Genomic DNA, 144,179 nt, shown 5'->3' on the forward strand with positions numbered 1-144,179 from the left:
CTTGACTTCTTGCTGACTGATAAGGCAATTGCAGTTTTTTAGGGAAGTTGAAATATTTTAAAAGAATATAAAAGTTTTCACATAGGAGTGACAGTGAATAGAGAATAGACTTGAGAAGAGAGAAATTTTGACATGGTTGTTATGTAGAAATTATTTTTTTCTTGAAAAAGTAAAGGTCCTAGAAAACAGATAAAGAGAGTGACCTCAAATTTTTCTCCATTTTATTAATCCTCTACTGAAGCTCCCATTCTTCAAATGTTAGGCCTCATGAATTATTCTGCATCAGCATTTTCTCTAATGCTTTTTACTTGATTTCAGCAAAGTCTTCTCTAGTCACTTGGCAACTCCAACACCCCCATAACTAATACCCATTTCCTGTTTTTTGTTTGTTTGTTTGTTTTTCTCCTAACAACCAATCTTTTTCTAGCTTACTTTATTAGCAAAGTTTAAAATACATATCCATTCTACTTTTTCTTCCACTCCTAGAGTGCACTGTGCAGTCCTCTTGATCAGAGCTGAATGTGGCCCCTTGCAGACCATAGGCCATTGAAAAAAACAAAAACAAAAAGCAAAAAACATGGTATCTGTCACCCCTACCCTATCCAGTCACAAATACACTTCCAACATGCAATGGCAAGGCAAAGCCAAGTAACCTGCAATGAAAATCCCAACTGGAAAAAGAAAGGGGACGCCTGGAATAAATGCAGCAGTCAATGATCTGTAACAGTGATAAATCCTTCTGGGGAGAAGTTAGGAAGGGGTTGCAGCTTTTGGTTATGACAAGGTTGGTAACAACACAGAGAATAAGGTGGAGTAGGGACAAGATCACTAGAAGAAACTAGTTTAAGGAACTGTAAGACCCCGTTACCTGAAGAATCATCAACCTGGGTAACACTGTGAAAAACACCAGCCAGAAAAAATGTTTAAAGGAAACTACTTTCATTACTCAGGTGGACCAAGAGCCCAAGTATATGTGGTAAGGCATAGCATTCAGAGTGCTTGAGCATGTGTTTCCTAATTGATATAAAAAGAGATTCATCTAGGAAAAAAGTTCATGCATACATTTACTCTCTTATAGTTTTGTTTCACTGAAAAATTATCCAGCATTCCCTGTCTTTCAACTTTAAGCTTTTGGAGGCAGAGATGTACAGTACTCATACCTTTTTCATTTTGGTATCCCCAGGCTTAATACAACAGTAGACATTTAATCAACATGTCCTTGGAACCGAATGTAAGTTCATGAGAAAAGAATGTCACTAGCAACTTTGAAACCATCATTCTAAGAAATTTAGACCAAGGTAATCTAATGTGAGAACGTGAGGATTTTAGAAAGACAATGTCAGAGGAGATATTCCCCTAGTAATGGCTATGTGGACTGGAAAGACTTTCACATTTACATCAATTTGTTTTGAACATCCTTTCTCTGTATTTAAAACAGCTCTGAAATTTTCAAATACATAAAGCCATTTCCCACAATAACCAGTGTTTTGAAATGCCATGTGATTCCAGCATGTCTTACTCTTACTTCAAAATCAGAAGACTTTGACCCTGCTTTAAGGACAAATGATGCTTGCTTTGATATCTTTATTTTTATTTCTAGGCAGGGTGTGTCCTTTGATATTAGAATCTTCCTAGTGTGGATGCAGTTGATTTCAGCAGTGCCCTGATCATCCTGTGAAAAATGCTGCAGAAGTTACAGCACCCATCTGTTATGTGATTATAGAACCTGGCCTGTCACACACCAGGCTCCTCTTTTTTTTTTTTTTTTTTTTACCATTCTTGCTCTGCCTGTTCAGACATTCTTAGTCTTTCTCGAAAAAGTAGAATGGAAACATAGCTTTCTTAGCCTTTCTCTGCCTCATTCATTTCATGGTGAATTCCTGGCTTCCCCACTATTTTACAATAATCTCCACAAAGTAGAAAGGGATAGCTGGGAAGTCCAGGTTAAAATATCATGCTGGACAATCTAGATTTTAGTTTTATTTTCATGGATTGAATTACATAATTTCACTGTTAATTATCTTCTTCACAGTCTAAAATATCTATCTAGCTTCAGAGTCCAGTGCTTTTTCCGTCATATTAGTCATTCTTCAAGATATCTGCAGAAGGAAATTTTCCATCTTTCCTAATCTGTAGCCAATGTGAGCCCATTGCCTAGGGTTATGTAGGAATCACTGAGCTCAGCCTGTTCGAGTGGTTGACCCTTGGCAGTCATCTAGTTTGCTCCCTTCATTTAGCAGATGAGGGAACCAAAGCCCGAGAAAGATAGTGGGCTTATTGTCCATCACACAACTGGTAAATACTGGAGTTGGGACCTTGACAATGCTACTCCTTCAAGCAGGCTTAAAATATTAAGGTTCAGGACTCTAAGTGGCCCCCCCCCCCGGGAACCTGAGGACAGTTCCTAGTTGTTTAAATGGCCTTTCCATACTTCATTACCAACAGCTACAGCCCAAGTCTGAAAACTCATCTACAGCTATCTAACCTGCAACATGCTTTCCAGGCCCCTCTCTGAGGGCGTTAGGGGAAGCTGGGCAGGGCACTGCACAAATAAACACAACAACACTGGCAGACTTTGGAGCTCTGCTGAAGCAAAGCACTGCCAGGAGTGAAAGTCATTAAAGACCCTTTGCAAAGGCTGTTAAGAAATGTGCAAACAGCCGTATAAACAACACCAGGTCAGGTCATGGAAGGAGACTAGCAACTGGGGAGGCCCAAGAGAGCCTGCCGAAGTGGGAAATTCCCAGCAGGGAGAAGACATTTGGAAAAACAACTCCATCAGGTTTTATCAACACACATCATTTGCTAAGTGCTATATTTTATGTAGACTATGTGTGGCCTAAATTTAACAAGAGAAGCTTTGATCAATCGCAGTTTTTATCACTTCCAGATATCTCTGTTTCTGAATTACTGGCAACATTGATGCTATGTTCATTTATCTGGGCTTTCCTCTCCAAACACACCGTGGGTGATGCTCTCAGAGAGATCATCTCGGTGGAGAGCAGCGATGACCTGCACACACACGCTTCCTGTTGGACGTGCTGTGTGGTTCAGGCCCTACACATGCTGACACATGCTGAATTGTAAACAAACATAATTAGGCCTGGTGTTCTAATTTTAAGCCTTAGAGGAAACAGACATATTAATAATCACGGTGGTAGAGAAACCCCGCATATAGGCCATGCTATGAAATACTAGTTTCTCTGCCAGAGTAAAAACTTTGTCACTTCCTTCTTGAGGAAGCTGATGCTATAATTTCCTTGACCTTCTTGGGAATAGCATCAGTGGCCACAAACCTTCAAGGGAGTTGTGCTGAATGCAGAAAAGTGATTTCTCATGTCTGTGACTTTACCTACATGTGGAGAGCAATTATGTGAAGATGAGAGGGAAGTCTTGTTTTGCACATGACTGCCAGTAGCCTAAATTTTTCTGCTTCTGCTTCTCCATCCAGATTCTTTCCTCTCTGGTCATTCAAGAAGCTCTTTCTGACTGGCCTACCTTCTATTTTTCTTCTGCCAAGATTTTCTTCCTTCGCTTTCTTTGCGCACACACACACACAGAGCCACTTTTTTAGCCTGGTTGTTCAGCTTTTGCTCCAATTTAGGAGGACTGACTCTCTGAGTACATTCATCTGGACTCCTGGAGACTCAGACATATACATGGAAGTTTCTTCCACAGCAGTTTCCTTGTTGTCTGTCATATTAAATAAAAACAAAAGCCTTTTTAAATATAAATAAATAGTATTAAACTTTGGAATGTCCTGAAAGTAGCTGGAGAAATTTGCACTGAATTTAGATGGTATGTTTGAGCTGCTCTGATTTAAAATCTAGACTGTGTGCCCCATGAGGAATTGCCCTGTGGATAGACCTCAGAGAGACATGCCGTCACCCTCCAGGACAGCTGAAAGCAGAGTTCATTGAGGGGCCAGGCTGTTATGGATGCTCTTGAAAGAGAAATAAATCAGGGATCTTCCTCATGAGTCCTGACTGAAAGTCATGACAGATTTTCAGAAAAGAAGGCATTACTTTGTAATCAAGCTGCTTTTCACAAGTGCAACTCTCTGTGGCTTTCACCAGGGCTGTAGAATTAGGGTTTTATTTGTTTAGCAATGAGTTTTTCTTCACCTGTGTAATGCAAGGTGGGATCAGCATTGGACAAGGATAGCCTGCATGGCACATCATGTGTTTCTTCTCGTTCCACTTGGCACAGGAACTGGTTACTCTTCTAGATATCCACATTATCAGTCAAACACTCTTAATTATCTCGTCTAGAGAAAATTTAGGGCTGGATGCTGTGGCTCACACCTGTAATCCTAGCACTTTGGGAGGCTGAGGTGGGTGAATCACCTGAGATCAGGAGTTCAAGACCAGCCTGACCAACATGGCAAAACCCCATCTCTACTAAAAATATAAAAATTAGCCAGGCACAGTGGTGAGTGCCTGCAATCCCAACTACTCGATAGGTGGAGGCAGGAGAATTGCTTGAACCCAGGAGGTGGAGGTTGCAGTGAGCCAAGATCTCACCATTGCACTCCAGCCTGGGTGACAGAGACTCTGTCTCAAACAAAACAAAACAAAAAGAGAGAGAGAAAAAAAAATTTAGATTTTTCTGCCATTCTTAATGACATAATTGTCTATTCCTGTTAATGGTAATACCAACAACTAAGGTTTGCAAGCACTTAATATATGTCAAGCAGTGCCAAACACTTTCTTAATTCTCATTTGTCCCTTTTAAAGTATACAATTCAGTGCTTGTTAGCATGTTTACAGAGTCATGTCACCATCATTACTATCTCATTTAAGAACGTTCCATCACCCTAAAAAGAAACTAATATGGTCTGGCTCTGTGTCCTCACCAAAATCTCATCTTGAATTGTAATCCAAATTATAATCTCCACGTGATGGGGCAGGGAACCCATGGGAGGTGATTAGACCATGGAGGGGGTCCCTCTTGCTGTTCTCATGATAGTGAGTGAGTTCTCATGAGATCTGATGGTTTTATAAGGGGCTCTTCCCCGTTTGCTCTGTACTTCTCTCCCCTGCCACCATGTGAAGAAGGACATGTTGGCTTCCCCTTCTGCCACGATCGTAAGTTTCAGGAGGCATCCTTAGTCATGTGGAACTGTGAGTCAATTAAACATCTTTTCTTTATAAATTACCCAATCTTGGGTATGTAGTCATATCAGTGTAAGAACAGACTAATACCATAATTGGTACTAGGAGGTAGTGGGATACAGCTATAAAGATACCCAAAAATGTGGGAACAACTTTGAAACTGGGTAACAGCAGAGGTTGGAACAGTTTGGAGGCTCAGAAGAAGACCAGAAGTTGTGGCAAAGTTTGGAACTTCCTAGAGACTTGTTGAATGATTTTGACGAAAATGCTGATAGTGATATGGACAATGAAGTTCAGTCTGAGGTGGTCTCAGATGGAGATGAGGAGCTTCTTGGGAACCGGAGCAAAGGTGACTCTTGCTATGGTTTAGCAAAGAGACTGGCAGCATTTTTCCCCTGCCCTAGAGATCTATGGAACTTTGAACTTGAAAGAGATGATTTTGAGTATGTAGTGGAAGAAATTTCTAAGTGGCAAAGCATTCAAGAGGAATCAGAGGATAAAAGTTTGGAAAACTTGCAGGCTGACAATGCAATAGAAAAGAAAAACCCATTTTCTGAGGAGAAATTCATGCTGGCTGCAGAAATGTGCATAAATAACAAGGAACCAAATGTTAGTTGCCAACACAATGAGGAAAATCTCTTCAGTGCATGTCAGAGGTCATCATGGCAGGCCCTCCCATAACAGACCCAGAGGCATAGGAGGAAAACATAGCTTTGTGGGCCTGACCCTGGGCCTTGCTGCTTTGTTCAAGCTCAGGACTTGGTACCCGGTGTCCTAGCCATGGCTAAAAGGGGCCAATGTACAGCGCAGCTGTTGCTGCAGAGGGTGTAAGCTACAAGCCTTGGTGGCTTACACATGGTGTTGGGCCTGTGGGTGCACAAAAGTCAAAAACTAAGGTTTGGGAATCTCTGCCTAGATTTCAGAGGATGTATGGAAATGCCTGGTAGTCCAGGCATAACTTTACTGCAAGGGTGGAACCCTTATGGAGAACCTCTGCTAGGGCAGTGCAGAAGGAAAATGTGGGGCTGGAGCCCCCACACAGAATCCCTACTGGGCACTACCTAGTGGAACTGTGAGAAGAGGGCCACTATCTTCCATACCCCAGAATGGTAGATCCACCTACAGCTTGCACCATTTGCCTGGAAAAGCTGCAGACACTCAACACCAGCCTGTGAAAGCAGCTGCAAGGGGGCTGTACCCTGCAAAGCCACAGGAGTGGAGTGGAGTTGCCCAAGGCTGTGGGAGCCCACCTCTTGCATCAGCATGCCCTGGATGTGAGACATGGAATCAAGTGAGATTATTTCAGAGCTTTAAGGTTTAATTACTGCTTCATTAAATATCAGACTTGCATGGGACCTGTAGGCCATTTGTTTTGGCCAATTTCTCCCATTAGGAATGGGTGCATTTATCCAATATCTGTACCCCTATTTTATCTAGGAACTAAATAACTTACTTTTGATTTTACAGGTTCATAGGAGGAAGGAACTTTTCTTGTCTCAGATGATACTTTGAACTTGCACTTTTGGGTTAATGCTGAAATGAGTTAAGACTTTGTGGAACTGTTGGGAAGGCATAATTGTGTCTTAAAATGTGAGAAAGATGAGATTTCCAAGGGGCCAGGGGTGGGATGCTATGGTCTGGCTCTCTGTCCCCACCCACATCTCATCTTGAATTGTAATCTGAATTGTAATTCCCATGTGCTGGGAGAGGGACATTGTGGGAAGTGACTGGATGATGGGTGCAGTTGCCCTTGCTCTTGTCATGAGAGTGAGTGAGTTCTCATGAGATCTGATGATTTTATAAGAGGCTCTTCCCCCTTCGCTCTGTTCTCAATTATTCTCCTTGCCACTGCCGTGTGAAGAAGGACATGTCTGCTTCCCCTTCTGCCATGATTGTAAGTTTACTGAGGCCTCCTCAGGCATGCAGAACTGTGAGTCAATTAAGCCTCTTTCCTTTATAAATTGTCCGGTCTTAGGTATTTCTTTATAGCAGTGTGAGAACAGACTAATACAAAAGCCCTGTACCTATTAGCAGTTATCATGCTCCTACTCCCATAACTCAGTGTTTGGCAAGTACTAAACATCTTTCTGGACATGGCTATTCTGGATGCATCACACAAATGGAATCATACAACATGTGGCCTTTTGTGTCTGGCTTCTTTCACTTAATGTTTCTAAGGTACATCCCTTTTGTAGCATGTATCAGCGCTTTTTTATGGCTGAATAATATTCTAATGTATGAATTTACCAAACCTCATTTATCCATTAATTGAGTGATATTTCATTTATTTCCACATCTTCACTGTCTGGAATACTACTGTTATGAACACTCATGTACAAGCTTTTTGTGTGGACATGTGTTTTCTTTTCTCTTGAGTGTATACCTAGGAATTAAATTGTTGAGTTATATAATAATGCTGTTTAACTTTTTTTTTTAAAAAATGGACTTTATTTTTTAGAGTAACTTTTGGTTCAAAGAAAAATTGAGCTGAAGATACAGAGTTTTCCCACATACCCTCTGGACCCACGTATGCACAGCCTCACTCATTATTGATATTCCCCATCAGAGTGGTGGTACATTTGTTATTATACAATTGGTAAACCTACATTGACACATCATTATCATTCAGAACTCATAGTTTACATTAGGGTTAACTCTTGGTGTTGTACATTCTATGGGTTTAGATAAATGTATAATGAAATGTATTTACCGTTATAACATCACACAGAGTAATTTCACTGACCTAAGAATCATCTATACTCTCCCTATTCACCCATTCCTCCCTCTTAATCCCTGGCAATCATTGATATTTTTACTGTCTCTAAATATTTTCCAGATTATATACCCGGAATCATAAAGTATGTAACCTTTTCAGAAGTGGTTTCTATCACTTAGGAATATGTATTTACGCTTTTTCCATGTGTTTTTCATGGCTTGATAGCTCATTTCTTTTCACCACCAAACAATATTCTATTGTCTGGATGCACTACAGTTTATCCATTTACCTGTTGAAGTACATTTTGATTGCTTTCAAGTTTTGGCAATTCAGAATGATGCTACTATAAACGTCCTTGTGCAGGTTTTTGTGTGGACATAAGTTTTCAAGTTCTTTACATAAATTCTAAGAAGCACAATTGCTAGATTGTTTGTTAACAGCATGTTTAATTTTGTAAGAAAGTACCAGACTGTCCTTCACAGTGGCTGTACCATTTTGCCTTACAAACAATTAACAAGATAATTCCTGTTCCTTGTCAGCATTAGGTGGTGTCAGTGTTATAGATTTTGACCATTCTAATAGGTGTGTAGTAGTATCTCATTGTTGTTTTAAGTTGCATTTTTCTGATGACTTATGATGTGGAGCATCTTTTTATATACTTACTTGTCATTGTGTGTCTTCTTTGATGAGATGTCTGTTAAGGTCTTTGGCCCATTTTAAATTAGTTATTTGCTTTCTTATTGTTGACTTTTAAGAATTATTCATATATTTTGGATAACAGTCATTTGTCAGACATTTTCTCCCAATCTGTGATTTGTCTTTTTAATCTCTTCATACTTCACAGTATTCTTCCCAGGGCGTAAATTTTAAATTTTAATCAAGTGCAAGATATCAATTCTTTTTGTCATGGATGTTTAGTGTTATATCTAAAAAGTCATCATGAAACCCAAGGTCATCTAGACGTTCTCTTTTGTTATCTTCTGGGAGTTTTATACTTTTGAGTCTTACATTTAGATCTGTAATCCATTTTTAGTTACCTTTTGTGAATGGTGTAACGTCTGTGTGTAGAGTCATTATTTTACCTGTGGATGTCCAGTTGTTTCAGCACTATTTGATGAAAAAATTATCTTTTCTCCATTATATTGTCTTTGGTTTGTGGCCAAAGATCAGTTAACTATATTTATGTGGGACTATTTTTAGGCTACTATTTAACTTTTTAAAACATTGCCAGTGTTTTTTCCAAAGATGCTTCACCATTTTACAATCCACCAGTAATATGTAAGGGTTCCAATTTTTCTGTTCCCTCTCCAATGCAAGTTATGGTCTATTTAATTATAGTAATACTAATTTCTGTGAAGTGATATCACATTGTAAGTTTGATTTTCATTTCCCTAATGACTGAAGATGTGGAGTAGATTTTCATGTGCTTATTATCCATTAATGTGTTTTTTATTATTATACTTTAAGTTCTAGGGTACTTGTGCACAACGTGCAGGTTTGTTACATATGTATACATGTGCCATGTTGGTGTGCTGCACCCATTAACTTGTCATTTACATTAGGTATATCTCCTATTGCTATCCCTCCCCACTAATGTGTATTTTTTTTTTTTTGGAGAAATGTCAGTTCTAGTTATTTGCTTTTATTTTAATTGGGTAATTTCTGTGAGTTGTAAGAATTCTGATGTATTTTGAATACAAATTATTTATCAAATATATAATTTGAAAATATTTTCTCTTCTTCCACTGATTGTTACTTCTCTATCCTGATGGTATAATCAGCAGCACAAAAGTTTTGAATTTTGATAAACTATTATTTTTTTTCCTGTATTGCTTGTGCTTTTGGTGTAATGTCTAAGAAACCATTGCATAACCCAGTATTAGAAAGATTTACTTTTGTATATTCTTTTGAGTTTTATAGTTTTATGTCTCATAGTCTTATTTTAATAGACCTTATTATTAGATCTATTTTAGATTAAAATAGGTTTATTTTAGATTAACTTTTGTATGGTTTGAGGTAGTTGTCCAAATTCTTTCTTTTACATGTGAATATTTAGCTGTTTCAGTGACATTTGTTTAAAAGACTAATCTTGGAATTGTCCTCATTGAGAGAATTCCATTGAATTATCTTGCCACCCTTTTTGAAAATCAATTGATCATAAATGTCTGTGTTTAATTCTGGATATTAAGTTCTGCTGTATTGATCTATATGTTTATCCTCATTCCAGTATCACAGTTTTTTGTTTCTTTTTTTTTTTTTTAATTTCTGTAAGTGTATTTCTTCCAACTTTGTTCTTTTTTTTAAAGATTGTTTTGACTATCCTGGGTCTCTTGCATTTCCATCTGAATTTTAGAATCATCTTGTCAGTTTCTACATAAAGTCAGCTGAGATTTTGATAGGAACTGAGTTGAATCTATAGATCAACTTGGTGAATGTCATGATCTTAACAATACTGAGTTTTCTGAGTCATGAACATGGAATGTCTTTCCATTTGTTTAGGTCATCTTTAATTTCAACAATCTTTTACCATTCACAATTGCTTCAAAGAGAATAAAATACCTAGGAATCCAACTTACAAGGGATGTAAAGGACCTCTTCAAGGAGAACTACAAACCACTGCTCAGTGAAATAAAAGAGGACACAAACAAATGGAAGAACATACCATGCTCATGGATTGGAAGAATCAATATCGTGAAAATGGCCATACTGCCCAAGGTAATTTATAGATTCAATGCCATCCCCATCAAGATACCAATGAGTTTCTTCACAGAATTGGAAAAAACTGCTTTAAAGTTCATATGGAACCAAAAAAGAGCCCGCATCTCCAAGACAATCCTAAGTCAAAAGAACAAAGCTGGAGGCATCATGCTACCTGACTTCAAACTATACTACAAGGCTACAGTAACCAAAACAGCATGGTACTGGTACCAAAACAGAGATATAGACCAATGGAACAGAACAGAGTCCTCAGAAATAATACCACACATCTACAGCCATCTGATCTTTGACAAAGCTGAGAGAAACAAGAAATGGAGAAAGGATTCCCTATTTAATAAATGGTGCTGGGAAAATTGGCTAGCCATAAGTAGAAAGCTGAAACTGGATCCTTTCCTTACTCCTTATACGAAAATTAATTCAAGATGGATTAGAGACTTAAATGTTAGACCTAATACCATAAAAATACTAGAGGAAAACCTAGGTAGTACCATTCAGGACATAGGCATGGGCAAAGACTTCATGTCTAAAACACCAAAAGCAACGGCAGCAAAAGCCAAAATTGACAAATGGGATCTCATTAAATTAAAGAGCTTCTGCACAGCAAAAGAAACTACCATCAGAGTGAACAGGCAACCTACAGAATGGGAGAAAATTTTTGCAATCTACTCATCTGACAAAGGGCTAATATCCAGAACCTACAAAGAACTCAAACAAATTTACAAGAAAAAAACAAACAACCCCATCAAAAAGTGGGCAAAGGATATGAACAGACATTTCTCAAAAGAAGACATTCATACAGCCAACAGACACATGAAAAAATGCTCATCATCACTGGCCATCAGAGAAATGCAAATCAAAACCACAATGAGATACCATCTCACACCAGTTAGAATGGCAATCATTAAAAAGTCAGGAAACAACAGGTGCTGGAGAGGATGTGGAGAAATAGGAACACTTTTACACTGTTGGTGGGATTGTAAACTAGTTCAACCATTTTGGAAAACAGTATGGCGATTCCTCAAGGATCTAGAACTAGATGTACCATATGACCCAGCCATCCCATTACTGGGTATATACCCAAAGGATTATAAATTATGCTGCTATAAAGACACATGCACACGTATGTTTATTGCAGCACTATTCACAATAGCAAAGACTTGGAATCAACCCAAATGTCCATCAGTGACAGACTGGATTAAGAAAATGTGGCACATATACACCATGGAATACTATGCAGCCATCAAAAAGGATGAGTTTGCGTCCTTTGTAGGGACATGGATGCAGCTGGAAACCATCATTCTAAGCAAACTATCACAAGAACAGAAAACCAAACACCGCATGTTCTCACTCATAGGTGGGAACTGAACAATAAGATCACTTGGACTCAGGAAGGGGAACATCACACACAGGGGCCTATCATGGGGAGGGGGGAGGGGGGAGGGATTGCACTGGGAGTTATACCTGATGTAAACGATGAGTTGATGGGTGCAGCACACCAACATGGCACAAGTATACATATGTAACAAACCTGCACGTTATGCACATGTACCCTACAACTTAAAGTATAATAATAATAAAAAAATAAAAAAAAAATCTTTTACCCCTTTTAGTATAAAGTCTTACGTTACTTTTATCAAACTTATTCCTAAGTATTTTTTCTTTGTGGTGCTGTTTTAAATTGGGTTATTTTCTTAGTTTCATTTTCAGCTTGTTCATTCCTAGTATATTGAAATACAATAACTTTTTGTGTATTTTTTTTTTTTTTTTTTTTTTTTGAGACGGAGTCTTGCTCTGTCACCCAGGCTGGAGTGCAGTGGCGCAATCTCGGCTCACTGCAAGCTCCGCCTCCCGGGTTCACGCCATTCTCTGGCCTCAGCCTCCCGAGTAGCTGGGACTACAGGCGCCCGCCACTGCACCCGGCTAATTTTTTCTATTTTTAGTAGAGACGGGGTTTCACCATGGTCTCGATCTCCTGACCTTGTGATCCGCCCGCCTCGGCCTTCCGAAGTGCTGGGATTACAGGCGTGAGCCACCGCGCCCGGCCAACTTTTTGTGTATTAATCTTGTATCCTGAAAACGTAGTGATCTCATTTATTAATAGGTTATTATAATGAGTCCTTAGAATTTTCCATATACAAGGTCATATCATCTGTGAATATAAAATAGTTATATTTCTTCCTTTTCAATCTTTTTTCTCTTTCTTTTTTAAAATTTTTCCATAAGTTACTGGGATACAGGTAGTAGTTGGTTACATGAATAAGTTATTTAGTGGTGATCTGTGAGATTTTGGTGCACCCATCACCCGAGCAGTATACACTGCACCCTATTTGTAGTATTTTATCCCTTGCTCCCCCACTCTTCCTCCGAAGTCTCCAAAGTCCATTGTATCATTCTAATGCATTTGTGTCCTCATAGCTTAGCTCCCACATATCGGTGAGAACATACGACATTTGGTTTTCCATTCCTGAGTTACTTTACTTAGAATAATAGCCTCCAATCTCATCCAAGTCACTGCAAATGCTGTAAATTCATTCATTTTTATGGCTGAGTAGTGGTCCATCATATATATACCACAGTTTCTTCATCTACTCATTGATTGATGAGCATTTGGGTTGGTTCCACGATTTTGCAATTGTGAATTGTGCCGCTATAAACATGCGTGTGCAAGTATCTTTTTCGTATAATGACTTCTTTTCCTCTGGGTAGATTCCCAGTAGTGGGATTGCTGGATCAAAGACATTTTAGTTCTTTAAGGAATCTCCACATTGTTTTCTGTAGTGGCTGCACTAGTTTACATTGCCACCCATAGTGTAGAAGTGTTCGCTGATCATCGCATCCACGCCAACATCTACTGTTCTTTGATTTTTTTGATTATGGTCATTCTTGCACAAGTATCACATTGCAGTTTTGATTTGCATTTTCCTGATCATTAGTGATGTTGTTTTTTCACATGTTTGTTGGCTATTTGTACATCTCCTTTTGAGAATTGTCTATTTACATCCTTAGCCCACTTTTTGATGGCATTGTTCATTTTTTTCTTACGGATTTGTTTGCGTTCATTGTAGATTCTGGATATTAGTCCTTTGTCAGATGTATAGATTGTGAAGATTACCTCCCGCTCTATGAGTTGTCTATTTACTCTGCTGATTGTTCCTTTTGCTGTGCAAAAGGTCTTTAGTTTAATTAGGTCCCAACTATTTACCTTTGTTTTTATTGCATTTGCTTTTGAGTTCTTGCCAAAGCCAATGTCTAAAAGGGTTTTTTCAATATTATTTTCTAGAATTTTTACAGTTTCACGTCTTCAATTTAAGTCCTTAATGCATCTTGAGTTGATTTTTGTATAAGGTAACAGATGAGGATCTAGTTTCATTCTCCTACATGTGGCTAGGATTATGCCAACACCATTTGTTGAAAAGGATGTCCTTTCCCCACTTTATGTTTTTGTCTGCTTTGTCAAAGATCAGTTGGCTATAAGTATTTGGGTTTATTTCTGGGTTCTCTATGCTGTTCCATTGGTCTATGTGCCTATTTTTATACCAGTACCACACTCTTTTGGTGACTGTGGTCTTATACTATAGTTTGAAATCAAGTAGTGTGATGCCTCCAGGTTTGTTCTTTTTGCTTAGTCTTGATTTGGCTATGTGGGCTCCTTTTTGGTTCCCTATGAATTTTAGAACTGTCTTTTCTAATTCTGTGAAGAATGATGGTGGTATTTTGATGGGGATTGTATTGAATTTGTAGATTGCTTTTGGCAGTATGGTCATTTTCACAATATTGATTCTACCCAACCATGAGCATAGGATGTGTTTTCATTTGTTTGTGTCATCTATGATTTCCTTCGACAGTGTTTTGGAGTTTTCCTTGTAGACATCTTTCAACTCCTTGGTTAGGTATATCCTGAGTATTTTTTTTTTCACAGCTGTTGTAAAAGGGGTTGAGTTATTGAATTGATTGTCCACTTGGTCGCTGTTGGTGTACAGAGGAGCCACTCATTTGTGTACATTAATCTTGTATCTGAAAACTTTGCTGAATTCTTTTATCAGTTCTAGGAGCTTTCTGGAGGAGTCTTTAGGGTTTTCAAGGTGCACGATTATATCGTCAGCAAACAGTGACAGTGTGACTTCCTCTTTACTGATTTGGATGCCCTTGATTTCTTTCTCTTGTCTAATTGCTCTGGCTAGGACTTCCAGTACTATGTTGAAAAGGAGTGGTGACAGTGGGCATCCTTGTCTTGTCCCAGTTCAGCATCAGAGGGAATGCTTTCAACTTTTCCTCATTCAGTATTATTTTGACTGTGGGTTTGCCATAGATGGCTTTTATTACACTGAGGTATGTCCCTTGCATGCCAATTTTGCTGAGAGTTGTAATCATAAAAGGAAGCTGGATTTTGCTAAATGCTTTTTCTGCATCTATTGAGATGATCATGTGATTTTTCTTTTTAATTCTGTTTGTGTGGTGTGTCACATTTATTGACTTGCATATGTTAAACTATTCTTGCGTCCCTAGTATGAAACCCACTTGATCATGGTGGATTGTCTTTTTGATCTGTTGTTGGATTTGGTTAGCTAGTAGTTTATTAAGAATTTTAGCATCTATGTTCATCAAGGATATCGATCTGTAGTTTTCTTTTTTGGTTGTGTCCTCTCCTGGTTTTGGTATTAGGGTGATGCTGGCTTCATAGAATGAATTATGGAGGGTTCCTTCTCTGTCTATCTTGTAGAATAGTGTCAAAAGGATTGGTACTAATTCTTCGAATGTCTGGTAGAATTCTGCTGTGGATCCGTCTGGTCCTGGACTTTTTTTGTTGGTAATTTTTAAATTACCATTTCAATCTTGCTGCTCATTTTTGGCCTGCTCATGGTATCTAACTATTCCTGATTTAAGCTAGAAGGGTTGTATTTTTCCATTAATTTATCCATGTCTTCTAGGTTTTCTAGTTTATGTGCATAAAGGTGTTTATAGTAGCCTTGAATGATCTTTGTATCTCAGTGGTGTCAGTAGTAATATCTCCTGTTTCATTCGCTAATGAGATTGTTTGAATTTTCTCTGTTCCTTTCTTGGTTAATCTTGCTAATGGTCTATCAATTGTATTTTTCTTTTCAAAGAACCAGCTTTCTATTTCATTTATCTTTTGTATCTTTTTTGTTGTTGTTGCAACTTCATTTAGTTCTGTTCTGATCTTGGTTATTTCCTTTCTTCTGCTGAGTTTGTATTTGGTTTGTTCTTGTTTCTCTAGTTCCTTGAGGTGTAACCTTAGAATGTCAGTTTGTGCGCTTTCAGTCTTTTTGATGCAGGCGTTTAGGGCTATGAACTTTCCTCTTAGCACCACCTTTGCTGTATTCCAGAGGTTTTGATAGGTTATGTTATCATTGCCCTTCATTTTGAAGAATTTTTAAATTTCCGTTTTAATTTCATTTTTTACCCAATGCTCATTCAGGAACAGGTTATTTAATTTCCATGTATTTGCATAATGTCAAAGGTTCCTTTTGGAGTTAATTTCCAGTTTTATTCCACTGTGGTCTGAGAAATTGCTTGATATGATTTCAATTTTCTTAAATTTATTGAGGCTCATTTTATGACCTATCATGTGGTCTATCTTGGAGAAAGTTCCACACACTGTTGAATAGAACGTGTATTCTGAGGTTGTTGGATGAAATGTTCTGTATATATCTGTTAAGTCTATTTGTTTACTTCCATTGTTTAAATCCATTGTTTGTTTGTTGACTTTCTGTCTTGATGCCCTGTCTAATGCTCTCAGTGGAGGATGGAAGTCCCCACTATTACTGTGTTGCTGTCTATCTCATTTATTAGTTCTATTAGTAATCGTTTTACACATTTGGGAGCTCCAGTGTTAGCTGCATATATATCTAAGATTGTGATATTTTCCTGTTGGACAAAGCATTTTGCCATTATATAATATCCTTCTTTGTCTCTTTCAACTGCTGTTGCTTTGAAGTTTGTTTTGTATGATATAAGAAGAGCTACCCCTGCTTGCTTTTGGTATCCATTTGCATGAAATGACTTTTTCCAGTCCTTTATTTTAAGTTTAAGTGAGTCCTTGTGTGTTAGATGAGTCTCCTGAAGGCAGCAGATGGATGGTTGGTGAGTTCTTACACATTCTGTAGTTCTGTATCTTTTAAGTGGAGCAGTTAGGCCATTTACATTCAGGTTAGTATTGAGATGTGACGTACCATTGCATTCATCATGCTATTTGCTGCCTTTGTTTGTTTCTCCTTTTTAACGTGTATTTTTGTTGTGTAGATCCTGTGTGATTTATGCTTTAAAGAGGTTCTGTTTTGATGTGTTTCTAGGATTTATTTCAATATTTAGAGCTCCTTTTAACAGTTCTTATAGTGGTGGCTTGATAGTGGTGAATTCTCTCAGCTTTTGTTTATCTGAAAAAGACTGTATCTTTCCTTCATACATGATGCTTAGTTTTTCTGGATACAAAATTCTTGGTTGATAATTGGTTTGTTTGAGGAGGCTGAAGATAGGGCCCAAATTTTGCCCTTCTAGCTTTTAGGGTTTCTGCTGAGAAATCTGCTGTTAATCTGATAGATTTTCCTTTATAGGTTACCTGGTGTTTCTGTCTCACAGTTCTTAAGATTCTTTCCTTCATCTTAACTTTGGATAACCTGACGACAGTGTGCCTAGGTGATTAACTTTTTGTGATGAATTTCCTAGGTGTTCTTTGTGCTTCTGTATTTGGATGTCTAGGTCTCTAGCAAGGCCAGGGAAGCTTTCCTTGATTATTCCCCCCAGTATGTTTTCCAAGCTTTAGAATTTTCTTCTTCCTCAGGAACACACTGATTATTCTTAAATTTGGTCATTTAACATAATCCCAGACTTCTTGGAGATTTTGTTCATATTTTCCTATTCTTTTTTCTTCATCTTTGTTGGATTGGGTTAATTCAAAGACCTTGTCTTCGAGTTCTGAATTTCTTTCTTCTACTTGTTTAATTCTGTTGCTGAGACTTTCCAAAATATTTTGCATTTCTATAAGTGTGGCCAATGTTTCCTGAATTTCTTATTGTTTTTTTCTTTAAGCTATTTCCTTGAATATTTCTCCCTTCACTTCTTGTATCATTTTTTGGATTTCCTTGCATTGGACTTTGCCTTTCTCTGGTGCCTCCCTGATTCACTTAATAACTAACCTCCTCAATTCTTTTTCAGGTAAATCAGGGATTTCTTCTTGGTTTGGATACATTGCTGGTGAAATAGTGTGATTTTGGGGAGTGTTAAAGAGCCTTGTTTTGTCATATTACCAGAGTTGGTTTTCTGGTTTCTTCTCATTTAGGTAGGGTCTGTCAGAGGGGGGTCTAGGGCTGAAGGCTGTTGTTCATATTCTTTTATCCCACAAGATGTTCCCTCCAAGTAGTTCTCTCCCCCTTTTCCTATGGATGTGGCTTCATGTGAGCCAAACTGCAGTGATTATTGTCTCTCTTCCAGCAAGTCTACCCAGCCCCAGCCTAGTACTGGGGGTTCTCTGCACAAAGTCCTGTGAACTTTCTATGGGTCTGTCAGCTGTGGATACCAGTGCCTGTTCTGGTGGAGGTGGCAGGGGGGTACAATGGACTCCATAAGAGTTTTTAGCTTTGGTGGTTTAATGTTCTATTTTTGTGCTGGTTGGCCTCCTGCCAGGAGGTGGCACTTTCCAGAGAGGATCAGCTGTGGGTAGTATGGAGAGAAACTGGCAGTGGGCGGGGCCCTGGAACTCCCAACATTATATGCCCTCTGTCTTTCTTTCACTAACAGGGTGAATAGGGAAGGACCATCAGGTGGGGGCAGGGCTAGGTGTGTCTGAGCTTAGACTCTACTTGAGTGGGTCTTGCTGTGGATGCTGTGGGGGATGAGGGTGAGGTTCCCAGGTCAATGGAGTTGTGTACCTAGGAGGATTATGGCTGTCTCTGCTGAGTCATGCTGGTTGTCAGGGAAGTGAGGGAAAGCTGACAGTCACAGGCCTCACCCAGCTGCCACACAAACTGAAGGTCTCATCGTGTCCCCAAGTCTGTTTCCAGGTGGTGGGCAAGCCAGGCTTGAGAACTTGCCCCGGGTTACCCACCTCCCAGCTGCAAAAGGAAAAGGCTCAGTTCTTCCCCTACCTGTGGAGACTGCATACTGGATTCACGTCCTCCCCTGAGTTCTGGCAAGGAAGCTTCTCCTCCCATTCAAATTGCTATAAAGTTCAGCTGGAGATTACCTTCTCCCTTTGGTTTTCCCCCTCAAGCTCCTCTAGCCACCCTCCAGATGGATCCCTGTGGTGCCAGGCAGGAATGGCCTGCTTGGGGACCCAGCAAGATCCCCGGGGCCTTTCTGCTGCTTCCTCTACACCTGTATTTTACTCGGCTCTCTAAATTGACTCAGCTCCAGGTAAGGTAGGAAACTTTTCCTGCCAGCAGACCTTCAGTTTCTCCATTGGGGATGTGTGCTTGGGTAAAGAGGCTCTCCCTTTCCCACTTCTGCAATTGGGGGTCTCACAGTATTTGGGGTGTCTCCCGGGTCCTGAGGAGCAGTCTACTTCCTTCACAGGGTCTGTGAATCCTCTCAAGATTGCTGGTTTGTTCTTGCAGTCAATCTGGAGCTAAAATTCACAATGCAAGCCTCCACATGCTGCTCTGTCCATCTGAGTAAAACCTGCCATTTAGTCCTGCCTTCCATCCACCATCATGATCTCTTTTCAATCTTGATGCCTTTTCTTTTTCTTTCTGAATTTCCCTGGCTGAAATCTCCAGTATAATATTGAATGGAAGAGGCAAAAGTGGACATACTAGTCTTATTTCTGATCTTAGAGAAATAGCTTTTCATCTTTTATCATGAAGTGTGATATTAATATTATTTCTTCATAGAAGCCCTTTATCAAGATGAGGAAGTTCTTTTCTTGTCCTAGTTTGTTGAAAGTGTTTGTCTTGAAATGGCGTTGGAATTTAAAAATGCGTTTTCTGCAACTACTAAGATGACCACGTGGTTTGGCATTTTATTCTATTAATATGGTGTAGTATATTTTGGTTTTCAAATTTTAAGCAAACCTTACCTTCCTGAGATAAATTCCACCTGGTTATAGTTGTATAATCTTTCTCATATGTTTTTGGATTTAACTTGCTAGTACTAAGTTGAAGATTTTTATGTCTTATTTTCATAAGAAATATTGGTCTTTTGGTTGTTCTTCCCCAAATCCCACCTTTTATTTCTTGTGATGTCTTTATCTTGTTCTGGTTTTAGGATAATACTGGTCTCAGACAATGTCTTGAAAAGTGTTCCCTCCTCTTCTGTTTTTTGGAACAGTTTGTGAAAAGTTGATGTTAATTTTTTGTTAAATGGTAGAATTCACCAATGGAGTTATTTTCTTTTTGAAAAGAGTTATTACTACTAATTGAATCTATTAGCCTGTTATATGTCATCAGATTTTCTATTTCTTTTTCAGTCAGCTTCAGCAATATATTTATTTCTAGAAATTTATCCATTTAATCAATACTATCTAATTTGTAAACATATAGTTATTCATTTTATTCCCTTATACTTCTCTTTATTTCTGTAAAGTGGGTAGTAATATTACCTCTTTTTGATTTTAATAATTAGAATTTTCTCTCTTTCTTCTTCATCACTGTAGCTAAAGTTCAATCAGTTCTGTTAGTAATTTCAAAGAACCAACTTTTGGTTCCATTAATTTTCTGTTGTTTTTCAATTCTTTATTTATTTCTGTCAAATCTTTGTCATTTTTTTCCTATTTCTTCTTTTGGATTTAGTTGTTCTTCATATTTTAATTTTTTTCTTTTATTTATTTATTATTATTATTATACTTTAAGTTCTAGGGTACAAGTGCATAACGTGCAGGTTTGTTACATATGTATACTTGTGCCATGTTGGTGTGCTGCACCCATCAACTCGTCAGCACCCATCAACTCGTCATTTATATCAGGTATAACTCTCAGTGCAATCCTTCCCCCCTCCTCCCTCCCCATGATAGGCCCCAGTGTGTGATGTTCCCCTTCCCGAGTCCAAGTGATCTCATTTTTCAGTTCCCACCTATGAGTGAGAACATGCGGTGTTTGGTTTTCTGTTCTTGTGATAGTTTGCTAAGAATGATGGTTTCCAGCTGCATCCATGTCCCTACAAAGGACATGAACTCATCCTTTTTGATGGCTGCATAGTATTCCATGGTGTATATGTGCCACATTTTCTTAATCCAGTCTGTCACTGATGGACATTTGGGTTGATTCCAAGTCTTTGCTATTGTGAATAGTGCTGCAATAAACATACGTATGCATGTGTCTTTATAGCAGCATGATTTATAATCCTTTGGGTATATACCCAGTAATGGGATGGCTGGGTCATATGGTACATCTAGTTCTAGATCCTTGAGGAATCGCCATACTGTTTTCCAAAATGGTTGAACTAGTTTACAATCCCACCAACAGTGTAAAAGTGTTCCTATTTCTCCACATCCTCTCCAGCACCTGTTGTTTCCTGACTTTTTAATGATCGCCATTCTAACTGGTGTGAGATGGTATCTCATTGTGGTTTTGATTTGCATTTCTCTGATGGCCAGTGATGATGAGCATTTTTTCATGTGTCTGTTGGCTGTATGAATGTCTTCTTTTGAGAAATGTCTGTTCATATCCTTTGCCCACTTTTTGATGGGGTTGTTTGTTTTTTTCTTGTAAATTTGTTTGAGTTCTTTGTAGGTTCTGGATATTAGCCCTTTGTCAGATGAGTAGATTACAAAAATTTTCTCCCATTCTGTAGGTTGCCTGTTCACTCTGATGGTAGTTTCTTTTGCTGTGCAGAAGCTCTTTAGTTTAATTAGATCCCATTTGTCAATTTTGGCTTTTGCTGCCGTTGCTTTTGGTGTTTTAGACATGAAGTCTTTGCCCATGCCTATGTCCTGAATGGTACTACCTAGGTTTTCTTCTAGGGTTTTTATGGTATTAGGTCTAACATTTAAGTCTTTAATCCATCTTGAATTAATTTTCGTATAAGGAGTAAGGAAAGGATCCAGTTTCAGCTTTCTACTTATGGCTAGCCAATTTTCCCAGCACCATTTATTAAATAGGGAATCCTTTCCCCATTTCTTGTTTCTCTCAGGTTTGTCAAAGATCAGATGGCTGTAGATGTGTGGAATTATTTCTGAGGACTCTGTTCTGTTCCATTGGTCTATATCTCTGTTTTGGTACCAGTACCATGCTGTTTTGGTTACTGTAACCTTGTAGTATAGTTTGAAGTCAGGTAGCGTGATGCCTCCAGCTTTGTTCTTTTGACTTAGGATTGTCTTGGAGATGCGGGCTCTTTTTTGGTTCCATATGAACTTTAAAGCAGTTTTTTCCAATTCTGTGAAGAAACTCATTGGTATCTTGATGGGGATGGCATTGAATCTATAAATTACCTTGGGCAGTATGGCCATTTTCACGATATTGATTCTTCCTATCCATGAGCATGGTATGTTCTTCCATTTGTTTGTGTCCTCTTTTATTTCACTGAGCAGCGGTTTGTAGTTCTCCTTGAAGAGGTCCTTTACATCCCTTGTAAGTTGGATTCCTAGGTATTTTATTCTCTTTGAAGCAATTGTGAATGGAAGTTCATTCATGACTTGGCTCTCTGTTTGTCTGTTACTGGTGTATAAGAATGCTTGTGATTTTTGCACATTAATTTTGTATCCTGAGACTTTGCTGAAGTTGCTTATCAGCTTAAGGAGATTTTGGGCTGAGACAATGGGATTTTCTAAATATACAATCATGTTATCTGCAAAGAGGGACAATTTGACTTCTTCTTTTCCTAACTGAATACCCTTGATTTCTTTCTCTTGCCTGATTGCCCTAGCCAGAACTTCCAACACTATGTTGAATAGGAGTGGTGAGAGAGGGCATCCCTGTCTTGTGCCAGTTTTCAAAGGGAATTTTTCCAGTTTTTGCCCATTCAGTATGATATTGGCTGTGGGTTTGTCATAAATAGCTCTTATTATTTTGAGGTACATTCCATCAATACAGAATTTATTGAGAGTTTTTAGCATGAAGGGCTGTTGAATTTTGTCAAATGCCTTTTCTGCATCTATTGAGATAATCATGTGGTTCTTGTCTTTGGTTCTGTTTATATGCTGGATTACGTTTATTTATTTGTGAATATTGAACCAGCCTTGCATCCCAGGGATGAAGCCCACTTGATCATGGTGGATAAGCTTTTTGATGTGCTGCTGGATTCGGTTTGCCAGTATTTTATTGAGGATTTTTGCATCGATGTTCATCAGGGATATTGGTCTAAAATTCTCTTTTTTTGTTGTGTCTCTGCCAGGCTTTGGTATCAGGATGATGTTGGCCTCATAAAATGAGTTAGGGATGATTCCCTCTTTTTCTATTGATTGGAATAGTTTCAGAAGGAATGGTACCAGCTACTCCTTGTACCTCTGGTAGAATTCAGCTGTGAATCCATCTGGTCCTGGACTTTTTTTGGTTGGTAGGCTCTTAATTATTGCCTCAATTTCAGAGCCTGCTATTGGTCTATTCAGGGATTCAACTTCTTCCTGGTTTAGTCTTGGAAGAGTGTAAGTGTCCAGGAAATTATCCATTTGTTCTAGATTTTCTAGTTTATTTTCATAGAGGTGTTTATAGTATTCTCTGATGGTAGTTTGTATTTCTGTGGGGTTGGTGGTGATATCCCCTTTATCATTTTTTATTGCATCTATTTGATTCTTCTCTCTTTTCTTCTTTATTAGTCTTGCTAGTGGTCTGTCAAATTTGTTGATCTTTTCAAAAAACCAGCTCCTGGATTCATTGATATTTTAGAGGGTTTTTTGTGTCTCTATCTCCTTCAGTTCTGCTCTGATCTTAGTTATTTCTTGCCTTCTGCTAGCTTTTGAATGCGTTTGCTCTTGCTTCTCTAGTTCTTTTCATTGTGATTAACGTTAGACTGTCAATTTTAGATCTTTCCAGCTTTCTCTTGTGGGCATTTAGTGCTATAAATTTCCCTCTACACACTGCTTTAAATGTGTCCCAGAGATTCTGGTATGTTGTATCTTTGTTCTCATTGGTTTCAAAGAACATCTTTATTTCTGCCTTCATTTCATTATGTACCCAGTAGTCAGTCATTCAGGAGCAGGTTGTTCAGTTTCCATGTAGTTGAGCGGTTTTGATTGAGTTTCTTAGTCCTGAGTTCTAGTTTGATTGCACTGTTTTCTGAGAGACAGTTTGTTATAATTTCTGTTCTTGTACATTTGCTGAGGAGTGATTTACTTCCAATTATGTGGTCAATTTTGGAATAAGTGTGATGTGGTGCTGAGAAGAATGTATATTCTGTTGATTTGGGATGGAGAGTTCTATAGATGTCTATTAGGTCTGCTTGCTGCAGAGATGAGTTCAATTCCTGGATATCCTTGTTAACTTTCTGTCTCGTTGATCTGTCTAATGTTGACAGTGGAGTGTTGAAGTCTCCCATTATTATTGTATGGGAGTCTAAGTCTCTTTGTAAGTCTCTAAGGACTTGTTTTATGAATCTGGGTGCTCCTGTATTGGGTGCATATATATTTAGGATAGTTAGCTCTTCCTGTTGAATTGATCCCTTTACCATTATGTAATGGCCTTCTTTGTCTCTTTTGATCTTTGATGGTTTAAAGTCTGTTTTATCAGAGACTAGTATTGCAACCCCTGCTTTTTTTTGTTCTCCATTTCCTTGGTAGATCTTCCTCCATCCCTTTATTTTGAGCCTATGTATATCTCTGCATGTGAGATGGGTCTCCTGAATACAGCAGACTGATGGGTCTTGACTCTTTATCCAGTTTGCCAGTCTGTGTCTTTTAATTGGAGCATTTAGTCCATTTACATTTAAGGTTAATATTGTTATGTGTGAACTTGATCCTGCCATTATGATATTAACTGGTTATTTTGCTCGTTAGTTGATGCAGTTTCTTCCTAGCCTCGATGGTCTTTACATTTTGGCATGTTTTTGCAATGGCTGGTACCAGTTGTCCCTTTCCATATTTAGTGCTTCCTTCAGGGTCTCTTGTAACGCAGGCCTGGTGGTGACAAAATCTCTAAGCATTTGCTTATCTGTAAAGGATTTTATTTCTCCTTCACTTATGAAACTTAGTTTGGCTGGATATGAAATTCTGGGTTGAAAATTCTTTTCTTTAAGAATGTTGAATATTGGCCCCCACTCTCCTCTGGATTGTAGAGTTTCTGCCAAGAGATCTGCTGTTAGTCTGATGGGCTTCCCTTTGTGGGTAACCCAACCTTTCTCTCTGGCTGCCCTTAAGATTTTTTCCTTCATTTCAACTTTGGTGAATCTGGCAATTATGTGTCTTGGAGTTGCTGTTCTCAAGGAGTATCTTTGTGGCATTCTCTGTATTTCCTGGATTTGAATGTTGGCCTGCCCTACTAGGTTGGGGAAGTTCTCCTGGATGATATCCTGAAGAGTGTTTTCCAACTTGGTTCCATTTCCCCCCTCACTTTCAGGCATCCCAATCAGACGTAGATTTGGTCTTTTTACATAATCCCATACTTCTTGCAGGCTTTGTTCATTTCTTTTATTCTTTTTTCTTTTGTTTCTCTTCTCGCTTCATTTCATCCATTTGATCCTCAATTGCTGATACTCTTTCTTCCAGTTGATTGAGTTGGTTACTGAAGCTTGTGCATTTGTCACGTATTTCTCGTGTCATGGTTTTCATCTCTGTCATTTCGTTGATGACCTTCTCTGCATTAATTACTCTAGCTATCAATTCTTCCACTCTTTTTTCAAGATTTTTAGTTTCTCTGCGCTGGGTACATAATTCCTCCTTTAGCTCTGAGAAGTTTGATGGACTAAAGCCTTCTTCTCTCAACTCGTCAAAGTTATTCTCCGTCCAGCTTTGATTCGTTGCTGGCGATGAGCTGCGCTCCTTTGCCGGGGGAGATGCGCTCTTATTTTTTGAATTTCCAGCTTTTCTGCCCGCTTTTTCCCCATCTTTGTGGTTTTATCTGCCTCTGGTCTTTGATGATGGTGACGTACTGATGGGGTTTTGGTGTAGGTGTCCTTCCTGTTTGATAGTTTTCCTTCTAACAGTCAGGACCCTCAGCTGTAGGTCTGTTGGAGATTGCTTGAGGTCCACTCCAGACCCTGTTTGCCTGGGTATCAGCAGCAGAGGCTGCAGAAGGTAGAATATTGCTGAACAGCGAGTGTACTTGTCTGATTCTTACTTTGGAAGCTTCCTCTCAGGGGTGTACTCCACCCTGTGAGGTGTGGGGTGTCAGACTGCCCCTAGTGGGGGATGTCTCCCAGTTAGGCTACTCAGGGGTCAGGGACCCACTTGAGCAGGGAGTCTGTCCCTTCTCAGATCTCAACCTCCATGTTGGGAGATCCACTGCTCTCTTCAAAGCTGTCAGAGTCGTTTGCGTCTGCAGAAGTTTCTGCTGCTTTTTTGTTGTTGTTGTTGTTGTTGTTGTTTAGCTGTGCCCTGTCCTCAGAGGTGGAGTCTACAGAGACTGGCATGTTTCCTTGAGCTGCTGTGAGCTCCACACAGTTCGAGCTTCCCAGCATCTTTGTTTACCTACTTAAGCCTTAGCAATGGTGGGCGGCCCTCCCCCAGGCTCGCTGCTGCCTTGCAGTTAGATCACAGACTGCTGTGCTAGCAATGAGGGAGGCTCCGTGGGCATGGGACCCTCCCAGCCAGGTGTGGGATATAATCTCCTGGTGTGCCCGTTTGCTTAAAGCGCAGTATTGGGGTGGGAGTTACCCGATTTTTCAGGTGTTGTGTGTCTCAGTTCCCCTGGCTAGGAAAAGGGATTCCTTTCCCCCTTGCACTTCCCAGGTGAGGTGATGCCTCGCCCTGCTTCAGCTCTCGCTGGTCGGGCTGCAGCAGCTGACCAGCACTGATTTTCAGGCACTCCCTAGTGAGATGAGCCCAGTACCTCAGTTGAAAATGCAGAAATCACCGGTCTTCTGTGTCACTTGCGCTGGGAGTTGGAGACTGGAGCTGTTCCTATTAGGCCATCTTGCTCCACCCCCTTAATTTCTTAAGGTAGAAAGTTAGGTCACAAGTTAAAATCTGTTCTCTTTTTTGATATAAAGATTTACATCTACAGATCTCTTTAATAACTCACTGTTTTAGCTGCATCCCACAAGTTTTGTACGTTTTGTTTTTATTTTAATTCATCTCAAGGGAGTTTCTAAATTCTCTTATAATTTCTTCTTTGACTTATTAGTTATTTAAAATTGTGTTGTTTCAGAGGCAGGGTGACACAGTGTGAGTAAAACTTGACCAACCATTGTTGACTTTAAGACAGAAGGGACCAGCTAAGAAATGTGAATAGTGTACAGAAGCTCTAAAAGGCAAGACAATGGATTTCCTTTTAGAGCCTTCAGAAAGAAAGCAGCCTTCAGAAAGAAAGCAGCCTTGGTGACACCTTGATTTTAACCCAGTGACATTCATTTCAAACTTCTGACCTTCAGAACTGTTAGATAATAAATTTGTATTGCTTAAGAAAGTGTGTTGTTTACATATATTTTGAAATTTCCAAATTTTCTTCTATTATTGATTTCTAATTTCATTCCATGTGATCAGAGAACATACTTTTATCATTTCAATCCTTTCAGATTTATTAAGACTTGTTTTATGACCTAACATATGATATATCCTTAAGAATATTCCATGTGCACTTGAGAAAAAATTTGTATTCTGCTATTTAGTATTTATTAGATGCTTGTTATACTGTTGTTCAAGTCTTGTATTTTCTTGCTGATCTTTTCAATTGTTTTATCTATTATTGAAAGTGGGGCATTGAAGTCTCCAACTGTTATTGTGAGTTGTCTGTTTCTCTCTTAAATTCTGTTTTTGCTTTAAAAATTGGGGGCTCTGCTGTTAGGCACATATTTGTTTGTAATTATTATATTTTCTTGATGGATCATCTCTTTTATCATTATAAAATGTACTTTTTGGCTTTAGTAAAAATTTTTGTTTCAAAGTCTGTTTTGTCTGTATTGATTACTGTTTGCAGTAATCTGTTTCTATCCTTTTGCTTTCAGCTATTCATGTCTTTGAATCTAAGGCATATCTTTTACAGATAGCACAGTGTTAGGTCATAATTTTTTTTATTCTGCCAATCTCTGCTTTATTATTAAAGCATTAATTTACATTCAATATAATGAATGATAAGGTAAACTTTACATCTGCCATACATAATTTGTCTTCTACATATGTTTTGTGTCTGTTTTGTTCCTCTATCTCCATTAATTTTTTGTCTTACATAGATATTTTCTTATTTATCATTTTTATTTTCTTGTCATTCTTTTGCTGTATTTTTATTTTCTTGGTAGTTGCCCTAGGGATTAATATCACATAAAAATCTAGTTCAAATTAATAACAACGTAAATTCAATAATATTCAAAACTGGTTTTATGTAATCTTCTCTCCTATTTTGCCTTCTCCCCTTTCTGTTGCTATTATATTTATATAAATAACATCTTTATACATAAGGCACCCATGTATACAGATTTATAATTATTGGTTTTGCAGTTGTCTTTTTTTTTATTTTTTATTTTTTTATTTTTTTTTTGACGGAGTCTTTCTCTGTCGCCCAGGTTGGAGTGCCCTGGCGCAATCTCACTGCAAGCTCCGCTTCCCAGGTTCACGCCATTCTCCTGCCTCAGCCTCCCTAGTAGCTGGGACTACAGGCACCCACCACCATGCCCAGCTAATGTTTTGTGTTTTTAGTACGTATGTACTAAAGGTATTCTTGTGTTGTGATAAGTATGTGAAGATTGAATGAGCCGCTTACTAGTAATACTGATAATAGAATAATAGCAAGAGTAACTTCATATGAGATTGTTTGGGCGTTAGTGCATAGTTTGAATTTGATGCTCATCCTCATCACAAAATGGAGTAGACAGCTAGACTGGACGTAGCTAGAATAAATAGAAGTCCTAGGTTAAAGTTGATTGGGGGTTGGGTATGGGAAGAGGGGTTCATAGGAGAAGGACAATGGAAAAGGCTAAGGCTGGTGCGGTGATGTAGAGAATGGTAGTAGACGTTGAAGGTTTTAAAGATTCTTTGGTAGAGTTTTATTGTGTCGGCAAAGGGTTGTAATAGTCCGTAAGGGCCAACAATATTAGGTCCTTTGCGTAGTTGTATATAGCCTAGTAATTTTCGTTCAATGAGTGTGAGAAATGCTATGGCGGCTAGTGCAGGTATAATGAGGAGTAGAAGGTTTGTTGTGGACATGTTGTTAAGAAGAGGAGTTGAACCGCTGATTGTAAAGTTTTAAATTTTATGCAATTGCAGGGCTCTGCCATCTTAACAAACCCTGTTCTTGGGCTAAGTATATGATATTTTGTTAGATTGAGATTAGGTCATCTATGGAATGAGGGCACTTTATGAAGTGGGCCCTATTTCTCTTATCCTTTCATACAGGGAGAAATATAGAATAGATAGAAACCGACCTGGATTGCTCCGGTCTGAACTCAGATCACGTAGGACTTTAATCGTTGAACAAACGAACCCTTGATAGCTGCTGCACCATTAGGATGTCCTGATCCAACATCAAGGTCGTAAACCCTATTGTCAATATGGACTCTAGAATAGGATTGCACTGTTATCCCTAGGATAACTTGTTCCGTTCATCAAGTTATTGGATCAATTACAGATGTTGGCTCGCTTTGGCTTGTGTAGTCATAGCATGGGTTATTCGGAGGTTTAGTTATGCTCCGAGGTCACCCCAACCAAATCTTTAATGCAGATGTAGTGGTTTAAGGGTCCGTAGATTTGTATGATTTTGATTGCATTAATAAATTAAAGCTCCATAGGGTCTTCTCGTCTTATTATTTTATGTCCGCCTCTTCACTGGCAGGTCAATTTCACTGGTTGAAAGTAAGAGACAGCTGAACCCTCATGGTGCCATTCATGCAAGTCCCTATTTAAAGAACAAGTGATTATGCTACCTTTGCAGGGTCAGGGTACCGTGGCAGTTAAACATGTGTCACTTGGCAGACGGTGCCTATAATACTGGTAATGCTAGAGGTGATGTTTTTGGTAAACAGGCGGGGCTGAGTTTGCCGAGTTCCTTTTACTTTTTTTAACCTTTCCTTAAGGCATGCCTGTGTTGGATTAACAGTGTAGATAATACTGGCTTGTTTACATTTATTAATATGGGCTGTTAAGCATCGGTGAAGTTTTTTGGTCTGATTTAGGTTTATGCGGTGGAGAAAATATTCATGTTACTTATACTAACATTGTTGCTTCTATGAAATAATAGATTAATCCAGTGTGATGTGAGGAGTTCAGTAGGATGCTTGGGATTTTTCAGATGATTGATGTTGAGCTTGAACTCTTTCTTAATTGATGGCTGCTTTTGGGCCAACTATGGGAATTGAATTTTTTACTCTCTATACAAGGTTTTTTCCTAGTGTCTAAAGAGCTGTCCCTCTTTAGACTAACAATTAAATTTACAGGAGGATTAAGTGATTCTGCAGGTAAACTTAAGATTGAACTAAGATTCTATCTTGGATAACCAGCTATCACCAGGCTCGGTAGGCTTGTCACCTCTACCCATAAATCTTACCACTATTTTGCTACACAGACGGGTGCGCTCTTTTAGCTGTTTTTGGGTAGCTCGTCTGGTTTCGGGGAATTTGGCTTTAGTTCTCTTTGCGAAATTGTTTCTAGTTAATTCATTATACAGAAGATATGGGGTGAGTCTTTGCTATTTTATGCTTGGTTAATTTCTTTCATCTTTCCCTTACGGTACTGTGTCTATAGAACCAGGATAAAATTTCTATCGCCTATACTTTTGTATTGGTAAATGATTTAGTATATGTTAATTTGGTATTAGCGTTGATCAGATTTAGGGCTAGTGTTAGCTCAAGGCAGTCAAATGGTATTGAGATCTTCTGGGTGTAAGCCGGATGCTTTATGTTAAGCTATGCCTTGATTTATCCAAGTGCATTTTCCAGTACACTTACCGTGTTACGACTTATCTCCTCTATATAAATGTTAAGTGTGTTTAGTTAAGTAGTCCTTAAATATATTTGAGGAGAGTGACAGGCGGTGTGTGCGTGCTTTATGGCCTGATTCAATTAAGCACTCTATTCTTAATTTACTGCTAAATCCGCCTTGGACTCAGGCTTCATAAGAGTTATCATGGGGTTTTCTGGGGTAGAAAATGTAGCCCATTTTTTACCATCTCATAAGCTACACTTTGACCTAAAGTTTCTGCGAGGACATTTATGCTTACTTTGTGGCCTTTATTAGGGTTTGCTGAGGATAGCAGTATATAGGCTGAGCAAGAGATGGTGGGGTGGATCAGGGTTTATCGATTATAGAACAGGCTCCTCTAGAGGGATGTGAAGCACCGCCAAGTCCTTTGAGTTTTAAGCTGTTGCTTGTAGTATTCTGGTGAGTAGTTTTGTTGTTTTAACTATTGAAGTTTAAGGCTAAGCATAGTGGGGTATCTAATCCCAGTTTGGGTCTCAGCTATTGTGTGTTCAGAAATTTTAAAGCCACTTTCGTAGTTTATTTTACATCAGCTAAGGTTTTACAATTTAGATGGAGTTTAGCTTTATTGAACTAGATCTAAAACACTCTTTACGCCGGTCTCTATTAGCTTGGGTTAATCGTATGGCCGCGGTGGCTGGCACAAAATTAATCAATTCTGAATGTAGCATAGCTTAGTTAAACTTTCGTTTATTGCTAAAGGTTTGTCACTGCTGTCTCTCGTGGGGGTGTGGCAGAGCAAAGTGTTTTGAGCTGCGTTACGCGTGCTTGATACTTATTCCTTTTGATCGTGGTGATTTATAGGGTGTCTTCACTGGGACGGGGATGCTTGCATGTGTAATCTTGCCCAGAGTTAATAGAAAGGCTAGGACCAAACCTATCTGTTTATGGGGTGTGCAAACCCGTCTAGGCATTTTCAGTGTCTTGCTTTGGGTAAGTTAAGCTACATAAACAGGGGAGATAGGTAGCTGTGAAGTGCTACCTTTGGGGTTGTGATAATAAGGGTATGTATTTGGTAGTGGGTGAGTGTATGGGAAAAGGGAAATAGAGAAGAGAAAAAAAGGAAGAAATTGAAGTTGAGAGTGGTAAGGTAAAGTAGGTTTATATTAGTTGAGGGGTAGTAGTTGAAGTTGTGCATAGCTAAAAGATGAGAAAGTAGGCTCTGACTAAGTGGATTAAGGCTTTTGGTTTTGGGGTTTGGCAGAAGTGAGTTTTAGGGGAGAAAAGTCAGAGATGGGGGAGGGGGGATTTGGTAAAATTTTGTTATGATTTTATAGTGTGGCGAGGAATATGTTGCGTAGTTGGTTATTGGTATGTCCTACAAGCATGAATTAAATAACACCTTATGGTATTATGTGGGGCTGGAATATTGAACGTAGGTGCGATCAACAATGGTATGAACCAGGAATCAAAGACAGGTCCTGAGACATACGATGTGCCCGGACCAGCTTTCTGCGATGGGGTCGCGTGCAGACCCGAGAGAAAAAATACCAAATGCATGGAGAGCTCCCGTGACTGGTTAATAGGGTGATAGATCCGTGATCCATCGAGATGTCTTATTTAAGGGGAACGTGTGGGCGGTCTTAGTTTTATGGCCCTGAGGTAAGAACCAGATGCCGGATACAGTTCACTGCAGCTACCCCCATGAGTTATGGGCCCGGAGCGAGGAGAGTAGCACTCTTGTGCGGGATATTGATTTCACGGAGGATGGTGAGCAAGGGACACCTAAGTGAGGGGGATATCCGTGGTGATGGGGATTAATTTAACTGGAATGTGCTATGTCCGATGAACGATTTAATGTGCAATGTACAATGAGTGGACATTTAGGTTGGTTGATATCCTAAGGGGTATACTTGGGCTTTGGATGTTGGTGTTATGTACTATAGTTGGTTAGCTTATTAGAGTTCTTGCTTGTAAGTATGTTATTGGACGATTGTTAGCAAGTATGTAAGATTATGTGCTATGTACAGTTAAACATTTATAGTACTATATAATATTCATGTTGGCTAGCAGTAATGCACGATTTACATAAGGGTGTGCTAAAATAAATTAGTACTTAAGTTGCATTTAAAGCTTGCACCCCATAGAATACAGAAAGTAGTTCAAATTAGAATGCCAGTTTTGGGTGTTGGTAGTGAAGTTAAATACTTTCTTTCTGAATGGCCCTAGGGAGAAGTTTCCATTTCCGGTTTACAAGACTGGTGTATTAATTTGTACTACAAGGGCAGGTTCACTTGAGTAGATTGTTTTCAGTTAAGGAGGCTAGTGGTATTAAGATTAGAATTGTGGTGAAGTATATCATGGATGCTATCTGTCCAATAATCATGAAGGGCTGGTTTATCGGCTGACCTCCGATTCAAGTGAGAGTTAGTAAATTTGTGATTAGGAGTCAGAATAGGGATTAACTAAGTGGTCGGAATGTTATACTTTGTTGTTTGGATTTGTGGAGTATGGGTATGATTGTTAAGATGAGGATTGATAGGAGGAGTGCTAATACTCCCCCTAATTTATTAGGAATAGACAGTAAGATTGCATAAGCGAATAGGAAATACCACTCTGGCTTAATGTGTGGGGCAGTGCTTAGGGGGTTGGCTGGGGTGCAGTTATCTGGGTCACTTAAAAGGTCAGGTGAGAATAATACTAATGTTATTAAGGTGAGAAAGAGAAGGATTAGGCCTAAGATATCTTTGATTGTGTAGTAGGGATGAAAAGCAATTTTGTCGGAGTGAGAGAAAATACCGCAGGGGTTGTTTGATCCTGTTTCGTGTAGAAATAGTAGATGTAGAGTTGTGAGGTCTGTGATAATAAAAGGTAGGATAAAGTGAAGGGTGAAAAATCGTGTGAGAGTGGTATTGTCAATAGAATATCCACCTCAAACCCATTGGATGAGATTGGTTCCGATATATGGAATTGCTGATAGTAGATTTGTAATCACTGTAGCACCTCAGAATGATATTTGGTCCCATGGGAGTACGTATTTTTAGTAAAGACGGGGTTTCACCATGTTAGCCAGGATGGTCTCCATCCCCTGACCTCGTGATCTGCCTGCCTCAGCCTCCTAAAGTGCTGGGATTACAGGCGTGAGCCACCGTGCCCGGCAGCAGTTGTCTCTTAAATCAGATAGGAGAAAAATAAGGTTACAAATTTTTTAAAATACATTTATATTGTTATTTATATTTGTCTATGTAGTTACCATTATTGTTGTTCTTCATTTCTTCATGCGGATTTAAGTAACTCTTCATTGTCCTTTTATATCAGCTTGAAGAACTCATTTTAATATTACTTGTTAGTAGTGATTTTTCCTAGTTTCCGTTTGTTGTTTATATCTCTTGAATGTCTTAATATTTCCGTCCTTTTTGGAAAGATATCTTTGTGGGATATAAAATTCTTAGTTGACAGTCTTTTTCATTCGACAGTTTGAATAAGTCATCACACTCCATTCTGACCCCCATTATTTCTGGTAAGAAATCACCTATTAATCTTACTGAGGATTCCCTAAACATGATGATATATTTTTCTCTTGCTGTTTTCAAGAATCACTGTGTCTTTGTTTTAAAAGTTTAATTATGATGTAGCCAGGAATTGATCTCTTTGAGTTTATCCTTCTTGGAATTCATTGAGCTTCTTGGGTGTGTAGATTATATTTGTCATCAAATTTTGGGGGTGGAGGATTATACCATTATTTTCTCAAACATTCTTCCTCCTCTTCATCTCTCTGCTTACATTCTGGAATTCCCATGATGTGTTTGGTATGCTCAACACTGTCTCACAGATCCTGTTCAATGCCTCAGCATAGCTCTCTTAATTTTTTTCATTTTTAATTGTTTGTGTTTTTCAGGCTTGATATTCACAATTGACCTATTTATAAGTTCATTGATTATTTTGCCAGTTCACATATGCTTTTCAACTTCTCAGCCAAATTTTTTATTTGAATTACTGTTATTTTCAATGTCATCATTTCTACTTTATTTATGTTCATTTCTTTATTGTTATTCTCTATTTAGTGAGACATCAATTTGCATACTTTCTTTTTTTTCTTTCAACAGTTTCCTTTGGTTCTTGAACATATTTAAGATACTTGATTTAAAATTTTTTGGCTACTAAGTCCAACATCCGAGCTTCTTGGAGAAAGTTTCTATTCAGTGTTTCTTTACTAGTATTTGCCATTCTTTTTTGTTTTCTTGCACTTGTAGTTTTTGGTTGAAAACTGGACATTTAAAATAATATAATGTTGAAACACTAGAAATCTTATCTCCTTTTCCCTGAGAGTTTTTTCTTACTGCTGTTTATTGTTGTTGCTTCTGTCTTATCTAGTTGATTTCCTGAACTCATTCTGTGAAGTCTATACTACCTTTGCCATGTGGACAGTGAAGCCTCCAGTCAGGCTAGTGGTCAGTGAGTGATTGCACAAAAATTTCCCTAAATTTTTAAGTATCTGGAATCAACAAATCTTCTATCCTTTGGCAAATGATTGAGTGCGTGTTTTGGGGAATACCTTCAACATTCAGGCAGGCAGTCACAACTCTGCCTTGGCTTTCACTTCTTGCTTATATGATACCTCAGACCTCAGGTCAGAAAGAGCTGAGAGGTTAGGACTTTTTCCGATTTTTTTCTGGACATGTGCAGAAAAAAAACATGTGCAACTTTTCAGATTCCCAGGAATAGTCAGACCTGATCAAAGCCCCCTGTGGACATCTCATTTCCCAACTTTTCCTTATAAATATTTTGGTCAGTTTCTTGCTTGCTCCAACTCATATCACTGCCTTAGGTAGCTGCAACATAATGCAATTGTCGCTGATTATTTTTGACACATGCTCCCAGGGAAATGCACAATTTACACTGAGAAAGGACAAATTTTTAGAGTTGGGGTTTCCAAGGAACAACCAGACGAGTCAAATAGTGACAATTTTCTGAGACTGATGTTTGTATTAGTTAATTTTCATATTGCTGATAAAGACATACCCAAGACCGGGTAATTTACAAAAGAAAGAAGTTTCACTGGACTCACAGTTCCACATGGCTGGGGAGACCTCACTATCATGGTGGAAGGCAAGGAGGAGCAAGTCACATCCTACATGGATGGTGTCAGGCAGACAAAGAGAGTTGTTCAGAGAAACCCTCATTTTTAAAACCATCAAATCTCATGAGACCCATTCACTGTCATGAGAACAGCACAGAAAAGACCCACAGCCCATGATTCAATCATTTCCCACAGCATCCCTCCAACAACACGTGAAAATTATGGGAGCTACAAGAGGAGATTCAGGTGAGGACAAGGAGCGAAACCATATCAATGTTTTTGGGGAGCTCCAGACCAGTGCTCTGTCCCTCCAGTGGCTGCTAGACTACTGTTTTTCAAAGTTATTATGGTTGAGGGACTCTTGGTTTTCAAAGCTATGTCACAGAGTTGGAGAAAGAGTGATAGGAATAGGATAAGTGCAAACATCCAAAGGTAATGTTTTTACCCAGATCCAACTTAAAAAGAAAAAGAAAAAGAAAAAAACCTCTCCTTGTATTGTTGCAAGTGTTTAACTAATTTATAGGGTACTGAAAAAATTGATTCTGACAAGTTTTGTGAGTATTTCGCTTGCTTTACCATGGAGAATTTCTTTGTGAAGGTCCTTACTCCACCATTTCCATTGATGTGATTTTCCTACTCTATTCCCTATTGCCTTGAAAGAGAATATTTATGACCTAAAATAATCATTCAAAAAAATGCTGACCATGAATCTTTTCAGTTATTTGCAAATAATTAAATGATTTACATATTCATTTAATATCTGTAACTGTATTACTCTTTTCTACTAAGTTGTTCTTCTTTTTCTATATAAAATGTAGGTTTTCTTTTTCTCTCTGTAGCCCTCTATATATAGCTAAGTATGATAACAAGCACAACAAGGATTTACAGCATTTGCTTTACACCAGGTACCATCTAAAACACTACACAAATATTAACTCAAAAGAACCTATCACATAAGTGTTGTTATCCTTGCTGTAGACATGAAAAAATCCAGGCACAGCAAAGTTAAAGTTAAATAATGCACCCAAGGTCAGATAGTTAGTAATAGGCAAAGCTGGGTCTTAAACCACAGCAGCCTTAGCGCTTAGGTCTTAACCAGGGCACTATACTAATAACAAATTAACCAGTCTTAATGTTGATGATTACATTTTTTAAAAATGCAATGCTATTAATTTTTGTTAGTTTTAGAGCTACAACTTTTGCTGAACAAAAGAAAATATATACCTATTTGTTGTCTTCCACATCACAAACATATAAAAATGTTCACTATGGAAAATGTCATGAAAGACTAACATTAGCCAACTGATGTTACCTAAGAGGTGATAGTGTTAGTTAATATGGTAGCAAGCATATATTATATAGATTTTTTAAAACAATAAGAAGTCAAAGGTACAGATTCAAACCTTGGCATTTGAATCTTGAATCTATTCCAAATCTTTTCACTCTATAAAGATGTATAGTGCCAGACCTATTCTGAAGCTGTGTGTAAAATTCTACATGCTGCAACGAGATTAATATTTTTTAAAGAGTGATTTTATAGAAAGTTGGCACCAGAAAATAAGGTTCTGTTTCATTATTTTGACATATAAAAGTTTATGGAGGTCACAATGTATTCTTTTTTGGAAAAAAAATCATTAGCACATGGTGAAATATACAATTTGTTGGCAAAGCCACAGTAGCACTTTTTCTGTGTAAATTTCTCACAGTCCATCCAAAATGTATTTGAGATGACTTCTAAATAGAGCTGATGAATAGATTAACACGAACAACATTCTTCATGCCAATCTTTAAGTTTCTAGTTCTCAAATAACATCACTGATCATTTAGTCTCATAGGGCCTGCTTTATTGTTGAAATTCCTCTATACATGCTTTGCAATCAACACTTCCCTTTCAAAGACCTTGTTCTACCTTCTTTATTAAAACACCCCCTGTGTGACAGCTCACCAAGCACCTTTCTACCTCCCAAGCCTGATCTCTTTAGGAGAGGTGCCACTGTGCTTTTCTTCCGCCATTGATACTAACGACATAATGGAGGTGTTGATGTTTTTCAAACACTAAAATTCAGCGAGTCTTGAAATAACTGACCTACAGTTGATTTGGGCCAACTAAGTAATTTGCAGCTTGCCTCTCTAGATTGGTGTTAACTCACTGTAAACTTCAAAGTTCTTTTGGGTACAGAGGGAAACCTGGAAAAATATTTGCATTTATAAGTTAAGTCAAAATGTGTACTCCCAGAGCCCCTCCCTTTGAGGAAGCCCAGAAGTTTTAACATAAACTTTATTTATACGCAAGAGTTATTACAAATTATACCTGAAAAGGACTTTATCATTTAGCTCAAGCTCTACTGACAAATGAGGAACCTGAAACCCAGGGAGATGATTAACTTGCTCAAGTTGACACAATTCAGTCACACTTGAAATATGGCTGCCTAGGCTGGCTTCCTAGGACATATTTTAGAGCCACAACAGTAAGTGTCCAGGTCCAACCTAGAGAGTGATGGTAGTGCCACTGGAAGATGGCATTCCTATGATGATGATGGAAAAAAGGCCAAGTTCAAAGCCAGAGACGCATTGCAGTTATTCATATTACAGCAGGAAATTTAGGATAGTGAGCAATGTCAGGGTTTTGAAGACCTATTTGTAGGGAGGCTGTAGCTGTGTGGTTGGGGGAAAGCCTCATGATTTAAAGGAGTTATGTGGAACTCAACTTTGTAGAGTTACTTATACATATGTGACCCATTCTGGACATTTCCTTTTAGGAAACTGTGTTTTTCATTAAATCTCAGAAGGAACCAGTATTTGGGAAAGGTCGGTCTTGATCCCCCCAGAAACATCACCAATCAGTGATGCAATCCTAGGTTTATCAACAAGTCTCCTCAACTTTGGCTGCTAATGGAAAACTTCAACTCATAACTGTGTTGTTGGTCTCACCCTTGGTGTTTTCTAGCCATATTCTGTGTTGTAGTCAATGGCTGTATCTCATAAGCACTAAATATGTGAGACAGATAATGTCTTAGCATTGCCGTTGTCCTTGGAAATCCATGCAGCACTCATATCTGGCCTCCTCAGCTGGTTATATCTTCTTTCCTTCACTTACTTCCCCTTTCTCCAAAGGTCAATATGATAATATATGTATACTTTCTGGCTCTGGGATGTGAGCATCAGTTGTCATGATAAGGTAGAAGAAAGAATGGAGTTTGTCTATTGGTAGGAAGCAAGAACTACTCATCTGCTGGACTGATAGCCTCGCAATAAAATAAGAGTGAACAAGTAACACTGGCTATCATCAGAAATAGTGAAGACCATGCAGTGTAACTACAGAGCTATCCTCTGTAGTAAATGCCCTCATCTATTCAGAGCTCCCTTCCCTACACATGTGTGTTTTGTTACTTCATACCACTCAAAGGGAAGATAGCATGGTACCTTTACCTGCGCCAATGGAAAGGCAATGAACACTACTACTGAGATAGCCTTCCACCAATTTCTGTCTTCCTCAAGGCTGATGAGTTTCCTTCAAAAGAAAATATTTATTATGTGTAGCCTTAACAGCTCAGTAGAGTTATTGTACTGGAGTTAATGAACATCTTTTTATTGTCTCTAACAGGAAACAACTACTTGCCTTCAGCATGATGTGTACGCAACAGTAAAAGAATGGACAGAAAAACCTGTGCATATCCAGCTCTGTGAGTTTCAGCAAATTATTTAGCATCTCTGAGCTTCAATTCCCTCATCTGTAACATAGAGAAAATAAGAGTCTATTGTGAAAAATTATTATATGGATTAAATAAAATGTTATTTGGTTATATGAAATGTTAATTATAATTACAATCTGATATATATTGAGTGATTAATATATGATCATCCAGCTCCTTCCCAGTGGTAAAATAAACAACACTGTTCCTTCTCAACCATGAGGAGAATAAGAAGAAAGGGGAAAAGAAGGGAGGAGTTTATTCCCTTTAAGGATAACTTATTTCTATTATTTAAGGATATTGTAATTCCTCTGCCCTGGCAGCCTGAATGTAGATTGAAAATACTGAAACTCCTTCACCCAACATGCATCAAGAAGATGAACTTCGGGAAATAAAGAAGTGCTATATATTGTCATTATAGGAAACTATGGTAGTAGGAATACTAGTAGAGTTACCAACTAAACAGTGGAGTATAATCAAATATCTGTTCCATAACTCAACTAAACATGACCATTTAGTACATTTGTGCCAAATATGAATCAGGAGATAGGTGTTTATTTACCAGCATATCTCCTTACAGAAAAGCAAAAAATGTTCCCACATAACTAGAGATTCAACTTGTCTCACTTCCTATTTTGATAAGATATTGAACTATTTCTTTATAAAACTCCTTATGGGCTATTCAAGATTTTTCATGGATTTTTAAATCCTTTTTAATTAAAACAAAATCCACCAGAAGTAATGAAGAGGGAAGCAAAAAAAAAAAATCATTTCATTACATAATGATTTTTATAGTCTATTCTCTAGGACATATTATTATATGGAATCAAGATTTTACATATCCATAACTGTTATTCACACTCTATTTGGTCATAACTGTTTTATTAAAAAATTAATTCATCTTATTTGTAAATTTGTTTTCAAGAGTATTTATCTCAAGTTACTTTTCCACAGGGTAAAAGTCTGAGATTTCTTCACTGAGATAACTCTTCAAAACAGAACTTCTGTTGTTATTTTTTACTTTTAGTAAAAAATGTTTTACTTCATTTAATGCAGTATATACTTACATTTAATGTGGTACTTTTTGCCACATTAAATATGCTTAGCTTGTTGTCAGACTCAGAGATCAGAAAGGATGCATAACATTCCCCGAAAAGACTGTGGCCAGCACCTAACCAAGAGTGGTCAATGGCAGCAAGCCCAGGAGGGAGCAGGCAGAGCACACCCATGCTGCAGTGGCCAGGTCAGCCTTACCCCAGTGTGACTCTTTATAGATGGTCACAGTCCTCCTGGAAATGACTTCCCATGACCTGCTGTTGGCTACAATACAAGGAGTCAGATAAATGATCAGAGCTGATGACTAAGCCCAGCAGGACCAGGCTTAGCCCAGACATCCATATTCAGGCAGACACTGGTACAGGAAAAACACACAAAATAGCACCATCAAAGTTCACTTCCTTCTATGCTAGCGTGGTTTAATGCTTATGGGCCAGATAGAGCATTGCCCACACTCTGAATCACAGACCGTATTATAGAGAGTTTATGAAGATCTTATGAAGGTTAAATAATTTTTCAAAGCTTTATGAACTTTAACAGTAGAAATGCCAGTTTGCTTATTGTTGTTAATCTTGAAAATCTGAAAAAAATCTGAAAAAGAAGCATTTTTTTTTAACAAATGTTGATGGCAGGTTTTCCGAATTCCTACACTGTTCATGATTCATCTTGTTTTCTATATTCCAACTGTGAACTACAGTAAAACAACAACCACAGTCAGTGAAAATATGATAGTACATAATGAGTATTACTTTGATTTCATGGCAAAGCAAAAAGAGCCAGGAGCTACAATCAAATCCCATTACACAATTAATTTTGAGACAAAACAATTTATCTAAAAAATTTTAAATTTCATGTGTTTTAGTCAGTTTTAATATAAGATTTCAAAATTTTCAATGGCTTGATGTTTACTCTTGTATATTTCTTAACAAGCCTTATGAATTACCAATCTAATAACCAAGAAAAGTATAAACTTTTACAGTTTTCCAGGTTCAATGAGAATACCTTAAAGAGCTAGCCAGGGGACAAAAGACATGGATGTCCCTACTTCAGTAAACCTCAGTTGAATGCTTGAGATGTGCAAAACTCCATCTGGGCTTTCTAGAGAGACAGGCGTAAATTGGTTTCTTCACTTGAAGGAATTTGTATTTAGTGGTGAAAACAAGGCAACAAGTAAATAATGCCAACTTAAAGCTGATTACGTCAAAAGCCACGGGAAGGGTACTATGCTTCTGCGTATGCAAAATGCTCTCGGATCAAAGGAGACCAGTGATCTAAAAGGCTCTGCCCTGCCGAAAGCTCTGACTTCACTACTTCCAGAATCTCCCAAGATGTGGAAAAATATTCGGAATTAAGGTGGAAGTGTTAGAGAGTACCTTTACTCTAAATTGCTCAGTTGACTCACAAGTTCTTATAGATCCCATGTGACCCTAAACAATTGTGTTATGCATGTTTCCTGATCAATTTTATTGACCTCTGATAGACTAGTAAAAATAAATGGGAAAATCTGTCACAGAACAGGATGCTTGGAAAATACTTCCATAATAACCTTTAATTGCTAGAATGGAGGCTAGTCTACTTACAAAATAAATGGAGAACCAAGGAAATCACCTGTGTGGTTCAGGCAAAAATGACAAACTGGCTGGTTGGAAGTGGAAGGGAACCCCGATTTGTAGTATTTGCTATTTTTCAAAGTGTTAATATTAATAGATCTACCATGACCACTTTCAAGCTACCAACACGAATTCACTGAACATGGGGTTGGGATGAGCTATGCATAGCACATTATTATTCAATATTTCCACCTATAGATACAATAGACATAAATAACCACAAGACCATATACAATAAAATGTAGTAAAGTAATCAGGAAATAATGGGTTTTTGGTATTTACTACCTCTGTTTTAAATATAATTTATTTAATCATCAGTTGCTATTGTTTAATTTTTAATAATGGCTGTTTGATAACCAGCTTACAATATTCCTGGGAATTTAACAATCATCTCTCACGAGCCAGCACACATAGACTTCAGCACACCACTGCTGTTAGCTGTCAGACACCATGTGCTTCAGGCAGGTGACCTTGGTGTTAGATGCATTTCCTGTCCTAATAGAGGGTGCAGTCTAGTGAGGCAGACAGATGAAAGACAAAGATTATTTAATTCGCAATAGCAACAAATATTATAAAAGGGAAATAATGGGAAGTCCGGCCTTTTGTTGGGGTATGAGTGTGAGGAAATGTTAGGGAAAATGACATCCCTGAGGGAGGGAGTGATTTAAACTCACTGATTTAAACTGAGGCCTGAAGGATGAATAAGAGGCTAAGGCCAAGACTAAGATAAATGAAAAAAAAAAAAAAAAAAAGCTTTCCAGAGGAGGGAAGGTCTGACCAAATAATCCTGTATATGGATAGCAGTGACCAAGGGAGAGAGCAGCAAGCTAGCTGAGATGGTTAATGGGCAGACCATGCATAACCTCTTACATCCTCTTTAGCATTTGATTCTTTCCTAAGATAATGAGCAAGCCTTGCAAGATTTAAATAATAGTAAGCAGTTGACAAGTTTATATTCGTGTGTAAGATTACTTGGTCCACTGGGGAAAGAATGGAACAATTATGAAAATAGAGAACTTCATTAGGAAGTTATTGCAGTATCTGAGATGCGAGAGTGTAGTGGCTTGGATTAAGCTATTGTCAATGGAGAACAAGAAATAAATGAAAGATGTGTTTTGAAGACAGGACTGAAAGACTCGTCATGGAGAAGAAAGCTCATGGTCACCAATATCCATGTTTCTTCTCCCTTTCTTAGGCACATAACTAAACTACATTTTCCAGCCTTCTTTGAAGTTAGGTGGGGCCATGTGACTGAGTTCTGATCAGTGGTATATTTGTATGAATGTTATGCCCAATACATCCAGGCAAGTTCCATAGAAATTTCCCACATGCAATCCCTTCATTATTTTATCCCTCCCACAGTAACCTCAGAGGCCACATGCTGAACATGGCCTATCCACAGTGTAGAAGAAGCCTTGGATGCTGAGCCACTGTTCTGACAACCAACCAGTTTATAGAAGAGAGCTACATAAGTAATAAGTCCATTTTATTGTGTTAAGCCACAGAAATTTGCATGGGCTCAGGGTAAAGGGTTGATTTTGAGACTTCTATTGGCTTGTAGGCAACTGCCATCCCACTGTGTACTCACATGACCTCTTCTTTGCATGTGGAGAGAGGGAGACCAAGCTCTCTGGTGATGCTTTTTGCAAGGGCACTAATCCCATGATGAGAGCCCCACCTTCATGACCCCATCCAACCTTAATTACTCCCCAGAGGCCTCATTTCCACACATCATATTGGTGGTTAAGGCTTTAACATATGAATCTGGAAGGGACATAAACATTCAATCTATAACAACAGGCAACTAAAGCTCTTGGAGAAGGAAGTCAGCTATGCTGAAAGCTGAGAAGTAGTTTAAAAACATGAGTACTAAAATTGTCCATTGGAATTGACAGCACAGGGTCATTAGAAACTATAGTAAAAGCAACTTTAGTAAAGTAGTGGGAATGGAAACCAACTTAGGGTTTATTGGGAAACAAATATTGTATGAAGATGTGGAGAAGTTTGGCTGTAAGAAGAGAGAGGAGAGGTACCTGGAATGGTTATGGAGCCTGTGGAGGATTTGGGGTTTTGGTTATTTTTTGCATGGTATAGAATGTTTCAACACTCCAGTAGTGAGGAGAAGATAGGAAACATGGGATTTCCCTGGGAATATGCATAAACATCAGTGAACATGAACATTTTATACGACTAAGCTGAGCAGAATGTCTTACCTTAGACAAAGCCCAAGAGAAAAAATAAGAAATAAATTCCTTAAGTATTTTGCCAGGGAATGAGAGTCCTGAAAAAATCGCTAGAGGACCTGCTACTTTTCAAAGAATATTTTCCTTAAAACATTTTATGATTTTAGTCACATTTGAACTTTTCAGGAAAAGTTGTTGCTGGAAATCATAAAGCACTAGTCAGTGGTAAATTTAGATGTGCTCGCAATCTCTGAGTAATTGCGGTATAAGCCATCATCCTGATTGTTTGTACTCCCTCTTGGATTTTTGTTTTGTTTTGTTTTTGGTTCATGGGGTCAACTTAAAATCCAAATTTATATTTCTTCTCATCAAAATTGCTATATATGCCCACTAGTCCAGTGAAAACACTTTAAAAATTACATTTAAGAGAACCTGTGGTTGTAGACTGTAGGAGTTCAAGGCAGTATTAAGTCAAAGGAATTTTCATATCCATAAAAGATGGTTTGCTAAAGCCCTGCTAGTATTGCCACAAGAAAGAAAGCAACATGTTATACCATATCCATTTTATATTTAGATATTAAAATCCCTTCTTGTTCATCCCTTTAAATCTCTCACCCACCATATATTAAGGGTTGTCACATTCTGTGTCATTGTCTTTCCTTTTTTGCTTTCACTATCATGACCCCTGTTCAGGCTTCCACTGCCTCTCACCTGACTCGATACTATGTCCTGAATTGTTCTCTAATACAGAAAACATTCTGAGTAGTGTGTGCATGATAGGGTGCTTAGTGTTGTTTACCATGTGAGCCCTACTTCTCTGGGTGACTTAAAATCTTTGCCAAACTCCTCCAACAAATCTGCTGTAAGACATCATCTCTTCAGATTAATTATTTGCACAACAATGTTAGGATGTACAACAGTGGCATGTGTTTGTTGTCTATGTATTTTTTAAACTTAACTGAGGAAAACCAGATCTGCTGTTGAAGGAGCTCCTGGCTGGCAATTTCAGGCATGAGAAATTGCTGCAGCAAAAGTTAAGAGATGTGACTAACATTTCAAGTTATATCAAGAAGAAGGTAGTCATCACTCAATCAAATAATTCGTTCTTTGGAAAATAACCTGAATTATTGATCCTTGATATTGCTAGGATTACTATATTTAAGACTATATTTTTTATTTATGCAATTTACAAAGCTCAACTTTACATTTTTTATATATGCAATTTACAAAGCTCAAATTTAAGAATTGCTACCCTCCATTTACTGACACTGTTGGTGAGGTTATGTTCACTGTTCTTTCTATTGATCTATAACAAATCACATGAACTTTGTGCTTTAAACAAACAAAAATTCCCTCTCTGTGGGTTAGCTGGGCTGAGATGAGTGGTTCTTCTGCTCCATATGGTGTTGACTGAGGCTGCTCATGCAGCTGCTTACATTTAGAAGCTCATCTGGGCTGGGTAATCTGCCTCACTAATATGTCCAGGACTTTGGTGCTGATTATCAGGTGGAGTGTTCATTATTTCTCCATTTGGCTTCTCTCTCTAAATAGTTTCTCATTATTCATTAAGAAGTTCAAACTTCTTACAAGATAGAAGCCATTCAAATGAGAAAAAGGAAAAGCCATCTGGTCTCTTAAGGTCTATGTCCAGAAGTAGCACAGAGTCACTTTTGCTGCATTGTATTGATCAAGGCCAGCCCAGATGCAAGGGGAGAGAGGAGAGTCTCCACCTCTTGAAAGAAGTGTCGTGTACGAACAGGCATAAGAGACACAAAGTTGGTGGCCTTCTTTGTAGATCGTCTACTACATCTACTATTAGACCTTAAGCTTATAAAACTCCAGTTAATTCCTCCACTAGGCTTGAATATTTTAGTGACTTAATGAAGAGTATGAGACCAAATTCTACTTGAAAATGGATTATCTATCATGACTCAATAAAGAGAAAACTTGCTATATATCCTTTGACTTGACAAGAGATGCTCAGCCATCATGAGATTGTCACTGAAGTCCTCTCAATGCCAACCCATTTGTTAAGAGCATGAAACCTTTCTTTGTTGTGGTGGGCAATAAGTAAAGCATTGTTTTATAAGCCTTTTGAATTGAGTAGAATTTTTTTACAGTAAGACATAGCACCAACAAATATAAATATTCTCTTATCTTTAAAGGATAGTCAACTGGAAAATTCTATGAGTCTGTTATTCTAAAACATTGTATAAATATTACTCAGGATTGCTTTCCAGATTCAAGTTCAGATATTTTAGATAATGACTTTTTTTCCCTGCCTACTTTTAGTTTGACTTCAAACAATTGGAAATCTTTTAAAGACAGAGAGTTATCTTATGCAATAAAGAATGGACATTGTGTCAATATCTCCTGTAAGGAAGAAAAACAGATTAATTAGTTGTCTATGTAATTTTCTCATGACTGGGTTTTATAAATTTTTTTTTTCCGAATATTACAAGACTTAGCCAAGTCTGTAACAATGAAGGAAAATGTTTGAGTGTGAGAACTTCTATCAGCGCTTGGGATTTTAAAACCGTCTGAGAAGTTAAGATAGATTTTGAAAGATACAAGGAGTAAATACTTTCACAATTAACTCAGTGGGATTTGGGTGATTACAGAAGATAATTTTGTGTGGTGAGGAAGTGGATTCCTCCTGAACCTCTTCCCTACACCATATAAAAAGCATGAAATAATTCAGCTCCTGCAGACAAGGTGGTTACAAATTATCGAAAATCTACTCTGAACCAACTGCTGTACTGAGTGCCTTATGTACATGACCTCCTGGTAATTCATGGGCTATTCCTCCATTTTACAGATAAGGAAATTAAGGCTCAGTGAGGTCAATTGTCATGCCTGAGTACCTTTTAGCAAGAGTCAAAGCTCAGATTTGGCTTATGTGTTCCTAGCTCTAAATCCAGAGCTGCTTACATTGTACTATACTGACCTTCATGAATTAAAATCATGGTAATAAGGTTTCCTCCAAGTATCTCTTATTTCCAGTCTCACTTCTCAGTCTTTTAGATTCTCTCAGTTCAAATTTTTGTTCAGGCTCCTTTTCTTTGCTCTTCCTCTTTACGCTTAGGTTCAAAGGAGACTCTCAAACAGAGCCAGGTAGAGGAAAATGTAGATGGTATACATGGAAGAACATGCTTTTTCCAATTTTCTGATTTCTGGGATGGGTCTTGTGTTTCTTCCTCAAAACTTTTGTCCTTAGCATTGTGAAATTTGGAGCTTGAGGGTGCTAGTGATTTCAGCATTTGATGTGTAGCCTACGTCTTTAATGCATTTTTCATATAAGAACCTCAGAATGACTGAAGGAGCAACCTAAACATGTAACTCAGAAGACCAAGTGCCAAGTTCTTTGAACATTGCTGGGAAATTGCTCATAAGGATTTTCAAACAGTTTTAATGCCAAATAACTAAGGCTTCAGAGATTCCTCACCAAAGAAGAAGCTGCAACAGGCATCAAGGTCCAATGGAAAGCAGCCTAAGGTTATTTCACTGGTCACTAATCATACAAGGTTGCTTCCTTCTTGTTAAGTTCTTCTGAAACAAAGTAAGTTTGCAACAACATGGCTGGACCATAAATTTAGATTTATTACAATCACACCCACAGTAATTCCTCCTAGTCAACCTTCACCATACACACCTAATGACTTTTTCTCTCTAGGTGTTGTGAATGCTTCAATTTTTCAGAAAGGTACAAAATAATATGGGGCCTCTGACAACATTGCTTCAGTTAGGTCTTGATAATGGACCTTCCGCCTCTGTGATAACTTCTGAACCTAGCATCTCTGAAGGGGAGAATGGGAATAAAAAGTAAAACATTGACTACCACGATGGCTTCAAGAAAAAGCCGTATCTGAAATGATATAAAATTGTTTCTGAAGGATCAAGTGAAACTACCATTCAACTACAGCATTTGTAAGCACAAATGGTTTGTATTTAATAGACATTATATATTTCACATAACTATAGGTATTGGTTTCATCTAATAACTCAAAGTGTGTTTTCCCCTGAAAATTTACTAGGTTTCTTTCTGCACTCCTTACAGGGATACTAGCTGACTGCTGTAAACCTAAAGGTCTTTTCTAACCAAAAGTTTATATGAAGTTAGGGAGAGTATGTTTCTGCATAAATTCAATGCCAGTACTGCTGGGAAATCAGGACTGTGTCTTAAATCCAGACTCAAGGACATACAACTGAGGGTGGATGAAACGATTGTATTTAGCATACCTGGACCAATGAAAATATTGGTTCTTGTCCTAAATCCACATAGTCTTAATGTGCTGTTTGTAGTCCTGACCCTGCCCCGGAACCAGTGTTCCCTGGTTGCTAGCTCCTCTTCTCAAAGTCAAGCTTCCTGTCCTGTTGGCCCCAAATCCTGGTAATTTCATGATAATTCCCTCCAATCACTTTTGCTCCTAGGCCCCACATGTGCCAGAGTGACCCCTTCCTGGATGCTAGCATTGATATATTCAATAAGCAACACTGTCTGACTTGAGAAGGCGGAATCTTTATTGAATCCTGCAGAAAACAGGAGTGAATCACACTCACTGCTTCATATGTTGTTATGTATTAGGTAGATTGGTACAAAAGTAATCGCGGTTTTTGCCATTAAAAGTTTTATTGCACCAACCTCATATTTTCCTCTAATAATAATGATAATGGTTATGCATTGTTTCTATAATATGTGTTCTAGTTTTCATTATATCTTGTTTTGATTTTGATCTTACAGATTCCTGTCATTATTCCCACTTCACAGATGGGGAGGTAAAAACCCAGAGCTTAATAGCATGTCCAAGATCACATAACTAGTAAGTACAAGACCTGAACCCAATTCCTCTGACTGAAACCCTTGTGTTTTTCTCCCTGAGAAAAGCAATGTAATGAGAAAATCATTTCTAAGGAATATGTCCATAGTCACCAATTATCAATTTAACTGAAACTTCTATAAAGTGGTTGAACACTAACTAGTAACATTTTATAGTGGTCTTTATACATAATTCTTTTAACTGATAATAAAAATAAATCTATGAAAGATTTCAGAAAGATGAAGCAAGCTGTGGGAAGACCAATTTCAATGTTGGCACAAAAACTGAAACACTTGCTCAAGCTTTTGCTCAACTGGTGTTTAAGCAAATTGTATTAAATATCCGTGTTTGATTCAGTAGTGATTTTTGAAACTTTTTCTATTCTTATATAAAAGTCTTAGCTCTGCACTATTATAATATATCAAAGTTGGTCACCAAATGCATATATAGTGAGTACAGCTGTAGAATTTAATAAAACCAAAGGTTTGAGCTAACAAATGAAAAATTATATATTATTGGAAACTTGTGCTCAAAGTTGAAACTTGAAGGAAATATTTTAGCACTATCACAATATTACATTGCAACCATTATTTAATTTATCTCCTCTGAAATGACTTAAGGGAAGTGCTCACAAAGCCGTATTTACTTCATCCAGGAAGGAAGGCAGTGGTCAGAGAGTGAATGAAGTCATGGAAAGCTGACAATGCCTCTATTGTAAGAGCACCTCAGAGTATTGTTTGACATTGACCAAGTGAGGAGTAAGTGTTGGGAGGTTTTAATTTCATCTCAATAAGAGGGTAGGGTCAGAGGAATAATATAAAACTGGCCTTTACTTAAATTCCTTTTTTTTCTTTAATTAAAAAGCATCAAGTTGAATGCACCTGGAAAAAAAGAATGTCTTTTAGTAGTTACCAAGATTTTGAAAGACAGTTTTACATTTTTAGAAAAGTTTCATAAGTAAATAGCATATTTTTGGCCTATAAGTAGATACTATATACATTTTCAGTAATGCTGTGGATCATATACATGGATGTATAATTTACATATTCACCATTCAATTTTTCCAAAAGAAACTTCAAGCATCCCTAAGCAACCTGTGCGTTGCAATTGTCACTTTGAACTTTAGAACAAAGGAGAGACTGTAAAACCAGTTTATAAAAAGTATTATGAGATACCACAACTGGCATTTTTATGACCTTATTAAACTACATTCAAGTGGCATAAATTATATGTAATGAAAGAGAAAAGGATCTCTGACCCGATTTTAATATTGGGTGCATGCTTATTAGTTTGAGATTTTTCTGAATAGAAACCTTTTTTCAAACTTCAGCAGTTGATATTATGTGGAAGTCATAAATGTCAGATTACATTAAACTATTTTGGTTCATAGAATAGAACAGCCATTAAGTTACTAGAGAGTAATGAGTAGGTCTTCTCACAAAGTAAAGCCAAAGGTGTTAATTTAGATTTGAAACATTCCACCTCATTATAAAAGCCAAATTAATTTGCCATGTGTAGAAGCAGCAAAAACCAATATTTAAAATGTGAAAGGCCTCCTTTTTGTAGAAGAGTGATAGAAAAGGGCATTACAAAGTTTCTATTCCTAAAGAGTGGGCAAACTGGTCCCTCTGAGGTTAATTATGATTAAGTCTTCAGGAGCCTCTTACTGGAAATTTCTATTCAAGAAGTTGAATTGATAGAATTAGTTAAATATTTAAAATAAAAGGAAGTCTGGCCATTTAGCAATTCCAAGTTTAAAAATCTATAAACTTAAACATGTGTAAAGTTGATTTATCTCCTCCAATTTTTATAACTTAATGAAGAATAAATAAATAATCGTATTTTGTTTAGCATTAATTACAATTTTTGAAAAAACAGGAAAAAAACACACTAATTTGGAATAATATAGAAAAAAGTATAGAGCATCCTGACTTTCAAGTGTCTATTTATTAAAAGCCAGACCAAATGAAGAATATTCAAAAACCCAAATAAATAAACATATTTCGTAAGAACCCTAGAAACAACAGCCTTTTTAAACCTAGACAACAAATTGAACAAAAATGGTAAAGTGATAAGAATAATAATGTTGGATTGATTTATCATTTTTAAACCATGAAAAAAACAGAAACGCAAAAGCCAATTAATGAATTAATGAAAGAAAAATTCTAACTTATAGTAGTAACCTTGTCCAGAAATAGACAAAAATACCGATCGTGGTGTCTACAGAATCAACTATCCACAGTGGTCACATGAAGGACCATGAAATAAAGTTGCTCTGTTCAGTATAGCCAGCTACTGAAGTATTACTAAAGACCCCACAAGGATTGCTAGGAACTCCTCTGCGTTCTCTAGCAAGAAAGGCAGGTGGTGGGTAGTGATATAACTTCCCAGAAGACGTCAAGAAGTGACATCATGCAAAATCATTTAAATTTAGAGTAAAAATGCTTTCTAGCTCAGGAAGTGTTTTTATATCCTGACAGCAACCACACTAGATGACTATTTGTATATTTTTTCCATATTAGGACACAGGTTCAGAGAAGTTAGATCACTTGCCCAAGATCACTCAGCTAGTTTATGCCTGAGCCATTTACAGATAATCTGGCTATCTGGCCAGTGGCCATCTCATTTCTATTTAAGTGGTTCCACGAAGACTATTTTATGATTCATGATTTCTTGTGAAAATTTATAATTTATTTTACTAATAAAAAGTTTTATTTTAAAAAAAATCCCTCTAATGATATTTTTTAAAAATACTTAGGCCCTAATATCTAGGTCTGGTTAAATAATAACCATAACCAAACTTTACGTGTTGTTTTCTTGTTTGCAAATTGTTTCAATACATATTACCTAAATTTTATCATGAGATTGCAATTTCTGCTTTTATACATCAATGATTTTTATTTATTTATTTATTTATTATTTTTTGAGACAGGTCTGTCTCTATCACTCAGGTTGGAGTTCATTGGTGCAATCACGGCTCACTGCAGCCTCCACCACCCAGGCCCAAGCTGATCCTCCCACTTCAGCTTCTCCAGTAGCTGGGCCTGTAGGCACACACCTCTACGTCCAGCTAATTTGATGGTATTTTTTGTAGAGGCAGTGTTTCACCATGTTGCCCAGGCTGGTCTCAAACTCCTGAGCTCAAGCTATCTGCCCACCTAGGCTTCTCAAAGTGCTGGGATTACAGCCATAAACCACTGCACCTGGCCCACGCTGCAATGATTTTTCAAAAAAACATACAGGTCACTCTCATTTTTCCTTTAACCTACTCACATATCCAGACTCCTCACCCTTTCCAAGATGGACTGCTTTGTCCATCTTTTGAAATATGGTTTCAGGGCTGGACATGGTGGCTCATGCCTGTAATCCCAGCACTTTGAAAGGCTGAGGAGGGAGGATGCTTGGTTCAGGAGTTCAAGACCAACCTGAGCAACATAGGGAGACCCTATCTCTACAAAAAATTTAAAAAATTAGCTGGACATGGTGACATGCACCTGTAGTTCCAGCTGCTTAGGAGGCTGAGGTGGGAGGATTGCTTGGGCCTGGGAGGTCCTGGCTGCAGTGAGCCGTGGTTGTACCACTGTACTCCAACCTAGGCAAGAGAGTAAGACCCTGTCTCAGAAAAATAAAATAAATAAAATATGTTTTCAGATATAAGAACAATATTCCAAGGCAGTCTGAGCAGAATTGAAACAAAGTGAGAAGGACAGAGTGGGTTGATCAGATACAGACAAAACAGATAGAGGAAGTTTCTTGTAATGTCTGTAACAAATTACCACAAAGTGGCTGGTTTAAAACAACATAAACCTATTCTCTCACAGTTCTGGAGAAATCTGAAATCAACGTGTCAGAAGAGTTGGTTTTTCTGGACACTCTGAAGGAGAAATCATCTTGTATTTCTTCTCTAGTTTTTGGTGTTGTAGGCAATTGTTAGAGTTCCTTGTTGTATATGCATTGTTCTAATCTTGCTTCCATATCTAGACTACCTTTTTCTCTGTGCCTCTCTGTATCCTTTTTTTTTTTTTTTTTTTTTGTCTCTTATAAGGACACTCTCGTTGGACTTAGGGCCTACCTTAATCCAGTATTATCTCATCTTGATCCCTAACTAATTACATTGGCAATAACCCTTTTTCCAAGTACAGTCATGTTCTGAGGTTTCAGGTGGACATTAATTGGAGGCAGACACTATTAAATCTACTAAAAGGAGGAAGAGACTTTGAGAATCCCATGTGTACTTGATGCCTATGATGATATCCAGACAGTGGGCAACTTAAAAATAGAAAAACTGATTATCTCATTTGAAATGGACAAATGTTTTTGTGTTATGAAGACAAAAAAATAAAAAGAGAATAATTGGAGATATGTATTTATTTAGCAGAGTGATTTTTACTAGTAGAGCTGATACAATCCCAAACAAAGAAGGACTTAATTCACAACACGGCAAGTTTCAGTGAGGCTCCCAACATTCCACTGGAAAGTGACTAGATAATCACAGAGCATGGAGGTGGGCCAAAATGAAACAGAGGAAGTGTAATAACTGAACATATGGAAGCAATGTAGTGATTCTATTAAGAACTGACAGATAAAGGCCATGGGGATTGCAAATCCATCACCTAGTTTTCAGTGATATATAAAGAACAGAGACCTAAAACACTGTTCATTTATATGTGATGTTTTCGCCCTCATCTAAATTTCCTGAAGACCTTGGCTAATGGTACAGAATGTCAATGAGAATTGAATGTGTGATCTCAGAAAATTCAGTGAATTTAGGGACTGAAGAAGGGGAAAACTGATGCTCAAGGTACTAATTGATTAGGGTATCAAGCAGTTAAAAATATTCTGAACAGATCTTGCCAAGAGGATCCATTATAAATTGGGGTCCAGACAATACATAAAGGTGTATTGTCATTCTCAACTATAAAGAATAAGAAAAACAGAAAGTAAATATTCTTACAGAGAATAGCAGAGCATTAAGATTCATTTGCATTTTAAGTCCATTTTATTTTGCCAATGTATTTAATATTTAGAGGTCTGTTATACTAATATTATGTATTAAATTTTTTCATTTCTACACACAGTTAACTAAAGAGCTTTTCCTTAAAAAGCTGTGTAAAAATATTTTTAAATAAGGTTTCTTTTGTTAAAAAAAAAAAAGCTTAGCTTGCCAATGGAAGAAAAAAATGAACTCAATAGACAAGTATCTTATGCGAGGTAGCTGGTAGAGGGAGAGAAGTGTTAGTAGTTATAACAGAAGTGCTAAGAATCGTGGTCTAATGGGGGACTGAGTTTTATTGGACTCTGTACTTCCTCATCATGGAGCTAGCTAAGCTCAAGGTTGACCTGAGCTTTTCTAGACAGGTGGCATTGCAATAAAATGCAAACCATTCAAGCATGGGATGACAGTGAGAGGTGGAGCACCAGCATCAAAATAATCCATTTCTTCTTTAGCTTTACTTCAAATTGATGTTATAGAACTAGAGTTCAGTGAAAACAACATGACAGATTAGAAAGAGCTCACAAGAAACATGTTCTTAATTTTATTTATAAATGTGACCCGTGACATGTTTGTGTTCTATCTAGCTAGAAAAGATATAAGAATTCCTTCCCTATCCCCAAATGAAAAGTTACTAGAGTACCCCATCCTTCAACAGCTGCTCCTTCAATGACCACTTCTTATGCCCATGCTATGACTTGTTCATCAGCAGCATAAGCATCACACAAATCTAACGGATGCTTCAAGATTACTCAGGTCAAAAGCTATTATCTCCCTGAAAAGGAATACAGGTTTGCAATCTTGATATTTCCAGAAATGAATTAACTCTTTTCTTACATCCACTAAACACAACCAAAGCATTGTGGCATTTTTCTAAAAAGTATAAAAGTATATTATTTATGTGTAATAATTTATATTAAATTGCCACCCCCAAGTCTGGCCCAAAAGCCAGAAAAGTAGTCTTCTGATCCTTAGAATCTGCCATAGCATTAAAACATATTAAAGATGCAATTGATGCTTCAGAACGTGTGCATGAATAACAGAGTGAAAAACTGTGAACTCAAAGCAAATTTAGTGACTGGCTCAAGATAGGGAATAAATCAAGAGCAAAGCAGATTTGCATGTTCTGTTAACCCAGAGTTACCTGCAGATGGAAAGGTTGTTTCCTACTACTTTTTATGCTCTTGAGATGATCACTCATTGATCTAAAAGTATCCAGACTTCCCAGAATATTCAGCATCTCCAGCATATAAAAGCAAAATGACTACATTTGGTTATGTATTCACTCACTCCATAATAAAAAGTGGACCTCTCATATCTGTTAGAGACTGTGTTAGTTTCTTTGATTGCAGCAAAGAGTAAATGAGAAATAACACCTAGCTTTACAGAGCTTATTCTTTTATCTAATCATTCAATACATGTTCACCAAGTACACACCAAGAACCATTATGGGTTCTTGGGATCTGACAGTGAGCAAAACAAAAATCCCTGCATCTTGGAGTTTACATTTCTTTGGAGGACAATAAACAATGGGCATATCATAAATATATCAATTGTACAGTATATTCAAATGAGGTAAGTGCTATGAAGAAAGAAAAGCAGATCAGAGTAAGGGGGTCTGGTAGAGTTAGTGCCCAGTAAGGGAGTAAAGCAGTGTGAATTGCAATTTCAAGTCAGAGTAGACTTCATGGTATAGGGAGATTTAAGCAAACACTTGGAAAAAGTGAGAAAGTTTATCTTGTAGCTATTGGGAACATGAGGATTCCAGGCAAAGAAAATAACCAGCACAAAGAACTAAAGGCAAAAGCATGCTTGGTGTTTAGGATGAAGGGCAGAGTTCCGCTAACTAACTTGCATAAAAAGAGGAAGAGAAATGTGTACTTTACCTGGATGCATTGGCCGTTTCTCCTAAACTATTTTAGATATATGTAAAATTCACTTATTTTAGAATAAAGTTCACTTATTTCATATTTTATTGGAGAATATGGAATTAATACAGTATACTACTACCATCTAAAACCTCTATTTCTTGAGTTTTAACATATCCATTTATCAATGCAGTTAGAAAAAAACAAAAATGTTTGGCTATTAATAGTAACATATTGTACTTTCTAGTATTCTTTTTAGTAATTTTCATTGTTAGCCATACAGGTAAACATCTAATACCCTTTCTTTACATGGCAATGTTCGAGGCATTTGGATTCAGCTATAAAAGCAATTCTTCACCCTTAATGTTAACCTAGACAGGAATTGACACCAAAACAGTGTATTCACCAAGACTTTATTAATTAACAGATGTGATGTAGTGAGGCATTTTTGTCACCCACCAGACAATGAATACTTTACACACATGGTGATTTAACATAAAGTTGATTCATGTTAGAACCCAGTTCCTCTTTCAGTAACATGTAAATTTATAGCAGTATGTCTGATTCTTCAGTGAAAATAATATTTTAAGGAAAGAAAATGGATTTGCTAACACATCCATATTTTCCATGTTGGACATGTTTCACTGATGTTTATAAAATACTCAGTCCTAAGGATGACAATTAAACCTTGAAATTATGGCAAAACAAGCAAACAGACTATCAAGGAAAAATAAAGATTTACACTTAAATTTCCCCACTTTTACCATCAGGAAAACCTAGACCTTGGGCCTCTTTTGTACTAAGAAATTTCACAATAATATGATTTCAGTATCCTGGAAACAAATTAGTCATTAGGATTCTACTGTTTTCCTTTAGAATTAAAGCAGTGAGAACTGAAAACTTTGCTCTAATATTGCATTGTGGCTCAGCAGAGTCTAAACCTTAAGGGAAAAATGAATTCCAAGTGTCTGTCATCCACTTTTTCACTACAGAATGGAAGGTAGAAGGGACATGTCTTTAAAGCCGGAGCTGATGGCTCCCTGTGAGCACCTGTGTGGAAGGCAGCTCTCGCAGGGTGGTGGCACACTCCCAACATCTGCTCCTTTCATTGAATTTAGCTGTAAATTGAAATTCCATTGCAATGTTTTTAGAACCAGTTGAAGTAAGGAGACTGTCAGAAATCCTCTTTAAACTCACCCTTATCCAAACAGGAAACTGACCCTTGGCCCCTGGACGTAACAGTACACCAGTGGAAATTTCATTATCCCTGTTTCAGCTGAACTAAGTGAAAATTAATTGTGTAATTATCTGGATGAGCGCATGTGTAAAATTTTACAATGTGCCAGTTAGATTAAGTAACGTGTTAGTGGCATGGTTTAGTGCAGAGTCAAAGCTGTCCTATAAAAATGGAATAAAAAAATCTAACAAGGTTGGAAGAAAAAAAAACATATGTCAGAACAAATACTTAACATGAGAAGGTAAGGTTAGGCTTAATTCTATAACCTGATGAAAATCTTACCCTCCTAAACCATAGGTAAATCTGGCAGGGTTGGAAAGGGTGTGTGTGTGTTTATGCGTGCGTGTGTGTGAACTCACTGGGACATTTGTGTAAAGGACTTCTCCATTTACTGTAATTTTAAAATGAAACCATTATTAAAAGATTTAACTTGCTGACTATTGTATTTTGTATTTTTTGTACATAATTTTACTTTACTAACTACATTAGAAAGTGTAGGCTGTATTCAGTAGATGGGATTATTTGTCTCAGGTATACTTTGTTCACCTGTTCAGTGAAAGGCTCTGACTTTTATTCTGGATTTAATTCTTCAAATGATAAAATAAATGCTTCATCCTGACTTAAGATTATTTCATTAAAATATTTAGATGAGTATGAACTGATTTTAACAACAAATGCATGGGGATTTTCCTTCTGAAGTCTTACTTACTTTGATAAAGATGCTAAAGTACATTTTTCCCCTGAGATTTTGGCCTCACCCTGCCCCTACAAATATTGCATTATGGAGACTATTTCCATTTTAAAGTCTCTGGAATGTTTAGGTAGAAGAATTTCTGGATGGAAAGTATGATTTGGGGTGATGCTTTTTGAAAGCAAGGATCGTCTTTAAATAACATATGAGTAGTGTGTAATCTTAGCCATTCTGAATGTCAGATTTCACAATGTCAGTGCTATCTTGGCAAATCCAGACACTAATTTATGTATCTTGCCAATAAAATGGATCTCCTGTTTTTCTCATTTCTTATACTATATGTTGTCTCTTTAAAGGTATGTTTATGCTAAAAGTCTGTTGAGATTTTTCTTCCACCATCCTCCTCAAAAATGAAACCTCCACTGGACAAAAATAGTAACATTCTCAAAGAAAATGAATTCAAAAAAAGTTTTAACTTTTTTTTTAACTTGGATTACTATAATTCTATTAGATGTTTGTATTGGGTTACTAGTGCTTTAAGAGGTTGTTAGTACTTTAAGAAGCTATAAGGAATATGTCTATATTTAGTGGAAAATATTGTAGTATATATAAGCACGATTAAAAGAAAGAAAGCACCAATGTGATTTATAGAACAGCAGGGCAGTCAAAGGACATTAAAAATAATCGAGACCATTCAAAGGGAAAGGCAAAACTTCAGGTCAAAGAACATTAGCCTCAACATGAAAATGAAACTGTGGTATTAAACCTACATTTTACCATAGATTAATTATCAGGAAGGTGTTGGAACAGTCCTTTTCTTTTTAAATAAGACACAATGCCCTCTTCACCAGTTTGAAAGTGTCAGGAGTTGGGGGAGGGGCATTTGTTTGTCAAACCTTAGAGAACAAAATGGATACCAGGAGGTGGCCGTGCAGACTTCATGTGCAGCCCTCCAGATTCCAGAGCAGTGCTTGCATTTCAGAATGTATCACATCAGGCATGACTTGCCCCTTCTTGGAAGAAACTGTGTTGGTTTCTAAAGCCAGGCCTGGGAGTCTCTCTGTTTCTTTCAGGAAATGGTAAAAATCAGGAGAATCTAGTCAGACTTTTTTTTTTAAATAAAGCATTTTACGGTTGTTACTGTCCCAACTTTATATGAATAAAATTTTAAAAATTTAATCCAGATTTAAATTTATAACTATAGTTTATATGAACACTTTTTAATAATTATTGTTTTTACATATTTCTCCTTTTTGAATAATGTAAATCTGGAATTTGATTTCTAACACCGAACCACTTAACATTTTAAAATCATATTTTTATTTTAATTGACTCCAATTAAGACCATTGTTTCACTGTAGAATATTAGGACTGAAAGAGGCCTTAAAATCCTCCATGTTCATTCTACACGTAAGAAAACCAAACTCTACAAAGAATAACTTCTCTTCTAGGTCAGCGCTGTCTTAACTAATCTGGGTTTTCTAGTCATCTGGCACTTCCCCAGGCCTCAATAGGATGACAAACAAATGTGTGATTATATAGGAAGTCAGATGCTAGGTGTAACATACAGGAGGAAGAGGCATAGGATTTAAAGCCAGGATGACCTGGATTTGAATCCTAGATCTGTGTCTTGTTCTGTGTGTGACTTTGGGTATGTAACTTAATCTCTCCAAATTTCAGAATCCCAGATTCTGTGTTGTGTCTACCTCACAAGTTAGTTGTGAACATCAAGTTACACAATCTGTATGGAGCTGCCTAGCACATAATGAAGAACTAATAAAATTCAAATATTTGAGGAGCAAACTTTCAAAGTCAAGAAAGCAGTTTATTAAATTTATGGTAAAACGCATATAGAAAAGCTTTGAGAGTAATCAGGAGGAAATCAAGTTAGCATAAATTTTCTTTTTAATAAGATTTATTATGCATATCCCATATAGAACATGTTTATTCAGTATGCAGGTAAATCTTTCATTTGAGCATTTGAAGAATAGTTGAAGAGAAAAAGAAATACTGAATAACCTAGGAGAAAAATGGGTGTGAATTTACATATATATTTATAATTATATATTTATATATAAACATTTAGTGAACTTATATATAATTAACATATATATGAAACATGTACATATATGTTAATTTTATTGTGATTTATTATTTACACCCCATTTCCTTCCCAAATGAATTCAAAGTGGCAAGTTATATTTTTTCTTTCCTGTTTTTTGCCAAATGTTGATATATTTTGGAAGACCATTTAATAGATAAATTTCTCAAGCCAGATATTCTTGCAGAATTACAAGAAAACTTGGGAAACAAAGCTAAGCAGCCGGTGCCAGGATATGAAAATACAGAGAACCTAGTCCATGTGTGTGAGAATCTGAACACTAGAGCTCTCTGTGAAAGAGGGAGAAAGAGATTCCTTTCCCTCCCTTCAGTAATAAGAGTAAGGTTACAGGTTTGTTTCTTCTTTCTCATTGCTTCTAGAATTGATTAAATATTTTATTACAAATCCGAGCCAGAATTATTTAAGATGAGGGCTTAAGAAATGGAATAATAGAGTTTTTGAAACTGGTTTAAGGTTTAAAGTCAGCATTTAGTTTCTTCAAAAACACAAATTCATTCATTTGTCATATAGTTCATGAGTGCCAGAAATACAGCAGAAATAAAATCCAACCCTTAATTTTATGTAAATTCCATTCTAGTGGTTAGAGACAGAGAAATAAATAAGCAAATACTATGTTAAGTGTTGCATGCTCTGAGGAAATTTAAGAAGAGGAAAGGTGACGGAGGCAGGGAGAGTGCAACGTTATGAAGGGTGGTCAGAGAAGCACTTGTTTATAAGCTATCCAGTGGACAAATTCAACCTTATTCTTACAGCTCACACCTCACAAACTTCTAGTATGTACTGTTTAAGGGTGTACTAGAAAGTATATTTATTTTGTTAGTTTTTAGTTGTCATTATAGCTTCTAAGTAGGAAATACTTGGGTTCTTCATTTCCATTAAGTTGAGGGAACATGAAGTCAATAAGCCTATGATGTGTGAAAGATACTACCTGTATTTTAGCCAAAAGTAGAATCCCATGAAATGATCCAAAACAGGAAGAGTAGAGGGGGAGATATTCCATTGAAAAAAGAAATGAAACTGGGGGATGTAAAATAATACAGTTACCAAAGCTAAAAATAAACGAGAATATCTGATCTTAAAAAACATATTTTCTTGGAGAACAGAAATCTAAGACAGCAAAGGGAATTCTTTTCCTTACTGTCCCACTTTTATCCCAAAGATCTGAGGAAGCCAAATGAAAATTTCCTGGCATCCTGGGGCAATAAAATAATCTTGGTCTTCTTGTGAAACCACATTAGTATGGAGAGAGAACAGAGGCCTTTTGAGTGTTCCTAAGTGCTGTGTAAGCTGCATTTTTCTCCAGGAACTCAAAGTTTTGTTTATTTGCAAAGAATTGTGCTACCAAGGCATGGAGGCCTCAGTGGCCCAGGTGACATACTCAGATCTGAACATTTACCAATTAAGAAGCTCTCAATTAAATGCTTGTTCAAGAGCCCAGGGAGACACATCAAAGGTTACTATTGGTTTCTTTAGATATGTTGGCGAAAAAGAAACTGGCATTTCTTTGGTGAAGGTAGACCCAAAAGAAACCGTCCTCAGCAAGCTATAGCTTAACGAAGCCCTGGATGATTTGAGTCATCTCTTCCCTTCACCTTTGCTAGCTTCAAGCATTTTAATGGCAGAAAACTTGATAAAAAGTACTTGAGTTACTCACTTTCCCATTCAAAAAGACTTTAAAATTTAAGTGACTGCAATTGTGAGTGTGTGTGTGTGTGTGTGTGTGTGTGAAAGAGAGAGAGAGAGAGAGAGAGATGGGACTGATTGGCCAACAGTAGAACATTTGTGGAGGAAGAAGAGTTCATTTTATTTTATAACTGCCCCATAGCAAAATGCTATTTCTTTTCCTAATGCTATAACATGAAGTCGCCAGCTGCAGGAAGTGTATGGATTACTTACCTCCTCAGAAGCATAGATGTAAATACACACATAATCACTAGGGCTGCTTAGAGTTTGGTCTGTTTTATTTGGGGCCTGAGTTACCCATCCCCATTTTTTTCCAAGCTATCATATTGGAATTCAAGCTTGAACTAATGTTTTCCTGGTGGATTTAGTGCTTAGTAAAAGAGCTATATTGACAGCACACAGCGAGAATTTCTGTTTATAAGAAAAATAAATTTGTGCTCTCTCTCCAGTTCCACTGCTCAAAATTACTCCTGAAGAGATAAGGACCCCAGGACATGCCACTGGACCACTGAAGGTAAGGGCTCTAGGGAGGGAAGATTAGATGCAGCCCCAAGTCAACTCACTTGCTTATTGTTAAACACAACTGAAATGCCAGCTTCTCCCACCTGTCACTTCTTTCCCTGGTCTCCTGCTTATAACTTGTCTGTAACATGCCACCTATGGTAGCTTTGCCTTTTTTCAGAATACCTGAAGGTAGTTCAAGGCACTGCATATTCCAGGAAGGGAATGGCCAGCATCTTTCCTAGATTTTGACCGCAGTCGTGATTTTAAACATTTGCCCTGTGTCATACTGTGTCCCAGCCTTGGTTGAGAAAACCTAGTCACCGTAGTGTTGTGTTGTTAACCTGAGTCTCCCCACTGACTCCAGTTGCACTTCAAACTTTCCTGACTTCACTCATGGTTCTGACCTCTCCCCACAGCCAGCAGGGGCCTCCTAGAGTGATTCTAGTCCCTTTATTGTCATTCCCCCTGAGTTTCTGCTTCTTCATTTTCAAGAGCTGGCTTTCTCACTTCCTGGTTAACCTGCTAGGATTGCTTCTCCAACTCTACCTATATCATTTATTTCAAAATTGCATTTTCTTTATCTGCTAGTTTCTCTTATTGAAATCCTTCCAATAACAAAATTCAGGTTTGTAAATAGCCACTGTAAGATCACTAATTGTTCTAGAAAGAAAAATAACATTTAAAGCAGGAGGTGAGAAGCAGGCTTTCTTAATGATTATGATGTCTACCCATTTCCAAATATTCCCAAGGGATAGTAAGGAATCTTGGAGAACTCTCTGTTCCACCCTTGGCCTACTCTCCTCACTCTCCTCTTGTTCCCTGAGGAATTATATCCACTCTCATGATTTTAATCAGACTTATTTATATGCTAGAATTAACAAAATATCTACATCTCTAGTCAAGACCTTTCCCTGGAACTCTGGATGAACATATCCAACCAAATACCTACTGAATATTGTCACGCAGATTCTCAATATTAACATATCTAAAACTGAATTCAACTTCTTCCCCTTTCAAAGAACATCTCCTGTAATAGAAGTGGTAAATAATTCTATAGTACTTTCTATGTATCAGGCATGATTCAACGCAGTTTCCACATATTTACTCATTGGATCCTCACAGCAATCTTAAGAAGTACATATTATTATTATGGCCGGGCGCGGTGGCTCAAGCCTGTAATCCCAGCACTTTGGGCGGATCACGAGGTCAGGAGATCGAGACCATCCTGGCTAACACGGTGAAACCCCGTCTCTACAAAAACACAAAAAACTAGCCGGGCGAGGTGGCGGCGCCTGTAGTCCCAGCTACGTGGGAGGCTGAGGCAGGAGAATGGCGTAAACCCGGGAGGCGGAGCTTGCAGTGAGCTGAGATCGTGCCACTGCACTCCAGCCTGGGTGACAGAGCGAGACTCCATCTCAAAAAAAAAAAAAAAGAAGTACATATTATTATTATCACCATCCTATGAAGAAACAATGGCACAGAAGTTAAGTAACCTTCCCAAAGGCAGACAGTTAGCAGTGGCAAAGCTGAGATTTGAATTCGAGCTGCCTGGTTCCAGAGGTCATGCTTTTAACCATTGTGCTATTTCACTCTCACACCAGTTAACCTGTCACCAGGACTGGACATCTAGGAATCAGCTGTCACTCTCCTTTCACCTCTTTATCTAAGCAAGCTTGTGTTTCCCTATTCCATCCCTCTCCTCTCAGATACAGTGCTCCATTTTTGCAAACCATTCTTTGCAAAACGGAAAGTCATTCTTAAAGGACTCCTCAACACAGAGAGGACTGTGTCTGACCCTGCCCTGCTCCTTAGCTTTACCCCTTCCCTTCTCTAGCTGGAACAAGAGGCTCTAGCAATGCTCAATCACTTCCTATTCCTTTAAACACAATGCCGTGCTTTTCCTATGGATTTTCTCATGCTGTCCTCCTGCCTGAAATGTTCTTCCCTTTTCCAAGCACCCTCCTCCTAATTCCTGTTCATTTGAAAGCTTCAGTTCAGTGTCCTTTTGCCAGTAAGTCTTCCCTAATATCTCTACCACCACCGTTTACCCTCCAAGTGGATTGGTTCCTCCATCCTTCTCATGTGCTTTGTGGTACATCTTTTGACCTTTGTTTTTCTTTTCTTTTCTTTTCTTTCTTTCTTTCTTTTTTTTTTTTTTTTGATAAGGTCTTGCTCTGTTGCCCAGGCTGGAGTGTAGGGGTACGATCTTGGCCCATGGCAGCCTTGAACTCCTTGATTCCATCATCTGGAATCAATTATTTCTATTTCATTATTCATTCTGTTCATTTCTCTGCCCCCTCCCACCAGAACTATTTGTTCTCTGAGGTCTGTGACTACACTCGATGAATCTGAAATTCTCTAGCACCTAGTTTGGTAACTGGAGAACAATATAAAATGGATACATTTTTCATGGGTGAGTAGACATAAAGAATGATTGAAAATAGAGTGTCATATGGTGTTTATGCACTAAATATGCATATGTATAAGGAAAACAAGGGTCAAGATATGCATGGGTCATTTAGCGTGTATTTATGAAACTTCTGATTTGCACCCAGTCTTGGTAATTTGCAGTGATGGACAATGTGACAAACAATTGTAATGAAAATAGGATCATTCCAAATAAAAGCCAAAATATCATTTCATAAGTGGGTTTGCTGAGCCCAAGTCACTCTCCAGCTGTGTCAGTCATCTCCTTGGGCAGTGTCATGAATTCTCTTGAGTCTCTAGAGTTGCAGGTCATACCAGAAAAGAAGGGCCTCTGCCGTTTGCTACAGGAGGACTTCCCTCTCAAGGCAGGTGAGAAGCCTCAAGGTCTGGCTGCCCTGACGCTGTTCTTACAGAGTCTCTGGTTGGCAAGTGTGCTGAACTGGACTTCTCTCCATATGAAGCTCAGAAGCAAAAGTGGCTTAGAGACAAAAATAAATAAAGGTCAAAGTCAACTTAGACTTTTCATCATGCTAATGATGTATCCTAGATTACAGGATATGAGCTTAGCTCATCAGAGTGCTGCTTTGAGGTATGACCAAAAGCATAACATTCCTTGGAGCTTTCTGCATGTAATAATTAGTCATCCATTTAAACATCTTTTGAGAATCCATAGATGCCAGTCATTGTGCCACATTCTGGAAGTGAAAAGAAAAATAAGAAATACATTTTGCCTTCATGAAGCTTAGAGTTTGGTGAGTGAGACAGACAAGAAAAGGCATCCAAGAGAATAGTTCATGGGATAAAATAACTTTTTAAAGAAAAAAAAAGAAAAGGCATAGTTACTTGAAATCACATGGGGGATGGGTTGTGGGGAAGCAAAAGGCTTTGTGACAGCATGTGAGGAGGTTCCCTAATACAGAGTAAGGGAGTGAGAGGGAGAAACAAGGATCCTCCCACTTCCCCTATATGTCTTGCCCTCTCAAAACAAGATTGAGAATGACTAGGCTGAGGACTTGCAATTTATCTTCCCACAATTGGTAAGCCATTGAGCCAGCATAGGTGTGATGTTGGGCTATGAATGATGGCATGAATGCTCCCTGGTATTAGAAAGTTCCAGGAGAGTGCGACAAATTTCCATCATTTGTGAATACCATGGAAAATTGCAGGGGGTTAAGTCACTTCGTCACTAACCCCAGAACATCTACCTGCTAGGTGAGAGGAAGCCCTAGCAGCCAGACATGCAGAATGGACCCTCCCTTGCTTAGTGAAGACTGAAAAACTGAGAAACAGCCTCAGCGAGATGTCTCACCCCAGAAGACAGAGTAGGTGAGGCCTCATTTCCAGTCCCCAAAGAACAACAGATATCCCCTACAAAAAAGCCAGCAGCTCAATGTCCAACCCAGAGAGACTAAGAGAGTGGAAAGGCTAAAGTCTGAGGCAGGACCTCAAAGCATAGGCTTAAAGTGAAAATAGAAACAGGCATGGCCAAGGCAAGTTCCTAGATCAATCACTATAAAGACTGAGGATATTGTGCTACCTACCATATGCCAAGAAAAATGGTACAAAGTGAGTCTTTCGTTCGCCCAAACCCCACCCCAAAACATAAAGTATAGGTAAAAATAGTAGAAGTGCCAACACAACTTGAAGCCCTTTAGCCACCATCCCTCTTCCAAACAAAGTATGAACCCAAAGTCCCTTCTATTTATAAGGTAACCATGTGTCCTTTGTCGTGGGGCAGTCTTGGTTTACAACTGTCTCCTGGAAAACTTATTAATATCATCTTCTTTCATTCTCAAAAGAGTTCTGATATGGGCTATAAATTATCACCATATATGAAAATTCTGGAGCCCCAATTGTGGCAGGAACTGGGCTCAACACATTTCTTTCTTCCGCTATGATATTTAATCTCACTATTTTCATCTCTATGTTTACAGATGAGAACTTGAGGCTTAGGCAGTTTAAAGAGCTTTCCCAAAATCATAGAGTCATTGAATGGAAATAATGGGAATTGACCTCAAACCTATCTGAGGCTAAAATTTGAGCTACAATTATCTATATTTCTTCAGTGAAATACCACTCCCTTGGCAAGAGCATGAAAAGTTGCCTCCAGTATTAAACTAATGAAGAAATTCCATGAGGAATTGTCAGACAAAAATCACTGTGTACTTACTGTATTCCAAATAACCATGTTTTAATGTATTTGAATTGGGTCTCAAGGACAACTGCTTTGACAATAGAAAGAAGCTAGCATGAGGGATTGTATTTCAGGAAGAGGAAACATGGGTGAGAGTGAATATGGCTGATAAAGAACTTATGGACGTTTAGTGAAATGAAAATAAGGATGTTTGGGTTTGGAGAATAAGCAGAGAGTAACCATTGAGGTACTTGACTAAAGACTTGGACTTCACCCTTCATGAACTAGGGATTCCTTGAAGGCTCCTACCCAGGGAGAAATATAAGATAAGCATCCCAGAGGCTGGTGGGGGATGGGATTATAGGGGATTAAACTGAAGGCACTAAACTGTTCATGAAGGTCAAAACTAAAGCAGTAACAGTGGGGATGGAGAAGAATGGTGTGTTTGACAGTTTCTCAACAGACACAAAACAATGGGCATATCCCAGTAACAAAATGGGTGAGGGAGGAGTGACATAAATGGAGAGAACAAGAATGATGCTCAGTCCCATTAGTGCTTCCCAGACTTCCCACTGCAGACAAACACATCAGATTTTCCAGGCAAGAGGCCTGGTAGTCTGATTATATAACAAGGGCTGGGGTGGTACTTATCATCTGGGAAGCTGGGAAAACACTGGACAAAATGGATAAGATTCCCTTAATACAGCCAAGGATAGAAGAGAAGGAAGAGCTTTCATTAAAAAGATAATAAATTCATTTTGGAAATAACACTTTAGATCCAAGATAACTGAGTTTTTCAGTGTTAGAAACTAAGGAGAGGGCCATGCTTGAAACTTTAGATTTAGGGGATTATTCACGGATACAAGATAATGGAAGTCATGCCTAGGGATGAAGTTACTCTGGGACAAGATAGTATGATAAAAGGAAACAAGGACAAAAGTTCAAACAACAGTAACAGTTAAAGAACAGATGTGGGAGGAAGAATCAATCTGAGAGAGAAAGAGATTTTAGAAGTCAGAACTAAGAGGGGGTAATGTCAGAAGCTAAAGAAATGTGCTTTTCAATGAAAAGGGAGTAATCACCAGTATCAAATGTCACAAAGATTAGGAATTTAAACTATCCCTTGAAATTGGCACTTAGAAAATCATTTGTAGCCTTTCCAAGGCAGCTAGATTACAATGAAACGAAAAGTAAATGGGAATGAGAAAGTGGAGACAAGCAGCATTTGCTATATTTTCTATGGTCTTGGTGGAGAACAGAAGAAATGAGGAGTGAGAGGATGATATGTTCAGAGGGATTTGGGGGTCAAGAGAGACTGCTTTTTTCTGGTCTGTCAGGAGTTGTCAAGGAAGCAAGGGATAGAAACCCATACAGAAGAGAAAGAACAGGAAACCATGGCTAAAAGCCCACAGACCTAGTAGATATTATTTTGTGTTTAAAGGCACATAATTATGTTTGAGGGCCAAGGGAAAGGAATCAGTGAGAAGTGAGATGGTTAGCATGTGAGGAAAAACTGATAAAAAAAATAGATGAATGGCTATTACTTGATATCTGATAAGTAATAGATGAATGATAAAAATTGATAAGTAATAGATGAATGGCTATGAGGACAACAATAAGACTATAGTATAGATAAGGTTTTAAAAGGAGGAATGCATTTTTTCTCTAAGAGCAGAGGAAAGAATAGATGAAATTAAGGACTTTCTGTTGAAGAAAAAAATATTTAAAGAACATATGCCTAGTGATGACCTGGTCCCAGTACAGTAGAAAATCAGGTCAGCCATTGGGAGGAAGAGGTAGGTATTGAATCAAGGGCCTATGATGATAGCTCCAGTAAGAAACCTCTGGAAGACTGGCAAATTGTCAGTTTGAACCTCTTGGTTCAAAATCCTCTCCTTGCTTTATCCACCAAGCCCATATTATAATCCATATCCACTACTAACAAACCTCCACCTCCCACACTGAAAGCTTCATCTTTTTTTTTTTTTTTTTTTTTGAGACGGAGTCTTGCTCTGTAGCCCGGGCTGGAGTGCAGTGGCCGGATCTCAGCTCACTGCAAGCTCCGCCTCCCGGGTTTGCGCCATTCTCCTGCCTCAGCCTCCTGAGTAGCTGGGACGACAGGCGCCCGCCACCTCGCCCGGCTAGTTTTTTTTTTTTTGTATTTTTAGTAGAGACGGGGTTTCACCGTGTTAGCCAGGATGGTCTCGATCTCCTGACCTCGTGATCCGCCCGTCTCGGCCTCCCAAAGTGGAAAGCTTCATCTTAAATCTGACTTCAAAAAGTTTATAAAGATTTCAACTTTGGCCAGGCGCAGTGTCTCACACCTGTAATCCCAGCACTTTGGGAGGCTGAGGTGGGTGGATGACTTGAGGTCAGAGTTTGAGACCAGCCTGGCCAACACGGCAAAACACCATCTCTACTAAAAATACAAAAATTAGCCAGGCATCATGACGGGCGCCTGTAATCTCAGCTACTCAGTGGGCTAAGTTAGGAGAATTGCTTGAACCCAGGAGGTGGAGATTGCAGTGGGCTGATGTCGTGCCACTATACGCCAGCCTGGGTGACAGAGGGAAACTCCGTCTCCTCTTTGAGATGCTAGTGAGCCTTAGATAGTGCTATCCTAACATGGTTAGCAATAAACTAAGCTTTCTTTTCTCCACTGAGAGTTCTGGTAACATTCTTGGGAGCCAGCCAGCATTCAATTATTATTTCTATCATAAATGAACAGAAGATACTTAGACTTCCCTTAGTGACTAGAGACCAGCCATTGATGTGATAATTGGTTTTCTAAAGATAGATTTTCAGAAATGGGAATGCTGAACAGTTTAGGATTCTTGATTAAATATATACATCTTACATATGAGAAAACTGAGGCTCAACAAATGCGAATGATATGGTACAAAGAGATGAACAAATGGAAACCTGAAATGGGACCCCACAGTGCTTCTCTATAACCAAGGAAGCTGCTTTCTCTTCTCTTTGCTGCTGGCTTTCTGCTACTCTGCTCACTAAACAGTAGTTTCTATTAGCAAGCCCACCTACTAGCAGCCCTGTTTCTACTCCATTAGGGATGTCGCCCTCCTTAAAAGACAGGCATGGGTGAGTCAGGGAGAGTCCTCTACCAAGAGGGTCAGTGCTTAGGGCTGACAGTTAAAACTGAAATATGTCAAAGATGGCAGGCAGAGTTCTAAACTCAAGCCAACGAAGGCTGTCCAAATGAAGCTCTCCATCTCCAGAGTCCTTTTTCCCAAAAAAAAAAAAAAAAATTCTCTGCTGAATATTTTTCCATTTCTTTGCCTTTTTGCCTTTCTTGAAAATAGCTCACCTCTCCTATTACCAATTAAAGTGCTGCTTTTGCTCATATTGTTAGCCTAACCAATGACAGTGTTATGAGCACAATATTTGTTTCATTTCTTTCACTCTTCAGGAAAATTTAGTTGCTTTCTTGTTTTTGGACTACAAAGACACATTTTTTTCCTTTTTTTATTTTACTTTAAGTTTGGGGATACGTGTGCAGAATGTGCAGGTTTGTTACATAGCTATATGTGTGCCATGGTAGTTTGTTGCACCTGTCAACCCATCATCTATGTTTTAAGCCCCACATGCATTAGGTGTTTGTCCTAATGCTCTCCCTCCCCTTGGCCCCCACCCCTGACAGGCCTGGCGTGTGATGCTCCCCTCCCTGTGTCCATGTGTTCTCATTATTCAACTCTCACTTATGAGTAAGAACAAGTGGTGTTTGGTTTTCTGTTCCTGTGTTAGTTTGCTGAGAATGATGGCTTCTGGCTTCATCCATGTCCCTGCAAAGGACACGAACTCATTATTTTTTATGGCTGCATAGTATTCCATGGTGTATATGTGCCACATTTGCTTTATCTAGTCTATCATTGATGGGCATTTGGGTTGGTTCCAAGTCTTTGCTATTGTAAATAGTGCCACAATAAACACAATAAACATTTCCTGATTTTTTAATGATGGCGAGTGATGATGGGCATTTTTTCATGTGTCTGTTGGCTGTATGAATGTCTTCTTTTGACATTGTGTCTTTGTGTCTTTATAGCAGAATGATTCATAATCCCTTGGGTATATACCCAGTAATGGGATTACTGGGTCAAATGGTATTACTAGTTCTGGATCCTTGAGGAATCTCCACACTGTCTTCCACAATGATTGAACTAATTTACACTCTCAACAATAGTGTAAAAGCGTTCCTATTTTTCCACATCCTCTCCAACATCTGTTGTTTCCTCACTTTTTAATGATCGCCATTCTAACTGGTGTGAGATGGTATCTCATTGTGGTTTTGATTTGCATTTCTCTAATGATCAGTGATGAGCTTTTTTACATGTTTCTTGGCCACATAAATATCTTCTTTTAAGAAGTGTACAAAGGCCCATTTTTATCATTTGCTCTGCTTCTTGGATTTTTATTTCCTTATTTATTATTATTTAGGAAATCTATAACTACCTAAAGCTTGTTTTAATTTCTAAATAAAATAGTTACTTGTCTCTCTGTCTCACAGTGATGAACACATAGTTGGTATTCAATAAATGCATCTTGGATCAGAAAAGACATTTTCTTTTGCCAGATATATACATATATATACACACATACATACACACACATATGTACATATATACATACATATTAACCCTTGACCTATATAATCCATGCAACCAGATTGATAAATGCTATAAGTGTAACTACCAATGACTACTAATAGCAATGTACAATGACAGAAAATTACAAGTGTAACTACCAATGACTACTAATAGCAACGTACAATGACAGAAAATTACTCTGTGTAAGCCATTGTTCCAAGATATTAACCTGGGTTAACTGATTTAATCCTTAAATCAACCCTGTAGGGGAGGGACTGTTAGTAGCCTCTTTTTCAGAAAGGGAACATGAGACACAGAAAGGTTGAGTAATTTGTCCAAAACGAAGCAACTAAAAAGTGGCAGGACTAGGATTTGAACCTAGACTGTCTGCTTTCAGTCTCTTAACCACTACACTATACTAAGGACCACTACTATTTTATGTGATTTGCAAATGTAAGAATAAAAACAAATTATATGATTAAATTTAGAATTAATAGTTATTTTTTGGAATACATTTGTTCATATAACTTTTCACAAACACATGGCCATTTTCTATGCAACAACTTTTAAAGAAAGATTGTATAATTCTGAAAAATGAGAGATAAACCAATAATTTTTAAATTCCATGAAATATTCTGTGTAAACCTATCTTGCTTGCACAAATGAATCAAAGTTCTTTCTTTAGCTTTGACTAAACTTGACTTTCAGGATGATATACAAAGAAAGAATGTGATTTATCCTCCCAACTGGAGAAACTTAAAAGAAAGTAGGATTCCAAACATTAATGACAGTGGCAGAAAAATTAGGAAATGAGTATCTTTGCATTTCTAAAGAAAAGAATGCCCAACCCAGGAAAACTCCTGGGCTGCATTTCTCCTCAAATGTTGGGGTATATTTTCTCCACTGCCATCCTATTTCCACCTGGGAAAAGAGGAAAATCTTGGCAAGTGACTGCGAACATCCATTTTATTCTTCTTGAAGTAAAATACATCTTCTTTGTTCTTTAAGGCACTGCCTCTGTGCTTGTAATTCTTAACAATCCTTCCTTTACAGGGACTCTTAGTGGCATAGAAAATGGTTGCCAAGAATTCAAAACCCTCACAAGTCATAAGAAATTATATTTGAGTGAGAAACTGCTAGAATTGTTTTAAATCACCCAATTTCACATAGTTGAGATGTGAACAGAGGAACGGAGGTGAAATGTAAGCTTTTAAAGGAATGTTAACTGCTATCACCAGGGAAAGATACATACATACATATATATCTGTGTGTGTGTGTGTGTAGTGTATGCACACACACACTCACACACAAACACACACACACTACTGTCAGTAAAAATATGGATATGTTCTCTAGGATATATGGGGAAAGCCAGATGGGAAAAATGATAGAACAGAAAACAAAAGGCCAGACAATACAAAATCTCTGTTTAATAAACACAGCTGGGATGCAGCTGAAGTTGAGAAGACAGTGAAGCTACCTTTCTGCTCACAAAGAAAATCTGCTATTAGTAGAAGTAAAATTGAATGTTTGGTGAAATTGACATTTTCATGCCAAGAAATAGGCATGATTATTTATTCCCAACAGCTTGTAGGATTTAGCATTAAAGAGAAATTGCAAGAATCAATGTCTGCCTAAAGATAATGTCTACTGACTTGCATGGGCAACACATTGATATAAAAAGAGGAAACATGCAAACCTTTTGTAGTCATAAATGCATTCATAAAAGCAACTATCATAAATAACTCAATGCATTTGGGCATTTTAATGTATGCATAATATTCTTAATTAAGAAGGATAAGAATTTTTAATTTCAAATATAAGATTTATTTTGCCTCTTTTTTTAATGTTGGAAGATAAAACTTTATTCATTTGTTTATTTTATTATACTTTAAGTTCTAGGGTACATGTGCATAATGTGCAGGTTTGTTACATATGTATACATGTGCCATGTTGGTGTGCTGCACCCATTAACTCGTCATTTACATTAGGTATATCTCCTAATGCTATCCCTTACCCCTGCTCCTCCCCACAATAGGAACTGGTGCGTGATGATCCCCTTCCTGTATCCAAGGGATCTCATTGTTCAGTTCCCACCTATGAGTGAGAACATGCAGTATTTGGTTTTCTGTTCTTATGATGTTTGCTGAGAATGATGGTTTCCAGCTGCATCCATGTCCCTACAAAGGACACGAACTCATCCTTTTTTAATATTGCACAGTATTCCATGGTGTATATGTGCCACATTTTCTTAATCCAGTCTGTCACTGGTGGACATTTGGGTTGATTCCAAGTCTTTGCTATTGTGAATAGTGCCACAATAAACATACATGTGCATGTGTCTTTATAGCAGCATGACTTATAATCCTTTGGGTATATCCCCAGTAGTGGGATGGCTGCTTCGAATGGTATTTCTATACCAGTGTAAAAGTGTTCCTATTTCTCCACATCCTCTCCACCATGTGTTGTTTCCTGATTTTTTAATGATTGCCATTCTAACTGGTGTGAGATGGTATCTCATTGTGGTTTTGATATGCATTTCTCTGATGGCGAGTGATGATGGGCATTTTTTCATGTGTCTGCTGGCTGTATGAATGTCTTCTTTTGAGAAGTGTCTGTTCATATCCTTTGCCCACTTTTTGATGGGGTTGTTTGTTTTTTTCTTGTAAATTTGATTGAGTTCTTTATAGGTTCTGGATATTAGCCCTTTGTCAGATGAGTAGATTGCAAAAATTTTCTCCCATTCTGTAGGTTGCCTGTTCACTCTGATGGTAGTTTCTTTTGCTGTGCAGGAGCTCTTTAGTTTAATTAGATCCCATTTGTCAATTTAGGCTTTTGTTGCCATTGCATTTGGTGTTTTAGACATGAAGTCTTTGCCCATGCCTATGTCCTGAATGGTATTGCCTAGGATTTCTTTTAGGGTTTTTCTGGTTTTAGGTCTAACATTTAAGTCTCTAATCCATCTTGAATTATTTTTCGTATAAGGAGTAAGGAAAGGATCCACTTTCAGCTTTCTACTTATGGCTAGCCAATTTTCCCAGCACCCTTTATTAAATAGGGAATCCTTTCCCCATTTCTTGTTTTTGTCAGGTTTGTCAAAGATCAGATGGCTGTAGATGTGTGGTATTATTTCTGAGGCCTCTGTTCTGTTCCATTGGTCTATATCTCTGTTTTGGTACCAGTACCATGCTGTTTTGGTTACTGTAGCCTTGTAGTGTAGTTTGAAGTCAGGTAGCGTGATGCCTCCAGCTTTGTTCCTTTGGCTTAGAATTGTCTTGGCAATGCAGGGTCTTTTTTGGTTCCATATGAACTTTAAAGCAGTTTTTTCCAATTCTGTGAAGAAAGTCATTGGTAGCTTAATGGGAATGGCATTGAATCTATAAATTACCTTGGGCAGTATGGCCATTTTCACAATATTGATTCTTCCTATTCATGAGCGTGGTATGTTCTTCCATTTGTTTGTGTCCTCTTTTATTTCACTGAGCAGTGGTTTGTAGTTCTCCTTGAAGAGGTCCTTTACATCCCTTGTAAGTTGGATTCCTAGGTATTTTATTCTCTTTGAAGCAACTGTGAATGTAAGTTCATTCCTGATTTGGCTCTCTGTTTGTCTGTTACTGGTGTATAAGAATGCTTGTGATTTTTGCACATTGATTTTGTATCCTGAGACTTTGCTGAAGTTGCTTATCAGCTTAAGGAGATTTTGGGCTGAGTCAATGGGGTTTTTCTAAATATACAATCATGTCATCTGCAAACAGGGACAATTTGACTTCTTCTTTTCCTAACTGAATACCCTTGATTTCTTCCTCTTGCCTGATTGCCCTAGCCAGAACTTCCAACACTATGTTGAATAGGAGTGGTGAGAGAGGGCATCCCTGTCTTATGCCAGTTTTCAAAGGGAATGCTTCCAGTTTTTGCCCATTCAGTATGATATTGGCTCTGGGTTTGTCATAAATAGCTCTTATTATTTTGAGATACATTCCATCAATACAGAATTTATTGAGAGTTTTTAGCATGAAGGGCTGTTGAATTTTGTTAAAGGCCTTTTCTGCATCTATTGAGATAATCATGTGGTTTTTGTCTTTGGTTCTGTTTATATGCTGGATTACGTTTATTGATTTGCATATGTTGAACCAGCCTTGCATCCCAGGGAAGAAACCCACTTGACCATGGTGGATAAGCTTTTTGATGTGCTGCTGGATTCGGTTTGCCAGTATTTTATTGAGGATTTTTGCATTGATGTTCATCAGGGATATTGGTCTAAAATTCCCTTTTATTGTTATATCCCTGTCAGGCTTTGGTATCAGGATGATGTTGGCCTCATAAAATGAGTTAGGGAGGATTCCCTGTTTTTCTGTTGATTGGAATAGTTTCAGAAGGAATGGTACCAACTCTTCCTTGTACCTCTGGTAGAATTCAGCTGTGAATCCATCTGGTCCTGAACTGTTTTTGGTTGGTAGGCTATTAATTATTGCCTCAATTTCAGAGCCTGCTATTGGTCTATTCAGGGATTCAGCTTCTTCCTGGTTTAGTCTTGGGAGAGTGTAAGTGTCCAGGAAATTATCCATTTCTTCTAGGTTTTCTAGTTTTATTGCATAGAGGTGTTTATAGTATTCTCTGATGGTAGTTTGTATTTCCGTGGGGTCGGTGGTGATATCCCGTTTATCGTTTTTTATTGTGTCTATTTGGTTCTTCTCTCTTTTCTTCTTTATTAGTCTTGCTAGCAGTCTATCAACTTTGTTGATCCTTTCAAAAAACCAGCTCCTGGATTCATTGGTTTTTTTGGAGGGCTTTTTGTGTCTCTATCTCCTTCAGTTCTTCTCTGATCTTAGTTATTTCTTGCCTTCTGCTAGCTTTTGAATGTGTTTGCTCTTGCTTCTCTAGTTCTTTTAATTGTGATGTTAGAGTGTCAATTTTAGATCTTTCCTGCTTTCTCTTGTGGGCATTTAGTGCTATAAATTTCCCTCTACACACTGCTTTAAATGTGTCCCAGAGATTCTGGTATGTTGTATCTTTGTTCTCATTGGTTTGAAAGAACATCTTTATTTCTGCCTTCATTTCGTTATGTACCCAGTAGTTATTCAGGAGTGGGTTGTTCAGTTTCCATATAGTTGAGCAGTTTTGATTGAGTTGCTTAGTCCTGAGTTCTGGTTTGATCCGCAAATACTACCTTATCATGGAAATGCCCACTTTATAGAGTCAGACAGACTCTATCCTTAAATTGAGAGCAGGAAATAATGGAATTGTAGATTTTTTTAAGATAATAAGCTATTTATTTTATATAGCAAACATTATTGAGCATCTACTATATATGAAACACTATGTAAATCCTTGGGTGGGATTCAAAGATGAATAAGGCACAGTCCCTGTCCTCAAGGGACTTATAATCTAGTGACAACATAAGGCATTGAGCAAGGTATGTGGAAGGGGGTGAGGTTGGTAACTGGGAGCTAGGACAGTTTAATATTGAATATAGTAGTAACCAGCAACAGGATCCCAAATTAGTATTTTGCTGTGGTAGTAGCAGCTGATTTTATTTTGGTATGGGTCATTGCAAATTCCTATCCCATGCCCAGGTTTTAAAACCATATCTGGGAAAATTGAAAATGAACGAACGAAAACAACAATAAAATAAAACATGTCACACATTGTTGGAGAGGGGGGTGCTAATAATAATTAAGGTGGAAATAAATGCCTCAGCCTAGGAGTCTGGAGATTGGGAAGTCAGCAGCCCATTTCTGACTTCTGTTTAACTGTGAACAAGACACTTAACCTCTTTGCAACATAATATATCCATCTTTGAGACGATGCTAAAAATGTCTACTAATAGGGGTGCTAGGAAGACAATAGTGTTAACATTTGCTTATTTAATGAATGCTACTTGCTAAGTTTAAGTGGTCTACAGTGCTCTACGTGCATCATCCTATGTTGTGTTCTTTGTGAAGGGAACTCCCTGAAATTGTGCAACTTAGCCAGTTGGGTAAAATGTCTTTCCCAAGATAGTAAGCTGGGATGTAAACCCAGCAGTCCTGGACGCTTGTGAATTCTCAGTCTTAAACACTAAGCAGCACTGTCTCTCTGAGGATAAAGAGGAGATGAAACAAGTAGAAATATCATACGTGATGAAAATACTACAAGTGCTGAGATTACAGTACACTTACTTCCTTGCATTGTATGGCAGAGAAAAGTCATTCTCCGGGTAAATATTTTTTTTCAAGACTATCCATTATTTTTTGCAAGACTTAGTCCAATTTCTTTCAAGATTTGTCCCTTCAAATCAGCAGTGCCTGGAGAAGCCTCCTCACTAACAAAAGCACTGAGAAGTCTCAACTGAATCATACTGCCTGAACCAATGATGCAGGGATATAATATCTCAGGTGGGATGGACATAATGGATTTTCCTGTTGATAGGACAGTGAAAAGATGTGCGACTGGCTAGCTTATTAAGTGCACTAATTTATTTTAGTACATTCCTTATGCTTTGAAGTGATGTAATAAACAAACATACAGAATTTAATTGTAGCTGTTCCATTTTAATATCGACAAAGTTAGCTTTATGGGGTGGCTAGGGAAAATAATAGGCATTAATCTATGCATCCATCCACCATTCACTCAGAAAAAACATTTGTTGTATTGTAGGTTCTAGGGTTCAAAGATGATTGAGAAATGTTCCCGCCCTCAGATAGCTGGGAGGAGGGAGAGAGATAAATCAAAAGATAATTTACACTTTGTGGCAAGAACCAAAATAAAAGAAGGAATTATGAGAGATAGGCCTGCAGGAGGCCAAACAACTGAACTAAAGGAGGAATAAAAGGCTTCATAGAAATGGAAGAATAGAGAATCATTCCATAGAATAGGATGAGTCATTTATTCACAACAGCAAAGACATGGAATCAACCTAAATGGCCATCAGTGACAGACTGGATTAAAAAAAAAAAAAACGGTGATACATATACAGCATGGAATACTATGCAGCCATTAAAGGAACAAGATCATATCTTTGCAGAGACATGAGTGTACCTGGAGACCATAATCCTTAGCAAACTAATGCAGGAACAGAAAACCAAATACCACATGTTCTCACTTATAAGTTGGAGCTAAATGATGAGAACACATGGGCACATAAAAGAGAACAACACACACAGGGACCTATTCGAGGATGAAGGGTAGCAGGAGGGAGAGGATCAGGAAAAATAACTAATGAGCACTAGGCTTAATACCTAGGTGATGAAATAATCTGTACAACATACCCCCATGAGACAAGCTTACCTATGTGACAAACCTGCACATGTACCCCTGAACATAAAATAAAAGATAAAAAAAAAGAAACAATGATCTTTGATCTGGGCCTTAGAGGATGTGTACAGTCTATATAGACAGGCTATTCTTAATGGAAAAGAAGCTTCCCTACCCTCAACACCCCTCCCCCACACCAAATTAAGTACAGCAAAATGGCTTTATCTACATGTTCTTTGAAAGGAAAACTAAAATCTACTCATTTTCTGTTATGTTAAAAGAACAGTATATACTAGTTTTCATTAGTTAATAAGACCATTAGCCAACTCAGAGTAAATATGATACTCTGAGATTACGAAGCTGAACAAGCATCAGGAGATCTCATTTCATATCCCAGTCTGTGCCAGCTTATAATACAATCTTGGGCAATACAAATTGATATAATGAGAAGAAAAAAAAACTTTAAAAATTGCTGCTTGAACTGAATCACTAGAAGATATTCAGTATGACCATTGGTAAGAAGTGCTCTTTCAGTTTAGAAGGGAAGAAGGGAGGGAGGGTGAGAGGGAGGAAGAAAGGGGGAGAGAGGGAGAAAAAAGAAGAGAATGAAGAATGGAGGGAGAGTGGGAGGGAGGGAAGAAGGGAAGAAACAAGGAAAGAAGGAAGGAAGGAAGGAAGGAAGGAAGGAAGGAAGGAAGGAAGGAAGGAAGGAGGGAGGGAAGGAAGGGAGGGAGGGAGGGAGGGAGGGAGGGAGGGAGGGAGGGAGGGAGGGAGGGGAGAGGGAGTAATGAAGGGCAAGGCAAGGCAGGCCATGGTCTATACTTGCTGATGTTCTTATTGTTGGTCAGAGGAGGTTCCCTGGGTGGGGACTGAGAGGAAAGACAGGAAACAGAAAGGTAAATCATCCTTCATTTGGAAAGTCCTTCCTGGAGATTTGTAAGATCAGAGGTCCTGGAAATATGGCAGAGGACTGACTCAGGAGAGAGAATGGTCCGTGTGAAGGGAGGATTGTGTAGGTAGTGGCGTGGAAGGACAGGGCGGGTTACAAAAATAGTTAGTCATTTTGTGTTCATCTTTAAGTTGTTCCCTGTGGGGTGCTCTCTGTTGTGTTTGCTTGTGGTACTTCTGAGGAATGGAGAAAGAGAATGATATCTGGTGTGAGTGAAAGCTGTGGCCCCTCAAGAGCAGGACCCACATCTGCTGTGACCACCTTCACATCCCAGTGCTGAGAATAACACTGGGCACATGTTGGGGCTTCAATATGGAAGAAAGAGCAAAAAGAGGATTTGTGAGAATGTTTCATATGTGTGAGTAATCATTAGTGTATCCATTGTGAAAACTAATCTCGTCGTGTCTATTAAATAAAATCACATGCCCTAAGATCCAGCAATATCATTTCTGAGAAACTATATGCCAGAAATAAAATTACCAGTATGAAAGAATTTGTATACAGAAATGCTACTAGCAGCATTGTTGGGGGGTGGTCAAGAAATAAGGACAACCTAAATGTCCATCAAAAACATTTGATAGATAAGCAGACACATTCCAAAGCTCAGGCTCTGAAACCTGCCTTCTTGAACTTAATCTGGGTCCCACAACTTACTACAGTATGTGACATGAGTAGGTTATTTAGACTACCAGTCATTCAGTTTGCTTATCTGCATATTGATGATGACAATAATATCTACTTCATATGTTTATTATAAAAAGTAAAGGAAATCATTCAGGTAGGGTGCTTAGAACAATGTCTTGCACTTGATAAATATTCTCATTACTGGAGGTGTGCATGGGACAAAGAAAAGTGAAGCCAGAGCTGCGAGCACTTTTTCTACCCACGGTGTCTCAGATTCATTCTTAAGAAACTGAGAACTTAATCTTCCAAAATGCCAAAAAGACCATCTTATGCCCCATCTCCCACCCCGGCTTCTACAACACAAATACCCAGCCCACCAGGGTTTGCAAGATACAATCCATACCATCATCTTGCCTACAACAACTACAGGCTGGGAGGGAACCCAGGCACCAACAGCTGGGTCAGGGCATCCTCCAGTATTACCATTCCAAAACCCCCAAAGCCACAAGATAAGCCGCTGATGCCCTACAGGAGGTAGAGAAGAAAGGTCTGGGACCAAGTAAAGGCTTCCAACCCTGACCTATAGTTGTGGGAAATTGGCAAGATTATTGGTGGCATGTGGCAAGATCTCGCTAATGAAGAGAAACAATATTTAAACGAATACGAAGTAGAAAAGATAGAGTACAATGAATCTATGGACGCCCATCATAATTTCCCCATGTACCTTGCTTACATAAATGCAAAAAGTCTTGCAGAAGCTGCTTTAGGGGAGGAAAGTCGACCCAAACAGTCTCACTGTTTGGAGAACCTTACGTGAGCCTTCTCTGCTAAAGATCAGATGATTATGATGATGGCTTTTCAACGAAGCGTACAGCCACCGTTCGTTTCCAGAGAAACCACTGCCTCATCAGTGAAATCCTTAGTGAGAGTGTGGTATCAGAGGTTCAGTCAGTTGTCACAACAGCTAGAATGCAGGTCCTCAAATGATAGATCCAGTCCTTAATGGTTCAACAGCGAAAAGTAAAAGTTGAACTTCTTCCAAAAGAGGAACGACACCAGGAGAAGGCGAAATTCCTGGAAAGCACAGATTCATTTAACAATGAACTTAAAAGGTTGTGCGGCCTGAAGGTAGAAGTGGATCTGAAGAAAATTGCAGCTGAGATTGCACAGGCAGAGGAACAGACCCACAAAAGGCAGGAGGAAAGGGAGAAGGAGGCGGCAGAGCAAGCTTAGTGCAATGAGAGCAGCATCGTTCCTGAGGAAGAGCAAGTGGCCAACAAAGGCAAGGAAAAGAAACGCAATGAGAACATTCCAATGGAGACAGAGGAGACACACCTTGAAGAAACGGCAGAGCCAACAGAATGGTGAAGAAGGCAAGTCTACTCCTGAACACAAGGAGAGCGGGCAGGAGAGGGTCAGCAGTATGACAGAGAAAGGAACCAGTGATAGTAATACTGGCTCAGAGAGCAACGGTGCAACAGTGGAGGGGCCACCACCATACTAGAAGATGAGAAAAAAGAGTAAATGTTGCCTTGTTTTATGTGTTTTAAATACTTTTATAAGTGAAAAAATTGTTTTTAGTTTCAATGGTAAAAAATATTCTCCTTACTATGATTTATTATTATTATTTGCTCATAAGAGCACAGAGAAAAGTGTAAAAATGCATTCACCACACTATAAGCCTTGGTGATGGGACTAGAAGGAGAGAGAGAAGTTACTAACTTGATATATACACCATGCTCTGCTGTTTAATTTGTTGTAAGACACGTGTGTTAACATAGTAATTTGAAAATCAAATCCAATGCAACATTTTAAAAGAGTAAAAACAAAATAGAAAAAATGTTGAGGTAGACCAGCCCTACAATATATTAAGGTGTATATTGCAGAAACAGGTGGCTCTAGTAGTTAAATATATTCCAGTGGGATAGAATGGAAAGGTCTGAAATAGGCTTCAGTGGGTATAAGGCTTTATTATAGGCTAAGGTAATATCTCTAATCTTTACAGAAAGGTGGGATTATTTAAAATGGTACAGAAACAGTTATCTCTTTGGAAAAAAAATTATGTTGATTTTCTCCCCCGTACCGTAAACTGAAATAAATACCAGATGTATCAAAAACTTAAGTACTTAAAAAAAAAGAAAAGGCAGAAGAATATTTTTCTGATTTTGAGGTAAAGAGAGCCCTTTTAAGCATGCAAACAAACAAATCTTAAGGAATAAAATAGAAATGGCTATATAAACATTTAAAACTTCTGTATAACTTCCTTATTCAAGTTTTTAAAAACTATGAATTAAAAGACAAACGAAAACCTGAAATAGTACTCATCATGTGCTGACCATAAAGATAATTTATAAATAATATGAAAATGATGAACACCCCAGTATAAAGAGACTGGGCAAAATAAGTGAGAAGACAATTTGCAAAAGCAGCACACAGATGAAAATGCAAAAAACCATTCAGTGTTTTTAATAACCAAACCGAAATTCAAACAAGAAATACCATTTGTACTTATAAAATTTCTCCCTTGTAAAGGTTAACTTCTAGAAGACCACTTTAATTCGTAGTGTCAAATGCCTCCATCCCGGTAGCAGCCATCGCCACCTGTTGGTGGCACTCAGAGGTAACTAGGGTTTGCTCTGAGTTACAGCTTTGCCTTTCAGAGAAAGCTCCTAAGTCAAAAGTCAGAAACTTCTGTACCTCTACGGTGTGATGTGGAGAAATGGCTTTTTCATTCTATGCTGCCACAGGGATAAAATAGTACATCTACGGAGAGCATTTAGCAATGTAAAAATCATTTAATGTGTTAATAAATTATGATTTAATGAGTGAGTTTGCATGAAATTATAAGAAAATAATCTCACACAAGAGAAAGAAACCACCTACTATCAGCAGCAGATCTGTTAAATAAATTAATTTAATTTAATGAAATTAGTAAAACAGTGATATAAAAACATGAAAAATATTTACTACATCAAGCTAAGCTGTGGGGAGGGGAAGGAAATGACAAAGTTCTATGTAGATTTAAGTCAATTTTCTTATTTTATGTCTGAAATTATACATGGAAAATGCTGCAAGTTATTATCTCTAGGAGGTAGAATGAGAAATGTTTTAATTTTCTCTTTTCCTCTGGGCATGTGTGTGTTTTATGTTTTTTGTATTTTCTACAATAAATACATACTACTTTTGGAACTAGAAAAGAAAATTCTGTAAAAAATGATGGCAGTCAGGGGCAGGGAAGAAAAGAAGTCTATAGATTTGCTAAGTTCTTTTAGTCGCTGTAATAGGTGAAAGTGACAAAAAGAAATTTCTGAGTGTCAGAAGCTGGACCATAGCCAGCTATGTAGCTGCCCTGGCGTCCCTATCACCCCTATGGCTCTCATTCCTCTTCTGCCCCAGGCTGGGCCCGTTTTCTTTCCAATCCAATTTTACGGAAACTGCCAGCATCTAAAGTCTGTGTTCCTTGTCTATCTGCCTCTGTGGGACAACAAATCCCCACTCCTGCCAGCCTTTAATTCTCATTTCAGAATCTGATTCCTCTAAAAGGTTTTCCCAAGTTTGCCTGCTATTCTCTGCTATCTCACTAGCACAATCTGTGATCTTGTGTAAATTAACCTCTCTGCGAATCAATTTCCCCACAAAGTGGGGATAATAAAATTACCTACATTATAGGGTTGTGATAATTAAATGAATTAATATATGTAAAATGCTTACAATAAGACCTGCTAAATAGGTAAACCACAGTAAATGCTGGTTACGATTTAACAATTGTTCTTTCATTATTTTTCCAGAATACCATTTCATAGCACTGTACTTCTATAAAGTATTAATAGGTATACTATTATATTAAAAGAAAAACTAAAGTAAGTGAGGGGAAGGTCAGCCTAAACAAAATTAGTAGGGTTCTTTACTGCAAAATTAATAGGATTTACACTAAATCTGAATGAGTGAGATAAGTGTGGAGGGTTTTCCAAAGTTCTGTTTTTTAAAAGTCCCAAACCCCTTTTCTTAAATTATCTTAATGAATGGTTGAATTTCACTTTCGGGAAGGCTGTATTTGTTTGTTTGTTTATCATTTATCATACATTTGTCTTTCTATCCCTATTCACTTCTGTTTAGTTCAAGGCCTGCTTGCTTTTATTTATTTTTATTCTTTTACTTTTAAATCGGTTCGTTAGTCGTTTTGAAAGCATTTTGAGATAAGAACAATATGAATGTAAGGGGATGGCTTGTTTCTAAACGAATTACATTCCTGAGGCACGAAAACCTTCTTGCCAAGCTTATGAGAGTTTGAAATAAATTTTTATTGAATGGAAGAATGAGCAGATGAATGCAAGAAAACTACCCCACAGTCTAAAATAACAAATTCACCAATTGTTTTAGAAAGCTTATTAAAACAGAGGTTCTTAGAAGGGAGACTGCATTCTACATGAAATGTGTGTGTTGCATATATAATATATACTACATCACTGCTGCTGATGTGTTTTTAGAAGTTTAACTCAAGAAAACCTTGCAATAGCTCAAAAATATCCAGCACATTTGTGTCATAATGAGTACCTCAAAACCCATATGAGTGCAAACACAAAAGCTGACTCAGGCAGTGATCTTGGCTGTCTGCTCTGGGCTCTTGGCATATTGCGATCAATGACATGGAATCTTCTACTGATTCACAGTTGTTTAAGTGGGACACATGCAGGTGGTCTGGGCTAGTAAGCCTGGAGGCTCACCCCGTCCTCAGTATACAATCTCCACTCTTGTTCCACTCCTAGGTAGGCTTTTTGGTACCTGACCCTTGGTCACCCAAACAATGTGTTTAGACCCAGAAAAGGAGTTTTATCTAAATTACAGGATGCCTGGGGCTGCCTGCCCTTTGCAGATGATGGATGTAGATTAGCTGATCTAAACAATTAGTTAAGGAACAATCTGATCCCTAGTGACAATTAGGATGTTTAAGGCATCCTGCTGACAGCTGTGGTGACAGCGGACAGTAAAACTACCCTTCACTGAAATCAAGAAACTGGGTCCTTATGATTTACAGGCAGTCCCCTCCCCCTCTTCCCCATATGGGCTTTTATAGGACTTAAAAATGACTGAAAGGAGCCGCTGCTATGTAGTGGAAAATGAAGAAATGGCAACCTATAATTCTAGCTGAATCATTTCTCAGATCTAGCTCTTCAGAGGACTAAATGAATGGGGAAAACAAAGAAAACTGATAAGGTCTACTTCCCCTGAAATAAGTTGATTTTAAAACGTAAGTCAAGATATTTTCAGAGACAGCACATAGGGGGATCCCCTTGCCTTTTAGTTTTCCCATGCATGAAACTGTTCTGCAGTTTAAAGAGCAATACATTCTTACTAGATAAATTTAGGACAACAGAGTTTAGAGCAAATACTTTATTCAGGGAATCTGGAAATCCTAAAATGCCAATAGAGTACTACTGTTTTGCTACCACTCCAAAAGGAAACATTTTGAACATAAATGCTCCGAAGAAAGAATTAATTTTTTGAATTTAAAATACGTTGTATATTTACATAGGATTGGTTCCCAATTCCTCTATCAATTGAATAAGCCTGTGAATGTGCTCCAAGCTGGCTCCTTCCCTACAGAAAAGAACACATTTCTCCAGAGAGGATTTTGAGGAATGTGTCCAAATCCTAAATCCCTTCCTCCTCGAGAGAAAAAAAAAAAAAAATGGGAGAGAATCAGCACATGGATTTCTATTTCAACTCTTCTTTCTTAGATCTTTGAATTATGGGATATTAAAAATAAACCTAGAGGACATTGCAATGAATTTTTGGAGCAGCTGGAAAAGAAACCATAAAACGAGTGATTACAATCAGCAAAGTGTGATAACAGCTGAACGCATTAGAACCATCCTTAAAAAGTCAGACCCCACCCCCTCCCCTCTTGGGCCTGTTCGATAGAGAAAGGGATGTCACACAATACAATCCAAACACATACTCTGTCCATATTGGGTTAAGAAAATACAGTGCTGGTCATTGTCCCCAAATGACAGACATCCACAAATGGAAAGCAGGAGAATCTGACTTCCACAGTGCTTCTCATTCCACCAGGCAGATTCTGTTTGGAAAACACCCACCTGCACTAGGATCTGACCTGAATACTATTTAAAAAAAAAAAAAAAAAAAAATCTTCACTATGGTCACTGCCTTCTAGAAGGAAGTTTAGATAATTTCTCTTCGTATGTCTTCCTTCGGTAAAGATAGTGAAAGGAAAACCCTAAGGGCATGTAACATTTTCTTGCCTTTATTGTTTAAGTAGGGAGAGTTCTCCCTTAAAGGAGTTTTGTTCTTTCTAACGCAGAACACAAACATTGTCCTATTGAAGGAATGCCTTTTTGATGTGTGGGTATAACATTTCACTTTTGCAAGTTGTTATCCGAATGCATTTAAAAATTATTTAAGCAACAATGGAGGGAAAAAAGGTGAAATTTGGTTCAAGGAAAATAGTAGAATTTTGAAATATCTGCCTTAAACTGTATGTTTTTTTCTTATTTTAACAGCTTTACATTGAAAATCCAGTTTCACACTGTGACAATTTTATTTTCATACTTGCAAATTTTTTAAACTGGAAAAATGTTTCTTCACTAGGAAGTTGCAACTATGACATGTGTAAACAGACAGTAAAAGAAAAAGAGACTATGCTTGCATATCTATGAAAAAGATCATGCCCAAATATAGAAACAGAATTTCAAAGCAGACACCATATGTTTAACTCTGTCTTCGAACATAACCCTTTATATCTTCAGGTTTTCACCTATTATTTTGAGATTATAGACATATGTCTTTAGCAGCCTTCACTTTGGGAACTCATTTTCAGTGCACAACATTAAATACATAATTCTCTCAAAAAGAATGAAACTTCTAATTTTTAAATTTTTTATTAATTTAATTAAACTTATTTATTAATTTATGGAGTACATGTGATATTTGATACAAGGATACGATGTGAAATGATCAAATCTGGGTAACTGGGATATCTGCCACCTCATACATTTATTATTTCTTCGTGAAGAGTAACACTTTCTTAGGGTCGGGCATCAAAGTTTTTCCCAACATAGCTCTTGGTTTCCTTTTTAACCCCAAATATTTGTGTAGAAAAAAATATAAAATATCAACGTTTAAATAGTAAATTAGATTGACTATTTCAGATTTGTTGAGTATATAAATCTAACTTAATGAGATATTAATGAATAGTTCTGGAAATATGGCATCTGAAAATCCAAGTAGATATAGTATCTGTTTATTCTTACTGGGATTTTAAAATCCTGACCCTCTCCAACCCTCCCCCACCCCGACAAAAAATGCTTGTCTATATAATCAATTTTATATTATGTAGGCATATATTTAATCTACTTCTACATAAAGAATGGTTTCTTTTTAAAAAACTTTTTAAAGTTAAGATTAATTTTTTTACATTAGAGTAAAACTTTCTTTAAAGATTTAAAGACAGTTGCTTGACAAAAATTTATGTACATATATCTCCTGAGCAATTTTATTTATAAGGACTTATTAGTCAATTGTTTAGAAAAATTAAAAATAGCCTGTTCAATGAGAAATAAGCAAAATTTTTTACATGATGATAGAGCCATGAATAATGAGATTTTTCTAAGAGCATTTAATAATTTGGGAAAGTGCTCATGATATGATTGATATGATACTAAGTAAAATGAATAAGATAAAAAATGGAAGATATGGTTCATATGGGAGGATATTTTCTTCTTGGCAATGGAAGATGCTGATGGTTGACCAGACCACTGTCTTTAAGGCTCCATTTTAAAATGAATCATATGTATTTTTGTAGCTGTGAACCTTATCCTCTATGCTTCTTTCCCTTTGAAAATCGAGCACTCTCTTTTTTCCCTTTACACAGAGCTATATATCTGCCCAGTAAAACAATAAAAATGATGGAAATTATTTGGGGAATGGAGATTAATTTGCAGTTTATTTAAAGATTTTGCATATTTCTTTATGCTTTCAACAGGGCATAGTCCAGGGTGCTAAACTAAAACAAAGGTGCTAGCTTGAAATCTTCATTTATTTAAAATATATTCACCTTCCTTCTTTTATCATGAAAAAAATACAGTTACTCTGACTTCATTAATAACTAAATTACCTTGAGTCTTTGAATTTTAAAATTGTACTATATGGCATAATTTATTAAAAGGTTAAAAGTGGATTTCTAAGAATTTAGATATGAGCGGTTTTTTTAACCTAAAATGTTTTCAGGAAAAAAATTAATTCAAACTTGGAAATTATATGATAGTGCTACTATTCTTTTTATCCCAAACCTTCATTTCCATCAGCTGTATAAACATACTTGAGAGAGCTAAGTATACAAATGTCCAACCGATTTCTAATTGCTTAGTTATTTTCATCAGTACTGACGGTCAGTGGGTTTTTAATGTAAATATTTTACATGTACAATGAGAAAGAGACACAAGAACGAAAGCTTGAGAAGGTTTATTCTCTGCTGCTTGAAATAGCGCGTGGAGTAGGAGGGTGGGCAAATCTGGGCCTTAGAGCGCCACCCCATGGTAGACTGGGCGAAGGCCACTGCAGGGGTGTGCTCGGCTCTTTGGTCCAATATTCTCTGCTTTGTCCGCGTGAAAGAGCTTCCTTCACTCAGCTTATTTAAAACATCAACAACTCTAAATAACTTACCTTCTCTGCACCAGTGGTTGAGTAATTTCTGAATTTAGGAATCCCTTTGAGTATTTCGTACTCTGACTTTAAGAACAGGCTTCCCCACGCCTGCCCTGGCCCAACCCCAGGATAAAACAGAAAATGTGTGGGGATCTGAGTAAATAAATAATCTCACAACAAGGAAAGCGTTGTGAACTTGTGAGCCTGGGCTGCAAAATTCCCTCTCACAAAAAGACTGGTTTAATGATCAGTTTCAATATCTACCATCAATATTCATACTATCTCTACATTGTTACTTTGCAAAAGATCATAAATTGGCTAAAATTGCCAAAGCCAGTAAACAAGAATAAATGCAGTTAGACTTTCTGGGGTGTTAAACCAGAATGTGTATGTGTGGGTCGTTATCGGCTTAGAAAATTAGAAAATCAGGAACAGTACAGAACAGGATTAGAAAATTAGGAACAAAAGCAAGGCACTGTGAAATGGCAATTAAATTCTTGTTTGACTTAAATGCCTTTCTTTTATAACAGCTATACATCCTTTCCATTTTTATCCCAGTGATTTATTTTATCTAAAGTAAAAAGAACATTACCTTTCTTGAGTTCATTCCAAAATTGTTTAGGATAACATAGAATAATATAATTGAAAATTCTCCCTGTCACTTTCATACCACATTAGCGGAATAGAAATGTGTTAACGTTAACTCTTAAGGCTTTTTGTTTGCATTAACTTTAAAAAATGTTTAAATTGTTGTTACCTTTTTCAATATTATAAGTTCTCAAGACTCCCATACACAATGGGAAAAAAAAAATCCATTTACAAATGTAACAAGCCCGGGCAGAGGCATTTCTTCAGGCAATTCCCAAGGAAAAGAATTGGGACAAGGAGTCAGAAGCAGGGGCCCCATCTAGCATTTCCAGATCCACACACCCCCTTTCTGTCAAAAATCTTCCAGCTGACTTCACAAATGGCTTTTACAGGTATAACTGGGGTGAAAACCAGCAACATTGGGTGAGGAGATATAAATTCCACCAAGAAAATAAAAAGTCCAATAGTGAAAAAATTCCCAGGAAAGCACTTGGAAAAGAGGATAGGAAGAGTAGTTAAATGGCAGTTTTCTGCCTGTCCAACCCTCCCTTCTAATGACTTCTTTTATGTCAACAGAACTGCCACTTCACTTATCTCAGGATTTCCCTTTTTCAGGAATGGCGATGGTAATGAAGCATTTTTGATGAGCATAGCCATTGTTTGCTCTGCGCTGTCCTCACCCCTCAAAATAATTTCCCTTATTATTATGAAAGCTTTTTGTCTTAAAAAATATTACATGTTAATGGAACTGTTGTTTAACAAATGTTTTATAAGTGTACCAACAAGCACATTGTCAAAATAAAAGATAGGAAATAAGTGAAAAAAATTGTCTTTTTTATACTTTATAGTTCAATTTAACACTGCTATCTTTTTTAAAACTGCAGAATATAGCATACACAGGTAAGTATTTACTGTGTAAAGAATAATAATAAAATAAACTCACTTGTAACCATCTGATTAAGAAAGAAGATGTCGCTCCACTTTGGAAGTTCTCTACTGCCCCTTCTTCACTACAGTAACCTTTATCCTGACTTCTGTGACATTCCTTCTCTTATTCTTGTTGTTGTTGTTGTTGTTAAAATATAGTGTTACTATCCATGTAAGTATAAACTGAATTATTTTGCAGGTTATCTGCTGACCTTTCAATGTGTCACTTGGAAGGAGAAGTCCGTCTCCTCCAAGATGTAATTTGTAGATAGGTCATCATGTGCTCCCACCTCTTTTTCCCATTCAAAAGACTCAAGTCTCCCAGGACCCACATCCCTTTCCTAAGAAGACTTCAGTGCTCTTAATTCCAGTTTACCCTGGGAGATTCTTAAGCTGTAGATGATGGAGTGCATGTGGATAGCTAATAACCAGTGCATTCTATGCATGCTCTGAAAATGCCTGCTCTGGGTCTAGGCTAATATGTAGGAAAAGTGGGTGGGCAGATGTTGTTTAATTTCAAAGCATTAGACCCATCATTGTGTTATCTCAAAATATGTCTCAAAATTAGGCTAATGCGCAAGTATTATAATTTGGAGCTTTATTGCTTTGACCTAAGACTGTATTTTGAAAGAGGCCCTCAGATGGGCATCCTCATCTGCTTTATCAACTGTACATTCTTTATGGTAAAAGAAGGTCTTACACTGGTTTCTGGGATCATGTTTTCAAAGGGGAAAAAGGTGAGGCTATCAGGACAGAAGGGATCAGTAATGGGACCTCTTGAAGATCTGCCATTCGATGACTGAATAGCCACGACAGGTAGAAAAGTACTTTGAACCTAACATGCAGGGACCTATGGTGCTGCAGCTTTTAATAGTGGTGGTGTTTGATTGTGATACATGCTGGCCTCCTGAGTCAGGTGGCACAAGAACAAGTTTCCTTCCCAAGTCTCTTCTAGAGTTTTGCTTCAAAAAGAAACCTATAATCCATGCTGAAGGTCAGTGACTGGAACGGTGTTAAAAGAAAACTACTGAAAGAATTTGCCAACACCTTGGACAGACTAACGCAACAAACATCGCCTACTCTAGTAAACACACTAAAGCCTTCTGCAAAAGAATTGTATGATGTTTTTATTAGCAAGGTATGCCTGGGAATGTCAGAATTTTTCCAGCACTACAGGGCCTCTTATACTGCCCCAGAACCTTAGCTTGATTTAGATTTGGAAACAAAATATTATATCCATATCAAGCCCCACTAGACAGAGTCCTTTTGGATCAACAATTTCACTGAAATTAGAGCTTGTCTCCTAAATTTCCTATCAAGTCTTGCCTTAAATCCTTCTATTAAATTTCACTGCTACAGATAATGAGAGTTAGCATACAGCACAACCAAAAATGGTGTGCAGAAGTCAAGGACTATGATTTGCATAGGTGTGCTGATAAAACAATAAATTTCTGTTTCTATACCCCAAAAGACTTGGTACACTGAACAGGTAAAACCCAATGATTCTTGTTTAATCCAGAAAACCCAGGCCCTCCATGGACTGGCCTTCAATTGAGCCCTTATACCCCAGTTTCTAACCTTGACTGTGCATTGGAATCACCTAGGGAACTTTAAAACATACCAATTTTTGTGTTCCACTCTCAGAGATTCTGATTTAATTGGTCTATAATGCAGCCCAGGTGGGTACTGAGAGGTTCAAAGACACTCCAGGTGATTCTAATGTACAGTCAGGATTGGGAACTACCGAGCTAATCACTGCAGAATTGACCACATTTTATGGTCTGAATCAAAGACAATAGAGGTAGAAGGTGCAGGGGTTTGTTCCCAGGCACTGGGTTAAATTGTGACACCCCCCCCCCCAAAAAAAAAGATATGTTTATGTCTCACTCCTCAGAACCTGCGAATATGACCTTATTTGGGGGAAAAAAAATGAGTCTTTGTAGGTGTGACTGAATTAAGGATCTCAAGATGAGATGATCCTGAATTTTCATGAGGGTCCTAAATTCAAAGACAAGTGTCCTTAAAAGTGGAAGACAGGGGGAGATTTGGGATGGAGACTGAGGAGAAGGCCATTTCAAGAAAGAGACAGAGATTGGCATTATTCAGTCACAAACCAAGAAATACTTGGAGCCAGCAAAAGCTGGAGGAGGCAAAGAAAGGCTCTCCCTGAGAGCCTCTGGAGGGAGTGCAGTCCGCACATACCTTCGTTTTGGACTTGGCCTCAGAGTGGTGAGAGAATAAATTTACGATGTTTTAAGTCACTCAGTTTGAGATAATGTTATGGCAGCCCTAAAAAAAAAAATCTAATACATTGTTCAATGGCTTTATTCATATTATCACATTTAATCCTCACAAAATTCCCTATGAGAGAGGTATTATTATCTCCATTTTAGAGATGAGGAAACTAAGGCTAAGAGAGATTGAACAGCTTGTTCCAGAGGCAGAGCTAGTCGTGGTACAACTGGCTTGACCAGAGCCATGCTGAGTGGCATAAAACTGAGAACATGAAACTTCCAGAATGTTAATGGGCCACTTTGACTTGGATCCAATAAGTCTAAATACATCCTGATTCGAGTCCCCCAAGTCAATCTTAAGGCCAATATGTTTCATCTTTAAAATAATTTTTAAACGCAGTTTGTGTGAATGGTTATCTGTTCATACACATTCAAATATACAGTTGGAATTAGATACCTAGAAGAAGGATGTTAAAATTCATACACTGTTGCTTGCTGTTAAGATTCCCCAAGCCTTAGGAAACTGGCACATCTGTGCTTGTTTAGTGGTCTTTACAATTACTAGATCTGGGTTTGATGTCTCAAAACTGGAATTGTACTTCTAGCTCAGTTTCTAATATTTGGGATCTACCACTCGACTTTCTGTATCTCAGCTTCCTCATCTATAGAATAGATGTGAAAACTCTACCTCTCAAGATGATGTGTGTGAAAATGCTTTGAAAACAATAAAGCTCTCTACAGATGTACATTGTGAGTGTGTATGCCATGGTTACTGCTGAAAGCCATATAGGCTCTGTGATTTAAAAAAGTATGGAGGGTGGTCCGGGTGCGGTGGCTTATGCCTGTACTCCCAGCACTTTGGGAGGCCAAGGTGGGTGGATCACTTGAGGGCAGGAGTTCAAGATCAGCCTGACCAACGTGGCGAAACCCTGTCTCTACTAAAAATACAAAAATTCACTGGGCGTGGTGGCAGGTACCTGTAATCCCAGCTACTTGGGAGGCTGAGGCAGGAGAATTGCTTGAATCCAGGAGGCAGAAGTTGCATGAACCAAGATCCTGCCACTGTACTCCAGCCTGGACGACAGTGAGACTTCATCTAAAATAAAAAAAAAAAAAAAACCACTATGGAGGATGGAGAAATCAAATTATTTTTTAAATTTAAAACTGGATGTTAAAATGGCAAGGAACACATTGCAATCTGCAGAGTCATTAAGTTGTCATAAGGCTTTAATCTCTACAGAGATTCATGCAATTGCCTTAATATGACTAACAATACAAGTAAACTTGTTCTAAAAGGAATTGTCATAATTCTGGGGGTTTGTGTAAGAAATATATTTTTATTAGTTTTTTTCTTCCAATACTCCAATCATTGTCATCTAGTTTGAACTTAAAGTCAACAGATATGTTTTATTTCTTAATAAATTCAATGGAATGCTTTTTTCTTACATATAGAAAACAGTATGGTTTCATACACACTCATTCAGACACACACAGATTTTTAAAATAATGCTTAAATTAGAGAATAATTATAATGAAACAACAGATTTTCTTTAATAGCACCTATCATAACTGTACATTGCAACATAGACAATATATGATTTTGTAGAAAATTATTTATTACAGTTTCAAGAAAATATTCATAAAATTTGGTTGACAAGCGATAACATGATTTTATTACTAAAGCAGAATTTTCTTAATATACTATTGCTTTCAATTTAGATGGTTTTAATTGGACACATAACATCTAAATAATGGAGATCCAATCTCCCATTAGAATTACATAGTATGCTATTAAATAGCGTTTAATAGCATCCCGTAAGGAAGGAATGGAAATTAGATTTATGAACACATAGTAGTTCACATTTGTTTATGACATTTTGAGAGCATCTATGTAGACTTTAAATCAGAAATAATCTACCACATTTTAACTATTTAAAGTTTTAAAAATAAAAAAGAACCGTTTATTTCTGTTTCAAATGACAGTTCATTTGCATAAAATTCATTTATTTTTCAAGTATAGCCTATATTATACAACTTGAATAATGTTATAAGAAAAAAATTTTTTCCATCCTGTGAGAATAAATGCTATGTGATGCCCCAAAATAGGAACCCTGATCACTTTCCCAAGCAGCATAGTATTTTCCCCTATGCAATCATTTTACTTTTGCTTGTGCAATATCAGACCTCAATTCTCTCTGTAAAGTAATCATGCTTTGAGACACATTCAAATATTTGATATTCTGAAATCCCAGAGTTACAGTATGTTAAACTTTTATTACATATAGGGACTTTTTCAGAGAGCCATCACAACATGGTAGAAAATAAAAAAGAACACGTTCAGAAATAAACACTGATCACAGCATTACAAAATAAATATGCCCTAATTTTTATCTCATGTTAGCCAATAAAAACTAGGAAGAACATGATAGACATGGATCAGAACCAATTCTTTTCTTAGATAAAACTGGCTTTGCTAAACAGAAATCTCTCAGTTCCCTGAAATGATTTAAGTCTTATTGTTCCCTGATTTCTATCCAGGGAGTTACAAAATTACTTCTTGTCATTTTATGAAATACACTGTTTGGAAGTCTGAAAATATGATGCTATTTAACAATCAATGTTTAAGCTAGCTGTGAAATTGCCTGTTTGCATTTTCAGGGTCTGGGTTTGATGGTGGGTGAAGCATGAGTTGTGACTTTCAGTGTGAAATAATTGCATGGCCATATGTAAACCTTCTTCATGTAGCACTGACATAGGTTTATGAAACCACAGTTTACTTAAAATCAGAAAAAAATCTAACTTTTATAAGCAAATACATTTGCGTCTCGATAATGCTCTCTCCCCTGCGATGTGCGTAGGATTGGTCCTCCAGCTTTTTTTCTTTTAGCAGGTTTAAAATACCAAAGCCCTGCAGTTATTCTGGGGAATCACACAGTTCCCCATGCAGGTGGCAGAGCACCACACACCACACCTCCACCTCCTCCACGGCCCTTGCTCCTGTGGAACCTGTGTACATGTGCCCTGAAGCATCTTTCAACAATAGTATCAGATTTGCTTGTCGTTCTGAAGTAAATGTTTTCATAGTCTGTCACCTTGCTTTTATTAAAGGTGTTGGGACTAAAGCATTAACCAAGGTTGAAAAACACTCATACAGCGGTCCTTAAATGTTTAGAATCACCAATCTCTTTCAGCCTTTTATGAATTGTTTTCACATAGGGATATCTACAGCTAATCAGAAGTAGGACACCACAGATGCTTTCAAGTACTTAACATTTCAGTTTTGTGCCTGTAATGCTTAGATTTGAGGCAAGGCAGCTAGAGTGGGGATCTTTTGTAGTCATTTTAGGAAGCACTTTGCCTTGCTTGCTGTGGGTAGAATCAAGAGTTTTCAGGGAATATCATCTGAATGTTAAAAATATTCTCAGGCCATAGCAGTCTCTGCAATTTCACAATATCTTTAAAAGATTCTATGTCCAGAAACCATCAGAGTAGGAGCTAATTTTATAAAATTTGTATTGAATGTCCAGGCTTTTGCAACAGGCGGCTTAGTCTTGCTTTAGTGCTTTACCTTAAGTAATATTCACACAATTGTTTAAAAACTGCTCTAAAATAAAAAAAAATAAAATTGATAAATGTACATAGAATTTATGCATGTATACTGTGTGCAATTTCTGAGCAAAAACTTAACTCTCTTCTTTGCACACTGCCCCTCCTTCTCTCTCACCAACCCCCACCTTATTTTTTCTTAATGAAACATCTTTTTGAGACTGAACTACTCGGAAGAAATATGTACTTTTTACCAACACAGATTCTGTGTCACTGAGCTAAGTGCAAAATTTAATTAAATGGCAGGAGCGATCTAGTCCCCCTGTGAAGAGGTCTGCTGATAGGTGGGTGAAACAAAACAAGTATGTGTTGCAGGACTCTCGTGCAATGTGGCTGAATCGTGTGTGGTCTGGGTGGACATTTTTTGTCATCCTGTTTGGGAACCAGTTCAAGATCTGTTTCTGTTGGCACTTTCCTCCTGTTGTGAATATATTAGTACATCTCTCAAAGTCTCTGTAGACCTGAAAAGCTGGTAATTTAAGCTCTGTGGCTATGACAGACAGTTCTCTTCCATCAGTTCAAGCATGGGTGATGGGGTTTCTCAGAAAGGGAGAGATGTCTCAAAAGCAGAAGAAATAGTACTGGCCCAGGGTTAGTAATGGGTTCTTATCTGTCTTCTTTTAGTTTTTACCACAAATGTTTAACAGCGCATTATCTCTGGTCTGAGAAAGTTATAAGAAAATCATGCCTTGTGCTTATATTCTTCAACTGATTTCGGAGCCACAGCCTGAAAACTGAGATGAAAAACACAAAGTTTTCCATAGGCCACAAAATGTCATATCCTTGTGAAAGTCATGTTTATGCCTATCCTTATGAACTGTTTCTTGCTCTCCACTCTGTTCTTTGGTAGAGCCACTGAAAGATTTCAATTTCTCTTAGATTTAATTTCCCCTCCCATCACACTGAGCTCATTAGTTATGTGGGAGGATTCCTTTTTATGAAATATCCATGAGATAGCTGTTTTCCTCAGCAGTAAGGAAAAATGAAAGAAAAACTGTACAGATATTCTGCTGTTTACATATTTCTAACACAGTTAATATAAAATCAAATTTTATTTTAAATACATTAAAGTTTCATTTCATATCATATAATTAAACATGTGATAAATCCCAAATCCCAGAGTTAACTGAATGCCAGCTACTCCTCAGTATGTTTTTTTGGTAGATAAATAAATTTGATGTTGATTTATTTTGTGTACAATGATTTATGAACATAGTGACATTACTCTGTGTTTTCAAGAGCTAACAGCAGTGAAAAGATATAGGTGGGCAAACTTTGATTCTTCCAAAATGCCTAAGTAAAAGCAGCATATTAAATTCAGGTGTCAGTCCTGATGGTTCTCTGTATGTTCTTTTATGTGAAATTTTGCACTCATTGGAGTTAACTATACACCTGACACTATAAAACAGTACAACCACGATATAAGCCATTCACACTGGCCACATCTGCAAATATTTTTTTTCTCTAAATTTCAGACCCATTAATGAATATGTGATTGTTTCTCTATGACCTTTTAGCTTTCTCCAAATCCTAGCAGACGGCTATTTCTCTTCCTTACCCTACTGAATCACACATGTTCCCATTCACACTGAGCATCTCTTATCTCATAGTGTTCCTACCTCACAATTTAAGGAAAGGTTCAGGACTCCCCAAGATTCAGGACTGAAAATGAAGCGTAAATCTTACGGGCTAATAAGCACGGCAGTTACTTCAATAAAATGTTACTTAAAAGTCAATAGGCTCCACATGTTAAAGACATTAGAGCTGTTAACAGACCATTGTAAAGTAAGCAGAATCTTTAATAACCTGCATGCAATGTTGCACCATTCCATTTTCAGCTCAGGGCAGGTTTACCTCCGGTACTGAGGCACTGGGCTCATGGTATGAGCCAGTCTTGCATTCTCAGAATTAACAATCTGACAAGACTGTATCCAGAGCTAAAATCTCAGGGCTCCAGGAAAGCTTAAAACTCAGAGAGTTTCGCCTTGCACCTATCTTTAGCTTAGAGACAGTCAAACTGCTTGACGCTATGTATCAGACCCAACTTTCTCTGATGTCTGAGAATGCAAGAGACACAGAACTGTTAACGAGAGCTGGCTGCAGTATTCTGGAGAAACTGGACCAAACCCAAGGGGTACCTTTAGCGCATACTTTCAGAGACTGAATGTAAGCTAGAGAAGGCTAATTATGAAAGAAATCTATGACCACAGCCAAAGAACAACTGGACAAAATTAGTTGTGAAGCATTTCATTCTACTTTACTCCTGAGGGAAAGCAAGGCACTAGTTTTGTCTGCAGTTTCTTTTATACTCCCCCAAACTGGAACATTTGTGTTTTATACTACGACTTTGACACCTAATCTCACAGACACCAAACAAACAACACATAAAGGTGAAACTCATAGAACATTGTATTACTTAGAGGGTGGTACTGCCTGCTTTTCTGATGTTTCTAGGCTCCTTTTCATTTCAGAGTATGTAGGTTTCTAGATGGAAAAAAAGACAATGAAGACAAATTTTCTTTCTGGTCCTGGCAACTTTTATATTTGACAAATACATAAAGATTTTTTTAGCCTGAATTATTAAAAGAATGAAAACTGATTAGAAATTCTTTTCATAAATTTAACTAATAAGCTATCCCTTATGGCAATTCATCTTATATCCTGACCATTTTCATTCAGAGATGGAATTTATAGACCTTCCCTTTAGAATGGAATCTCCACCTCAAATTTAACACAGTCATGTTGCTAATAATAACAATTTGGGAAGGGGCAAGGAGGGATAAATCAGACTGGGTCAAAACTGAAGAATATAAAAAATGTGATAACTGTACAGAAAGTTTTACGTTTAGAAGTTCCAATAATTTTACCACCTAAATGATCTATATTTTTGTTTGACATATTCCATTTCAGACTTTGTCCATAGGCATATGAATTAATTGGAACCTAATAAACATAACACTTTGCATGTGTTTTTTTTTCACTTAACATGTTATTAAAATTACTTTTTCATGATTCTCTGTAAACTTTATCACTTACAATATTCCACTGAGTTGAGGCATATAAAATGTAGTCATTCTCTAATTGTTGTACATTTAGATTGCTTGCCAATTTTTTGATAATTAATTTGAAGTGCCTACTCTAAGATCAACTTCTCAGATGGCAATGAAAAGAGAGTGAGATAAATGGATGCAAAAGAAAATGACACAGGAGTTGTTCCTTAATACCACTGAAGAGTTCTGAGAAGCAATGTCAGGGAAGCCGAAGATTGCTGGCCATAATAACTAAGAAGGAATATACTAATAAATGATGAGGCAACGTAGCACAAAAGGGGGCAGAGAGGATAAAATACGAGGTAATTCCCTCTGTCCCCCAAAGATAGAACCAAAACAACAAAAATGAGGGTAAGAAAAGAACCTTGGCGTCCCACCTGGGAAACAGTGCCAGGTACAGCAGTGAGATGCTGCGTTCCCTAGAATTTCACAGAGTGACCAAGTATGCAATGACTGGGAGAGGCTCCAACAATGCATTTAGGGAAGGAGTTGGAAGAGAAAAGGAACTGCAAAACTAGCTCTCCGTGAGCATATAAGTACTTATTTAGTTGTCTAATGCCTTTACTCTCAGTTCATGAATAGAACGACTAGTTAGTTCTGCTTCTATATTTGACACAGTGTGACCAAGGACAACCTCTTTCCCTTTTAGTTTCCCCTCAACTATCACAGGAGGGTAATACCTTGGAGCTCTCTCCTGGTCTATTGTTTGGGCTAATGAGGGGTTGTAAAGCATGATATATGAGTAATGTGTAGTGTAAAATATTTAACACCTCTCTTGAGAAATAAAATTCTAATTGTTCACCTGAAACTGTCTCCCTCACCAATTAATTCCAGTTTAGGAGATTGACACAAGGGGTTCCCCCAAATCAAGTCCATGCCTATGAAGGGTTTAGACAGGTGATAGAGTGAAATTCCACCCCCACCCCCACATACAAAACCACAAGGCTCTTTGGAGGAATTACTGCCTACAACAGACCAGCCAACCTGCCCCTGTGCTTTGCAGGTAATATTTTCATAAAAGGGGTTTCTTTTTGCTCAGTTTTGCCTGGTAAGAACATTTAGAAAGTAATGAGTAGCTACTGAAGCTAACCAGGGACATTTTTCTATCCAGGGATTTTTCATTATGTTCGACATTTGGAAATTTCAACTAAAGATAATTGCAGGTAAGCGTCCACCAACCGATGTATTGATTTTCCATGGTAGTTTTTAAAATGGGTACTTGTACACAAAAGACCTCCTTCCTGTATGTTTCAGCTCTCCAAGGTACAATTACATGAAATTATTCAACAGCCAAGTTTGCTTTGTATCACTTCACTGGGTAAGGACACAGAGAAAGCTGCTCCCTGTGGCACTGAAAGCTGCAAATCTTTTTTGCCTAAATGTTTAACAGCCACATTCATCATGGTCTCATAACAAGGCCGCCCACAGACAACATAGTTCACTTGTTTTCGCCCTACTGTTAAGAGTTTACCAGAAAGACCATCTCAGGTCATAGCATTGATTTTATATTCCAACTAACTGTACATTGAAGGTTATAATGGTCTTGAAGGCTCAACATTGGATTGGTGTCATATAAATTGATTTTTCATACCATTTGCAAACCTTCCAGTACTATCTACAGTTTGGAAGTTCTTGAATAATATTTACATTTTTCGAGTAGCAAAATCTGAAACAAGCTATAGCTAATTTAATAACCATAATATACTTGAAAAAGCACTTTTTAATACACAGTGCATTATTTCATTTATTCCTTAGAATAATTCATTAGAGTAGGTTTCATGATAATGTAACAGATTAGCAGAAAATGTCTTATTTGCTTCTGTTCTGTTTGATAATGGTTAACAGAGCTGGGCAAAGAATTTATTCCTTTAACCTTTGAACCCCTGCTTCAACATAAAAATAAGTAGGCTTATTTGTATTTTGTTTTTGTTTTCTTTTTCAGTCTAACATTTATTAAACTCAGTGTGCCAGGCTTGAAGCAAAGCCCTTTACATACATTGTCACATTTAAGCAAGAGACAAGTAAAGAATTTGACTGGGGTTCAGAGAAGTCCTTCAATTATTTTCCTCCTGAAAAGAGCAAACGTAAACTTCTGTATGGATGATACATGAGGGTAACAATAAAGCCCTTCTCCTACAAAGATTTTGGCTATAAAGAAGGGTGGGGGAACTGCCTTCTGAAAGTTAAACTGTAAAACCAAAAATTAATGGAAGAGCTTAGAGATTTTTTTCCGAAGACTTTAAACAAGATAGATTGTTTCCAAGACCAGAGCAAAAATGAGACTTCAGTATGGGGATTTATATGCACAAAGGAAAAAAAAAACGAAGATACACAAAGAGATGGGACAGCCATGGATGCCTCAGAAGGGGAGACTTAGGTGCCTGTACAGGTGGGAGGGGCTGCTTCTGGCTCTAGAATATGACTCAGTCAACCTCAAAACTAAGTTTACCTTTTAGGGGTAACCAGGGTCCCTTGGTACTAACATACGAATTACAAAATAAACCTTGTGTTATCTGATTCCACAGACCCCAAGACCTCTTCTAATGATGATATGGCTTCCCTGCCAGATGCTACCAGGAGACAATTCATTAACAAAGCTGCTGTCAGTGCTGACAGATCGGTGGTAAAATAATAAGTTGGCTACTTACACATCTAGCTCTATAACTTTTGTGAATTTGAGTATGCTCCTGAAAAATAAGCCACCAGCAACATCCTAGGGCTGCATACTTCAGCACTACAGTCTGGATTTGTGATGAAGTCACCAGGGGAAATACCAAAACCGTGCTCTTCCAAGGTGCCTTTAAAAAATTATTTAACAGTAAAAAAAGTTTTTAACCATGAGAACATTACTTGCTTCCATATGAGACTAAAGATCATACTAAACCATGACAAAATACTTAAGATGCTTTCAGTATCTTTTAAAATAAACCTTATATAAATAAGAATAAAACCTTATTTACAGATGAGGAAAAGAGATCCCAAAGAGATGAAATGGCTTAGTTAATACCATTCTGCTAATTAGTTATAAGAGTCAAAGAAGACTTCAAATCTTTTTCCTGTGCAAGGCTTTCATATTTTATAAGGAACTACTAATTGCTTTAAGTATTTGAGAACACAAGTGGATTTCATATGACTTTGCATTTCCCTTGTGTTTGCTGAACATTTCAAACACAACCATCGTCTATTCACTCTTCCATATCCCTTCCCACTTCTACATCTTTTAATCACTTTAAACTTTTCCTGAAGTCCCAACTTCAGGTGAAATGCATCACATAAAAGGAGACCGATGTTACAGAAATACTCAGTGCCTTTAATTTGGTAATGTTAGTTAGGAATCTCCAAGGAGCGTATGAGAATCTCCAAGTTTGCTTGACAAATCTTTGCACAGAGCATCTCATTATACTGTGAATATGCATGTCAGAAGTGCTACATCTGAAATGTCATATTGCCTGTGCTTTTTCCTCTCAACATTAAATACTCTAGTCTCAGGAAGCACATGAGGTGGGGGCAATGGAGAGAGTTGAAAGATAACAAGGGTGGTGAGTGGAGAAAGTTAGCAGAGTCATTTAACACGCCTGCCTGTAAAACCAACCAACTAAAGTGCTGTAGTATTTCTTCACACAGGTCCAGAGAGGATTCATTAATTAGTGTTTGAAAACAGATCATTGGGAAAGGTACTATGTGAATGTGGTAATCATCAGCACCATTTACAATCACGTCAATAACATGTGGTGATGGCATGTTGACTCTGATTGTGAACAGTTGTTGCTGTTGATAAAGCTGTGAACTTTGAATCATTAAATGTGCTTGCTTTGTGGTTTTGAAACCCCTTAGCAGATGTTATGTAGTAAAGTTCCATCTTGAATATGTTCCTGGAGCCCAAAGCTAAGAAAGAAAATCATCAAAAAACACAGAACAATGACAAACAGGTTTTGACAAAGCCTCTCCCATGAGAGCTACCATTGAGAAGTGATATGATAGGTTAGCTCCATTGTCCCATTTCTCTTTCCTGTTAAAGAGAATTTTGCAGCTTGGCTTGCAGCACACTGAATTTCATAGTGGACTGTCAGCCTTAATAAATTTTCCATTAACTTTTATGTATTCTTAACACAAAGCACCAGAATTTTTTTGTTTTTTTGATGATCAAATACATTCCCAAGTGACTCTTCACTCCTTAAAATGAATAGAGCAATTTGAGAATAATTTATGAAAATGGATAATCTTCTGAAAAGTTCCCATGGGATGTCTGCCCACTCCCACTTGCCAACTACATTGTCTCATAGAAGACTTATTTTTCACACCAAAAAAGGGGGAGCAAATGGGGGATAGAAGCAAAGTACAGAAATGTATCTGTCAGCCATCGAAATGAGATATTTGGCTGGTTGAAAGAGAAAGACTTGCTGTATTGCTTTGACCTATAACTTCTGTTTGTACTTTAGCTATTATCTAATTTTGATTCACTTCTTGACTTTTCCATCTAGTACTTGAATTGCTCTTACATTAGGCTGCTCTTCTGTCTCCAAACACCAAAGACATGTATGTTCAATTTCTGGGCCATTTGCCTACCTTCTGATACTGGATTTCTTTGTAACTCCCTGTTGCCAGCTACTTACATAGAATGGGCATATTCTAGCAAATCATGCCTCAATGTAGCATACTCAGCTCTGCTTTGGCCTTGGTTTGCTGCCTGCTGTATTTTAGTGACCACAGTCCAGACTTATAAAAAATAAATTCTGAACTTTCTTCTCACACATTTGGGAACACAGTGATAGACCTGAGGATAAGGATATAGGAGGTAGGGGTCTTAATATGTTTGTGAGAGAGTTGTAATAACATGACAATAGTAAACGTTCATTAAAATGAACATGTTGAAGATTCCTGTGAATTCTCAAATTTTTTGGACTCTCTCATGATCATAAAAGATACATTTGAGTTGTAAGGAGATGAGTGCCAATATTTTCAGCAATTTTTTCAAAATTGATCACTTTTGGTGTCTCAGGAGGAAGCACTTCGCAAATAGTGATGCCTGTAAATTATGGGGCTAATCATTTAGTGGATAATGGTAACAAATCCCTAGTGACAGGATGGCTATTTCTGGTTGCTGTGCTCCTGTTTTAGCCTCCCCTCCCTTCTCCCACCTTCTAAAACTGATTTAATAAGAATTGCAACATCTGAGTAGCCCCTGCAAGCCTTTAAGACAGCAAGTCAGTTACATTCAACAGTATGGTCTGATGGAAATCAGGGTAGGTGGAGTTAAACTAGAAGATGGGGTATGAAGTGGGGATATTGATAATTGTCTTCAGCCATTTCCAAACCAAAGAAGCCACCCTATATTTCCCACAATATGCAAAATGTCCTCAATGAATTTTATTAAGGGTGTTATGAAGGATCTCTGTACTATTTCCCATTTTTTATTATTGGTAGGTATAATTTGGCACATGCATAATAATGTCTGCAAAGATTCCAAGCAAATTATAGAAGGTGTTTCCAATGTCTTTTTTTATATTTACATAAAAGACTTACATGCTCAGAACTTATGTGGCATGATTTGTGTCTAGAAAGAAGAGTTTGTCCCCTTACTGCTTAATGTATTCATTTACCTGCCTGTTTAAGCAAAAACAAAATTGTGACCCCATTCAACCTGTTTGTTAGAAACTAAAATTAGCCATTTGAATATCACTTAACACACTATCAAACAAGATAGTATTATATTTAACGGATATGGAAGTGTTTGCAGCTGCACAGTAATGCTTACTATGTATAGAAGCTCTTTGTATATATTTACACACTTAATTCTCACAACAGCTTGCTCTGAGTAGGAACTTTTATTTATCCTCAGTTTATAGATGAAGAAAATGAGGCACAAAGAGGTTAGGAATATTGCCCAAAATCACATAATTTTTAAGTGGCAGAGGCAGGAACCAAACAGGGACAATCTGGCTTCGGCATCCTTGTCCTTAAATGCTAGACAACACTGCCTAAAAGTTCATACTGGACTGCATCATTATTCATTATATATTGTCTTTGAGCCAATTTATTATGTTTCTGATGATCTCTCTTATTTTGGTGGACCTATTAGAATTATCACCACTCAGTGTGAATATTTGTAACAGAGGTAAAAGTTTTGCCAATTAATCTCAATATTTGTAATTTATTGAACAGCAGAAGCAAATAATTTCCTGTTTGAGTTTCCTGATCAAAGTAATGAAGCCAATTGAGAAAAATGTGACTTTATAATCTTAGAAACATTTTTCTAAATAAAGTAGTGTCACATCTTTATTTTTGTATGCTGGGTATATTCTAACAATACTGAACAAAACTCCACCATTTGTGAGCAAATTCTAGGAAGGACCCAGCAGTGAGTATATACATAACCATATACATATGTATATAGAAATTTACAAGCTGCAATATCCAGACATCATGGGGCTCGGCTCATAATTTTCTCAACCTTGCCAGACTGTAGCAACATTTATGATCTGAAGATTTATTGATTTTAGTTTTTATCCCTCTCATAATAGGAAACCACCCTTTAGACCATTGACCTCCTCTTGTTATAATGAGAGTAGAATAAAGAAACATATTTATAATGCCATTCTTGGAAACAGGCAAGTTTTTTAAGGTGTTATAAAGAAGTGCTGGTGATATAATGGCAGTGATTGTAACAAAGGTTATATATGAAATAGCCATTTAACACTTGAAGCTTATATTGATTGGATTTTTCCCCTGTCTTATTACCTAGGTAACTTGACCGTGTTTCATATTTGTAACTAATTATTTAAATAATTAAGTGTATATATTTCAGAACATTGTACTCGAGAAAGCAAATGCTCTCCAAGCAAAATCGGATGTCAAACAGGTCACTGTTTTGAATATGAATTATTCTAAATAAATAAATCCTGTCTCTAAATAAATAAATAAATAAATAAAATAAGCATGTAATGTTTGAGTTATCTTGAATTTAATGTTACAGTTTATAGCTCAGGGATCTAGGCATGTATAAGGCATTGTAGTACTTCCCTACAGCTAAACTCCTTTTTCTAAAACATGGTAGTTAGGCCTATCCCTTATATCATGGAAAGTGTTTTTTGTTTTTGTTTTTGTTTTTGTTTTTGTTTTGTTTTGTTTTGTTTTGTTTCTTGGCAGGGAGGGGAATGAAGTCTCATTCTGTCACCCAGACTGGAGTGCAGTGCCACAATGTAGTCTCACTGCAATCTCTGCCTCCCAAGTTCAAGCGATTCTTTTGTCTCAGCCTCCAGAGTACCTGGAATTACAGACACAGGCCACCACACCTAGCTAATTTTTGTATTTTTAGTAGAGATGGAGTTTCACCATATTGAGATGGCTAGTCTCAAACTCCTGACCTCAGGTGATCCGCCCACCTCAGCCTCCCAAAGTGCTGGGTTACAGGTATAAGCCATCGCTCCTGGCCACAGAAATGTTATGATTAAAAATAAATGTTATAAATATAAGATACTATCAATGATAAGGAAACTTAAAAGATATTAAATAGTATCTAAATATTTATGATACTGTGTATTTTTGGGGGCCCAAAAACAAATTCAAGTATACCATGTTTTAATCAAATCTATATGTGTATATTAAGGGGTGTGCTTTTTTTTTTTTTTTTTTTTTTTTTTTACTAAAGAAGCTGTGAGGTAGGTCTGACACAGGATGGAAACCATATTTACAAGAGGGCAGGGTTGCTGAGTCTCTGAGTTCCCCTCAGCCAATCCTCCTAACCCATACACTCATTCCAAACTCAGAATTGGGAGCTTCTCTCGAACCTGTATGAGAGACCAGCACCAGATCTGAGCCCTGAGTCAGAAACACACTGGTTCTGCATAGCCCCCACCTCAGCCTGCACCTGGTGGAGCCAGCTGGGGCTTCACCCCCAGCTCCAGGACTGCAGTTATAAATAGTCATCAATCTATTTTTAAGTTATGAAACCCTCTCTAAGCTTCGGTTCCCCCATGTATAAAATTGAAATAGTGACAGTATATCCCCATAGGTTGGCTGTGAAGATTAAATGAAATTATCTATATAAAGTACTCAGCACAGTTCATTGTGCATAATGCACAGTAGATACCAAGTGCTTATATAAACTTCACGGCTTTATTATTATTGTAAATGCAATTATTATCCCCTAGTGATAGAGTCTTGTCCCATTTCCCAGATTCATAGTTATGAGTTTCATGCCCTGTTTCTTCTTTTTTGGTAGCTCAGTTTCCACTATGTGCAGCAGTCCTTCCAGCTACAGGAGACCTCAGTCCCTTTAGGACTGATTTTCTGTCCTTAAGTCTCATGCCTGGATCCAAGGTCCTTCTGGGCCTCCAATGATTGCTTGCTGTTTGAACCACAATAACGAACCCACAAGCCCAGTTACTGCCACCCCAATATGGAAGGACAACTCAGAGCCTGATTTGTTTGAAGTTTAATTATGCTCAGACCAAGTCAGTTTTTCTCACTATAGCTGATCTTAGAACTGTAACCAACTCTCAAATTCAAATTCACTTTCCAAGTGCCTTTTTAACAATGTCTTTCTCTCATTTGTGCTCCCAACTGGTAACTGGTGTCTGGCCTTAGTTGTCTTCAATATAATTGACTTTTCTGCTGTTGCGTTTTTTTGTTTTGTTTTGTTTTGAGACAGAGTTTCACTCTGTCACCCAGGCTGGAGTGCAGTGGTAGGATCTCAGCTCACAGCAACCTCCGCCTCCTGGGTTCAAGTGATTCTCCTGCCTCAGCCTCCCTAGTAGCTGGGATTACAGGCATGCACCGCCATGCCCAGCTAATTTTTGTATTCTAGCAGAGACGGGGTTTTGCCATGTTGACCAGGCTGGTCTCAAACTCCTGACCTCAAGCAATCCACCCGACTCAGCCTCCCAAAGTGTTGGGATTACAGGCATGAGCCACCACACCTGGCCTGCTTCTTAAACCCAGGTTCAGAGTGGGACACATTAATATCATAACACAACTGCTCTGTTACTTTATGAATTCCAGTGGTTTTTTTTTTCTGGCCTTGCAACTAATTTGAAACTTTAATGACAAGCTTTTTCAGTTCTTGTTCCACCAATGTGTTTTTTGACAAGGCACAGGAACTTTTTTCAAATCCTCTCTGAAAGACCACTGCCAATAATTGGGTCATTGTAAAGTTACCAGGACTAGTATAGGGACATTGGTATGAAAGTTGAGAAATGTTTTCCTCAAAAATTATATACAGTTGTGTAGTATGAACTGCACATTTGATTGTATATACCATAATTTATATCTTCTCACCAAGGAAGAGATAATCTAAAAAGTCAATTTGAGTAGCAAAGTTCTTCAGTAGCAAAATATGTCTGGAATCCAAATTTATACAGATTGCATAAGCAGCCATGAATGTGGTGTTTAAGAAAAACTGATCTGGAGTTAGCCTTCTGTGTACTGGTGCCCTGTCTTTCCCACTTACTAGCTGTATGACCTTGGAAAAATTGTTTTATCTTTCTAAAACTCAGTTTTCTCACATGTGAAATGGGCATTACATTTGTATGATTAAATGATAGTAGTAGTTATTATTATCCAAATCAAGTGTACAATTACAATAAAATATTTGTAATGGGGCCCAGGAGAGATCACCTTCTCAGTAAAAGAGATGATAAACCTAAAGATTTTAATAGGGGTTTTCTAACCTCTCCTCATTTTCTGACATGTGGAGGACATTTTACTGAGAAATAAAAATGACCTGTTTAATCAGCGGCAAAACAGAAGAGGAATCTGGGTCTTTATATTACAAAATTAGTTAGGTCATCTCCGAATTTTTGGAAATACAACAACCGTTACATCTAAAGACTCCTTAGTCCCATAAGAGACTTCTTAAATGCAACAGCAGAGTTCAGATTCAAGGGCCTAAGAAACTTGCAGTTTTATACCAACCCTGAACGGTGAAGAATACGCATTTTAAGTCTGTAAAATAAGCAGATTTTGTAGAGTATTGCTCCAATGTTGTGAACATTTCACCAAATAATTGAGCCAAGTGTCAGAAAACCCTTGGCATGTCAATGATGACTTCACTGTATGAAAAAGGGTGAAAACCAACTAGGGCAACCATATAAGTGTTCCACTCTCTCAGACTTCTACCCAGAACTCTCTCAGGTCAGAGTGGTCCATACACAGACTTGACCCAAATATACTCAGAACAGGTAGCATTGAGTTGAAGCATTGCAGACACCAGGAAAAATACTCTGAAATTTTAACTGGCTTTGTGCTAACTTACAGTTCAATAGGACCACGTGACCAAACTCTCAGAATCATTCATTTTGGCAAATCCAGGCAGTTTGCCAGGATTACATCGTGATAGCTCAGTGAATGGTGCAAATAGGCAGGCACAATGAAAGAGAACTCCCATTTTATATATTTCGTAAATCAGATCAAAAAGAAATATTTGAACATGATGCATCCTCTTAGAAGTTTAAAACTATGGCCACTCCCCAAACCCTAAAATAATTCAAGGCTCTCTAGAATAACTCTTATCTATTGAAGGTTCACTCTGTTTCAAGGAATGGACTAGGTGTTTTAAATGTATCATTTTATTTTATACCTGCAACCACTGAATGACTTAGGTATTAATTTGATCCCCATTTACAAAATGGGAAACACCTTAGTGCCAAGACAGTCAGTAAATGGTAGAGTTGGAACTCAAACTAAGGTTGTTAGACTCTAGGACCACTGCAAATAGCTACCACTCTCTCCAATAGTAACACTCATGTAAGGAATATAGGCAGATCATCTGTCATGCTGTGAGCTAATTATTAACATATTTGAGAGAAATGGATTTCTAATATTATCCAATAACACCACCAGGAATGTCACATCTGGGACTTGCAAACTCAGATGCTTCTAGGGGACCAACATTTAAAACAAGGAAGAAGCAGCATTTAAGCCCAAATATGAAAGACAAGTGAAATCTGGTGAGGATAAGGGGAAAGAAAAGAGATTGCAGAAGAGGAAAAATGATACTCCAGGCAGAAGGCATGCCATGCAGAAGTGCAAAATAGTTAATAATATGGATTACAACACAACAGATAATTGGACAGAATTTTACACAGTAGTCCACAATTTATCTGATCTCTGTGCCTGTGGTTACATACCCTTTATATTTCCCGATGTTACACATTTCTTGTCTCCTTTTCTTTATTAGTCATGCTCTCTGTTTAAAAGTATTTTCATTAATTCCTTCAACTACTTTTTTCTGTTTCCAGTTGCTAATATCTTTTTGAAACCTTAATCTGTGATCCTTTTATACGTTTTACTTTTCACTAGTTTTAGATTTTTATCTTAACCTTCCATCTATTTTGTTTTTATGCATTTTTTTTAATTAACTTTCTGTTACTGGTTTTGATCTTTTTATCTTTTATTCCAAATATGTATTTGGAATAAAATACCAAATACAGTATTTGTCAGTATTGTTGTTAGTACATGTTGACAGTATTATTGTTAAACTTTTAATTTCTATTAGGATTTTTATTAGGATATTTTAAAACTTCAACTGTATCCCTATTTCTTAATTTTATCTTAGCTTACTCCCATTTTCATTCATTCTACAATCTGCCCTAATTTTATTTAACATATATTCTCCTTTGATCATCCTTTATTTACTATATTGCACCTTATTTTCTGTTATTTTTTATAATTGTTGCCAAGTACGTGGCCACAAAGAAAGCAGCAGAAGAGTCCAGATATTTGACAGCAGTAATTAAAGTCTGTCTCCAACCATTCTCACTCTCTGCCCCACCTCCAACTCCCCCTAAAGCCTCCCTTCTCTCAAATCCCTACCAATCCCTCAGCCCACTGAATGTTGGCTCTCCAAACACTACTCAGAGGAGTCCCAGAAAGCCCAGGGCTGGCTCTCTCAAAGGCTATAACTCTTCCTGTAAGTGTGTCGCATTTATTTTACTAAATGGAAATTGCTTCCTAACATCTCACTTAAGGATCTGCCTGGTTTTCAAGTCTATGATCAGTTGAAATTTGGTCAAACAGAACTATCACTGTGCCATAAACCAAGAGGAAATGTGAATCAAACCTTGGAAAAGAACCAGACAGATACTCAGGGTGAAGTGATGGGGGTGGGGGGAGATGCATTAGAGGTTGAAGTTAAATAGTTGTTCCTAAAAACCAACCTACTTTATTTTATTTCTGGGTTGGTGCACACTTTCAATTAGTAGGATTCTACTTCAAATAATACACTACTTCATATGTAGTATAAGGACCTTACAACTGTGTACTCTGTATTTCTTCCTCCCTTTTTTGTGAACATTTGTTCATACATTTTACTATTACATGTAAGCTACTATTGTTTGCTTATACAGTTATCTTCTAGAACAAGTAAAAGAAAAAAGAAAGTTATTTTACTTGTATTTATTACAATTTCTCCACTTTTTGTTTCTTTATTCGAGCTACTGCCTAACATCATAGTACTTCTGCTTAATTACTTTAACTTTTCTTTTTTCTTGTAGGCAAATCTCCTGGCAGTGAATTTTCTCAGTTTTTGTGTGAGAAAGTCTTTTGGCTTCTCCCTTCACTTCTTGAAAGATATTTTTGCTGAGTGTAGATTTTTGTGCTGACAACACTTTTTCTTTCAGCACTTTAAAGATGACACTCCATTGTTTCCTGGCTTGCACAGTTTTTAACAAGTAGTCTGCCTAAATTCTCATGTGATCCTCTATGTGGAATGTGTCATTTCCTATCATCCGCTGTCCTTGGTCACTTCCAAGACCTTTTTTTAATTATCTTTGGGTTTCAGCTGCTTCTATGATATGAACCTAAGTTTTTTGTTTTGTTTTGTTTTGTTTTTTGATCCCCCTTGATATTCTCTGAGCTTCTTGCACCTATCCTTTGATCCTTTCGTGTGTGTTGCAGGATGAATGACGGCCCCCACAAATATATCCAGAACTGTAAGATAATAAATTTGTGTAGTTTTAAGTAACGAGATTTCTGGTAATATGTTTCAGCAGAAATAAGAAATAAATAGAGCATGTGTCATTAATTTTGGAAAATACTTGGCCATTATTTCTTCAAATATATTCCTGCAAATATTTTTTATGCTCTGTTTCTCTCTTTCTCTGTTTCTCTCTCCTGTTTCTTCTTCTCCTTCTCCTTCCTCCTCTTCCTCTTCCTCCTCCTCCTCTCCTCCTCCTCCTCTCCTCCTCCTCCTCTCCTCCTCCTCCCCTCCTCCTCCTCTTCCTCCTCCTCCTCTTCCTCCTCCTCCTCCTCCTCCTCCTCCTCCTCCTTCTTCTTCTTCTTCTTCTTCTTCTTCTTCTTCTTCTTCTTCTTCTTCTTCTTCTTCTTCTTCTTCTTCTTCTTCCTCTTCTTCTTCCTCTTTTCTAGTGACACATAGATTAGATTATTTGATATTGTCCTGCAGGTCTTGAATGCTCTGTTCTGTTTTACTTTATTTTCTTCACTCTTTCTTCTCTGTGTTTGAATTTGAGAAATTTCAATTGACTTATGTTCAAGTTTGCAGAGTCCTTCAACTGTATTTTGAGTCTGCCAATGAGCCTATCAAAGGCATTCTTCATCTCGGATCCTTTTTTTTTTAAACATCTAGTATTTCTATTTGATTCTTTCTTACAGTTTCCATTTCTTTGCTGAAACTCCCCACCAAGTCTTGCATGTTTCCCACCTTTACCAGTAAAGACTTTACATTCAGTGATTTTAAGGTTATTTTAAGTTAACTGATAGTTTCAGCATCAGTGTCATGTTGGTTATGGTTTTATCAAGTGCTTTGTCACTGTGGTTTTTTTTTTTTTCTTGCTTTTTCATATGTCTTGCAAGTTTTGGTTTAAAACCAGACATTCTGTGTAGATTAGTAGAAACTGAAGTAAATACTTTTTATGCCTAAAAAGAAGCCCACTTTTCTTCTGCTAGGTCTTTAATTTGGGGGATTTGTGACAATCAGTTCAGGAATTAGGTAGGTTTAAAGTTTGCTGTCACTATTGTTTCCCTGTCAGATCCTTCAAATTTTTTAAGTGATACCTCATCTTTTGGTGAAGGCTGGTTTACCAGGGTTTCAGTTTGCTTTTTTGTTTGCTTTTTTTTTTTTTCAATTTGCTTAACGGTCAGGTTTAAGTCATTCCTTTGTATAGCATTTTAGAGAGGGTCTCCCTGTGCTTTTGTAACTCTCCAATGGTATGCCACTGTTACTTTTTTAAAAAAATTTATTTATATTTTAAGTCCCAGGGTACTTGTACAGGATGTGCATGTTTGTTACGTAGGTAAATGTGTGCCATGGTGGTTTGCTGCCCCTATCAACCCATCACCTAGGTATTAAGCCCAGCGTACATTAGCTATTTTTCCTAATGCTCTCCCTCCCCCAACCCCATTCCCCAACAGGCCCCAATATGTGTTGTGCCCCTCCCTGTGTACCTTGTGTCCATGTGTTCTCATTAACATGCAGTATTTGGTTTTCTGCCTCAGTTTGCTGAGGATAATGGCTTCCAGCTCCATTCATGTCTCTGCGAAGGACACGATCTTGTTTTTCATGACTGCATAGTATTCTATGCTGTCTATGTACCACATAAAATCAAGAAAAAACAGATGCTGACAAGGTTGCAGAAAAATAACAATGCTTTTACACTGTTCATGGGAATATAAATTAGTTCAACCATGTGGAAGACAGTGTGGTGATTCCTCAAATATCAAGAATCAGAAATACCATTTGACCCAGTAATCCCATTTGCATATCTTCATTGAAGCACTATTCACAATAGCAAAGACACGGAATCAACCCAACTGCTACTGTTACTTTTTTTTTTTAATACTTTAAGCTCTGGGATACATGTGCAGAATGTGCAGGTTTGTTACATAGGTATACATGTGCCATGGTGGTTTGCTGCATTCATCAACCTGTCATCTACATTAGGTATTTCCCCTAATGCTACCCCTCCCCTAGCCTCCCACCACCCCCATCAGGCCCTGGTGTGTGATGTTCCCCTCCCTGTCTTCATATGTTCTCATTGTTCAATCCCACTTATGAGTCTTTTTACTCAACATTTGTTAGTCCAGTGGTAGGAAGCCTTCGCTCTTCATTTGATTAAGCGAATACAGTCTAACCTCATTCTTAGACTATATTCATGAGTGTTGAAAGTATGGCCTTCTCCACACTCCTGTCCCTCTTCTATCTGTAGTTCTAGGCCCAGAACTTTATTCCCACTCCTCCCTTATGGGAGGAAGTTTTATTTTTTGTTGTTGTTTTGTTTTGTTTTATGTTCACATGTCTCTTCACTGCAATGGATTCTATTTCCTTAAGCTTGTCAGTAGTTGCTATAATTCCTCCCACACACATAGTATTTAAGGCTTTCTTATTCCAGTGAGAAGAAAAGATTTGGATGAGATTGTGTGTCTTTTCTGCAGAGATAGCTGTTTTCTGCCCCAGACCTGTGCCATGAGGGACATTTTCTCAGGACTCTTCCAGTCTTTTCTGAGAGTACCTGGTGAGCTCTGTTGTGAATTGCCTGTAAGTAGATAAAAATTCCCCTTATATTATCCTCCCTAAAGGTTTGTATAATCTAGCTCACATTTTGCCATTACTAATTTAGTAACTTTAGCTTGGTTCTTCTTACTAGTGATCAGCTGTGTCTGCCCCAAATCCCCAAATAAACAAGGGTTCATGTCCTATTTCTCCTTGAAGTCTCTGTGTGCTCAGTTCTCTGATGGATCAAGAAAAGTTGTGAATTTGCAATTTGTCTAGTTTATTTGTTGTTTTTTGGTTGTATGAGTGCAGGACCTATGTTTTTTCCAGTTTTCTACAAGTATAGGAAGTCCTCAGTATATATTTTTATTATAAAAGCAATAATATTTTATTACAGAAACCTGGGAAAATTTACAATAATATAAAGAGAAAATAAAAATCACTCAAAACCTCACTATGCAGAGAGGAATGCCTTGGCATAGTTCTCATATATAATATGTGATTTATAAAGGACATTTCAGTCAGACTGTGCACACTACTTTGAAATCTGCTTTTTTTCCTACTTTTTGTGAGCCCTTGACTCTATAGACAGCTGTTCACATGAGCTCAGTATAAATCCCTAGTATATAGATGCTTTCATAGAGTATTAACCTTAATGCCACTATCAAGGTTGAAACTCTGGATTGCCAGAATTCAGCACAAACCCTTAGGATAAGAGCTGGTGTTGATGCTTCCCTCCCTCCCTCCCTCCCTCCCTCCCTCCCTCCCTTCCTTCCTTCTTTCTTTCTTTCTCTCTTTCTTTTTTTCTTTCTTTCTCTTTCTTTCTTTTCCTTCCTTCCTTCCTTTCCTTTTTTTAATTTGACACCCAGGATTTCTGCTTTCTGTTAATTTTAAGGCTCTGACCATTATTCTCTTTTGTACCAACTCAATAATATATTTTAAAACACGATTTTTGATACTTTCATCAGAATTTTTTGTTTCTTTGAGTAGGATCTTTTGGATTATCTCTTCTGCCATATTGTTGGGAATAGAAGTTAAAAGTCAGTTTTACTGTTCTTCAATTCATACCATTTGGTTTTGCTAGATAAAAATACCTAATTATATTGTTAGCCTTTAGATATGGATGTATTTTTCTACAACTATATTTATAAATTCTTTGAAAGAAGCAGTAGCTCATGTTTTAGATTACTTAGTTTCTGAAGAATTTAGCACAAATTATTGCTTGTAAAAGGTACTTAATAAACAGGTTTTTAAAATGCATCATTGGTGCAGGTGTTATATTCTCTCTAGGCTAGAACGTGGGCCAATGAATATGAACAATCATACATGGTAGCCACACTCATGACAATGAACTTGTTATTTAAGCTGAGTCAAAAGGTGTGTTACTGTCTATTTTTTTTTAACTTTTATTTTAGATTCCAGAGTATATGTGCAGGTTTGTTACGTGGGTAAATTGCATGTCATGAGGATTTGCTATAGAGATTATTTTGTCACCCAGGTAATAAACATAGTATCTGATTATTGTCTTATTGAGTATAAAATTAATTTCCTACTTTGAAACATAAGCTTGAAAAACTTTATTGTAAGGTTGTCAGACAATATAATTTAATAAAAAGTTTATGATGTTGAAGTCGAACAGACTTGGATTCTGAATCTCAGCACTATAGGGAACTAGTTAAATGACCTCAGATAAATAGTTATTCATTATTCAATCATTCATTCAACAATGTTATTGAGCTTCTACCACATGCCAGACATTTGTGCTAGACACTGTAAATAGCAGCACAGACATGATCCTTGTCTTCATCAGGGCTACAAACTAGCAGAAAAAAATGCACATTAACTAAGTAAACACACGAGCTAACATTACTGTAAAATACTACTAGCTTTTATTTTCATGTATTTTCTTCTTTTCTCTCTCTCAAATGAGATCCTTTCACCAACACTGTAAAACATGTAAATGAGTATCTTCCAATACCTAGCCAATGCCTCTCACTGTCCAAACACAGAAGACAGGAATCTGGAAAAGGCACCCTGCAAGAATCAGTCATCCTGTAATTTATAATATAATCAGTCCCCCTCCAGCTTCCAGAGAAGAGGATGAGTGATGACTGAATCTAGAGCAAAAAGGCCAAGGACTGGAGCAGAGTCCACTAATATTGCAGTCACATGGTCTATAAAGTCACTGATTAATTACATCTAAAAATACATTTTTGAAAGTAATACAATATTAGTTACAAGCATTAGAGGCTTGAGGGCTATTTCATTTAATCTGAAAAACTGAGAAGAAGGAAAAAAAGTATTTTTCTTTACCTAATCTAAATGCAGATTTGTCTGATTTCAAAACCTGACATCTAATGTCCTTGGTGGCCTCTTAAAAAGTTTTCTTAACAGGGTTTTTGAATAATAACATTCTAAACAATAAAAAGAAGTATGTTTCAACATGAACTTTTTAAGTAGTGACCACTTCATTAGATTCCATTTTAAAGTCTACATTGTTTTGGCATATCCAAGCATTGGAGACTTTTTGAAATGCTATTTAAAATATTTGCTAGGCTGAAAAAAATGACATTGAGCAACAATTTCATCATTATCTGGAACTTATTTATATTGCTTTGTGGGAAAATCCTTTGCTCAAGACAAATTCAAGGACTTGAATATATTGATTGATGTGATTCAGTGACTCAAACTTTCCAAATGGTATTAGATTTTCATTCAGCAAATGTTCTATTCATTAATTTAATAGCCTCTGTGAGCTGTGTTTAACAGCCATTGGTCTATATGAAAAATTGATTGGAGTTTCTCTTTCTCTTAAGATTTAAATAGAAGTTTCAGTAACGACTATTTGTACAGAAAAACTGAAAATGGCATTCTGTAGTCCTTAAAGCATAGATTGCGGTAAGCATTTAAGTTATTCATTAATGGATCAGGCATCGCCACAGAGCAGACTTAATCAAAATAGATTTAGGCAACTTGCAACTCTTCTTGTCTCACAAATGATGAAGAAAGAGAACCAGCCGTTATCATAAAGGGGTATACTTAACAAATCTGTGAACTTCTGAAGTCAGACATACTCACCAACCAGTTGCTCAACCTCAAGTCTGCCTGAGGAGTAAATTTTTGGCAGATCTGGAAAAGCATTGGCACCTGGTCCACCGTGAGGCCTGCAGTACCACGGAATTGATAGTGGTGAAGTTCACAATGTCCTGTTGATATACTTTCATCCAGAACTTTCCTGCAAAACATATATAATTATATATAAAATCATGACATAGACATTAGACCCTGAGAGAAGTGCACAGTTCTCATAATCATAATAATGATAGGTAACATTTATGCTAAATGCCTTCATGTGTACATGATATGATTTAATTTTTATAACAATCCTCTAAAGCAAATACTATGATTTTCTCCATTTCACGGATAAGAGCATTGAATAAAAAAGAAAGTAAGTTATTTGCCAAATTTATACATCTAGTAAGGAGGAGAACCGTATTTGAATCCCCTGTCTAACTAAAGAGGATAAGGCTTATTCTACTGTGCTTCAACACCTTTCATAAATTCATTAATTCAGTTAATCTACAAATATTTATTGTACTAGTCATTGTAATGCCTGCCTGGTCAGGGTATCCATTATTAAATTTTAAAGTTTAACGCGTAATGTACACCAGTTAGAACACTAACATAATAATACTAGCAATGATTTTGATATTATTTAATAACATTTGACCAGAGGAATTTCTGAATGTTACCCAGCAAATCATCCCCTTCTTCCACAAGTTTCCTAACAATTATATACACAAAAAAGAATAATCAAAAGTATGCCTTTATTTGATGTTGCCCATGACACTTAAATCTCACAAGGCTGAATGCTGATAAAATTGGGTTGAAAATGCAGCTTCAGCTTGAATTCTAAGCAAAGCCTCTGTCTCTTTTAAGCCAGAATCTTAGTCTTGGGTTCCCAAGATCCTCTGGCCAGCCACAGGATATAACATCAAATGCAAGTATTTATTATATACAGGAAAGAGAAAGATGCAAAGCCTTCTGTAAGCCAAAACCCACTTAACATTCACTCATTAGCAGAAAAGGAATCAAGAGAAATTGAGACACAGCAGCACATGACTACTTCATACACAATGACCCCCACCATGGCAACCATGGTATAATCATTTTCCTTCAATCTAAACAACTGGATTATAATTTCTTCTTAAGTAAAAGAAAGAAGGAAGAAGGAGGAGGAGGAATGTTCCCCAGTTACAAGGAGGGTATTGAAAACTCTCCTCACCCTAAGAGGACTGTGAAAAAATATTATCAAAACATGATGACTTCATAGTCATCACTGATAAGAAAAGAATACTGGGGTAAAAACAACACAATGAGTAGCTGCATTGCAAATCAAAATCAGTAGCACAAATCAGTTTCTGCTCAGTTTTCTCTCCCTCTGGGATAAATTTGTTCTATAACCTGAAAAAGTTATTTAACTTTCAGGCTCTAGAATCTCATTTTTGAAATTAAGAAATTTTATAAACTAATATCTAAGTTCCAAGAATCTACAATTTTCCAACTACTACCAAAACGATAGAATGACAATCTATGAATTAGAGACCCAGAAGTAATGAAATAAGTACACAAACCTAGTGCCTCCTTTTAGGAAGTTTTTATTGGATCCCAGTTATGAAGAATGGAAGCAATCTTCCAAGATGTACAAACATTCAAAAGCGATATAACTAAATGAAAGTAGACAAAATCCCAAAGACATCACTTTTCTCCCTGTTAAAAACTAACTGGGCAGCTATCAAACATATTGTTATTCTCTATTGCCAGAGGGATCCTATGCAGAAGCTTTTGATCCAAATTAAACACATTCTCTAATCCCTGGGGATAGCTCAAGATTCTCCTTCCCACCAGCTCTATTGTCAAGAAGAAGAAGCTCTGACACATGTCAAGAACATTCCATTGTAAAGAGTAGAGCTTTGGGTAAAATAAGTGAATAAATTATTTCCCCCTTGCATTATAATAACTTTGGGATGACTTATTTCTCTCTCTTCCCACCCATAGTGGGTGCTTTTTGTGTCCCCCCGCCCCCGCAAGATCACTTACCTAGGCTAGTGTGCCCATGCCCTGTCTGCTATGGGTATTGGCTGTAAAAGGTACACACTTGCCCTCTTCTCCAGGTAATTGCCCCTGACCAAGGAGTACTAGGAGATTCCCCTATTCCCTCTTAGGGACAGCCAGTGGCCAAAGACTGACTTGATCTGAGGGTACAAAAGGCCAGATCAGTCCTCTTGTCTCAAGTCAAGAACATCTCTGTAGTGTACGTTGTTCCCCAAGGCTTCCTCATGCAGCCAGACTGAAACTGGTTTCCAGGATAGACAATTTCTTTGGTTAGCATTCTTTACTGCCCTACCCTGCTTCTCTCACTTCTCTTCTTTGGAGAGTACTCCATCAATCAATTGCTTGACAATAATCCCTATCATAGGGTCTGTATGTAGGACCTAAGACATGCCTATGAGACTGATGATGGGAGACAGAATTGAACCATCTTCTAAAAAAGTGTTGAACCTGTGACATTCAAGGAAGGGATGGTGAGGCTCATCACTCTGAGGAAGATATCTGTTTCTGTTCACTTCTCATACCTCTTCTCATAATCAGAGTAAAAAGATCCAGAAGGCTGAGATCATGATAATGGACTCAAAGAAATGGGGCCAAGAAGTCCACTTTGTCTTTAGATCTTATGTAGAAAAAGTTACTATGTGGTCTATCATAGCTCAGCATAAAAGAAGACCACATACATATTCAACATTGAAATTACGGCTAATAGGAAGCAATGCCAATTTACCCAGAGGGTCTTTGAGTACTAACTATCCCTATAATTACTGAACAACAATAGTGGCTGGTCAAAGAGTGTTTCATTCAGGCCAAATCTCCCTCTTGCCATCTAGAGATCAACTGGTACAAAATACTGCCCAACACCAGATAGTATACAATGTAACATGAATTTACACACAGGGTGCTTGAACCAGTACTCAGTGGTTTCCTCTGATTCATTGCCAAGCTTGTGATTGCCCTCATACGATGAAACTGGTAGAAAAAAATCCCATGACTAGAATCCAGAGAGAAGCCTAGACCAGGAACAGATAGGGTTAATCTGTGTCCATCTGTTTTTTATTTTCTCCAACCCACTCTGTCAGCCACTACAAAATATTCCCATGTGTTCCTGGGTACTGTCAAATGAGACATCTGGAAACAAGCATTCTTGTTTTTAAACCATGATAACAATAGAGGAATTAGACAAACTATGTTAAATGCTTCATTATTCTGATGGGAAAAATCTCTAGCAAGGAAAAGTATATTCAGGTCCATATTGGAAAGTGTTGTTCTCCTACATGGCTTGTCCCCGTATACAGGCTGGATTCTCGAGCTTTTGAAGGAGGTGGGGGGTGTGGTGCAAACAGGCAGGACTGATCAGGTGGTCGTTGGAATCAAAAAAGTCAAACCCAAAGCCAAGCAGTGTTTTGAGTTAAAAAAAAAAAAGAATCAAGTCAGGGGTTAAGGATCCCCAGGCTGTCTCCAATAAATAGACACCAGTGGAATTTTTTTTAAGTACCAAAAAGAGAACATTTGAACAAATAAGACTCTATTAGAGTACACATGCATGTACTTAATTCTCTTAGTTTTAAGATATAATCATTCCCTAATCTCAGTTTAAACATAGTCATGAAGTCATAGAATTTAAACCTGGGTAGGAATTTTGTGCTTATCAAGAATAACTGTCATTTTACACTGAGACTCAGAATGGCTAAGGAATAGCAACATGGCTTCTGCTACCCAAGTTAATATACTTTGCACTATATCACATAATATGGCAACTCTAAACAAAATGTGACAACCCCCAGAATTAGCTGTGGTTACCAATACCACCTATAAAATCTTAATTAAGCTATAATAACATAAATAAAGGCATTAACAATATTTCTTCTTAATAAAAATTAATGTGTTAGGCACAGAGATGTTAGCTCTGCCTGTAACTATCATCTCTTCCTTACAAACCAAAAGGAACTATCATCTTTATCCATTGCATTTTTCGTAACAAAAACTGATAACAAAAAAATGCATTAACAAAAATTAATTTTCATTGAATTAAAACAGTATCAAGGTATTGTGAATACCTTAATATAAATTGTCTTCAGGTTAAAGTCAAGGTATCATGAGACTGTCACAGCCTGGGTAGACAGGGCACAATGGAAGGGAGCTATAAACAAAGTGACCAGTCTGACAATTCTGCCTTTATTCTGGCCAAAACCAGAAGAATAACTTAACACTGAACTCCTTGATCTTCACAAGCTTCAAACTGAGAAACACAACTTTACTGGCATGCCTTACCCACATTTTATAAGGATTCATGAGTTAGAATAACTGCTCCAAATAAAGGCCTATAGCAGAGTTAACCCATTTCAATTTTGTGCCAGCAGGATAAGTACCAAGCATACAGATGAGGGTGAAATTAAAATTAAACAAAATCCCCAAACTCCACTAGAGCATCATCAGCTTTCATTCTGTCCCAACAGAGTGGAAGCCTTGGACTGCCCTCCTGACATCAAATAAAAATGGATTAATTTGCACTTACTCAGGGTTGCCAGGTAACCATCCCCATTTCCTCATTCATTAAAAGCTCTCCAGATGTGTAAATTCCACCTTACATCTCTATTATTTCTGCGGCACGTTACAAGTCCCCTTGGTGGATTTTAATGGGGATAAAAAACCAGGCTGCACCTGGGCAGAGCTAATGCTCAAAGTCAAGGCTTTGGGATTTTTCTAGACAGCCAGACACTCACAAGAAGAAAAACAGCAGATTCCATTTTCTTCTGCTTTGGAGTCTTGTTTCTGACAACTCTCACTGAAAAGGGTAATTTTCCCACAAGCTTCAATCAGCCTGCCACCCTATGTAAGCATTATTCCTGGGGTCAAATAAAGGCTGGAATAACCTTTGGGAAACCATGGGTGACATTCCCTCCCTCTGCACCTTCACTCTCCATGCCTCACCAAGCCACCTTAAGAAGGTGTTACATTTAAAGCCTAGCTGGGACTGTTCCTTACCCACTCAAGGCAGGTGGTATGTGCACATTAAGGAACTCCCACCCTGCTGGCACTGGAATGTGTCTTCCATTCATTCAATAAATACTGACAGTGTGCTTATGGTATGCCACACTGTGCTAGGTGCTAGGGATTAAGAGAAGAATCATAAAAGCCATGCCTCCCCAGAGTTCCTCCTGCTGCAAGAATAACAGAGTCCAGTTGTCCTTCCCTAGCTTTTATTTGTTCTTTTATTTCAGACTGGAGCCTTGGAATAAGAACTATTCCACCTTTTTTCCAGCATATGCCTATATTTAGAAATTCCTATCCCTTTTGGAGGCTCTATTATACCTGAATATTCCTATGGTCATGACTAGAAATCTTCTTGATGCTGAACATCATCTGACTTGTCAGGCAAAGCAGGAGTTTGTTCCCTAAAAAGCCTGTGAGGCCTATGGCTCTGAAGGACAGTGGTGAGGGAGGAGGCAGCTGTGCTCCATGCAGTGCTCCAGGTAATGCCCCATGCACTAGAGCTTTCCTTCAGAAATCTCCCTGGATATCTGAAGTCACTTCACTAGATTAATAAATGGTAAGATACTAATAAAATACAATCCTAAAACGTCTGCATTTAAAAGTACTGGAGACTTCATCTGTCACAGCATAGAGACACAGAGTTTTACAAGGCCACACTGACTGCAGAAAACCTTGGGATTTTGGGGAGTGGTTGTGTCTAATAACATGCTAGGCACTAACCCAAAGGAGGGCTGACTGCAGGACTCCAGAGGCTGCGCAACCTGGCAAGCTGAACAAGAGAACCCTAGGAGAGGAGGATATTTGGGTGCTTCTAAGATTACACCAAACAAGTGTTGCTCATTCTAGAAGCCCTGTCCCAGCAAGTGCTTTTGCTGGAGTAACTTCTGTGGCATAATTCACACCTTCATCTGCCACAGAGAAAATGAAACAAGTGAATGATGGTCTGTGCTCTACTTCTGATATAGTAGTCTCTTTGGGGTTTTCTATAATTCCTTAAAAAGAAGGCATTTTTATTCATAGAGAGTTTCAATAAATATGTTTTTACAATATACAGAAGGAGAGACTAACAAAAATTTATTAATATCTTTATCTGCTACCATGTTTAACTTGATTTTGCTTCAAAGTCATATTTTTTAAGAGCTGCCAGGATAAGGAAGTACAAACAAGGATGGGGATGGGGCCATGAGAAAGTGAAGACTATAGGATCCTAAAAGAAATCAAGCTTAGGTTTAAAAGAAATCAGGCAGTGGTAATAACGGAAACATAAAGTCTGCTCCTCTATTACATTTTTAAATCAACTCACCAGTCTTCATATAGTGTCCATTCTGTTCAAGTCACCATGAGAAATAAAAGATATAGTTCCTATCTTCAGGGAGGAGATGTAGAAGTGAGGAAAAGACACACAATTTTTTTTTTTATTTCAGAGCAATATGCCATAAGTGCCAAAGGAGTGATACAGATAATCAGTTACATCTCAAATATGTTCACCTCTTTATTTCCATTACTACCTCACTAGTACCAGCCACCATCATCTTTTACCTTTAATAAGTGTAGAAACTTCCTAACTGGCTTTCTTTCATCTTCCCTTGCCTCCTGCAGTCTATCCTTCTCACAAGAGTCAAAGAGATCTTTCATGAAGTCCAAATATACTCTGTCACAGCCCTGTTTGATGTTAAAGGCTTCCCATTGATGTCAAGAAAAGTTCACCATTTTTAAAACATTCTATTTAGCCCTGCATAATCCAGCCCCACTCTTCCCCTCAACCTCATCTCTCTGTGCTCTCTCCCTCACTTGCCTGACTCCAGATACATTGGGCTTTTCTCTGTTCCTGAAATGCTTTAAGTTCTTACAAGTTTCAGGACACCACACTGTTCCCTATAACTAGAACCTACTGCCTTCTTCCCCTCCTAATTCATCCTCTCCAACAATCAGGACACGAACTAAAAGTCATTGTCTCAAGGAGATCTTCCATGGATCCCCCCTCTAGAATGCTCCCCCATTATCCTTTCCCACAGTATCTTCTACTTTTTCCTCATGTAACTTACCTCAGTTGACTATATGCTTAAGGAAATGTTGGTTTGTTTTTTCACTGCTTTATAACAAATACAACTTCCAATAAATATTTGATCAATAACCATTTTTCAAAGAATAATTAAACTAGAAGATCAGAGGAGGTACCAGAGCACTAGCAGTTGAGGTAGTGAGGGAAGACTTTACAAACGAATTAGGGTTAGAGTTGAGTCTTCGATATTAAGTAAGAGGCTAATGGATGGAGAAAGATAGAAAGAAATGATAAAGCAAGCATTTACAGGGTGGCTTTGGTCATGGTTATAAGGCTGAACAAAATCCTGTGCCATTCTTCAGGTTGGTTCCATTTTTATCTGACTTTTTATACAGAAACACTTGATGAATAACAAGTCAAGTTTTGAAAAATCAATACAATTACTTTCTTAATAGTAATCCCAATCAATTTCATGACATTGCTGTCATCACTTCGTATGTTTAAGTTAATATTTAAACAGAAAACCAGTGTAGATTTACAGTGATTTCAACATGGACTCCTAAAGAATTGATATGATAGTACTATCCACACTTTAGCTGTTAAAAGTGGGAGGGAGAAAACAGATGAAATGGAGGTGAAAACAACATTGGCATATGTGAGCAAAGCCTATACAGTTTGAGTAGGCCAAAGTTGATGGAAAAACTTAAACATAATTTGAAATTGTCTGCCATGCAGTTTTAAAATAAAATTAATTTTAAATAATATTTACCTGATTGAAGTGAGTTGTAAAAAGATTTTATGTAAGAGACCACACTCTAAGAAATTGGAGGAAAATATATTGATCACATAGGGAGTCTTCTCAAAGCTGAGTCTTCTCAAAAGAGAATTGTAATATCAAAATTTACGGAATGCAGCAAAAGCAGTTCTAAAGGAAAATTCATAGTAATAAATGTGTACATTAAGAAAACAGAAAGACCTCAATCTAATGCTACACTTCAAGGAACTAGAAAAAGAAGAAAAAAACTAAGCCCAAGATTTGTAAAAGGAAGAAAATAATAAAAATCACAGCAAATATAAATAATATAGAGACTAGAAAAACAATAAAAAAAGATCAACTAAACTAAGAGTTGGCTTTTTGAAAAGATAAAATTTGACAAACCTGGCCTGGAACAGTGGCTCACACCTGTAATCCCAGCACTTTGGGAAGCTGAGGCAGGTGGATCATTTGAGGTCGAGCAGCCTGGTCAACATGGTGCAACTCCATCTCTACTAAAAGTACAAAAATTAGCCAAACATGGTAGCAGATGCCTGTAATCCCAGCTACTCAGGAGGCTGAGGCTAGAGAATTGCTTGAACCCAGCAGGCAGAAGTTGCCATGAGCTGAGATGGCACCACTGCACTCCAGCCTGGGTGACAGAGTGAGGATCTGTCTTAAAAAAAAAAAAATTGACAAACCTTTAGCTAAACTAACCAACAGAAAAAGACTCAAATAAATAAAATTACAAATGAAAGAGGAGACCTTACAATTAATGCCACAGAAATACCAAGCATTGTAAGAGACTACCATGAATAATTATAGACCAGGAAATTGGATAACCTAGAAGAAATGGATAAATTTCTGGAAATACACAACCTGCCAAGACTGAATCATGAATAAACAGAAAATCTGAACAAAACAATAATGAGTAAGGAGATTGAAGCAGTAATCAAAACTTCCCAACAAAGAAAAGCCCATGACAATGTAGCTTCATGTATGAATTCTTCTGAACATGTTGAGAATTAATGCCTATCCTTCTCAAACTCTCAAAAAATTGAAGAGGAGGGAACACTTTTTCTTTTTAAAAATTTGTATTTCTGTAAGTTTTGGGGGAATGGGTGTTGTTTGATTACACAAGTAATAGCAGTGATTTGTGAGGTTTTGGTGCACCCATCACCCAAACAGTATACACTGTACCCAATTTATAGTCTTTCATCCCTCACCCACCTCCCATTCTTTCTCCCCAAATCCCCAAAGTTCATTGTATTATCCTTATGCCTCTGCATCCTCATAGCTAAGCTCCCAATTATGAGTAAGAACATACAATGTTTGGTTTTCCATTCCTGAGTTACTTCACTTAGAATAACAGTCTCCGATTCCACCCAACTTGCTGCAAATGCCATTATTTTATTCCTTTTTATGGCTGAATAGTATATCATGGTGTGTGTGTGTGTGTGCGTGTGTGTGTGTGTGTGTGTGTATGCCACAATTATTTTATCCACTCAATGATCGATGGACATTTTGGCTGGTTCCATATTTTGGCTATTAAGAATTGTGTGGCTATAAACATGTGTGTGCAAGTATCTTTTTGTATAATGACTTTTTTTCCTCTGGGTAGATATCCAGTAGTGGGATTGCTGAATAAAATGTTAGTTCTATTTTTAGTTATTTAAGGAATCTTCACATTGTTTTCCATAGTGGCTGTACTAGTTTACATTCCCACCAGCAGCGTAAAAGTGTTCCCTTTACACAATGTCCACATCAACATCCATTATTTTTTAATTTTTTGATTATGGACATTTTTGCAGAAGTAAGATGGTATCACATTGTGGTTTGATTTGCATTTCCCTGATCATTAGCAATGTTGAGCATTTTTAATATGTCTGTTGGCCATTTGTATATCTTCTTTTTGCGAACTGTCTATTCATGTCCTTAGCCCATTTTTTGATGGATTTGTTTGTTTTATTCTTGCTGATTTGTTTGAGTTCCTTGTAGATTCTGGATATTAGTCCTTTGGCAGATGTATAGATTGTGAAGACTTTCTCTCACTCTGTGGGTGGTCTGTTTACTGATTGTTTATTTTGCTGTGCAGAAACTTTTTAATTAAGTCCCATCTATTTATTTTTGTTTTTGCTGTATTTGCTTTTGTGTTCTTGGACATGAAGTCTTTGCCTAAGCCAATGTCTAGAAGTGTTTTTCTGATGTTATCTTCTAGAAATTATATGGTTTCAAGTCTTATATTTAAGTCATTGATCCATACTCACTTGATTTTTGTATGAGGTGATAGATGAGGATCCAGTTTCTTTCTTCTATTGGATACTGGCTTTCCAATTATCCCAGCACCATTTGTTGAATAGGGCATTCTTTCCCTACCTTACGTTTTGTTTGCTTTGCCAAACATCAGTTGGATGTATGTATTTGGCATTATTTGTGGGTTCTCTATTGTTTCATTGGTCTATTTGCATATTTTTATACCAGTATAATGCTGTTTTGGTGACAATGACCTATAGTATAGGTTGATGTCAGGTAATGTGATGCCTCCAGATTTCTTCTTTTTGCTTAGTCTTGAAGATGGAGTGCTCTAAACTCTTTTTATGAGGCCAGCTTTACCCTCATACCAAAGTTAGACAAGAACATGAAATCAGGCCAATAACTCTGATGTGTATGGATGCAAAAAACCTCAACAAAATCCTAGGAAAGCCAATTCAACAGCACATTAAAAGAATCTTTCATCGTGATTAAGTGGGACTTATCCTTGAGATGAAAAAGTGGTGCAACATACACAAATCAATAAACATGATACACCACATTAATATAATGAAAGATTAAAATCACATGATTATCTCAATAGATGCAGAGGAAGCATTTGACAAAATACAATGTATTTTTATAATTAAAAAAGACACTTGTCAACCACTTAAGCACAAAAGAAAAGCACCTCAACATAATAAACGCAATATAGGACAAACCCACAATAAACATCATACTTACCAATGGAAAGGTGACAGCTTTTCTTTAAGATTAGGAACAAGACAAGAATGTCCACCCTTGCCACTTCTATTAACAACAATATTCAAAGTCATGGCCAGAGCAATTAGAGAAGCTAAAGGGAAAAAAGGATCCAAATTGGAAAGAAAGAAGTCAAATTATCTCTCTTTTCAGATGGCATGAGCTCATATGTAGAAAATCCTAAAGATTCCATCAAAATTGTTAGAATTAATAAACTAATTTAGTAAAGTTGTAGAATACTAAACAAATATGCAAAATTAGTTGTGTTGCTGTACACTAACAATAAACCACCTGAAAAAGAGACCTTAAGAAAAGAATCCCATTTATCATCAAAAAGAATAAAATACTTAGGAATAAATTTAACCAAGAAAGTCAAAGATATGTATACTAAACAATGAGACCCTGATAAAAGAAAGAAGACACAAATAAATGAAAAGACATCCCATGTTCATGGATTGATTAAGTTAATATTGTTAAAATGTTCATACTATCCAAAGTGATCTATAGGTTCAATGCAATTCTTATCAAAATTCCAATGTCACTCCTCACAGAAATAGAAAAAAGCCACTGCAATTTGTATGGGACCAGAAAAGACCCCAAATGGCCAAAGCAATCTGCAATTTAAAAAAAAAAACAAAAAAAAAAAAAACAAAAAAAAAAAAACAAAGCTGGAGGTAGCACACTACCTGGTTTCAAAGTTCACCACAAAGCTATAGTAATCAAAACAGTATGGTACTGGCATAAAAGCATTCACATAGGCCAATGGAACAGAATAGATAGCCCAAAAATAAACTTACACATATGTGGTTGATAATCTTTGAAACAGAAACCAAGAATACACAACAGGGAAAGGATAGGGTCTTCAACAAATGGTACTAGGAAAATTGGATATCTTCAGGCAAATGAATGAATTTGGATCCTTATCATACACTATACACAAAAATTACCTCCAAATGAGTTGAAAAATTAAATAAATGTAAGACCAGAAACTGTAAAACTCCTAGAAGGAAACATAGAGAGAAAGCTCCTTGACATTACTCTTGGCAATAATTTTTTTGGATATGATTCCCAAAGCACAGACAATGAAAATAGAAGCCAACAAGGGAACTATATCAACTAAAAATCTTCTGCATACCAAAGAAAACAACCAATAAAATGAGAAGACAACTTACAGAATGGGAGGAAACATTTAAAAACAATATATCTGACAAGGGGTTAATATCCAAAATACATAAATAACATATACAACTCAATAGCAAAAAATCATATAACCCAATTTAAATATAAGCAATATACTTGAATAGAAATTTTTCAAAAGAGCACGTACAAATGCCCAATAGGTATATGAAAAGGTGCTCAACACCACTAACCATCACAAAAATGCAAATCAAAACCACAATGAGAATCACCTTACACTTGTTAGGATGGCTATTATTAAAAAACACAAGAGATAGCAAGTGTTGGTAAAGATGTAGAATAATGTGAACTGTTGTACACTGTTAGTAGAAATATAAATTAAAAATTAAAAACAGTACTACCAAAAAGGTAAGTGAGAGCCCTTCAACAGCCCACATTCCCACTGTGGACTCCCATAGCTACAATCCTAGCTATGAGAGAGCCCCTCAACCATCTTTGAGCCCTGAAATTAACAAACGGAGCTGCCAGGAGATTACACAATCTAACTGTGATGGCACAGTTAGAGAGAAGGAGCCCATCCTAGGTCCCACACATTCCCTGAAACCTAAGCAGCTACAGCAAGGAGCCATTTTAGAGTCCTACCCATAACAGACTGCACACTGTCCTGGAGCCCAGCAGCACCAGGGCTGAGGAAAAAGAGAAGCACAACTAAGAACCCAAAAGCAAATGCAACAAAAGCAAAATAGATAAATGGGATGTAATTAAACTAAAAGGCTTCTGTGCAGCAGAAAAAATAATCAGCAGAGTAAACAGACAAACCATAGAGTGGGAGAAAATATTTGCAAAGTATGCATCTAATGAAGAACTAATATCCAGAATCTACAAGGAACTCAAACAGATCAGCAAGAAAAAAAAACAAACAAGTAATTCCATCAAAAACTGGGCAAAGGACATGAATAGATGATTCACAAAAGAAGATATACAAACAATGAACAAACATATGAAAATATGCTCACCATCACTAGTTATCAGAGAAATGCAAATTAAAACCACAGTGAGATACCACCTTACTCTTGCAAGAATGGCCATAGTTAAAAATAAAAAAAAAATAGTAGACATTGGTATGAATATGTTGAAAAGGGAACACTTTTACACTACTGATGGGAATGTAACTAGTAAAACCACTGTGGAAAACAGTATGGAGATTCCTTAAAGAACTAAAAGTAGAACTATCATCTGATCCAGCAACACCACTAACGGGTATCTTCCCAAAGGAAAAGATGTCATCATATAAAAAGACGCATGCACATACATGTTTATAGGAGCACAAATCGTAATTGCAAATATATGGAACCAACTTAAATGGCCATTAACCAAGTGGATAAAGAAAATTCCATATACACCATGGAATACTACTCAGATGTAAAATGGAACAAAACAATGGCCTTTGCAGCAACTTGGATGGAGTTGGAGGCCATTAGTCTAGGTGAAGTAACTCAGGAACAGAAAACCAAATGTCATATATTAGTGGAGGCTGTGGTGAAGTTTTGCTGGGGACTGGAATGCCATGTAGGCCAGTCTTTTGGTCCCACTGGTGTCAATGGCAGGCTGAGCATCTCTGTTTTGGGGCCCTAGAGTGATGTACACTGGTACTGGTATTAGCAGGTCCAGGCAGAAAATATCATAAAAGGGAGCTAAACTATAAGGATGCAAAAGCAGAAGAATGATATAATAGACTTTGGGGATTCAGGGGGAAGCCTGTGAGGGGAATGAGGGATAAAATACTATATATTGGGTATAGTGTATGTACATGGCTCAGGTGATGGATCCACCAAAATCTCAGAAATCACAACTAAAGAATGTATCCATGTAACCAAAAACCACCTGTTCCCACAAAACTGTTGAATTAAAAATATATGTATACAAACAAGGCCAGCTTCACAGACATGCAATCTATGCACATGGCTTCATGCTCAGAACTTAGTATAATGATCTGCTGTTGCCATTTTGAAATTCTAAACAATTTTTGAACACAGAGACTTCTACTTTCATTTTGCACTGGGCTCTGCAAATTATATTGCTGATCCCACACATGTGTATGCATGCACACATGCACACGCACGTGCACACACACACATTTACAATTATGAAATATTAAACCATATTCTTAAGCCTTATAATATTCCTAACATACAACAATTCAGGTTTAATTTTGGCAATTAAACCTACCGACACTGAATCAGGAAAAAATTAAAAACTTGAATAGACTAATAATGAGTAGCAACATTAACACAGTAATAAAAAGTCTCCCCAAAAGGAAAAGCCCAAGACTGAATACATTCACTGCCAAATTCTACCAAACATATAACGAACTAATATCTATGCTCCTCTATCTATTCCAAACCATTGAAGAGGAGAGAATTCTCCCTAACTCATTCTATGGCACCAGCATTAATCTGATACCAAAACCAGACAAGAACACACACACACACACACACACACACACACACACACACACACACACTATAGGCCAATACCCCTGCTGAACATAAACACAGGAATCCTCAGCAAAATACTAGCAAACTGAGTTCAACAGCACATCAAAAAGATAATACACCATGATCAAGTGGGATTTATATCAGGGATGCAAGAATGTTTTAACATACAGAAATCAGTAAATATTATATATCACATCAACAGGATGAAGGACAAAAACCATATAATCATCTCAATAGACACAGAAAAATATTTTATGTAATTGGATATCCTTTCATGAGAAAAACTCTCAACAAACTAGGTATAGAGGGATTACATCTCAAAATAATAAAGGACATATATGACAAATTCACAGCTAAGATTATACTGAATGGGTTAAAATTGAGAGCCTTTCCTCTAAGAATTGGGACAAGACAAGGATACCCACTTTCACTACTCCTATTCAACATAGTACTGAATAGTATAGCCAGTGCAATCAGGTAAGAAAAAGAAATAAAAGGGATCCAAATTGGAAAAGAGGAACTCAAATTGTCCCTTTTTGTAGATGACATAATCTCTTTTTTTCCAACTTTTATTTTAAGTTCTGGGGTACACGTGCAGGATGTGCAGGTTTGTTACATAGGTAAATGTGTGCCATAGTGGTTTGGTGCACAGATCATCCCATCACTCACATAGCTAATAACCCAGCATTTATTAGCTATGATGCTTTTCCTCCTCCCACCCCTCACCCTCCGACAGGCCCTGGTGTGTGTTGTTTCCCATCCCCCATGTGTCCATGTGTTCTCATTATTCAGCTCCCACTTATAAGTGAGAACATGTGGTATTTGATTTTCTGTTCCTGTATTAGTTTACTAAGGATAATGGACTCCAGCTCAATCTATGTCCCTGCGAAGGACATGATCTTTTTCCTTTAATGGCTGCATAGTATTTATTCCGTGATGTTTATGTAGCATGTTTTCTTTATTTAGTCTATCATTGATGGGCATTTTGGTTGACTGCAGATGGCGTGATCTTATATTTGGAAAAGCCAAAAGACTCCCTCCACCAAAAATCTTTTAGATCTGATAAGCAAATTCAGCAAAGTTGGAGCATGCAAAATCAATGTACAAAAATCAGTAGTGTTTTTATATACCAGCAATCAAATAGCCAAAAGAAACAAGAAGGCAATCCATTTACAGTAGCTACAAAAAAATACCTAGGAATAAATTTAAGGAGGTGAAATATCTCTACAAGGAGGACTACAAAACACTGATGAAAGAAGTTGAAGAGGACACAAACAAATGGAAAGGCATCCCATACTCCTGGATCAAAAGAATTAATATCATTTAAATGGCCATATAGCCCAAAGCAATATATAGGCTCAATGTGATCACTATCAAACACCATTACCATTTTTCACAGAAATAGAAAAAAAATCCTAAAATTCATATGGAACCAAAAAAACAAAAGAAAGAAAGAAAGAAAGAAAAGCCAGAATAGCCAAAGCAATCCTGAGCAGAAAAAACAAAGCTGGAGGCTTCACACTTCCTAACTTCAAAATATATTATAAGAGTAAAGTAACCAAACCAGCATGCTATTGGTATAAAAACAGACACATAGACCAATGGAACAGAATAGAGAATCCAGAAATAAATCCACATATTTACAGCCAACTAATTTTTGACAAGATGCCAAGAACATACACTGGGGAAAGGACACCATCTTCAATAAATGGTGCTGGGAAAACTGGATATCCATAGGCAGAAGAATGAAACTGGACCTCTACCTCTCACTATATACAAAAATCAACACAAGATGGACTAAAGACTTACATGTAAGACTTGAAACTATAAAATTATTAGTAGGAAACACAGTGAAAACACTTCCAGACATTGGTCTTAACAAATATTTTATGGCTAAGACCTCAAAAGCATAGACAACTAAAACAAAAATAGACAAATTGAACTATATGCAACTAAGAGCCTTCTGAACAGCAAAGGAAACAATTGACAAAGTGAAGAGACAACATGTTAAATGGGAGAAAATATGTGCAAACTATTCATCTGATAAGGGACTAATACCTAGAATATACAATAATATACAAACAACTCAACAATAACAAAGCAAAACAAATATTTCATTAAAATGTGGAAAAATAACATGAATAGACAATTCTCAAAAGAAGACCTAAAAATGAACAGCAGGTATATGAAAAAACGCTCACTATCACTAATCATCAGGGAAATGCAAATCAAAACCACAATAAGGTATCATTTTACCCCAATTCAAATGGTTATTATTAAAAAGACAAAAAAAAAAAACAGATGCTGGCAAGGATGCAGAGAAAAGGGAACTAACTCTACAGTGTTTGGGGAATGTAAATTAACACAACCACTATAGAAAACAGTAAGGAGATTTCCCAAAAAAGAAAAAAAAATGGAACTACCATATGATTTAGTAGTCCCACTGCTGGATATCTATCCAAAGAAAAGAAAATCAGTATATCAAAGTGATACCTGTACTTACATGTTTATTACAGCACTATTCACAATAAAAATAATATGGAATCAACCTGTGTCCATCAACAAATTGATAAAGAAAATGTGCTATATACACACAATGGAATACTATTTGGCTATTAAAAAAAATGAAATTATGTCATTGCAGAAACATGGATGGAACTGGAGGTCATTATGTTAAGTGAAATAACGCAGGCACAGAAAGACAAGTACTGCATGTTCCTACTCATATCCGGACTCGAAAAACTTTATTTCATGAAGACAGAGAATAGAATGATAGATACTAGAGGCTAGGAAGGGTGTTAAGGTAGGAGGAGAAAATGAAGAGAAGTTGGTGAATGGGTACAGGCTTACTGTTAGATAGAAGATTGTAATGTTCAAAAGCAGACAAGGGTGACTATAGTTAGCAACAGTATATTACATATTTCAAAGTAGCTAGCAGGGAAAACCCAAGATGTTAACATACGAAAATGATAAATACTCAAGGTAATGGATGCTCCAAACTCACTGATTTGATCATTAGACATATATACACATAAAAAATACTCACATGTACCCCATAAATATGTAAAATATTGTATAACTATAAAGAAAAATATATATACATAGATAAAAACTATAATTGAATTTTAAAAATAAAATTAACAGAACTGCTATATGATTTAGCAATCCCCCTTCTGGTTATATACCCAAAGGAAATGAAATCAGTATGTCAAGGAGATATCTACACCCCTATGTTTATTGCAGCATTATTCACAATAGTCAAGATATGGAGTCAAACTAAATATCTGTTAACAGATGAATGGAGATAGAAAATATAGTACTATATATTTATATGCAATAGAATGTTGCTCACTCGTAAAAAGAAGGAAACCTTGCAATTTTTATGAAATGAATGAACCTGGAGGGTGTTAACGCTAAATGAAATAAGCAAGACACAGGAAGAGAAATACTATACGATCTCACTTATATGTGGAATCTAACAAAGACAAACTCATAGAAGCAGAGAAGAAAATAGTGGTAGCAGGGGACAGAGGCATAGGGAGTGGAGAGATGTTGGTCAAAGGGTACAAAATTTAAGTTATGTGTGATGAATAAGTTCTGGAGATCTAATGAATGACAAGGTGACTACAGTTGATAATATTGTATTGTATTCTTCAGGTTTGCTAACAGAATAAATCTTTAGTGTTCTCACCACCACCACCATCACCACCACCCCCCCCACACACACACACATACACACACACAGAGGGAGAGAGAGAGAGAGAGAGAGAGAGAGACTGAGAGACTGAGAGACTGAGAGAAAAGATAACTATGTGAGGTGATTAGTTTGATTGTGGTAATAATTTCACAATGTATATGTACATCAAAGCATTATGTTGTACACGTTAAATATATGCAAGTTTTTGGTTATTTATACCTCAATAAATGTAGGTGTGGGAAGAGAATTGTAGTATCGAGGCAATACTACCTTGGGGATGGGGTAGAAGAAGGGGATTTAGGAATGAAGTTATTGTTAACTTATCAATCTTTTCATTCTAAGCAGTAGAGCAGTATTCTTCATGGTTATCTTGTCCCTGGCTTATCTGTCTGGTTTTGTTGTTCATCATCCTCCAAGAGTGTACCAAGTTCCCACTTGCCGTTGGCCCCCAAACCCTTTTTCCATCTTCCTGTGAACTCTCTCCTAGCATCTGCTCCTGTCTGGCTGCTGCTTATTCTTTAGGTCATATCTTAGACGAGTTTGCCAGAGTTCCAATCACTCCTTTTGTACTCTTCACACCTTTACTCATTTTTATCATCCACCAAGTCCTAAAGGCTTTTGAATTTGTGAACCCCAAGACCAACATAGGGGTTAAACTAAATGATGTCCTGGGGTCCTTTGTGTACAATTTAGGGAAGATTTGACGAAAGCTTTGCAGTATGGTACTCCATCTGATTTGGCTTCTTAGCTTTTTGACTAAGACAAAGATACCCAAAAACTAGTTTGAGGTTTTTTGGGTTTTTTGTTTTTGTTTGTTCTTGTTATTGTTTTGTTGTTATCCCCGACATTTTCAGGGGTAATGAACAGCTTTGCTTTACATTAGAGAAAATGCTGAATTCTGTTCTGTCATTTTAGGTTCTAAATAATAAAGGTACATAAGTAGTATTTTCTGCTTCATAAGTTTCCTCTAAAAAGCTCTATTAAGTCCTAGATTGTAGATGAAATAGTCCCGGGCACTGCTTAAAAGGAATAGATAGGCAATTGCCAGAAAAAAATGGTATGTAAATAATTCAGCTATGGAAATCTATCTATTTATCTACCTATGTATCTATCTGCTTGTCTTTATCTATCTTTACTATACAGACAAATATTTATAATACCTGTACAAAGTACCGATTTAAGCAAAATTTCTGCCCTGTTTATGGCACGCATAATTCTCAGGCCATAGACTCAAGCATGCAAAATGATTTTTTGCCATAATTCAACATATTTTCTATCCCTAACCCCATTCTCATAGATGGAAGAAAGTCAATTTCAGTCGATTCAGTTTTAGGTCACTACTGGGTCTTTCAGTTGATCGGAATCCCTAGGTCTGCATATATGTCCCAGGTGCCTAGAGAGAGTGAGAGTCAAGGTATCAAGAGAGTAGTGGGGAGTGTCCCATATTTGATTGTCATCTCTTCATCTGGGCACTTGAGGAGTCATCCCAGATGCAGACAAGCTACCTCCATATCCTTAAAGATCACTGCTGCATTTTCCTCATAAAGCCTTAGGAGGCCTTGCCAGGCCTTCCAGCTTTCTCTGCCATGCCTGCACCTCTCTCAACCATGCTGTTCCTCTTCTTCCTTCTCCATACTCAACCCCTACTCCTGGGAGCGCTCAAAAGTTCTCTGGAGTTAACTCAGGCACATCTCCCTGCAGATACCTCATGCAGCCTTTTCTCTCCTCTTTGTCCAGGCCAGGCTGGGCTACAAGTTGGTCAAGAATGGTCACATAGCCATGGGAATGTCTTGACATATTCTTATAGGACAGGAAAGACATTTCAAAAATATGTCATTGTGAGAAGGTTCTGAGGTTGATATGAAATAACCCAATATAAAGGATACTGAACAAAGTAAGGGATTAAGGTGAAACTTTGAAGAAGCTGAAGGAGATGGGCTCAGCCAAAGGATTTACACAGAAGAGCTAATGCTCTTGACAATGATCTCTAATAAAAGATGCTGCCAGGGTGTCTTATTTAGAGTGGAGGAAACATGGTACATGCTACTGTTTCTAGAAATGTTGAAACATAAGTAGACTTAAATGTTATCAGATCACCTACTGGTCTCAAACAGCAGAAAGTATCCTAAAACCCCAGATGTTTGGCTCATTTGCTATACATAATATAGAATTCTCATCCGCTCCTTGGTTTAGAGGTGTGACACCATTTTACCTGCCCAGTTTTTAGGTCTGAATTTAGATAAGTGTTTTCGAATAATAGAAGGCAAACACCATGTATTAGTCCATTCTCACACTGCTATGAGGAAATACCAAAGACTGGGTAAGTTGTAAAGAAATGACATTTAATTGACTCCCATTTCTGCAGGGATGGGGAGGCCTCAGAAATTTTACAACCATGGCAGAAAGGGAAGCAAGTGTCCTTCTTCACATGGTGGTAACAAAGAGAATGAGAGGGGAAACCAAGCAAAGGGGGAAGCCCCTTATAAAATCATCAAATCTTGTGAGAACTTACTATCATGAGAATAGCATGGAGTGGACCACCTTCATGATTCAATTACTTCCCACTGGGTCTTTTCCATGACACACGGAGATTGTGGGAACTACAATTCAAGATGACATTTGGATGGGGACATAGCCAAACCATATCACACCACTTCTTAAGTGATATGTTTTTGCCCATTTTCTAAAATAGGTTTTCTGGCTCTAAAAGTAAATACTTTCATTGTAGAATATTTGAAAAATATACACAACTCATAAAGAATAAAATGAAATCACCGATAATTCCATCAATCAGAGATAAGCACAGTTAACATTTCGATTCTGTAGTTGCAGTCCTTTTCTCTACACAAACATGTAAATTTCTTATTACAAAAATGTGGTGATACCTCACATACTATTTTCTAACACAGTCTTCCCCTTCAATTTATTGTGAACATTTTCCAAATTGTTAACAACTCCTAGAAAATAATCCTTGGTGGTTGCTTCAGATTCAAGTATGTTTATATACCATAATCCATTAATCCAGTTCCCTATGGTCTAACATTTAAGTTGTTTTCAATTTTTTGCTATTACCAAAAGCACAGCTTTCTTTAAAAATAGTAAGGAATAAATTGCTATTGCAATTACCACTTAATTTTTTTTAGAACACTACACAAATCAATTTTAGAGAGTGAAGAATCCAGAAAGAAAGGATCACTTTGGTAACAGTGTTGAGAATTTTTAGAGGCTGTTTAAATAAAGGTTAAGGTGACTTCAAGAAAGAAGTTCTAATCACGAATGGGACAGATGACTGGCATTTGAGCAAAGAGTATAAGAGAAAGCAGAACTACATACAGAAATGTTGAAAATGAATGTGAGGAAAATTAAAGAACAAGGCAATGTAGAGTGCAAAGCTGAGATCTTAAAATTATTGTTTAAGAAGCAATTTTGTTGTCTTTAATGGCAAACCAGTCAGGTGCTAAAAGCGTCAAAGGTTCACGAAACAGTCTGATGCAGAAAGCTTGTAGACAAAGATTGTGTGGCCTCCTTGCTTACAGCTGTGCACTGAGTTTTAGCATCAAGCCAGTCCAGTTAACATACTGACTTGTGATATTTACAGACATGAAATTGTACTTACATATATAAAGACACAAAATTATACCTGCATATAATCTAAGGAAGACAAAAACAGTGCAAGTCTGCAAAATTCTATCCATATCCAAAGTGTCTCTGGGAAGTCCAGTCCCTGGTGATTTATTTGTCCTACCCCATAAGTAACATCATTTTGAAATGATTTTTAAACCAAATGATTTTCTTCAACTTGAAATAGAAACATGTGAGGACATAAAGTTAAAAAAATATATATTGAGTCAGAAAGTGTTTTTCTCCGTATTCACCACATTCAGAATTACTTAGAGAGACCATGGGTATTTTCAAAGAAAAAGTATGGTTATGATTCCCCAAGACTCTTCCCTTGTTCTAAGTGCAACCCAAGCAATAGCCCATTAGGGAAAGCTCTGACCCTAACCTTCAATTTGTGTCATGAAAGATGGTGCTAAAATTTTTTCACCCTTTAGATCTTCTCAGAGAGGTACTCACAGTTGGGCAAATGAAAGTGTTTGTGACATTAAAAGGCAGCAGTGTGTCCTGGCCTACAGTTTGTATCACAAGTGACAGGTCTGAATTGCCTTCTACTCAGGCAAGCAAAAGAGAAAGTTAAAAAAGAAGTTCAAGGATTAAGTTTCCATGTGTGTCTCCATTCACAACAGATGGCCTCCACACGGACAAGCTTTACGCATTTGGTGATCTCCAGATGGGCAAATAAAATGCCATTTTGATCTTATTGTAAATATGGGAGGGAGGTTGTTACAAGCTTTCAATCAAACAGAAAGGAAAATGAATTTCCTCCAGGCAGGGACCTTAAGATAAAAGAATAAACATTAAGGCAGTATAAGGATTCTACATGTAAATATACTAGTCTTTTCTGAAGCTTAAAGTTTAGTTTGTTGCAAGTTCAATTTATTGTTAAATTTGTTGCAAGCCTTAGAGAAATTGTTGAACAATTTTGATAGGTTATACATATGATATATTCAAGAAAAATCTTGTATTCAATTTTTGGTAAGTCCTGTGAAATTCAGTAGGCATTGGGGGGGAAAAAAACCCTATTATAATAGTTTCATTGAGTTTCATACTTAATTTTATAATTATCTTCCTATTTAAAGCACACATCCTTAAAATTATGTTTTTTTAAATCTCTACTAAGCAGTCAATTTTTCTTCAGAATGTATCCTTTCTTTTTCATTTTCACAACTAAAACCACATTCCATATCATCCGGCGCCCCTTTGATTTATGCAACACTGCATGCAGTTGATGTTTTGCCTTTGATTTGGTGTTTCATTCTGCTTCCCCACCTGAGCCAGTCAATCAATATTCTTCTCAATTATGTGACACCCCCTCCATCGTGTACACGCACACACACACACACGCCCACACACACACAAACACACATCTAAAAATATATAATTTCAGTAGCTACCCCATGACTGAAGTTAGAACTCTGACTACAGCAAGGACATTTAATTATCAATTTGGAAAAATACTTGCCTGTGTAAACTTAATTCTGAAAAGCAATTGCTCTGCTTTGAAAATAGGACAATGATAATACACACATGGGTAATATGTAGTTACTCTAGTGATGGATATACTAAAAGCCCTGACTTCACCACTATAGACATCAATGTAACAAAACTACACTTGTATCCAACACATTAATACAAATAGAAAAATTCATCGTAATACACACTATTTTGATTCCATAATTATGATTAAATATCACAGACTTTGCATTTCACAGTAGAACACCAAACTTCGCCAACACACTCATATGGAAATATTTAATTAATGCCTGTATCTTTAAAGCAAACAACCTAGCCCAGTACTAAGCATACGGTCAACTCTTAGTTAATAATGATGGAAAGATTTTTTTTTAAATCTATGAATGTCTGAATTTTTAAAAAATCCAGTAGCCTTTGATAGCTACAGTTTAGCGTATTGAAGTGAGGCCCAGATACAATACTCAGAATAGTGTAGTGAGGAGCAGCACTGCCTATTGCTCATCACCACAGGCCCTGAAGTCCAAAAGACCTGGGCCCTAATTCTGGGTTCTAAACTCTTACACATTAGCTTTTACCCTGGGAAGTTACTTGCCCTTTCCAAGCTTTAGTTTCCACATACATTGAGTAGGCAAAATAGTAGTAGATACAACACAATAGGTTGTATGGGGATTAAATCAAATGGTATATGTAAAGCCCTCTGTGCGTTTTAGCTACGTCTCTTCCGCACAGCTATGACCATGTTCCGCATCAGTACACGTTTTCTTGATACACTCCTAGAAGAAAGGGCTCTGGCTATGCCATTTAGGACAATGTTGAGCAAAACATCTCTTAGGTACTTTATTATGCCTTTGGTTTATTGTGACGATAAAAATTCCGTTGCCACGTTCCCCCCCCCCCACCTTAATCCTCTATTTCAACTGCATCAAAAATCTTATCCTTCCAATAAATCCTGCTATTTTACACCTCCCTGATTTCACCCTGTTCTCTCACCTATAACACCATTCTCTTTCCCAGAAGTTCGAGGAACTAGCAAGTCACCCAATGGTTTTCTAGTCAGCCGTGATGTATGTAAAGGTAACCTGGCTCTGACACCTGTTCCCTCACCCATCACCAGACTGATGTGGCTGCTTTTGATTGTCTGCACCTTTGTCTTCTTACTTTATCACCCAGTAGTACTCCTTTCTAGTAATCACACCTTCATCCAAAAAGGCCAACTGTTCCTGGAAGACAAGAATGACCCTTCACTCAAGAGTGTAGAAGAGACTATGGCCATAAGACCACTGAACACAACTAAGAAAATAGCCTGGGATTTCACCCAGGTGGGTGCCTACCACCTCAGCTATATTGTGATCCATGTCCTCGAGGCATGATTGGATCTGTAAACCCCGACAAACTTCTAATGCTTGGAATTTCTGCTCCAACCCATTGAGAATCCACTGTTGTAACTGCACTTGAGATTTATACTACTCCCTGCTTTACTTCCCCCACAGGGCTTTTGTTTATCTGAATCTTTTCATTTGATCTTGCTTTATGATACACTGGCAGCTCCTTGTGTAGTATTTCAATAGAAGAGGTGTCTGCCTGATCATCTGCTAGAAAAGGGGCTTTTTAAAATACCTAGGTCAGTCATGGTGGTTCACACCTGTAATCCCAGCACTTTGGGAGGTCAAGGTGGGAGGATCACTTGAGCCCAGAAGTTGAAGACCAGCCTGGGCAGCATAGTGAGACCTTGTCTCTACAAAAAGCAAACAAAAATTAGCCAGGCATAGTGATGCATGCCTGTAGTCCCAGCTATTTGGGAGGTTAAGGTGGGAGGATCGCTTGAGCCTGGGAGGTTGAGGCTGCAGTGAGCTGAGATTGAGTCTTTGCACTCCAGCCTGGGTGACAGAGTGAGACTTTGTCTCAAATAAAATAAAATAAAGTAAGTCTACTTGGGCATAAAAAATTAAGATTCATAAAACACTTAAAAACATACCTTCGTTTATTGACCATTCAGCATTTTAAAGATAATGTCTTTAAAATACTTGAAAAGGAATATATTAAAGGAGTTTATGGCAGAATATAGTGAAAGAAGCACACACTTGGAGTCAAACTGAGCTCTTATAAGCTACGTGAGCTCTTCATCTGTTTCTTTGCCTGTTAAAAAAAAGGTAAGCATATCTGCCTACCTACAGTGTAGAATTGTGATATGGATGGAGTGAGATAATTCAAGTATGTAAGGTACCTGTTGCAATATGTGAGTCATTAGTAAGGACCCAATTCTTTACTCATACCCTCCTTTCTGCCTGCTCTACCTCTCTTCTCTGAGTTAGAGGATAGCAGATGAGAAGGCAGTTATGTATGCCTAGCATCTCCCTGGAATAGGCATTCTTGACTCACTGTTCAAATTTACTTGCAGAATGCAGAGATGATGACATTGTCAGCACTCAGAGGAAGGGTAATAATGGGTTCATTCTAGCAAATTCTACCTAAGCCAAAATAATATGCCATGACTGTCTGATAGAGAAAGTTGCTTTTTTCTCCCTTGCAGGTCTGACCAACGAAAAAAAAAATTGAGAATTTTTTTAAAGGTGAATTGAAAAAGACCTGTGAGGAATGGCAAGGAATTTCAAGCAGAGCATTGCAGTGTCAGAAGACAGAATAACTAAAGAACACTGCATGCCAAGAACGGTAGATGCAGCTGCTTCCAGAAGGGGCTAGGCTTCTTTCTTCTTTTCTCTTTGTGTTTTATCCTTCTCCCTCCAAGTTACCTCCACATGGCCCTCACTTATTGAAAGTGTATGACAGGTTTGAGTTCTAATTGTATACCACAGAGCCTGCCCCACACCTTGCTGGGGTTTTCTTTCTCCAGTCATCACCTGAAATGGTTTCTTATTCTTCTTATTATTATTGTTCTTATGCCCCTCAAATCAGTTGATTATCTTACAATGAGCACTTTTTCCACAAAAGCTGAAGTCTCTAAATGCTGGATCTTTACAGAGTCAAAGTATCTTTCAACTCTGTACGTGGTTTAGTTTAGTGTTCAGAAGAAGTGAGTTTATGAAAGGCAAGAAGGTTTTTTATATGAAAACTTGCAATGTGTTTCTCTCTGTGGCTGTCTCATTTTCCCCCAGCTATAGGTGCCCGCAATAGCTGACAGTCATGCAAAATCATACTTTGAGCAAAATTTGCTCCTGATTCTATAGAAATCTCAGATGGACAAATCATCAACTTCTCATATATTTATCTGAATATTTAACCTTGTCACCTAGAATTTCTGTGAATTCTAGAATATTTAAATAAAAGTGGTTTCTTGTCAATGAAAGAAGTTTGCATTAAAAGCTCAAAATATTGCTGTCTAGATATGTTCTCTACTTCTCCCTGATAATAACAGATAAGACTCAAATGGATTTCCCTGTAAATTTACTTTATTATGTTTAATATACTAA

The 144,179-nt window shown here is 37.4% G+C and overlaps 1 long non-coding RNA gene and 1 pseudogene across 1 annotated transcript; both read left to right on the forward strand.

The window, feature by feature from the left end:
* The first annotated feature begins 26,735 nt into the window (after positions 1–26,735).
* LOC139363161 (uncharacterized) lies at positions 26,736–90,015 on the forward strand. Its single transcript, XR_011623094.1, has 5 exons — positions 26,736–26,838; positions 36,353–36,472; positions 48,796–48,874; positions 61,915–61,979; positions 89,805–90,015. It is a non-coding gene; the product is annotated as an uncharacterized lncRNA (long non-coding RNA).
* Positions 80,248–81,461, forward strand: LOC105496030 (SWI/SNF-related matrix-associated actin-dependent regulator of chromatin subfamily E member 1 pseudogene; annotated as a pseudogene).
* Positions 90,016–144,179: the final 54,164 nt, after the last annotated feature.

The sequence above is a fragment of the Macaca nemestrina genome, chromosome 5, assembly GCF_043159975.1.
Source record: "Macaca nemestrina isolate mMacNem1 chromosome 5, mMacNem.hap1, whole genome shotgun sequence".
Lineage (NCBI taxonomy): Eukaryota > Metazoa > Chordata > Mammalia > Primates > Cercopithecidae > Macaca > Macaca nemestrina.